We start from the raw sequence: 144,179 nt of genomic DNA on the forward strand, positions 1-144,179 counted from the left end.
CTCTCTCTCTCTCTCTCTCTCTCTCTCTCTCTCTCTCTCTCCTTTGTCTGATCCACAGTTTCTTGGAGCTACAGATTAATGATTCATAACATAATCTATTACACTGGAGAATTTAACATTTGGTCTTGAAATTGCAAAGGAAAATAAAAGCACCAGCACATTTATTTTTGGTGTTTTTGTCAGGAAATGGCAAGATATTTGAATCCACCATCAGCTACGTTAATAGGCAAATATTCAGGGAAACATGAACTACTGCCCTCTCCAAGTGGTACAACAAAGGACTTAGCATTATTTATATTAGGTTCAGAGAAGATACTAAATTAATGACTGTTGGGATTTAAATTCGGGCTTTACACGGAGGCCCCAAATATGTTGTGATCAACATATTAGGGCATCACACGGAGGAACCAATTATGTTGGGGTCAATTGGCTATCGGAAATAATTAATAATTATTAATAATAATGTGACTTAATTAAAATTAAATCACCTTGTGGGGCACCATTCCCGTAAAGGGAAAATGATAGCCAGTTAAAGATATCAGTCTCAGAAAATACGCTAAACTATTAATTTAGAGTTTTGATTAATAATTAAATTAATGACAACAACCAAAATTAGCAGTAAAGCCTGAAGGATTTCGGAGTTTTTGACGCAGCAGAGGTTGACTATTCATTCACTCTTGTGCAACATTAAACAGACAGCAGGTATGATTCCAAAGAATTATATTTATTCACAACTAGTAAAGCAAACCAAAACACACAAATTCTAACTAACTACAAGCTTGGTGTGTGTGTGTGTGTGTGTGTGTGTGTGTGTGTGTGTGTGTGTGTGTGTGTGTGTGTGAGAGAGAGAGAGAGAAAAGAGAAAGACAAAGGCGGGTGTGGTGATCAAAGAGCAGTTTGGCCTACAAAACAAAATGGCTGACAACAGAGAGCTACAAAATGGCCGAATGAAAGCTGGCTTCAGGTAGGGGGAGGTGTTTGTCTGACCATGTGGTCAGGACAAAGACAAAGGAAAAGAAGCAGGAACTCTGAGATGCCTGTTTGGGTGTAGCTCTGTTGAAAGCCTATCTGTTAATTAACTCATTAATTGACTTGCTTGTGTTAGACTCATTAATGAGTCTAACACAAGCATTTTAAATGACAAAACTGTACAGAATGGAGAGGTGTCGCCAAATACTTTATGGGATGCAGCTAAGGCAGTCATTCGAGGTAATATTATTGCCCTCACGGCTTCTCGGAAAAAGGAAAAACAGAGAAAACTTATTGAACTACAAGTGGAAATTAAGTCATTAGAAATTAGATACACTGAACAAAAAGATCCTCAGATATTAACTAGAATAAACAAAATTAAACAAGATATAAATGGTATATATGATGAGGAAATTGAAAAACAACTTAAATTTACCAAACAAAGGTATTATGAGATGGGGCCTAGGGCAATGAAACTTCTTTCCTGGAGGATACGAAAACAACGGGGAAAGAACACAATTTATAAAATTAGGAACCCTAAGACACAAAATGTTTGTAGTGAATCAGAGGATGGTCAACATGCTTTTGAACTATATTATAAAGACCTATATACCCAACTGGCCACGGCAAATATTACAATAATAGAGACTTTTCTAAGTTCACTAGACCTACCATCCATAGGAGAACAACATAATAAAGAAATTATGGCTGAGATAACAGCAGAAGAACTGAATAAAGCCATTTCAAGATTGAAAGCTAATAAGGCTCCGGGCACAGATGGATATCCATCCGAATGGTATAAAACATTTAAATTTCAAATAACACCTGTGCTGCTTTACTGTTTTAATCATTCACTGAGAACAGGGGAAGCCCCACAATCATGGAAGGAAGCAGTTATCTCTATCATCCCGAACAAAGGTAAAGATAAAAAGGAATGCAGCTCATATAGATGAATATCAGTCTAGAACGTAGACTATAAATTATTTGCTTCAATCCTGTCGAAGAGACTGGAATCCATTGTCCCGGGGCTGGTAGATTTAGATCAAACAGGGTTTGTACTAAATACACAGACACAGGATAATTTAAGGAGAACACTACAAGTGGTGAGTCATATTACATCAGAAAACATCAGTGCAATGTTGGTCAGCCTAGACGCCGATAAGGCATTTGATACGGTGGGTTGGGAATATCTATATAGGGTACTTGCAAGATTCGGCTTTAAAGATGGCTTCATTAAATGTATTAAAGCATTAGACTTCTCTCCAACAGCCAGGATCAGGGTTAATGGACACCTGTCACAAACTATCTATTTGGAAAGAGGGACTGAGCCCGACCCTATTTGCGTTATTTATTGAACCCTTGCCTCAAGCAATTAGAGAGAACTCTGAGATAAAGGGTATCACAATCGGAGGAGAAGAACATAAGGCTTGCATGTTCACAGATGATGTCCTGCTTTTTATTACAAGCCCTGACTCAAACATCCCTAAACTGATGTCCCTGCTAAAACATATAATTCATACTCTGGATATAAGCTAAATATTAAAAAAAACTCAAGCCCTCACATTTAATTATACACCCCACCCAGATACAAAAAGGAAATATAATTTTAAATGGGACTCTCCCACAATAAAACATTTAGGAATAAACCTAACTAAAGACATGTCAAAACTTTTTGAAAACAACTACAGCCTCATTAATAAAGAGATAAAATCTGACATTTCTAGATGGACCCTCCTCCCACTAGATATGAGCAACAGAATAGAAATAATCAAAATGAATGTGTTGCCATGGCTGCTTTATCCCCTCCAGTCATTGCCTCTGGAGATTCCCCAAAGACAATTTGATGAGTGGAATGCGTGGATTTCAAGGTTCGTGTGGAACAGTAGAAGACATAGGGTTCAGTTCAAAACACTGCAGCTGAAAAAAGAGAAGGGAGGACAAGCTTTACCATGCCTACAGGATTACTATTTCGCTGCACAATTGAAACCCTTAGTATACTGGTGTGCTCCAAATTATGAATCTAAATGGAAATCCCTGGAAATTACACAGATAAAAACTCCAGTACAATCTATAATAGGAAATAAAAGCCAAGCTGAAAGACATTGTAACAGCTTGAATCAATGGACTTTATTCACTCTTAAGCTATGGTTCAAGGCATTGAGAGAGTTACAAATAGAGAAACAGGCTAGGGTCTTGAATTGGGTAGCATATGACCCAGAATTTGAACCTGCTAGGTTGGACGGGGTATTCAAACAATGGGTTAGGAGAGGTATCATGTCTTTCTGTTCCTTCACCTCAAACAGTAAATTTCAGTTATGAGACAATTTCAGACACATTTGGACTGGAAAAGCAAGACTTTCTTAGATACCTGCAAATCAGAGACTATTATAATAAAAAATTACAAATCAAAGAGGAGAAAGAATACAATTTGATTTCTATATTTCATGATGCATACAAACAAAAAGACATTTAAAAGTTGGTCTCAGACCTGGATGGAAATATGCGAGACACAAGCGACCACTGCAAACTCAAGATCGTTGAGAGAATTTGGCTGGAAGAATGTAGTGAGATTTTTCATAACTCCTAAAATAACAGCACTGCAAACAGGCACACAGAGCCGAGGCTTCTGTTGGAGACAATATGGAACCTCTTTGGCTAATCATTTCCATGTCTTCTGGGCCTGTCCGAAAATCCAGTCATACTGGAGGGAGATGGCTACCGAGATAAATAAAATAATGGGGTGGAGTTACATTACTCTTTTGTTACTTTATATCTTGGTAAAATACCCGAAACAATCCAACACAAGGATAAATACTTATTGAAGACACTTTTGGCAAGTAGTAGGAAAGCTATAACCCGAAAATGGTTGCAAGTTGATCCTCCAACACTGGACCAGTGGTGCGGGATCATGAAAGAAATTTATTGTATGGAGAGACTTACTTTTGTTTTAAGACTTGAGTTGGAGAAATGTACTGAATGCTGGGAAAAATGGATTGTGTATGCACATTGAATAGTATGACATTATACCATGATGTATGTGGAAAAATATATTGTGATTTTAACTGTAACACCCATGATGACCCCATGTTCTTTGTTTGTAAATTTCATCTAAATAAATAAAAAAAGTAACAAAAAAATAATAAGAAGGAAGTCTGCATAAAATTGCTTTGTAAATGAAGATATACCAGTGACTGAGGCAATGAGCAGATAACGATGACCAGTTTACTTTACTGTAGACACACGAGTGAGAGAAACACAGTTTGTAATGAATCTCAGAGCCACGTCATACACACTGTCCGACAGGTGAAGAGAATGAGCAGGTGCATTCATATAAAGTATGTCTCCATAGTCAATAACAGGTAAAAATGTTGCGTCCACCAGTTTCTGTTTTACATTAAAAGAGAAACAAGTCTTGTTTCTATAATAATATCCCAATAACAGTCTCAGCTTTTTAAGAACAACATTCTAAACCATGCAGCTGCCGGCGATTTGACCAGCTGAGTTGCAGTCGACACCATCAGCTGGCTTGAGTGGAGCTCAGACTGGCCAATTCACACTGCTGCATCTTTTTTCTACAATGTTCTAAAACAACTTCATCTCATGGTGAATCTTTGGTCTGAACTGGGCATTAGATTGTTGGAGAACAACTTGAGTTATGGGCTTTTTCCCATCAAGCCCCACCCTTGATGTAGACTTTTTGATTGACAGTGGCCATGTTTTTTGACCTATTTTACTCATTTATAATAGGATTGTACAATCTCACAAGGCTGCATACCACATGTATTCTTGCTAGAGTGAAAATCCCAAAAAAAAGTCTATTCGTATTAGTGATTTTTCACTTTATGTAAATTAGCAACGTTTTCATCATGGTGGCCTTAACTGTCCAAGAGGGTATCTTGTAGAGCACATTGAGATGTAGATGTGTTTCAGACTTCAAGTAATGGTGTGAGGGGCTATCACAAATCTACTGTCTGGGTTGGGCCACTTCTTGTTCAGCGCTGGGTTTTCACTATTACGTGATAACACATAGGCTATCTCAGGTGGTAAAGAGGTTTGGTAAAATTCATGTAAGTGTACATTAGTTAACTAACAATGGAAGTGTCAAACATTATGTCATCACCTAATGTTACCTGAAGATTAGCGAACATGCTCAGGACATTCTGGCCTTTCCAGTAGCAGCAGTAGTGAACAGAACTTTAGTTTTGCTGGAAGATTGATTGAACAGAGTAGCACAGTGCAGAAGCCATCCATGGTGGATAGTCTCATGTTCCTCCATGATAACACCAAATAAACCACAAAGGTTGGATTATGTAAATAGTTCAGTTAACAGTGGTTACAGTTGAAGAAGAGCTTGTGGCGATTGAGACATGCTAATTGTAGGACTCAAAATTTTTATAATTTATATGTATTGATATTGATTAATGTGATGTGCATTTAAACAATCTAACTACATAAGTCTATATAAAACAATGCCTTTTCATGGCCATTTACAAGGTGCCATGTGTGTAATCAGAAATACATGAAATGACCATGACCTCTTAACACCGCATTCCGTGGTGGCAGCATGTAATGGGTTGAAATTACGTGCCGGTACCACAGAAACAATGCTAATGTAAAGTCAATTAGGATCCATTGTCGTGGTGTCCACACGGATTCCCTGATTCAATAACGTCACGTCAACCTCGTTTTCCTCAATGATATATTTAACATTCCTGTATACACACAAAAACAAGTGTCCTTGACTGTAACTTGCCCAACACTGGTTAGAATTTAGTATAATGGTATAATAATAATTAAGTACACCCATAAATAATAACAATTGCATGTACAATTCAGATCTCCATCAAAAGTGCCCTAAAAGATTGGGGCGTCGGTGGCTTAGTGGATAGAGCAGGTGCTCCATGTACAAGGCTGTTGCTGCAGTGGCCCAGGCTCAAGTCCAGCCTGTGGCCCTTTGCTGCATGTCATCCCCCCTCTCTCTCCCCCTTTCATACTTGGCTGTCCTATCCATTAAAGGCAAAAATGCACAAAAGCATATCTTTTTTTTTTTAAAAAAAAAAAAAAGTGCCCTAAAAGATTAACAGACCTGTGTTATTGTATGATTGATAAATAAAGCTGAGTTGACTGACTCCTCACCAGATATTAAAGATTGAAAAAACATAAAACACAGGAATTACTGTGGGGACAGATTAAACATTTTAAACTGAACATGTATAAATATATAAAAATGTACAAAAAACAATCAATAAGAAATAAAAGTCAGAGAGACAATTTTTTTTTCTTCCCATTTTTAATGGAAATTCCATTCCTCGATCTTCCTTCTCCTTGCAAGCTTCTGTATGAAGTCTTCCACTTCACTAAATTGGTAACAGAGAACACGATTGCCAAGTTGATATTTTACTTCAAATTGCATTTGAAAATGTAATTATCCACCCTTACCTTTGATCATAAATTGGACCAGAGAGATACTCCTGCTCAGCCTCCTGTGAGGACAGCCCCTTTAGCTCAGTCAGTCCATATATGAGTGCCTACCGAAAGGAATTTACACACACACACACACATTACACTTAACTGCTCAAAAAAAGGTTTGTGAACGTTATCTCAGTCAATTATTTCTCCCCTTTAATTATACCAATTAGTGTTTTATTTTATATTGTTGGAAAGCCTGATTAGTCACCTTTACAGTGAGGTACAACTTGTAAGGATCATGCATTAGTGGAATGAGCAACACAGCTAAACATGTGGGTAACGCCCCAAAACAATGTGCCAAAATCCCCTGCAACATTCTTCTGTTGGTATTCACTCTTGTTCTAAGCTTCAAGTGCTGCTAGGTGTGTGTCAGTCACAGGTGTATGGCACCTGATTGGAGTCCAAACCTCAACCTAATTGAACACTTGTGGGATCAGCTTAGGCATGCTGTACGTGTTAGAGTGACCACCCACAACCATGCTGGTTGACCCTCAACAACTCCTGGTTGAGGAATGGGATGCCATCCCACAGAAAAATGTGACCAGCATGAGGAGGTGCCAAGCTGCCCTGACAGTAGCTATGTTTCCATCCAAAAGTGATTCAAATCATTGGGAAATGCGCATTAAAAGAAATACGAATCCTGTTTGTTTCCATTAAATGTACGGACTTTGGTGAAAATTACGAACTCGCGCGAGTTTTCCGCAGATCCGGAAACAAAACAAGTCTCGCATTCTTCTTCTTCTTCTACGTTTTCTGGCGGTTGGCAACCAGCTTCTAAATGCATTACCGCCTTCCCGACCCGGAGTGTGGATATCACCATGGAGAGAGGTGCGCTTCGTCAGACATAATTCGAACATAACTGTTTCCATTCCCTGTTTTGCGAATCAACATTTTTTCGAATCAACCAAAACCTGGCTAAAGCGAATGTATTTTAGTTTGTGTGAATCAGTGGCGTCGCCTGGCCTGGGCATCCGGGGCTTTAGCCCCTAACGTTTTTTCTTAAGCCCCGGATAATTCAACTTCAGAAGAAATAATGATAACTGTACATTAACGAGCCACTAAAGAAGTTGTAGTTTTCCATTTTCAGTGAATGCAACACAGGATGACGTCGAGACTGGTTAATCAGAGAGAGGGGTTGCGTGAAGCATCCGTGTTTTATTGGCTGATAGCCTCGCGTCACCAGGCTCTTCCGGTATCTAAACCGTTGGCGCGCTGGAGGGAGACGTTTTAGCAACAACACGAAAGATCATGGATATAAGACGTTTTTTCAAAAACAAGGAGGCTGACTCGGCTGAGGCTCACGTCTCCGGGGAGCCGTTACCAGAAACAGGTAAATGAATAATTTAAATTCTGTTTATTCCTTCAAAATTATGTGAAACGTGTAGTGTTAGGGGGGCGTGCCGGCGGAGCTACGGGACAGTCCTCCCCGGTGATAGACGCTCTTAGGCGGGCTGAAAATCCCTGAAGGCTCGGTACGGCTGGCGACTTTTCCCACACATAAATTCAGTGATATTTTTCTCACATAAGTTACCAAAGATACCGCACACAACTACGTAACTGTTGTTATGTCCTTCTAACGTTGCTGTGTGGGTTGAAGTGTTGGCCTTTTTCTTTTTATTGTGAAAGCTGAGCTTTCTGCAGGCGCCTGTCTGCAGGCGTCTACTCTCGCTGCCCCGCAGCTGGCCCCGTCACCGTCGTCCCGGCTGTCACAGGCCCTGATTTCGGACTCTACTGACACTATCCCGTGGCTGCCTTTAACCAATGCCGGTATCGGTGCCGACAACGGCATCTCTGGTGCTTGTCCATCAAATGTGGAGAGTGATCAGTCTGGATGTGGACCGGTGGTGAGGGTGGCGTGTGGTGATGCTGCTGCCGCAGCTGCTGCTGAGACCAGGGGCCTGGAGGCGTCTTTACCACTCTCAAACCGCTTTGGGATCCTGCCCGATGAGGCGCCGGTTCACCCGGTAGATGCCCCCGCGGCCCCGGCACCGTCCGACCCGACCTCCTCGCTGGTTGCATCTGGTGCTGCTGCTTACTCTCCGCCTGCCGTCTCCCCTCCACCTGTCGCTGGTACTAATCGGACGGCTGTCCGGTGTTTCGGATTTACTCGCGACCCTGTTAACTGGCGACCTTCAGCCGAATGCGTCTGTTGTTGTCGTAGTGACAACAGCTGTTTTCAACCAGGAAGAGAACACGTAGCTGTCCTCGCGAAGGCCTCTTTATTCAGTTTTTCGGAAGAATATCAAAACATAGCCGACCTGATCCGTCTTTGGACTCTTGGTGGAGGAACCCAGTCACGGACCGACACTCAGTCGCGGTTTGAATCACACTTGTTATGACGGAATGTTGAAAACAGGAAGAGGCCAAGTTGCTTTTCCTGTAAATCTAACTCCTATCTCGAATAAATTTTCTAAATAGGCCTACACAGTTTCGTCTCTGGTGCCTGCCTAAATAAACATGTGCCATATGAAAGAACCGTTCAGCCCTGTGAAACGTAAAAAAGAAAATTTTCACGGGATTCGAACCTGCTTCGTCATGGGAAAATAAATTAAGAGCGCACCACTAACGGGGTACGCCTCTATGACAAGGTCACTTTATTGACAGATCCATTAAAAATCCTACAACATACAGCCAGCTATGTCTTCACATTGGGAAGTAGCTAGATCAACTTGTGACCACACTGTCCATGCACTGAGGAACATTTTACATTCTCACTGCTTTCCAATACAAAAACCAGCGGTTTTAAATCCACTTAATTCATAAACCTAACGTTTATTGTTGTGCTACAGGTCAATAAAGCCAATATTCATATACTCACGTGGAAATACTTTATTTTTAATTAAGCAATAAAGCAGCAGCTGTATAAATCCAGTTAGGCCTACTTCATAAACGTAACGCAAGATAACGTCATGTTGTAGCCTTAGGCAACACTGAAAATCACATATTTTATGTAAACCTAGAAATAACAATAAATACATTTGAGGGCGGTTCAGAAAAAACACACATGGTAGGCTATATGGTATACCAAACATGTACAGTGAAGAAACAAGTAAGATCCTGCAACATAACCACAACTCCTTTGGCCAAAAGGTCATATTTCCTTGAGATGACGCACAAGTAGATCTGATGTACTCATCTGGCTGTCATTCATGTAACTAAACTTGCATTCAATGTTCACCTTTTATTAATGTGGCTGTGCTTGTAGTTTACAGCAGATCATTGTTTACTCGGTAGCATTGTTCTGGTAGGAAACATGACATCGGAACTAAGTGAAAGTGTCAAAAGTCAAGTTAATATTCTACGTAAATAGGGACTTTCTCAGATCATGGCAAGACCAAATGATCCGAAGAGTGCACTGCATGTGACTCCGGGTGAAGTTAGTTTGCCGTTGGATAATAGATAAACTAGAGCATGAAACCCATTTACAAAGAGCTGTGCCTTATTAGGCCCACTTGGCAAAACCATTCTACATTGGTGTGGGGTGTCTGGGTCCAGTAATGGGGGTATGGGGGTATGGGGGTATTAGCCCTTCTCTTTGTTACTCACTATTTTCTGCCTATGAGAGGAAATCACTGTTGAACCCAAAATGAATATCCTTATATCCAACGTCAAACTAACTTCACCTCGGTACTCTAAAACGCTTTGTAGGAGTTAATGGACTTTCATACCACATAGCCTACAGCCTAGTGTTTGTCATATTTGTACGCTTTTAATCGCCTTAATGCTACAACATAAATAGATAATTTATCGTAGAGATACATCTATTATACAGCTGCTGCTTTATTGCTTAATTTAAAATAAAGTATTTCCACGTGAGTATATGAATATTGGCTTTATCGACCTGTAGCACAACAATAAACGTTAGGTTTATGAATTAAGTGGATTTAAAACCGCTGGTTTTTGTATTGGAAAGCAGTGAGAATGTAAAATGTTCCTCAGTGCATGGACAGTGTGGTCACAAGTTGATCTAGCTACTTCCCAATGTGAAGACATAGCTGGCTGTATGTTGTCGGATTTTTAATGGATCTGTCAATAAAGTGGCCTTGTCATAGTGGCGTATCCCGTTAATAGTGCGCTCTTAATTTATTTTCCCATGACGAAGCGGGTTCGAATCCCGTGAAAATTTTCTTTTTTACGTTTCACAGGGCTGAATGGTTCTTTAATATGGCACATGTTTATTTAGGCAGGCACCAGAGACGAAACTGTGTAGGCCTATTTAGAAAATTTATTCGAGATAGGAGTTAGATTTACAGGAAAAGCAACTTGGCCTCTTCCTGTTTTCAACATTCCGTCATAACAAGTGTGATTCAAACCGCGACTAAGTGTCGGTCCGTGACTGGGTTCCTCCACCAAGAGTCCAAAGACGGATCAGGTCGGCTATGTTTTGATATTCTTCCGAAAAACTGAATAAAGAGGCCTTCGCGAGGACAGCTACGTGTTCTCTTCCTGGTTGAAAACAGCTGTTGTCACTACGACAACCACAGACGCATTCGGCTGAAGGTCGCCAGTTAAGAGGGTCGCGAGTAAATCCGAAACACCGGTCTGTCGAGGGTCAGCAGAACAAACAGCTGGGGAAATCCTCCTCCTACCGACGCTGGTTGCTGACGAAGGCTGTAAACAGGCACTCGGGCAGTCTTCCTCGCACGCAGCCACCGAAGGAGCAGCCTCCGGAGTTGAACCGCGTCCCCTCACCGCAGCTCTCACCCATCCAGCCCGTCCATCCTCAGCCGGTGAGTTTACCTCACTCCGGGGTCACTGAATTTCCGCTGTGTTCTTCTGACGGCGCTCAGCCTGCATCCCCTCAGCCACTTTTCTCTCCCACCCCACTCATAATTGGAGATTCTATAATCAGGAATGTACGCTTTTCAACGCAACCACCCTCTGCCTTCCTGGTGCCACCGTCCCTGTCATCTTGGAAAAGCTCAAAAACATTCTGCCGTCACTCCCGACCTCTATTACGCGTCTGATTATTCATGTAGGTATTGTTGACTCTGCCCTTCGCCAGTCTGAATTGACTAAGGTAAATTTTAACAACCTTTTTCACTTTTTAAAACAGACTGGTAAGACAATCTTTATCTTCGGACCCACTGCTCCACTGTCCCGCGGTGCTGGCCTTTTCAGCAGAGCCCTCTACCTCAATTTTTGGCTTCAATACTCCTGCAGGGCACACGATATGGTTTTTATTGACAATTTTAATCTCTTTTGGAATTGCTGGTCTCTTTTTAGAAAGGAAGGGATCCACCCAAACAAACTGGGCTCTCAAATGCTGACTGTAAACATTCAGCATGTCGTGCACTATGCCCCACGTGACTGACTATTTACACCTGATGTCACTCACAATCATAATCCAGTTTTCCCCTCTTCCTCTACGGTTTCATCGCAGCGAACCACCATCACCAGCTCCCCCTACTGTCCTACTGTCAGCTCCGCTGTCATTCCAGTTGTTATTAGTAATAGGCTCCGTTTAAAGCACAGTCACTCCACTGCACCAAACGTGTAATCTAATCCATATTTCATCCAGTTATAGGGAAACTATTCTGCATACTGTCCAGATGCCATGTCTTGCAAAAATGCCGCTTTTAAATGTCAGGTCACTCACAAACAAGTCCTTCATCTTAAATGATTTTATTTTAACCTATAACTTAGACTTTTTATTTCTTACTGAAACTTGGCAAAGACCTGGTGAACTCAGCTCCTTTTCTGAGTTATGTCCCCCAAAATATAACCTTCTTAACTCACCATGGCTGACTGGCTGTGGTGGGGGCTTGGCTGTGGTTTGTAGTGATATTTTTATCTATAAACCCATGTCAACTGATGAATACACAAGCTTTGAATTACTGCTGTTTAAGATTGAACAGTCTATTCCAGTACTGTGTGCACTTATATACCGACCCCCTAAATTCAACAAGGCTTTTATTGATGAATTCTCCGATTTTCTGTCTTTTATGGTTACTAAATCTGATAACCTCCTAATTTCAGGTGATTTTAATATTCATATCTGCTGTCCATCTAACCCACTTGGTCGGGATTTTACACATTTAATGGACTCTTTCAATCTTACTCAGTCAGTCATGGGTCCTACTCATATACACGGCCACACTCTTGACCTTATTTTAACTCTTGGTATCCCGGTTCCCAGTATTCAGATAAATAACATCAGTTTATGTGATCACTGGCCCATTATGTTTTCCACCTCTCTTCCCTCCCAAACTCCAAAACCCAGTCGGCCAGGAAACTATTCCAAGTCTATTACCCCTCTCACTGCCATACAGTTCTCGAATGCTTTCTCCTCTGCTGTCATTAAAGCTCCCCCTGCTGGTCTGGTCACAGAAGAATTGGTCACACGTTTCAACTTCATTTGCACAAATATTCTTGATTCAATTGCCCCTCACAAAATCAGGAAAGCAAAGACTAAAACTCAGCTCTGGCTAAACTCCATGACTTGTGCAGCTAGGCGGAACTGTAGAAGAGCAGAGTTTAAGTGGAAAAAAGATAAGCGCCACGTTTCTTACCAACATCTGAGAGACTGTCTGGAGGTTTGGGAGTATTCCCGAACGGCTGGTCTGTTCCAGGCTGAACCGGCCGGTGGTCGGAACGTTTTTTTTTACCCCATAAAACGCAGCCGCGGTTGACTGCAGCAGCTTGCCCTCGCAGCCGCAGGTGGCAGTGGCACAGAGTGGAACATCAGACTGGGTCAATCTAATATTTTGCATATTAAGGGGGGATACGAGCAGTTAGCAAGCACTGCCTACATGGCCCTATCATCCCAGACGGGTTGGGCCGGCCCGACAAACCCGACCAGACCCGCGGGTTCGGTCCGGGTTCGGGCCGAAAAAATATGCAGATGACTCGGGCCAGGTCGGACCTTGGGCTTCCTTTTTTTCGGGCAGGCAATTAGGCTAAAGCTGCGTTCACACCAAACGCGAATTTGCAAATTCGCGCGTCAAGATTACATACAAAGTCAATGCAAAGACGCGATTAGATGCAAATTCGTGCTGGGCGGCACGATGGACGCGTCTAGCGCGACGCGATGGACGTGATAGAGGCGTTCAGCGCAGCGCGATAGACGCGAAATTCGCGTCCAACGCCTCATCGCTCGAGTTGAAAATATTGAACTTTTGAGGCGAATTCACGTGACGCTGTGCCGCGAAAGCCAATCAGTGTTGAGATTCTCCCGACGTCACTGGCGTGTGTCAACAGCAATAAACTGCTACTCACCGGAGACAGATGGACAGGCGCTCCGCAGCTGAAATTGAGCGGCTGTAGTTGGTGTCCTGCCGGGAGATCCTGGCGCCAACCCTCGCCAACAGGTCCTCAAACTGGGCCCCAGTCAGCCTGAAGTACCGCTGAAAGCGGCTATCATCCAGACGGAGTTCCTGAAACTCGCCGAGCTGGATGCGCTTCTGCAGGATAGGGTGAACCCAAAAACGACGGCGTTTGGCCCTCCAATGCATTTGGGACTTCCAGAGGAGGTAAACGACAAAGCAGCGATAGTGGTTATCTTGTCATGGTCGTCAGTGATGTCTTGACGCCCCGACGTCCAGTTGTTGATGCCGAGATGAAGGAGAAACTTGTCATTGTGGTGTGCGGCTACCCGGAGCTATATGATACTACGTGTCTACTCTGCAGAGACCGCAACAAAAAGGAGCAGGCTTGGGTGAAAGTTCCCGAGGAGACTGGTCTACTTGGTAAGTTCTGTAAATATGTGTGTTTAATTAGTTTGCAGAATGGTTGCACTATGAACGTTAGCACTAGCTTAGCTCCGGTTAGCACAGCCGGCTTCCCGCTACTCACGCGAATGACGCGATGACGCAAATGAACAAAATGGTCAGGTGTCCAAACTTGGGCGTTATGGGTGGCGCGTTACGCCAGGGCCACACTGCCCGCGGAAGCGCAGCGCACCGAAATTCTTGCGCGCGCCGGAGCACCTCCGTTCACATCAGACGCACATTTCTCCACGCCATCAACAAGCGATTCTGCTCCCAGCTCTTGTTTTTCACTACCTGGCTTGTCAGATTCGCTCGCGGCTCGCGCAGAAAATAGACCAGACGCTGAACTGATCGCTGCAAATCGTGAGCCCGCCGCGGAGCTTCCCGGCGCGGCGCGGCCAGTGTGGACGACACAGTTGGTTAACATGGGCGCCGAAAGGAAACTGCCTTCTCTTCTCGGCGCTTCAAGGCTATTCGCGGCGCTTCCGCGGGCGGTGTGGCCCTAGCGTTACTCGCGTCACGCGCGTGCAATTCGCGTCACTCGTGTCTGGTGTGAACGCACAGTAATGCTGGTGTGTCAGCTGTGTCAGGTCTGGGCTTAAAAACCCGCAGGGTTGGGTTGTAATTTTCAGGTCCATTGAGAACACTAGTTTGCGTTTTTGGATGTGTGCAGGGCACACAGAACATTAAAGGTAGCCTATCAGCAATGTTATACGATATGTGCATAAATCATTAATCTGCTTTATCAATTAAAAATAAAATCCATACTGGCTGACCAAACGGCTGAAAAACGCACAAATTTCTTTATTGCAAAAGAAGACATAGCCTATTTCAGGAGAGAGTCTGTGTTCAAAGTTAAAAAGATAATATTGGAATATATAGGCTATACAACTGTTTTCCTGTTCTGTTTCTACATTAATATATAGCAATTTTTACCAGCTCAAGAAAAATACATTAAAGTGAGTAATTCATTTACAGTGTGTGTGTGTGTGTGCGTGCATGCGTGTGTGTGGCGCTTTTGTTATGTTGATTTTTATATTGTATTTGTGTTCTAACACTGTGAATTCTTTGCAAAAGTGCTATAACGTTTATCATTGTTGCTGTTATTGTTATTATTAGCTGACAAGGCCAGTGTCAGTCGTGGAGTTGATGCAGAGGGACAGGATAATGCCAGTCATAGGACTGAGGAGGAGGAAGAGACAGATGAGGAGGGACAGAAGAAGGAGGAGAAGGAGATGGAAGAGGAGGTGGAGGAGAAGAAGGAGGAGGAGAAGGAGGAGGAAGAGGAGAAGGAGAAGAAGGAAAGTGGAGCAGGAACCACCAAAAAAACAGTGCCAGGTACAGGTGCAGTGTGCAGGACTGGGTTGGCAATAGGTCTTTGCATAGAATTATATTATATTCAATACACTCTACTGATGACTAATCTGTGTGTGTTGTGTTTAATATCATTAGATTATTTTTATACTGCAAATAAAGTTTTCGTGTTAAAATTACGGTTCCACTTGCGTCCGTCGTGCGATCAGAACAAAGGCCTCTCCAAATCAAGCTCCCGTGCTGAATTTCAACCCCAGCCCGGAAGCTGAAACAGAGGGCATGGAACATTATACTGGTGGGGGAAACTAGAGCTGGACTACATCCCAAGAAAAAGGGTGCACATCACTATTAAAGAAAAGTAATGCACACCATCCCACAAAATGTATAACACACTTCAATTTCCACACACAAATAAGAGATGCGAGACACACATCACTGAGAGCAATCACTACAAACTGGGAATGCACTGCAACCAACACGGCACACAGTGAGTTACCCTTTGACGCAGATGCAACCAACTACAGTGCCCCACCTGGCACATGTCTGAATCCCTCCTGTTGTCTCCCCTTTACCCTCACACAAAACAATATATAGGCCTATCACAACATAACAAATACAATAATAAGAAATCAATTCATAACAATTAATAAAAAGAACCCACGTAACTTGCGTGACCGTCGAGACTCCTCTCCTAACACAGGAACGGTTAAACCCAATCAGCTGTCTTCGTCGCTGGCGGCCTTACCAGCCGCGAACAACACCCTCCCTCCCAGGATGAAAGCAGCCGCACATGCAACAGGGCGCTCCCCAGACACACAGACAATGAATGGTGCTCTGCTTTTCAGTCTTAGAGTCCTGCCCATACAATCAGCCACAGCTCAGTCCACAGTTCATCATTCACAGCAGCGGTACGCTCAACAATTCAATCACACAACATTATCAACACTGTGTCAAAGCAGAGAGAACTAAATATTTTTCTGACATCATTCTGAAACATGCCCATAGACCCAAAGTTTTATTTAACACAATAAACACAGTTCTTAACCCTGCAGTCACAGACTATCATGAAACAACACCGGATACCTGTGAAAACTTCCTAAAATTCTTTATTAGCAAAATTGATAATATACGATCTCAGATCTCACCACCCTCCTACAATCCATCAGAATAAAGCTCATGTTCCTCATTTCTCAATAATCTCGTACCAATTTCTCTCTCCTCTTTGACACAGATAGTCTCAAATATGAACCCTAGCACTTCTCCCTCAGATATTTTACCTTCACGTCTTTTTAAGGAAGTCCTGGACACCATTGGGCCCAGTATTTTAATTCAGTTCAATTCAATTTTATTTATAAAGCCCAATATCACAAATCACAATTTGCCTCACAGGGCTTTACAGCATACGACATCCCTCTGTCCTTATGACCCTCGCAGTGGATAAGGAAAAACTCCCCGAAAAACTCCCCAAAAAAACCCCCTTTGACGGGGAAAAAAAACCGGTAGAAACCTCAGGAAGAGCAACTGAGGAGGGATCCCTCTTCCAGGACGGACAGACGTGCAATAGATGTCGTACAGAACATATCAGCATAACAAATTAACAGTAATCCACATGACACAATGAGAGAGAGAGAGAGAGAGAGAGAGAGAGAGACATGCAGGTAATGACAGTAGCTTACAACAACATTGTTGAAAGTAATAATATTATAGTTCTGGCTACTGTGGTACAATATGTTGAAAGTATGTATTAATATCTGGCAGTATACATGTGTGACAATAGTCATATGTGTATAATAGCAGTAGAAGTATGACTAATGACTAATGATGGCAGCAGCAGGAGACATCTGGCAGGACCACGGCAGCAGCACAACCACACACGTCATGCTGTCCAGGCACCGTTGCGATATGAGTTAATCTGAGAGACAGTGAAGCACAAAGGCTCCAGAGAAGAAGCCAAGTTAGTGACATCCAGAATGGCTGAGTTAGCAAGATGCAGTAATAGAATACGAGAGAGAGAGAGAGAGAGAGAAGGAGAGAAGGTGCCCGGTGTATTATAGGGGGTCCTTCGGCAGACTAGGCCTAAGTCAGCCTAACTAGGGCCTGGTACAAGGCAAGCCTGAGCCAGCCCTAACTATAGGCTTTGTTAAAGAGGAAAGTCTTAAGTCTAGTCTTAAATGTGGAGACGGTGTCTGCCTCCCAGACCGTAACAGGAAGATGATTCCACAGGAGAGGAGCCTGATATCTGAAGGCTCTGGCTCCTGATCTACTTTTGGAGACTTTAGGGACCACGAGTAACCCTGCATTCTCAGAGCGCAGTGTTCTGGTGGGATAATAAGGCACTATGAGCTCTCTAAGATATGACGGAGCTTGACCATTTAGAGCTTTATAAGTTAACAGTAGGATTTTAAATTCAATTCTGGATTTTACAGGGAGCCAGTGCAGAGAAGCTAAAACAGGAGAAATATGATCACGTTTCTTAGTTCCTGTTAGTGCACGTGCTGCTGCATTCTGAATTAGCTGGAGAATTTTTAAGGACTTGCTAGAGCTACCAGATAATAGAGAGTTACAGTAATCCAGCCTTGAGGTAACAAAAGCGTGGACCAGTTTTTCTGCATCTTTTCAGGTCAGGATAGGCCTAATTTTTCTCATCCAGGTTTTTATGTCTTTAAGGCAATTATGAAGTTTAGTTAATTGATTACTTCTTCTGGCTTCATAGATAAATACAACTGTGTATCATCCGCATAACAATGGAAATTTACAGAGTGATTTCTGTGTTACAGTTTTTTATTGATTCCCCCCCCCCTCCCCCATATATATATATATATATATATATATATATATATATATAAAACAAAAAAAAGGGTGTGTACAAACATGACACGACATACAACTCAACAGAAAATTGGTGTGACACAGGGTATTATTCAAAATAATATTAATATTACGATTCATAATGGGGTTAGTATGTCACATTTTCAGTTGCCAACCTCTATAACACCGGAGGCGGGGACTCAACAAGAAACAGAAGCAGTCATTTCCAACCCCACGCCTTCCATCTGACCGTCACACTAGCCAAGTGTACAAACCCAACCCCACCCCATCACGCCTGCCCACCCTCCCATCACTTACCCTACCCTGCCACCCACCCCACAAAAAAAAGAAAAGAAAAAGAAAAGGGAAAACAAAAAAAAAATAATAAAATAAAATAAAATAAAATAAATAATAACAATAAATAAGCCGATTATATCTGCTCAGTTGAGAGTCTATGGAGGCTGTTTACATAAGACAAAAAGGGTTACCATCTGGCAGTAAATTTTCCAGCAGAGCCTCTGAGAGAGAACTTAATTTTCTCTAACTTGAGAAAAGACAACATATCCTCTAGCCAAGATGCTGCTGATGGGGGACCAGGTGATTTCCAGGACAGTAAAATCCTCCTTCAGACCCAACCCAGAGAGGAAAACGCTATGATATCTAAATGGTTGGTATATAAATTGGCAAGAAGTTCAGGAATTCCAAATATGGCGGTCAAAGGATCTAGTTACAATTTTTTAAGATGTCAGAAAGGATTTTAAAAAAGACACCCCAAAATGATTGCAATTTGGGACAAAAGAAAAACAAATTACTAAGGTTTGCAGGGGTATAGCTACATCTATCACATCTATTGTCTGCACTCGGATAAATTTCTGCTAGTTTAGCTTTAGAATAATGAAGCCTGTATAGCATCTTAAACTGTATGAGACCCAGCCGTGCACACGAGGTTTTGGAGCTAATCGTTTCCATTGCCCCAGCCCAATATTCATCTGAGAGCTTGACCCCGATTTCCTCCTCCCAGGCCAGTTTTATTTTGAAAGCAGTTTTCTTCTCAAAGGACATGATTGAAGAGTTTAAGTAGTTCCTCCCATGGCGATAAGGCAGGAAGTGAGGGGAATGAAGAGAACTGAGAGGATAGATAGTGTCGAATCTGAAGATAACGAAAGTAATGAGAACGTGGCAGATCATATTTACTTGATAGGGATGAAAACATAGAGAAAATATCATCCTGATAGAGATCACGAAAACATGTGATTCCTTTCCTTTTCCACAGGGAGAAGGTGGAGTCTAAGGTAGAAGGGGGGAATAGATGATTATTTGCAATGGGACTTAATGTTGAGACAGAGGAGAATGCAAAGTGGCACTGAAATTGATACCAGATCTTAAGGGAAGATAAAACGACTGGGTTATTTGCATATAAAGATAAAGAGATTGGATATGATGCACATAAGAGAGCAGGGAGAGAGGATGAAGTACATGATCTGGCTTCAACTGAGCACCAGGAGTAGTCAGACAAGCGAAACCAGAATAGTAACTTATAAATATTAGCAGCCCAATAATAATATAAAAAATTTGGAAGTGCAAGGCCTCCGGCCATTTTACATTGTTGCAGAACGGAAATCCGAATTCTTGGGTGTTTACTTGCCCAGATGAATGTAGTGATCAACTTATTTAAAGACTTAAAAAAAGACTTTGGTAAAAACAGAGGGATTAATTGAAATAGGTAAAGAAATTTCGGTAGGATGACCATTTTAACAGTATTAATTCTGCCAGTTAAAGTCAAAGGCAAATTATTCCATCTCTGAAAATCAGATTTAGTTTGAGACAGTAGAGGAGTGAAATTTGCTGCTAACAGAGCTGAATGAGAGCGGGTAATGTTAACTCCAAGATATTTGAACCCAGATTAACATAAGTGAAAAGGGATGTCTGATTGATGCAGTTTCAACGCTGATGTGTTAATTGGAAAACACTTGCTTTTTTGAAAATTTATTTTATATCCAGAAAGAGAGCCAAATTCATCTAAAATCGAAGTAATAGGTATAGCAGTGGCAGGGTTTGTGATATACAATAAAAGGTCATCTGCGTACAGAGATATGCGATGTTCTATGCCCTCGCGGCAGATGCCTTGAAATATTGGGGAGGAGCACAATAGATAGAGGTTTGATCGCTAGAGCGAACAGAAGTGGGCTCACAGGGCAGCCTTGACGGGTCCCGCGTGAGAGTGTAAAATAATCAGAATGTGTATCACTGGTGCGGACACAGGCCTGTGGGTTAGTATATAACAAACGGATCCAGGATGTAATGCGCTCACCAAAGCCAAATTTTTTAAGTGTGGCAAACAGATAATCCCACTCTATTCTGTCAAACGCTTTTTCTGCATCTAATGATATGACGACTTCAGGTAAATTAGAGGTCTGCTTGGAGTAAATAACATTCATAAGAGTACGTAGGTTAGAGAAGGAGTGGCGGCCCTTAATAAAGCCTATCTGTTCTCCTGATACAATATAAGGGAGAGCAAGTTTGAGACGGCTTGCTAACAATTTTGCCAATACTTTGACGTCCACATTTAACAAGGACAGAGGTCTGTAGGACCCACAAGAAGTTGGATCCTTGTCCTTTTTAAGTAGAAGAGATATGGACGCCTGGGTAAGGGTGGGTGGCAGCTTACCAGACTCCAACGATTTGTTAGATACATTAATGAGAAGTGGGGCTAATTTGTCACAAAACTTTTTAAAAAACTTTGTTGGGAAGCCATCCGGGCCTGGGGCTTTATTACTTTGCATAGCTTTAATTGCACTGATGGTTTCGTCTAAGTTTAATGGAGAATCCAGATTATTAGAAGTAATAGGATCAATAGTGGGTGTTACTAAATTAACAAAAAAGCAATCCAAAGCACTGGTATCTGCAGGAAGTTCTGATTTATATAAGGTGGAGTAGAATGAAACAAAAGTGGCATTAATATCTGCAGGGTTGGACAGTAAATTGCCAGAAGAGTCTTTAATTTGGGGAATCAGGCGAGAGGTGGCTTGGCGTTTCAATTGATGCGCGAGAAGACGACCTGCCTTTTCGCCATATTCGTAATAATTTACACGAGATTGTAATAGCATGCGTTCTACCTGTCTAGTTGAAAGAAGATCAAATTCAGCCTGCAAGCACCTGCGTTGTTTGTACAACTCTGGGGTAGAATTGATTGCGTACTGATGGTCTAGTTTGAGAATGGAATTCGTGAGTCTAATTTTTTCAGCCTCATGTATTTTGGTTAATTTAGCAGAGTATGAAATAATTTGACCTCTGAGATAAGCTTTAAGAGATTCCCAAATTAAAGAGTAAGGTATCAATGGAAGAGGAGATAAAATCACAGAAATCTTGATCTGAGAGAAGGAGAGAATCAAATCACCAGGGGGGACGAGTTTTGCAATGGGGAGGCAAAGATATATCTAGAGTGAGGGGAGCATGGTCGCTTATGACTATTGCATGATATTCAACTGAGGGTACGTTAGAAAGAAGGCTAACATCCACAAAAAATAGTCAATACCGAAATAAGAGTGGTGTACATGAGAAAAAAAGGAAAACTCTTTCACATGAGAATTCTGGAATCTCCAAGGGTCGACATAACCATTCTGCAACATAAAGTCCAAAAATGATTTTGACATTGCCGAGGGAGAAGTTGTCTTTGAAGTGGAACGGTCTAATAGTGGGTCCATCACACAATTAAGGTCACCACCAAAAATCAAAAGGTGGGTGTTCAGGTTAGGAAGACTACTCAACAATCGAGAGAGTGATTTCTAATTTTGTTACCTAAAGGAAGCATATATAGAGTAAATAGGATTGGTCTGAGCACAGAACCTTGCGGAACTCCCAAACAAACTTTAGCACATAAGGATGACTCATTATGAACGTGAACAAACTGAAAATGATCAGATAAATAAGATTTAAACCAGCTTAGTGCAGAACCTTTTAGGCCAATTAAGTGTTCCAGTCTCTGTAGCAGAATTTGATGGTCAGTGGTGTCAAACGCCACACTAAGATGTAATAAAACAAGTACAGAGACGAGTCCTTTGTCTGAAGAAATCAGAAGGTCATTTGTAATTTTAACTAGTGCTGTCTGAGTGCTATGATGCACTCTAAATCCTGACTGAAATTCCTCAAATAAATTATTATCATGCAGAAATTCACACAGCTGGTCTGCGACTACTTTCTCAAGGATCTTTGACATAAAGGGAAGATTAGATATTGGTCTATAGTTGGCTAACACCTCTGGATCCAGGGTGGACTTTTTTAGGAGAGGTTTAATTACAGCTACCTTAAAAGACTGTGGTACATATCCTGTTAATAAGGATATATTGATCATATCTAATATATGAGTGTTAACTACAGGTAAGATCTCCTTAAGTAGCCTAGTTGGGATGGGGTCTAAGAGACACGTTGATGATTTAGATGAAGAAATCACTGCGGTCAGTTCTTGAAGAGAAATCAGGGAGAAGCAATCTAAATATATATTAGGTCTGTTTGAGGTCAGATAGGTACTATCTGAGGACAGGAGGTCATGAATTTTGCCTCTAATATTTAGAATTTTGTCATTAAAAAGCTCATAAAATCATTACTGCTAAGGGCTAAAGGAATACAAGGCTCAATAGAGCTTTGACTCTCAGTCAGCCTGGCTACAGTGCTGAAAAGAAACCTGGGGTTATTTTTGTTTTCTTCTATTAATGCTGAGTAATAGTTTGCTCTGGCATTGTGGAGGCCCCTCTTATACATTTTGAGACTGTCTGCCCAGATTAAACGAGATTCTTCCAGTTTGGTTAATCGCCAATTCCTTTCAAATTTTTGCGATATTTGTTTTAACTTACAGGTTTGAGAGTTATACCAAGGAGCGAACTTTCTTTGCTTTGTTAACTTCTTTTTAAGAGGAGCTACAGAGTCGAGTGTTGTTCGCAGCAAGCCTACGGCACTATTGACAAGATGATCAATTCGGAAGAGGTTAAAGTCGGCACGGGAAACCTCTGTTACTGAAGGACTTGGTATTGATTTTAACAACGGAGCAATCATTTCCTTAAATTTTGCGACAGCACTATCTGATAAACATCTAGTGTAGTAACTGCTGAGTGGCGTGTAATCGAGTAAAAAGAAATCAAAAGTAATCAAATAATGATCCGATAGCAAGGGATTCTGTGGAAAGACTGTTAGGTTATCAATTTCAATTCCATACATCAGAACTAGATTGAGGGTATGGTTAAAACAGTGAGTGGGTTCATGTACACTCTGACTGAAGCCAATGGAGTCTAATAATGAAATAAACGCGGTAGCCAGGGAGTCATTATTAACATCGACATGAATGTTAAAATCGCCTGCAATAATAACTTTATCTGATTTAAGAACTAAACTGGATAAAAACTCTAAGAATTCAGAAACAAATTCAGAATACGGGCCAGGAGCACGGTACACTATAACAAATAAAAGTGGCTGCGAGGTTTTCCAGGTCGGATGTAAAAGACTAAGAACAAGGCTTTCAAATGAATTATAATCTAGTTTAGGTTTAGGGCTGATGAACAGACTAGAGTTAAAAATGGCTGCAACTCCCCCTCCTCCTCCCCTCCCCTCCTCAAGGAATGTGGGTATTATTATGACTGGGAGGAGTGGATTCATTTAGATTAACATATTCATCTGGACATAGCCAGGTTTCGGTGAGACTGAGTAAATCAATATGATTATCTGATATTAATTCGTTTACTAACACTGCTTTAGACGATAGAGACCTGATATTTAACAGTCCGCATTTAATTCTCCTGTTTTGTCTTTCTGTCACAGAAGAGGTTTTAATTTTTATGAGGTTGTTATGCACAACTCTTCTTTGTTTAATTTTGGATTTAAATAATTTAGGCGGTCGGGGGACAGACACTGTTTGTATAAAACTATTAAAACTATGGCTGGGTAACTGAACTAGAAGCTCAGAGAAGCGTATAGGACTGCGACTCTGAGTCCTGATCTCAACTCTGGGTTGTCAGGGATTTGAATTACTAATAAAATTTGCCAGGTTCCTAGAAATGAGAGCAGCTCCATCCAAAGTGGGATGAATGCTGTCTCTCCTAATAAGACCAGGTTTTCCCCAGAAAGTTTGCCAATTTTTAACAAAATCCACATTGTTTGCTGGACACCACCTGGACAGCCAGCGATTAAATGATGACATGCAGCTAAACATGTCATCATTGGTCAGATTTGGGAGGGGTCCGACATCGTTTTTGCATATTCACACACCGAGGCAATATTTATTTTAGTGACCTCCGATTGGCATAACCGGGTGTCATTGCCGTTGACGTGAATAACAATCTTACTGAATCTACGTTTAGCTTTAGCCAGCAGTTTTAAATTTGATTCAATGTCGCCCGGTCTGGCCCCAGGGATATATCTGACTATGGCCGCTAATGTTGCTAACTTCACGTTCCTCAGAATAGAGCTGCCAATAACCAGAGTTTTATCCGCAGCGGGTGTGTCGCTGAGTGGGGAAAAGCGGTTGGAAACGTGAACAGGCTGGTGGTGAGCCGTGAGCTTCGGCTTGGAGCTATTCTCACTTTCAGACCTCGCAACTTTGAGTATAGCTGCTACTACCTTCTCTCCTTCTCTTTCTCTCTCTCATGTCCTGTTGCTGGATCTTGCTAACTTGGCCATTCTGGATGTCACTAACTCGGCTTCTTCTCCAGAGCCTTTGTGCTCCACTGTCTCACAGGTTAACTTATATCACAGCGGTGCCTGGATAGTGTGACGTGTGTGGTTGTGCTGCTGCCGTGGTCCTGCCAGATGCCTCCTGCTGCTGTTGTTATCATTAGTCACACTTCTACTGTTATTATACACATATGATTATTGTCACATATGTATACTATCAGATATTAATATATACTTTAAACATATTGTACCACAATAGCCAGAATTATAACTATAATATTATTACTTTCATTAATGTTGTTGTAGGCTACTGTCATTACCGTCTTTCCTGCATCTCTCTCTGCACGTCTGTTCGTCCTGGAAGAGGGATCCCTCCTCAGTTGCTTTTCCTGAGGTTTCTACTGTTTTCCCCCCCGTTAAAGGGTTTTTTTGGGGTTGTTTTTTCTTATCCGCTGTGAGGGTCCTAAGGACAGAGGGATGTCGTATGCTGTAAAGCCCTGTGAGGCAAATTGTGATTTGTGATATTGGGCTTTATAAATAAAATTGATTGATTGATTGACAACATTTCTTATCACTCCTATGCCGATGACACCCAGCTTTACCTCCCTCTGAAACCCTGTGATCCATGCAGTGTTTCATCCTTTTTAAACTGCATTGAGGATGTAAAAACCTGGATGGCAAAAAGCTTCCTCCAGCTGAACCAAAATAAAGCAGAGATCGTAATCTTCGGCCCTGCAAACTGCCCCACGTCAATAACTGATGCCCTCGGGCCTTTGTCAGTAAATGTAAAATCCCATGCAAGAAATCTTGGTGTCATCTTTGATTCTGGTTTAAAATTCGACAAACAAATAAATTCAGTTATCAGCACTGCCTTCTACCACTTAAGATCAGTAGCAAAAGTTAAATCACTACTGTCCACCAAAGACTTAGAGACCCTACTTCATGCATTTATTTCCTCTCGCATCGATTACTGCAATTCCCTTTATACTGGACTCAGTCAGTCAACACTTTCACGCCTGCAGCTGGTTCAAAATGCAGCAGCAACACTCCTCACTGGTACCAGGAAGAGAGACCATATCTCCCCTGTACTGGCCTCTCTTCACTGGTTACCAGTGAAGAGAGGCTGGCGGGAGCCCTGGGGAGAGTTCTCTTTTCTTTATGAAGGGCAGGGCGCCCTGGAATGGGTTCGCCCCAAGAGTGGGGCCTGCGCCCTCAAAAGCGCCACAGTTCCGGCGGCGTCCGGTGAGCTCTCGCTGGCCCTTGAAAATCCGGGGGAGAAGGTGTAAATCTCGCGCCAGGCTGTACCCATATCCGCAGCAGGTCTCCAACGTGAACAGCCTCTGGCATGTTAGATCAAGGTAGTTAAGGGAAGTCGGCAGATCCGTAACATCAGGATAAGGATTGGCTATAAGGGCTGGGTTGGTCGGGATGGGGTGCGAAGCAGGGCTGGGCTCGAGCCGCAGCTGGGATAGCAGTCTCCCCGTCGCCCTCCTCTCTCCGCTGCCGGAGGTGCGGTGCGTGGCCTGTCTCAGGGGGCCGTCGTCTGCGGCACGTCGCCGGGAGTGGGTTTTCGTGGGGCTGTGTCCAATGCCACGCTGAAGGCAGGCCAGCGGAGGGGATCGGGTACGGCGGTCGGTGGTGACTGATCGGATTGCTGTGTGTCTTTGGTTTGGGACACTTCTGGTTTTCCGTGATTTAGGTTCGCAGGCTCTTTAAGTTCAGACTCAGGGTGCAGTGAGCGACGAAGGCATAAGCCACCAGCGTAGCCAGGGAGGGGCGGCGGGCCCCGACTGTGGAGTGTACGGGGGTATGTCACCTGTTCATGTCCACTGCTCTATTGACATACATTTCTACTGTAGTCCTGGATATGGCTAGCTGATTCTATGAAGCCCGCAGTCATGCAGAGCTCGGTCGAAGAGAAGCCCGGCTTACTGTCTGCCTGGTGCCAGGCGGTAAGCCATTTCGTCCTGACTGGTGGGCGCCCCGTTTGGGTCGTTCGCGGCGGTGTTGGTGTCCCGTGCCATGACTGGGGTAAGGGAGGAGGCGACTCCTCCAAGGGCCGGTGTAGGCCTGGGGCCTGGTGGTTTCTGGCGTGGCATCTCGGCGTGGTAGTTTCCTGGCGGTTTTGTGAAGGGATAGTGTTCCTGTGGTTGTGGACTGGAATGGCCCTGACGTTCTCCTAGTGCACATGGGGCCAATAGATGCTTGGGCGGCAGTCCGATTGTGCCCACCCTCAGAGTGATTACCCGCAGTTCCCCCACTCTGGATATAGAGTTAACTTCGATACCTGGGCATCCTGCCCAGCTCCAGACGCTATGTTCGGGGGATATACAACAGACCTGCAGTCTAGTTAAGTCTAACCCAAAGCTCTGGCTAGGGCTGCACGATTAATCGTAATAAAATCGTGATCTCGATTCATATGCATATGCAATCTAATTTTTCAATGACGGCGATTCTGCAGGCCCCGCCCATGCCGGGAGTCGGGATATCATCTGCATGAAAACAAGCGCTCCCAACGATGCAGCGTTATACCACAGCAGTTTGGAAAGCAGCGAGACGGGGGGAAACACACTGCTAACTGTAGTCTCAGTTTGTTCCTCATACAGATCTGCTGGTAAAGTTAATTTAGCGTTAGCAAGCGTGATAAAAGACGGTAGAGAGGCGACGTTGTGCAAATAAACCAAAGATTTATTAATTTTCTGTAGCAGTAAACACATGGGCCGATAACAAATGTGTTAACTAACTATGCTAAAGCTTTACAAGCTATTCAGGGCTGCTGACGATAACATTAACATGACAAACAGCAAGGCTACGGCTAACAAGTTAACGTACTGACACTCCTCAGACAGACAGACACACACACACACACACACACACACACACACACACACACACACACACACACCGGACAGCCTCTCAGTCCTTAGCCGCTAATGTTAGCTCATGTACAACACAGGTACTACACAGAAACTTTTACAAAGGGTCATAGTGTGCTTCTAGTGACTGTCAAATCGCCAGCGAAAGTTGTTTACACTGCGGACACGGAGAACAGCTGCCTGCTCTCATGGGACAAAGATCCTCTGAGAAGAAAGACGGTTCACTCTGCTCTGTCGCCAGGAACAAACTGGGTGGCAAAGATCCTCTCTGAGGAAGAGGGTTCACTTTGCTGCAGGGTTCACCAAAACATTTTTTTTGTTTTTTCTTTTAATAAATTGAACACACATTAAAGAACATACAAGATCCTGTAGAGAATTAATACATATAATACAATACAATAAACATTGTCTAATTAAATGAAGGAAGAGGATTTTTTTAAAGGCAAATAAAATATTGGGGATTTATGTAAAAATATACATAGAGACATATAAATAATTATATAGTTAACGATATTTAGGCTAAAATTGTTCAAAAGCTGTAAGAGAAGACAAGAGACTAAAGTTTATTGTTATTACGGTCAGTGTCAGGCTGTCAGCTGTTGCATTTAATCTAATTCTGTTCTCTCTCTGCTGACCAGAGTTTATGTGCCTTGTGTCTCTTGTATCAGGCACAGTCATAGGTTTTGTTATTTAATGATTTTTTTTTTATTATTTATTTATTTATAATTTTTGTTACTTTTCCTTTTGTATCAGGAAATAAGCACAATTCTTTATGTTGAAAAAAAGAGAATCGTGATCTCAATTTTAAGACAAAAAACCGTGATTCTCATTTTTTCCAGAATCGTGCAGCCCTAGCGCTGGCGCGCATGTGGGTGTGTCGAGCATGTGGTAATGGTTAGACAGGTTCATGGGATACATACTGAGTAGGGTACTTGTACCCATTACTCCCCTTTTCCCTATGGAGCGATCCAGAGGAACCCGCTGCCCGTAACAGGCAGTGACCTCGTGGTCTCCAGGGTTTTCATCCGAAGGACGGACCGCATGTGAGGAACTCTCGTTAGGGAGCAAATTAGTCTTGTGTGAAGCTGTACTCCAGTTAGGGCGCAGATGAGCACGAGATAAGACGGCGGGTAACTATGACTCTCTTAAAGTGTAGTAATATCCTCTCAGCATATTACTAAGTCTGTTCTGTTCATGTGAATGGGTCTCCGCCCCGCTAGGGGGCACTGCATGATTGTATGTATGAGGCAGGAGAGTGGAATAAATCTGGGTTCAGTTCATGCTGGCCAGCGACCTGATAAGACATGTTGTCGTTTCTAGATATCACAACATGGTGTCAGAAGTGGCTAGATTTAAGTCTAGATGCAGATCCACGACGACAGAAGCTTCGAGTGTTTCCTCTAACAGACTGACTGACGTTATTTCATCGGAGCGTGTGTAACAGGTGAAATATTGTTAGCTTCAGTGTTATGCTAATGCTACTTAGCCCCGCAAGGAGTTAACGTGTTAAACAGCCTACCATCATTACTTCAGCATGGCAGAACTGGTGGAACAAGCCTTCTTCCAGATCTCCCCACCCTTGGAGTTTCACTTCACTCATCCAGAAGAGTGACCACTCTGGATTAGCCGTTTCGAGCACTTCCGTCAGGCATCTGGCTTAGGATAAACAGTCCACCGAGAAGCAAGTCAACACACTACTCTACTCTATGGGACCAGAGGCAGAGTCCGTCATCCGCTGCAGAGACCTTACTGCTGCACAGTTAAAGGATTATAATGTGGTCAAAACGCAACTGACAAACAACTTCATCCCCCGGCGCAACTTGATATTTGAGCGTGCAAGAGCGAGTACAGGAGAGGGGTGAGTCCATTGATAACTTCATCAAAGCACTCTATGAGCTTATTGAACACCGTGAGTATGGACAGCTCCGTGACGAGCTCATCAGGGATAGATTGGTGGTCGGTCTGATGGATGCTAAGCTGTCTGAAAGGTTGCAAATGGATCCAGATCTAACATTAGAAAAGGGAAAAACACTAACTCTTCAACATGAGGCTGTTAGGAAACAACAAAATCTTCTTCAACATGTGTGCCAAAGTGAGCAAGCAGTGGATGTTGTAGCAGTTAAGGGAAATGCATTTAAAAATGCCAACTCCTTCAGAGCACACTCTAATGATTATGACAATAGGGCCGGGACAGGTCAAAAATACTGTTGGGATTCACAGGACCACAGATGATTTATCATTTGGTAAAATCATCACTGGGCATTTAAAGGCTTTTTCCTCTGCATGCCCTCCCAACAAAGAGGGCTATACGACACCCATCTCCACAGGAGATCTCACCTCACACCTCAGTGAGACTCAAGTCCCAAAACTTGATTGGACAAGACCTTTACAGTGACATGTGACTCTGATGTCACAGGCATCTGTAGATCTGTGCTCCCTCCCACAGATCTCTCTCTTGCTCCAGCTGCTGTAGCAGCTAACACCTTTTCCGGCTGGGCCTGGAACAGCACAGAGGCCCAGACCCCTGCTCCATAGCCCAAACGACTAAAGGGAGGGCAATTGATCATGGACTCTCTTGCAAACACAAGGTTTGCAACTAGCTTTCCAGCAACAAGGTACTAAGTGAGTTAGCACCCAGCGTCTAACTCTGCGAAACCCTGAGCAACCAGCTTCCTCGGAGTTTCACCTTTGATACAAAGGACCCAACAAAGACTGCACCTGGAACCATCTTCCCAGCCTTCTTCTGCCGGCTAACAAAGCAGTACTCCACCAAGTGACTCTTTCTCCCATCCATTCAAGGATCGGTAACGTAGCAACTGGGCATAGCTTATCGCAGCTGTACAGGCTAAGCAAGACGGTTTAACTTGTTGTATGTGATTTGATGCTGTTTACTGAGTTACTGTTGTGATAGGTTGCAGTCAGGTCATTGATTAGTTGGCTTCGCCAAAGCTAAGTGTCTAGTTTGCTAATATTGTTCACAAACAGATTCTTGCACACAACTACACAATCTCTGCACTAATCCAGACTGTTTGCAACACAAAATAACATTCACATACAGTAGACTCATTAACAAATAGGCTTTCAACAGAGATACACCCAAAAAGATTTTTTTTTCAAATCTAAAAATACCCCAACTGCATATTTTTTCTTTTCCACTGCCTTTGTAATTTCCTCTACAAATTCCAATACTACATAAGAAGTTGTCCTATTGGCTCTGAACCCATACTGCTGTTCACACAATACACCATGTTTTGTGATAAAATCATCCAGTCTTGAGTAAAACAATTTTTCCAAAATTTTGAAAACTGAGACAGCAGAGAAACAGGTCAATAGTTTGAAAGTTGATGTTTGTCTCCAGCTTTAAAAATTGGGATCACTTTTGCAATTTTCATTTTTTCTGGAAATATGCCAGTTTGCAGAGACTGGTTACAGATATATGTGAGAGGTTTAGCAATATATTCAATGATGTTTTTAATTGCAAGCATGCCAATACCATTCCAGTCTGTGGACGTCTTACCTTCAAGTTTTTTTTACAGTATCTATAATTTCTTTTTCATCAGTTCCTCTTATAAACATAGACTCTGTGACATGTATATTTCTACTCTCTGCGCAATCACCATTACCAGTCCTTGCAATCTCCCCAGCCAAACTAGGACCAATATTTACAAAAAAAACTCATTTGCCGCTGTAGTCATATTGGTTGTGATTGAGTTGTTTTCTGTTAGGAAGTAGGTGGGGTAGTCTGTCTCCCTTGTGCCTTTTTTAATAATTTAATTCAGTATGTTCCACATATTTTTAGTACTGTTTTTTATTGTCCTCTGGTAATTTACTGTAGTGTTCCTTTTTTCTACTTCTACTTATTTGGATTAATTTGTTTTTATATGCCTTTTACGTATTTTCAGCCTCTACTGTTCTTTTCTTTAAGAATTCTTTGTACAATGCATTTTTCCGCTTACTTCCAATTGGTATTCCTTTAGTAATCCAGGGTTTCTCTGCATATTTTTTCCTCACTACTTTCTCTACAATAGGACAATTTTTTTCAAAAAGATCAGTTATTATTGACAATAAATTGTCATGGGCTGCATCAACATCTTCTGTATATACATTGTTCCAATCTTGTTTAATTAGGTCTTGTTTGAAAGAGTTGATAGAATCCTGTGATTTAAATCTAACTGTTTTGATAGTTTTAATATTTTTATTGGTTTTAGTATTGCTCTGTATACCTGCAAAGACAGGTAAATGGTCACTTGTATCATTTATTATTAATCCACTTGTTACATCCTTATCCATATACACACCAAACTTGTATATAGTTAGTTAGAATTTGTGTGTTTTGGTTTGCTTTGCTAGTTTGTGAATAAATATAATTCTTTGGAATCATGCCTGCTGTCTGTTTAATGTTGCACAAGAGTGAATGAATAGTCAACCTCTGCTGCGTTAAGAACTCCGAAATCCTTCAGGCATTACTGTTAATTTTGGTTGTTGTCATTAATTTAATTATTAATCAAACTCCAAATTAATAGTTTAGCGTATTTTATGAGACTGATATCTTTAACTGGCTATCATTTTCCCTTTACGGGAATGGTGCCCCACGAGGTGATTTAATGTTAATTAAGTCACATTATTTAACATAATTATTAATTATTATTAATATTTATTAATAATTATTAATTATTTCTGATAGCCAATTAAATCCCAACATATTTGGTGCCCCTTAGTGAGACCTAATATGTTGATCCCAACATATTTGGTGCCTCTGTGTGAAGCCCGAATTTATGTTCCCAACAATACCAAAACCAAACTTCTAGGCAATGTGGCTGGTGTGGCAGAGCCTCCCACAGTAGACAGTCATGCCCTGCTTAGTCTGAGTGGGTGGAAGATCGCTGCAAAGGTCAGCCTCTCATTGGGCAGAACAAGCCACCCGCTGAAGTCCCACCCTACCACCTCCGGTTGCAGTTTTCAACACGTCCTTTACTACATTTTACGGTGTTTGATCTTGCGGGGATGTAGCCATTTTTCTGCCATGGTTCGCGTCCTGTAGGTGATATTTTTATGGGCGTGTTACACCAAAACCTGTTTCCCCCCGGCAATATTTTTGCAAGCGCACCGTTGCTGTGGCACCGCCAAGAACGACTGTGATTGGTTGAAAGAAATACAAGCAGCCGGAGCGTTTTTTTCTCCAATCTTAAACTGAGAGTTGGCCCAGCCAGACCTTTCTTTTCTTGAGAAAAGTCTGGTGAGCGAGACTATGCCCTGCTAAAGAGACCACCTGCAGGAGCTGCCAGAAGAGGGGTCACTTTGCTGCTGTGTGCAGGTCCCGCCCAGTTCTCTCAGAGGTGTCACAGGACTCTGAGGAGCAGGGTGCCTTCCTCAGCTCACTTGAGGATGACATAGAGGAGCCGTGGATTGCGGAAATTGGCCTGGCTGGTCATGATATTCAGTTTAAGCTGGACACAGGGGCCGATGTGGCTGTAATTTCCGATTCACTCTATCAAGGACTGCAAACAGAGCCCCCGCAGCACGCAATGAAACCACTCTATGGCCCTAGTCGAATCAAACTGACTGTAATGGGGAAGTTTACAGCCAACTTGACAACAGGCCACCGATCCTCAGTGCAGACTGTTTATGTGGTACGTGGCCTCCGCACACCCCTTTTAGGCCTTCCTGCCATCACTGCCCTGGGCCTAGTTAAGAGGGCTGACATCAGCAGCGTGAACTCCTCCCCCTGCAGCATAGAGCAGGAGGCTAAAAGGCGTTTCCCAGGTCTCTTCGAGGGAATAGGGAAGCTAGAGGGAGAGTATCACATTGTCCTCCGTCCCGATGCTAAGCCCTTTGCTTTATCTACCCCTAGGCATGTTTCTCCCCCTCATGAGCAGGGTCAAGGAGGAACTCCTCAGGATGGAGGAGTTGGCCATCATTTCATGTGTGGAGCAGCCCACTGAATGGTGTGCTGGGATGGTGGTGGTCCCCAACGGAAAAGAAAAAGTGAGGATATGTGTGGATTTCACACACATGAATGAAAATGTCTGCCGTGAGTTCCACATCCTGCCAAGTGTTGAATTCACACTCGGACAACTGAAGGATGCAAAAATCTTCACTAAGCTTGATGCAAAATCAGGCTTCTGGCAGATACCTCTCTCTCCTGAGTCAATGCTCCTAATCACCTTTATCACTCCCTTTGGACGCTTTTGTTTCAGACGACTGTCCTTCAGAATCTCCTCTGCCCCGGAGCACTTCCAGCGGCGCATGTCCCAACTGCTAGAGGGTCGTCGTCTGCCAGATTCTCATATTTGCTGCAACACAGGGAGAGCACGATGCACGGCTCATGGCGGTTCTGGACAGACTACATCTGGTGGGTCTCACACTGAACACTAAGTGTGAGTTTTCAAAGCGAGAAATCAAGTTTCTGGGGCAGTTCATTGATGGCAGTGGTGTCAGGCTTGACCCGGAGAAGGTCAGGGCCCTCAAGCATCTGGCAGAACCTCGGAATACTGCAGAGGTCCGCCGCTTCAACGGCCTTATCACCCACCTGGGGAAATACATCCTTAACCTATCAGAGAAAACTAAGCCGCTGAGAGATCTGCTGAGCAAGGAGAGTACCTGGTACTGGGGCCCCCAACAACACAAAGCCTTCAACGACTTAAAAGATGAGCTATCAACACCACCAGCCATGGCACTATACGACTCTTCAAACGAGACCAAGGTCTCTGCAGATGCCTATCAGATGCCTCTTCCTATGGCCTGGGGGCAGTCCTCCTCCAACGCCGACATGGGTCTTACTGGCGCCCCATTGCTTATGTCTCCAGAGTGCTCACGCCCACAGAGCTGCATTATGCTCAAGTAGAAAAGGAAGCTGTTACATGGGCATGTGAACGCTTTAAGGATTTTTTAATCGGGATGAAATTCCAAGTGGAAACTGACCACAAGCCCCTCCTTGCACTCCTAAAAACAAAACAACTCGACGAGTTGTCTCCCCGCATACTGCGGTTCAGGATGAGACTGATGTGGTTTCACTTCTCTATTGCACATGTTCCCGGTAAAAGTTTGGCCACTGCAGATGTGCTCTCGAGGGCTCTGGTCACTCACTCACATACAACTGGGGACAACACAGTGGAGGAGGAGATTGAAGGGTACATAAATGCCGTACTCACTTCACTGCCCATCACAGAGGGGCGCCTCACTGAATTGAAACATGCACAACAGGCGGACGAGCTGTTAAGGCAGGTGATACAGTACTGTCTTGACGGATGGCTGGAGGACATTAAACATGACAATGCCCTGAAAGCGTACTGGGCTGTCTCTGGAGAACTCACAACAGCTCAGGGCCTGCTTCTTAAAGGGACCAGGTTAGTCATACCTGCATCAATGCAAAAGGATATCTTGGACAAGCTCCACACGGGACACCAAGGCAGATGAGCAAAGGGGCAAAGAGTTCTGTTTTGGTGGCCGGGTCTTAGTAGGCATTTACAAGAAACTGTGGAAAAATGTCAAAATTGTTCACAATACAGACTGCAACCTCCAGAGCCTCTCCTCCCTGGGGAGACTCCCCACGGCCCATGGCAAAAAGTTGGAGCAGATCTCTTCCACCTGGATAACTCCATGTACCTTGTCATGTTAGACTATTTTTCGAGGTTCATTGAAGTTGCTAAGCTGCTGTCAACAACTTCGACAGCAGTCGTGGAGCGGATCAAGGCCCAATCCCAATTCCTATCTTAACCCTCAATCTTAACCCTCAGTCTCAAAAATCTGCGCTCCCGCGAAGTGCTAGTTCTGTCCCGATTCTCAGACTGTTGAGTTGAGGGTCAAGAATAAGGGCTGTATGGCCCTCACTTTTAAGATTTTCCAGGACCACCCTTGGCAGTAAGTGCTATCCCAGAATCCTTTGTGTATCATCCGCCGAACTCGGCCGAACCCAGCCGAGTACAGACGATTCAGTCAATGCAAGATGGCGGCGACAAGCGTGAGGAAGCAGAGTTATCAATGTGAGTATTTTCCTCGTTAATAGTTGTTTTAAAATTATGATAACCATTACATTATCTTAGTTTAACGTCATTTTATGGACTATAGACCTCTTTGTAGTGTAAGACACATATTTTTGGTCGCGGGCAACGGCTTGCCTGCCCCGCCGCACGTAACACCGGTTCTCTGATAACCGAGTATGCTGTCATTCAGTTAGAGTCTGACTGCAGCTGGTAACGTTGCAGCTGCAGGTTAACGTTAGTGATCGTATTACGTGGTGACTTTCCGCTGACTAAGTTACGTCGGTTGTTGTGGTACAGGTTATTTGGTTGAATATCAACTTATAACCCAAAGAGTGAAATGTTAACATGGATGAAAGTCACCAAATAACACTTGTGTGACTATGTAAACAGCCTCACCAGTTCTGCTGGATGTTGACTACAGTATTCATTGTGATAATACTTGCAATACTGCATGAAACTAAACTAATAACGAATATCTGACAGGTAGCCCAAAAAAGTAAAAAATAAAAGAAAGTAATGTTGTTATCTCTGTTCCATTTCAGGGCCACCAGACAAAACACAAGCCCTGATCATTTCAGGGCCACCAATGAAGACAAGTTTACAAAAAGCAAGCAGGCTCCCAAAAAAACTATGGGAAAGAGTAATTTGTAACTTGTGAACTGTTCATATTCATAACATAATTCTCAGTCACAATGGCAACTGTTCCCCTAATGATCAAGCATTCTGTTTCAATATGAAATCAGCACAGCTGCAGACAGCATTGTCGAAGATTGTTGTTTGGTAACTGTACATTTGTTTTGCTGCCCCTATACTGTCACTTTTTGGAAAGATTTTGTCGAGTATATTCGTTGCAACATTTATGTTCTATTTTCACTACTGTACAAAGATGTGTTGTTTGGATTTTATGATGTCAGCATTTCAAAACAAAAACAATTTTATATCATTAATCTATCTATTATCTTAGCGAAATTCCATATTCATAAGAGAAAATTTTGTAACAGAAAACCCTTGTTCAAAATTTTTATCAATAAAATGCAGCACTCCACAAACTCCAAAGCTATAAAGACTCTGGAAATATGTAAACAATTTAATTGTTTGAGCTGCTGAACTTTTTTATTTATTTATTTGTTTATTTTATTTCTTTCTCTTTTCTCTTAACCCTGGCATATTTGTTCTGTTCATGTCTGTCACTGCTTGTTTTGTGTTGGAAAAAAAAACTCATCACGTCTTTTTATCGACGGCTACTGATGACATATATTTCTTCTTTGAACTGACAGACTGGACAGAGTTTTGGCATACTGCTGCCCCTGACAGTCTTAAGACGTATTTGCCTTTGAGGGGTGTCCCATTTTAAAGTCACAAGATAGCCCTTAACACTTGGTTTTGAGGGCTAGTGAGATTGAGGGTTGAGCTTGAGAATTAAGATTGAGGGTTAAGATAGGAATTGGGATTGGGCCCAAGTCCTGGTTTGCTCGCCAGGGCGTCCCCCTGCAGGTAATAACTGACAATGGACCCCAGTTCTCCTCTGACACTTTCAGGCAGTTTGCAAGGACCTGGGGTTTCACGCATGTTACATCCAGCCCCCTGTACCCCCAGAGTAATGGGGCGGTAGAACGTGCTGTACGCACAGCCAAACAACTCCTCAGGAAGTCACTGGACCCTTACTTGGCTTTGTTGGCCTACCGCTCAACACCCCTTGCTGGTGGTTACAGCCCATCAGAGCTTCTCCAAGGAAGGCAACTTCGCACGACCGTGCCAACTCACCCATCAGTCCACATACCAGCTTGGCCCGATCTAGCTGCATTCTCTAAGGCAGACCTGCAGGCTAAGAGCGCACAGAAGGCTTATTTTGATGCCCGCCACAGAGCTAAAACCCTCCCGGCATTACACCCTGGGGACACAGTCTGGGTGTGTGACTCCAACCAAAAAGGAACGGTGCATCAGGCAGCACATACTCCACAGTCCTACTATGTGCAGGTGCAAAATGGCACTGTAAGGCGTAACCGCAGGGGTGTCAACCTCACTGAGCCGGATAACGGGCCTCTGCTGGAGCCTGCCATCCCAGACCAAACACGACAGCCAGAGGCTGCTGTCACGGGGGCCCCAGGTGAGTGTGCCGTCCCCCACCATACTTGAGGGACTTTGTGGTCTAATGGACTTTGCTTGCTAACTGGACGTTTTCAGTGTTTTGTGACAAAGAAGCCTTTGATTCAATGTTCTGTTAAAAAAAAAAAAAAAAAAGTTGGTTGTTATCCCATGAGGCTTATAAGAGTTTACTATCACGTAACACAGTGTAGTTGTTTGAAAGAAAGGGAGATGTATTAATATCCTCTCAGCATATTACTAAGTCTGTTCTGTTCATGTGAATGGGTCTCCGCCTCGCTAGGGGGCACAGCGACCTGATAAAACGTGTTGTCGTTTCTAAATATCACAACAAAAGTAGCCAGATGCCTCGTCATCTAATTAGTGATGCGCATGAATGGATGAATGAGATTCCCACTGTCCCTACCTACTATCTAGCGAAACCACAGCCAAAGGAACAGGCTTGGCAGAATCAGCGGGGAAAGAAGACCATGTTGAGCCGGACTCTTTGGGTTTGGCTACCTTAAGTTGCCATTCTCCCCTCCCCTGCTGTGCTGACGTATTGCGGTAAGCGAGTTGTGTCATTTCTGGTGTTTCTGTGACAGTGTCTCTGTACTGCTCTAGTGAATTCTACTAGCCTGCTTTCTGCTTTCTCACTTCAGTTGCTTTAACATCTACTTCAAGTCTTAACCCACACTAGTTCTGTTTAAGCACTTATAGCTCTCCTCCTTTTTACGACTTCCCTGCTAATCTCTTAGCTGTTGTTTGCACGTTACTAGCCTTGGTAGCTACATTAGCTTTACAGTTAGCGATGGCTTCTCCCTCTGCTCTTTCTTGCTTGGTGTGCCAAATGTTTAGCTATGCCTCTGCCTCCTTTAGCAACAGTGGTAACTGTAACAAGTGTAGCTTATTTGCTGCATTGGAGGCGAGGCTTAGTGAATTAGAAGCGCAGCTCCGCACCATGGAAAACCATTCAGGATTCAAAAACGATATATTTTTAATACAGAACGATTCGATACGATTTGATACGATTCTATGGTTAACATTTGTTGATGTAGACATTAATCATACATTATAAAATAAAGAAGCCAATTCTATAAAACTGACATTCTTACAGTATTTTCAAATTTGTAAAAGACCACATCCCCAAGCATTGTTGCTGTATGGCACTGGCAAAAATAAAATAAAAAGTCAAACAACAACAAAATCACATGTCAAATGTATTTATTTTTAGACATGGACCAAAAAAAGTCTTGCTGAATGAACATCATTTTGTTGGATGGGATCAATATAAAAATGAGAAGAAGTTTTAAACTTAAAGTGAAGTGAACTTTAAGTAAAATTTAAGTATTTTAAACCTATTGTTGTGTTGTTTTTATGGTATTGTCTGTGTTTTTGTATGTATCATATATGGACTTGAGTCTGGAATAAAGTTTATTATAACACTGTACAATATAAACATAAAGCAGAATAAAATAATAACATGCAATGTAGGGGCAGAATCTGACATCTCCTGTTATTAGTTGATATCATGGACTGTGATGACTAGCAGCTTATCACTGACAGCATGTCAGACTATTTCTGTTTGCTACACTCTGTTTGTCATTTATAAAAAGATCAATCACTTTTCTATAATACATCAATGATATTTCAATGGAATAAATTACTTATTGACTTATTCATACTTCAAAAACAGCATGAATAAGTGATTAACATAAGGGGGGATCAAAATAAAATAAAAATCAACCAGCCACCCTCCTCCCCTGACAAGTAAAGAACAGTCCCTAAAGTGCGGTGAGGTTTGTGAAAATGTGAACTGCTCGTTTCTCCTCTGACACATCACATACCTGTGTGCTGCCAGGGCTTGCCTGGTATTTCTGGGTTGTCATGACACCGATGAAGATTTCTTGGACCTGGAGCTGGGCTTGTCGGTCGCCGGTAAGCTGTTATCATGCGCCACCATATTTGAGAGGAATACATATTTCTGTCTGTGTCTGTGTTCAACACACAACCGGCAGGATTCGCCTTTAGTTTCTGCTGTGGCTTGGCTGCTCCCTGGTTTATCCAACCAGCATTAGCTTCTGTTCCTCATCTCCACTGGTCAAACTGGCACTGATGTTTATATCCATTATCGTTGTCAGTAATGCCTGCTACGGAGCATGCTGCCGGCTCTCGCGTTGTTTTCGAGATGCAAACTGTTAAAGTCAGTCAACCGATTGCTAATCTCGCGATACCCGAATCCATGACTCTACAATCGATTCATCAAAGGATTCATGGCTGATTTGTATCGACTGAGGAGGCTGCTACCGATGTAGCCGTATCTCTCGCTTGTCAAACCGGATATCCGGTCGTATCGGTTAATCATTCCCAACCCTAGTAGCCACACAGCATAGCCTCCGCTAGCGGTCCTCCGGTAACACCCGTTCAGCCAGGAGGTTGGGTAACTGTTCGCCAGAGGCATAGCTCCAAGCTGAAGCTCACGGCTCACCACCAGCCTGTTCAAGTTTCCAACCGCTTTTCCCCACTCAGCGACACACCCGCTGAGGATAAAACTCTGGTTATTGGCAGCTCTATTCTGAGGAACGTGAAGTTAGCAACACCAGTAGCCATAGTCAAATGTATCCCTGGGGCCAGAGCAGGCGACATTGAATCAAATTTAAAACTGCTAGCTAAAGCTAAACGTAGATTCAGTAAGATTGTTCACGTCGGCGGCAATGACAGTTGGTTACGCCAATCGGAGGTCACTAAAATTAATATTGCCTTGGTGTGTGAATATGCAAAAACGATGTCGGACTCCGTAGTTTTCTCTGGACCCCTCCCAAATCTGACCAGTGATGACATGTTTAGCTGCATGTCATCATTTAATCGCTGGCTGTCCAGGTGGTGTCCAGCAAACGATGTGGGTTTCGTTAAAAATTGGCAAACTTTCTGGGGAAAACCTGGTCTTATTAGGAGAGACAGCATTCATCCCACTTTGGATGGAGCTGCTCTCATTTCTAGGAACCTGGCAAATTTTATTAGTAATTCAAATCCCTGACAACCCAGAGTTGAGACCAGGACTCAGAGTCGCAGTCCTATACGCTTCTCTGAGCTTCTAGTTCAGTTACCCAGCCATAGTTTTCATAGTTTTATACAAACAGTGTCTGTCCCCCGACTACCTAAATTATTTGAATCCAAAATTAAACAAAGAGGAGTTGTGCATAACAACCTCATAAAAATTAAAACCTCTTCTGTGACAGAAAGACAAAACAGGAGAATTAAATGTGGACTGTTAAATATAAGGTCTCTATCGTCTAAAGCAGTGTTAGTAAACGAATTAATTTCAGATAATAATACTGATTTACTCAGTCTCACTGAAACCTGGCTGTGTCCAGATGAATATGTTAGTCGAAATGAATCCACTCCTTCCAGTCATAATAATACCCACATTCCTTGAGGAAGGGAGGGGAGGAGGAGGGGGAGTTGCAGCCATTTTTAACTCTAGTCTGTTAATCAGCCCTAAACCTAAACTAGATTATAATTCATTTGAAAGCCTCGTTCTTAGTCTTTTACATCCGACCTGGAAAGCCTCGCAGCCACTTTTATTTGTTATAGTGCATCATGCTCCTGGCTCGTATTCTGAATTTGTTTCTGAATTCTCAGAGTTTTTATCCAGTTTAGTTCTTAAATCAGATAAAGTTATTATTGTAGGCGATTTTAACATGTCGACGTTGATAATGACTCCCTGGCTACCGCGTTTATCTCATTATTAGACTCCATTGGCTTCAGTCAGGGTGTATATGAACCCACTCACTGTTTTAACCATACCCTCGATCTAGTACGTATCTAGATGTATGGAATTGAAATTGATAACCTAACAGTCTTTCCACAGAATCCCTTGCTATCGGATCATTATTTGATTACTTTTGATTTCTTTTTACTCGATTACACGCCACTCAGCAACAGTTACTATACTAGATGTTTATCAGACAGTGCTGTCGCAAAATTTAAGGAAATGATTACTCCGTTGTTAAATTCAATACCAAGTCCTTCAGTAACAGAGGTTTCCCGTGCCGACTTTAACCTCTTCTGAATTGATCATCTTGTCGATAGCGCCGTAGGCTCGCTGCGAACAACACTCAACTCTGTAGCTCCTCTTAAAAAGAAGTTAACAAAGCAAAGAAAGTTCGCTCCATGGTATAACTCTCAAACCCGTAAGTTAAAACAAATATCGCGAAAATTTGAAAGGAATTGGCGATTAACCAAACTGGAAGAATCTCGTTTAATCTGGGCAGACAGTCTCAAAATGTTTAAGAGGGGCCTCCGCAATGCCAGAGCAAACTATTACTCAGCATTAATAAAAGAAAACAAAAATAACCCCAGGTTTCTTTTCAGCACTGTAGCCAGGCTGACTAAGAGTCAGAGCTCTATTGAGCCTTGTATTCCTTTAGCCCTTAGCAGTAATGATGTTATGAGCTTTTTTAATGACAAAATTCTAAATATTAGAGGCAAAATTCATGACCTTCTGTCCTCAGATAGTACCTATCTAACCTCAAACACAGCTGTAAGACCTAATATATATTTAGATTGCTTCTCCCTGATTTCTCTTCAAGAATTGACTGCAGTGATTTCTTCATCTAAATCATCAACGTGTCTCTTAGACCCCATCCCAACTAGGCTATTTAAGGAGGTCTTACTTTTAGTTAACACTCATATATTAGATATGATCAATATATCCTTATTAACAGGCTATGTGCCACAGTCTTTTAAGGTAGCTGTAATTAAACCTCTCCTAAAAAAGTCCACCCTGGATCCAGAGGTGTTAGCCAACTATAGACCAATATCTAATCTTCCCTTTCTGTCAAAGATCCTTGAAAAGTAGTCGCAGACCAGCTGTGTGATTTTCTCCATGATAATAATTTATCTGAGGAATTTCAGTCAGGATTTAGAGTACATCATAGCACTGAGACAGCACTAGTTAACAGACAAAGGACTCTGTACTTGTTTTATTAGATCTTAGTGCGGCATTTGACACCATTGACCATCAAATTCTGCTACAGAGACTGGAACACTTAATTGGCCTAAAAGGTTGTGCACTAAGCTGGTTTAAATCTTATTTATTTGATCGTTTTCAGTTTGTTCACGTTCATAATGAGTCATCCTTAAGTACTAAAGTTTGTTTTGGAGTTCCGCAAGGTTCTGTGCTCAGACCAGTCCTATTTACTCTATATATGCTTCCTTTAGGTAACATCATTAGAAATCACTCTGTAAATTTCCATTGTTATGCGGATGATACACAGTTGTATTTATCGATGAAGCCAGAAGAAAGTAATCAATTAACTAACCTTCATAATTGCCTTAAAGAAATAAAAACCTGGATGAGCACCAATTTCCTGATGTTAAATTCAGACAAAACTGAAGTTATTGTTCTTGGCCCCAAACAACTCAGAGACTCTTTATCTGATGACATAGTTTCTCTAGATGGCATTGCTCTGGCCTTTACCACTACCGTAAGAAACCTCAGAGTAACATTTGATCAAGATTTGTCTTTTAATTCTCATTTAAAACAAACCTCACGGACTGCATTTTTTCATCTGCGTAATATTGTGAAAATTAGGCCTATCCTGACCCGAAAAGATGCAGAAAAATTGGTCCACGCTTTTGTTACCTCAAGGCTAGATTACTGTAACTCTCTATTATCTGGTAGCTCTAGTAAGTCCTTAAAAACTCTCCAGCTAATTCAGAATGCAGCAGCACGTGTACTAACAGGAACTAAGAAACGAGATCATATTTCTCCTGTTTTAGCTTCTCTGCACTGGCTCCCTGTAAAATCCAGAATTGAATTTAAAATCCTACTGTTAACTTATAAACCTCTAAATGGTCAAGCTCCATCATATCTTAGAGAGCTCATAGTGCCATATTATCCCACCAGAACTCTGCGCTCTGAGAATGCAGGGTTACTCATAGTCCCTAAAGTAGATGAGGAGTCAGAGCCTTCAGCTATCAGGCTCCTCTCCTGTGGAATCATCTTCCTGTTGCGGTCCGGGACGCAGACACCGTCTCCACATTTAAGACTAGACTTAAGACTTTCCTCTTTGACAAAGCCTATCGTTAGGGCTGGCTCAGGCTTGCCTTGTACCAGGCCCTAGTTAGGCTGACTTAGGCCTAGTCTGCCGGAGGACCCCCTATAATACACCGGGCACCTTCTCTCCTTCTCTCTCGTGTCCTATTACTGCTTCTTGCTAACTCGGCCATTCTGGATGTCACTAACTCGGCTTCTTCTCTGGAGCCTTTGTGCGCCACTGTCTCTCAGGTTAACTCGTATTGCAGCGGTGCCTGGATAGTGTGACGTGTGTGGTTGTGCTGCTGCCGTGGTCCTGCCAGATGCCTCCTGCTGCTGGTCATTATTAGTCATACTTCTACTGTTATTATACACATATGATTATTGTCACACATGTACACTTTCAGATATTAATATATTATTATTAATTATAATATTATTACTTTCAACAATGTTGTTGTAAGCTACTGTCATTCCTGTCTATCCTGCATCTCTCTCTGTCTCTGTCTCTGTCTCTGTCTCTCACTCTGTCTCATTGTGTCATACGGTTCACTGTTAATTTATTATGTTGATCTGTTCTGTACGACATCTATTGCTCGTCTGTCCGTCCTGGAAGAGGGATCCCTCCTCAGTTGCTCTTTCTGAGGTTTCTAGCGTTTTTTTTCCCTGTTAAAGGGTTTTTTGGGGGGAGTTTTTCTTTATCCGCTGTGAGGGTCCAAAGGACAGAGGGATGTAGTATGCTGTAAAGCCCTGTGAGGCAAATTGTGATTTGTGATATTAGGCTTTAAAATTTTAATTTTTTTTTTAAAAATTTTTCAGTTTTAAAATTGAATTGAATTGAATTCGCTTCAGCACCACCGGAAGTCCGACTTCCTTCTTATTTAAGTTCACTTTACGCCTGGAAACAAGGAAGTCACAATCTCCGCTCGATGGACATTTTGAAACTGGTTGTTCCAAAGATAAGGACTGAATCAGGAAAGAAATCTTAGGTTTTCAGCTCCTGTTCTTTGGAACAAGCTTCAGTCTAAACTACATTTACACACACTGATTCCTTTGATTTTAAAGAGAGAGTGAAATCTTTGGAGTGTAGGCTTTCGGTCTGTAAATGTTTTTATCTCATTGTATGAGTGTTTGTTCTGTGTTTGTAAATGTTTTTCTAACTATTTTCAACTGTAACTATGTAACTGTATCACTTTCTCCCTTGAAAAAGAGATCCCCCATCTCAATGGGAATAACCTGGTTAAATAAAGGATAAATTAATAAATAAATAAAAACGTAAAGCACGTCACCTGTTTCAACAGCCAGTCGGCTTATAGTGAAGGCCGCTGGTCAAGTTGAAAAGACAGCAGATGGCATGTTCGCTTGCTGCGGCAGGTGCTCCGTCTTCCTCGAGCCCTCTGTTTCCGTTGGTGTCGGACGGTGGGATCACTGCTGCTGCTTGCTGTGTGTGCATATACCCCGTCCACACACACACATTCTCACTGACTGATTAACTGCCACTGGTTACTTATATTATTGTGGCGTATTGATTATGAATACAGTTCATCTGATGCTCATTTTGTTTCTGTTTCATCACTACTACAAATGCAATTGTAGCCAGTTAGCCAGTCAGCCACAAAATAAGCCTGAAAAACTTTAAATCAGAACATAAATACAGAGAGTTGTTGCATGGGGATGATACGTCTCACCTAGTTGAATTGGTGTGAACCAGCAGGTTTTTAGAATGTTGCAGAATGGCGCATTACCAGTAGTTGCCTGTTTCAGCTCATCTCATCACAAAACTTTGGTCTGAACTAGGCCTTAGTTGAACTCAGTGGAGACATCCTGCACTAAGATCTGAACATACATATTTGTTAAGGGAGTTAAGTGGAAGGACTATGCGTGGAAATCATCGAAATTCTGCATACATTGTAATGATAAAACAAGTGTGTGATGATTTCACCCTGTCTTTAGATTAAATTAAACCAGCTGAAATGACTTTGCTCTGCTCTCGGCTTTCTGAAGCCCACTACCCACTTACTGCTGCTTACTTCTGCTTACTGCTTTAATTTTGGCAATTATACTGCTTTCTTCTATTGGCCTAGAAAGGGCTTAAACCTGGAATTGCCTCTTGCAGCTATATTTATGTATTACTACTGATAATTTTGCCATTAAATAAAGAAATATACACTTGTCATAACCAGTCTTTTTCAGCTTCTTATATTCTTTTTTAGTTAAATGAGTCTCTTTACTGGATTTTTACAGCCTTTACTATCAAAGGAGCAGACCATGACAGAAGAGCTCGACATGGCAAGGCACACTGAATGTGAAAATTCACCCAGCCAAAAGGCTATTTGTGAATGAGCAAACAGGTATTTGTAATGTCACACAGACACAGACACACACAAGCACAGAGACACACACAGACACACAGACACACAAAAACAGACCAAAACAAGTAAACATCTAAGAAGGAAAAGAAAAAGTGACATAAAGTACATCCTCTGCCCAACCCCAGCACTTTCTGTACAGGACCAGCATATTGTTTTTTGAATGACAGGCTATTGTTGAATGTTTAAATGTAATATTTCAGTGTTGTCAGCAGCACAAAAAAAGTCTCACCGACCACTGTTTCAGGGTGGATAAAGATATTTATATATTATGCATCACATACAATTAAAACTATCTGAAAGGTCAGATGCCACAAAATCTGAACAAAAATGTTTTTGTGTATTGGTGGAAGAGATCCCTTTAACACCCTTGACTATTGACTTTAGCCCTGGCCAGGGGCAGGCTGGGGTTGAAATTCAGCCCAGGAGCTTGATTTGGAGAGGCCTTTTTTCCGATCGCACGACGGACGCAAGTGGAACCATAATTTTAACATGAATACTTTATTTGCAGTATAAAAACAATCTAATGATATTAAACACAACACACACAGATTAGTCAGTCAGTAGAGTGTATTGAATATAATATAATTTTATGCAAAGACCTATTGCCAACCCAGTCCTGCACACTGCACCTGTACCTGGCACTGTTTTTTTGGTGGTTCCTGCTCCATTTTCCTCCTTCTCCTTCTCCTCTTCCTCCTCCTTCTCCTCCTCCTCTTCCTCCTTCTTCTCCTCCACCTCCTCTTCCATCTCATCCTCCTTTTGTCCCTCTTTATCTGTCTCTTCCTCCTCCTCAGTCCTATGACTGGCATTATCCTGTCCCTCTGCATCAACTCCACGACTGACACTGGCCCTGTCAGCTAATAATAACAATAACAGCAACAATGATAAATGTTATAGCACTTTTGCAAAGAATTCACAGTGTTAGAACACAAATACAATATAAAAATCAACATAACAAAAGCGCCACACACACACACACACACACACACACTGTAAATGAATTACTCACTTTAATGTATTTTTCTTGAGCTGGTAAAAATGGCTATATATTAATGCAGAAACAGAACAGCAAAACAGCTGTATAGCCTATATATTCCAATATTATCTTTTTAACTTTGAACACAGACTCTCTCCTGAAATAGGCTATGTTTTCTTTTGCAATAAAGAAATTTGTGCGTACTGGTCAGCCAGTATGGATTTTATTTTTAATTGATAAAGCAGATTAATGATTTATGCACGTATGGTGTAACATTGCTGATAGGCTACCTTTAATGTTCTGTGTGCCCTGAACACATCCAAAAATGCAAACTAGAGTTCTTAAGCCCAGACCCGACACAGCCAACACACCAGCATTAGCCTAGGCCTAATTGTCTGCCCGAAAAAAAGGAAGCCCGAGGTCCGACCCGGCCCAAGTCATTTGCATATTTTTTCGGTCCGAACCCGTCTGGGATGATAGGGCCATGTAGGCAGTGCTTGCTAACCGCTTGTATCCCCCCTTAATATCCAAAATATTAGACTGACCCAGTCTGATGTTCCACTCTGTGCCACTACCACCTGCGGCTGCGAGGGCAGGCTGCTGCGGTCAACCGTGGCTACGTTTTATGGGGTAAAAAAAAAACTCCCGAACCTCCCTATAGCCAGCCCGCCCCGATCTCAAGACTGAATTGTAGGTGGGTGATAAGTGGTGTCATAGGCCACCTCCTCTGTTCCAGTTTGACGTAGAAGGCTTCTTTCACGCTTTGTTACTGGATCAGGGAAGCACTCAAAACCTGTGGCCCATATATGCTAGTGACCGTCCTGTCAAAAACTGACTGGACTGGGACAAGGCCAGAGTCGTACACACCGAGGACAACAAATACCGGCGCTGTATCAGGGAGGCTATTGAAATAAGGAAGCGGGACCCAGGGACGATGAACAGGGACGAGGGGGCATACATGCTCTCCCACACCTGGAGCAGCGTCCTGGAGAGGCGGCAGACGGACAGCAGGTGGCGTAACCGTCCTGTCACGCCTCCCTGATATCGGCTGATTAACAGATCAGCTGATAAAGACGCGTCACAACCACCACCAAGTGACACTTCTGAGGAAGGCAGAAGTTTCCGCCGAAACACGTCAAGGTATGTAACATCCTAACATGTCTGAGATAAAAGAACAACTTAAGTCATTATCAGAAACTAAAGACATAATGAACACCATTGAAATAAAACAGTCTCTGGTTGAAGCTTCTCTTACATGAAGGTTTATTGTTTTATCAATATAAACTAAACATATATACAGTATATATATATGTGTATTTTTTTTTTAATTTATTTTTTTTTCCTTCTGGCTGTTTTGGTGAAGCAATGCACCTGAAAACATCACCTCGGGCTCTGAGAAACTTTAAAAAACATACAAAATATTATTTTTGAGCTCAGATTCAGTGTGTAGATATCATTTCTCTCTTTCCTGTGATTATTTTAATATATAGACCAGTAAATGCTATTAACTTTTAGTGATTAGTTGTGTTTTATCACACAATGTATGATATACTGTAAGATTGTAATTATCCAGTAAATATGAGGTAGTGTTCCCATTAACACATTATTTAATATCAGAAACCTTTAATTGTAAGATAGTACCAACCATTTAGTACCAATAGTCACCTAACATTTTCTTACTTACTGCAGTCATGGAGGTTGTTTCCAGCAGGTGAAAGGTGAGCTGTCACGTAATCCTTTTTTCAATCGGCTCAATCGCTGCTCACGCACAGCACCAAATATGAATAACAGATTAGCAGCTTCCGCAGAACAGTGACTCACCCTGTTGTCACTCATAAGGAAGTGGGCAGGGCTGAAGGGGAGAATATGAGAATAGTAAACTATGGAGCAAGAGGGATTTTTTTTTAAGTCTGTTGACAATGCTTAAAAAGGCGGGTATCACTGTGCTGGAGGTGAAAAACTGCAGAGAGGCCAGAGAGAGAGGAGAGGTGGAGAGTTTAGGAACCAACCCCAGACAGAAAGCAGAGAGGACAGCAGAATGGCCTGGGTTGCTCCTCTAATCTATTTGCACATCACACTTTTTCTTTTTATTCTGGAAATGGGACATGGTACTGAGGAGGACAGCAGAATGCTGGGAGTTACAGCCCCAGGAGATATCATCATCGGAGGAATCTTTCCCGTTCATGAGGATGTAGACAAAATGAACAACTCCTTTGCACCCCACTTACAGCCATGTATCAGGTGAGATCTTTCAATCCAATGCAATAAATGATAAACAGCCAGTCTTATTTAACTCTTTCAATTCAAGCCTGCATTTATCCTTTTTTTGCCCCTGACTCTGTGGGTGCAATTAGTCAAGCTCCCAAAAGTTCTCCTTTAAGCTTCAGGAATCTTAAATAGATATGGTCAGTTTGAGAGAATATGGTCAGCCTTTTTGAAGTATTTGCTCCCAACCCTTTGGAACATTGTAAGAAAGGGGAGATATGCATTTCACGGGAGTAATCCCTCTGGCTTTGCACACGGAATGTAAGTGTATTATTCTCTCTCTCTCTCTCTCTCTCTGTCTCTCTCGCTCTCTAGAAACTGAATGTATATAAAGTATCAAAAGTATAAAAGTAGTAATCATAGCACTGAAGCATGAAGTTATGTTGTTACATTCTTGAAAGGATTAAAATAAGAGACACAGCGAGACTAATGTAAGATAAAGTAACAATACACATAACACTAGTAACATACAATTAATAGACAACATAATACAATTAACCCTGGGATGGGGGAGCCCTTCAGTGTAGAGTTTGGATGTTCTTCCCATGTCAGACACTCGTACTCCAGCTTCCTCCCACAGTCCAAAGACATGAAGGTTAATTGGTGACTCTAAATTGGCCGTAGGTGTGAATGTGAGCGTGACTTGTTGTCTGTTTTTATAGCCCCGTTTCCACCACTTTCGGTATGGTACCTTTGGAATCAGAAGAACCCTTCAAACACGGTACTTAGACCCTAGCGTTTCCACCGCAAACAGTACTCTTAAATGTGGCCGGGGTTGTTGTCACTTACTGCTACATCCAACACTTGCTGTATTTCCTCATTTCCGGTGATACAGATGGAAGTCTGCACCTCGTTTATCGTAAACACACCAGGGTTGCAAGCTGACATTTTCAGAACAAAGTAGAACAGGCTGCAGTGAGAGTCTCTCTCCATGGGATATTCAAAAATAGCGGTTTTGTGCATTTAGTCCTCAGGCAAGTTCAGGGGTTTAGTGTTACTACAAGTTAACGTCCCACCTTAAAAGTTGGCAGTCAGCCCAGTGAATTAAAAAAAAAAAAAAATCTCCGACTCCAGCTGCTGTGAGAGGCAATAAAATATCCTTTCATCTTATAGTTGCAGTTTACTTATAAAACTCTCCACCGAGGTTATGTAAGCCTCAAAACCAGCCACAACTCAGCCCTGAACAGAGTGACCGTCCGCTATTGAACAATCACCGGACTGCAATGTTCACAGCTCACATCTGTGAGCTAGGTTCTATTGGTACTACTATCCACAACTTTTCACTGTGGAAACGGAAAAAAAGCACACTGAACTGAACTGTACCGTACCGTACCATACTGCTTGGTGGAAACGGGGCTTATGCGTCAGCCCTGTAATAGCCTGGCAGCCTGTCCAGAGTGTACCCCAACTCTCGCCCACTGTCAAATGGGATAGGGATTGTTAATGCTTAAAATATCACCATTTTTTCCAAAACTGATGATATGTTTGTTTGTAAAACCGTCTGTATAATAACCAGTACTTATTACAAACAGCCTAAATGTAATGGCTAAAAATTACAATGTACAGAGCCCGGGAGTGACCATAGAGAGGAAAAATAACTAAGTTGAGGCCACATTTTGGTTACTTTGTGCGCACAAGATATTATTTGTTACCTCTGTTCAATTAAACTGTTCCCACGTTTTGGTTACTCTGTGTGCATGAGATAAGTATATTTACAGAGAGCCAGTATAGTGGGTCCAACTCCAACCAAAATTAGGCTGTTTTTGGTAGTTTTTGTTGTAAGTGCTCACTGGCTCTCAGAAGGGTTCTTTTCAACATGCAAATTTTAACACTTTTGTTCTCTGTTGGCCTTAATACTGCACTGAAGGTCTTGCCTGTACACCAGAGACTCTCCTCACAGCCATCTGAAGGCAGCAGGTATCTGCTTCCATCTGCAGTCTCTAACTGGAGTGATGCTGTGCACTGTCATGCCACAATTTGGCACAGCAGATCCACTGCTTACATTTTGTGTAACCAGCATCAGACTGTTGTAAAATAACCACAGAAACCCTCTTACATATGTGCACATCAAATTTATAATTTTGCAGAATTATTCTGCACAGTTTCATAAGCACATCATCAGGTGTGTTAGAGATGGAAGCATTGGAAATAGTTCATACAGCTCCACCAAAAACTGTAAAAACATTTTAAACAAGGCTGGTTTTCTGGAGCTTCACAGTTTAAATTATAAAAGCCTACAGGTAGATGTGTGGCTGATAAGCAACATGATAAGAATCATGCTTTCTCTGAGGAAAACACCCAAACTGCATCATGATTGGGAGAGGTCTGTGATAACGGGGTGAAAGCAGTGAATGTGATCCATGACTGTCACAGTCTTTAATGCTGACCCATAAAGTAAAGCTAAAGTGAGCCTGGCGATGAAAGTGCATGTGGCACACTCCTAACCTACTTGGCAGAGGGCACCTGAGTGTGATCTGGCTGTGCGGCTGGATAATCACACAACAGGATAAACCAGTCTAAAACCGAAATACTAGCTAAACTTCAACATAATACTTTAGAGCAATACTTTACTAAATTGAACTAGTGGTAATACATCCACACAGAACAAGACAAAATGTTCTCCTTGCATCTACAGCATATGGGTTAGACTGATTCTGATGAAAACACACCAAAGCCCTGGGTGCTGGATACTCATTTTGAATAATTTCACATTGATGTCATAATAAGGGGTAAAAAGTAAAAGAAACAGTTTGACAATGGATGAAATAATGTTATCAAGTAGCTTTTTTTTTTTTTTTTAAATAAATCATATCAGTGTTGAAACTGAAGTAGTACTTCACTCTCTTCCTTGCTGTCCCTCCTTGCATATCTTGTATCAGTTCTCCAGTCTATCACATCTTCATTATTTGATGATGACACCGTGCTGTTCCCACAGGTTTGTTGAAAGAAGCCTGGTGAAGGTGCTGGCTATGATCAATGCCATAGAGCTCATGAATAAATCCCCTCTGCTGGCTGATGTTAACATCACTCTCGGCTATCGTATCCTGGACTCCTGCTCTGATGTCAGCACAGCTCTGAGAGCTACAGCAGACTTCACCCAGCGGGCCGACTGCTACACCGGAAGCAACACTTGTGACCAGCTGGTCATGGCTGTTGTAGGGGCCTCTTACTCTGAATTGTCTATTGCCATCGCTAGGCAACTGACACTCAAGATGATCCCTCAGGTAAGTAATGAGAAACAGGAAAATGTTGTAGACTCAGTGAGGGTGGAGGTAGGAGTCCAACATTCGTGGCCGGACTGATTGACACAGTGTGGGCTGTTAGAAGAAACTAAAATAGCACAACCTGTTTGCTTTGGCAGCTGATAAATATCAGCCGGATCTGTCATGACTGTCTGCAGTTGCATGACTGACTGTTTCATGAGATAATAAAGGATGGGACAATTCCAAGGTAGGCAAGGCACTACAGATGAACAGGAACAAAAACATGTGTCCTCTTAGAGCAGAACTTAAATTGGCACAGTGAACACAGAGGGAAAATGCCTCATGTATAATGACATTTATTGTCTTACTGGAAATAACCCACACCTCAATGTAGTTTTCTATTAGTAAACTCTCAAAAATCTCTACACAGCTCTCTCCAAAAACTGCTAACACTCAAATTTGTGATGTCATAGGATATGATGGTAGAAAAGATTTCTGCACACTTACATCTATGCAGTGTTTGACTTTATTGTTAGAGTTTTTTGTGTATGATCTTCATCAGATCATACACAAGGCAACAATAGACAGGCAGGGAAAAGTAACCATCTTACAGTAGTCTACTTGTTGGCAGTATACAACACACCTGTGCACAACCCTGGTGGTAGAAACTGCACTTCCCGGGAGTTGTGTGTGTGTGTGTGTGTGTGTGTGTGTGTGTGTGTGTGTGTGTGTGTGTGTGTGTGTGTGTGTGTGTGTGTGTGCGTGCATCTCTGCCAGATTTATTGATGTTTCCAGCATCTTGCCAAGACCAAGTTGGGTGGAGTGCTGGTTGTTCTGTATGATGTCATGGGGTATAAAGTCTGGAGCTGCTCCATTGATAGTGAATGGTCAAAGATGTTCTAGATGACATTGAGAGCAGCCAAGGGAATGTTCTAAGTATATGGGTACATTTTCTGTTTCACAACTGAGAACACTAGGTTGTTTGCAATCATGTGACTCTTATGATGCTCAAAATCCAGATGGAGAGCAGGAGGTGATAAATACATTTAATGTGTGAATTGGAAATAGAGGGAAGTGACTACATAAAAGTGTTGGATGAACCAGCAGGCAGCAGGTATAGTCAGAAAATTGAAACTCATGTTTGATGTGATCCATACAAAAATGAAGAAACGTGATTTTTCCCACAACTTGATGATTTGCCCGGTGTAAACACGATTGTTGTTACAAATTAACTCAGCCTCTTTAAGTCCTAATGTTACTGCTAATACTACTAATGGGACATTTTTCTGAAGTGAAACCAGCATGTTTTCAGGCTGCCATTAAATCATGAATTTTGCTGTGTGCCCTCCTGCCATTTTACAGACTTTCTAAGCATTTTTGTCCCTTAAAAACAATATTTAAATTGACGCAGTGAGTCTATGTCAGCAACAGTAGTTCAGAATTAGCCATAATTGTTACATGCATGCGTGTCCATTGTTGACTATATGGCACCAGACAACAAAAACACACTTTGTTGCTTTTTATACCATGGACTAAAATAAGGAGCTTAATCCTATAGATTTATCACTTTATTCTCATATATATACTACTTTATTCTCGTAGATTCAAGACTTTGTTCTCGTAGATTTACTTTACTCTCAAAATCTACGATTTTTTTTCTTTAACATGGCCCTAATCCTCCTTCATACTAGAATAAAGATCATTTTGGTTATAAAAAGAAAACTAACATTCTGTGTCTCTACAGACTCAGCCTCCCATTTATTGTTTATGCACCTCCAGACTTTATATCCAATGACATTGTAAGTTTGAGACTTTTTTCTCTGGTTTCTGGCTTTGAGAGAGAGTAGCTCCTGTTCACAGATATTGATTGAACTTTTTTAAGCCATGGTCAGTTCCTGATTTAGGTGGTGTTCTCCTTTAAATAGTCATAGATCATGTGTGTAGGGTTGTTATGGACAAAATAAGAACTCTCCTCCTGCTGACTCTGCTAACTGGCCAGTGGAGGTTTTCAAATGTAAACATCAGAAACAACATCGAGGAAAAGTGGAAAAGATGAGCTCCAGCTACAATCCTGACTGCACGGACAAGTAAGATCATATCTGCATCTCTGCAGGATGCACCGAGGCAAACATGGAGGGATCAAACATCAGCAAAGATCCCGACCACATCGGCGTTCTCTGCCGAGTATCCTGCTGGCTTACATACAGGTGCTGGATAATGAACTGGACAATGTCCATGCTCACGTCAGCTTCCAGGGGGACATCAGTGTTACTGCAAAATGTGAACTAGCTGTGAGTCATGGCATACACGTGTCCATCCGATGGAGTTTTCAATAAGCCACTTGACGTCCATGTAAAGTTGGAGAAAACAAAAAAAAAACTTTTATTCCACAAGTGTCACATAATATCCCCAGAAATTGCCTTTCTTAATGACAAACTAAACAGAACAGGACACGGTATGGAAACTGTGTGTCTCCACAGCTACTCAAGGGTCCACTAATTACCCAGCTCAACAGCCCTGCTTGAAGCCCATATGTGAGGCTGCTGTCTCTTAAAGCTACAGTACCCAAAACTAAATGAAATAGCCTATTCTAGACAGGAAAGATTAACATATAATCAGATTCAATAAAAACATACTTATCCAAAACAATTAGGCCATTATTGAACGTCAAACCCAAAAGCTACACTACAAAATGTATATATTAGAATAATTAGAATAATATAAGGAGAAATAAGAAAATCAGCAAACTTAACCTTGCCTCATACAATCAGGAGCTGTAATATTCTTTGTTTCACAGAAACCTGGCTAAATCCTGAAATACTGGATAGCGCCTTTCAGCCAGGTGACTCTTGTCCTGTATATTGATGTGACAGAACAGAGGACTCCAGGGGAAAAAAGGGGAAGAAATGTGTGCTTGATGGTGAGTAAGAGCTGGTGTGGCAGTAGGAACGTTAAACTGCTTTCCTGTTCCTGCTCACGTGACCTGGAGATACTGTCAATTTACCGTGGGAATTCACTTCTGTCATTATCACAGTGGTCTACAATCCATCACGAGCAAATACAAAGGCTGCCCTGTTAGATCTCTGCAAAGACCTGACCTGCTCACAGGACAGTTATCCTGAAGCTGTGCTCATTGTTGTTGACCTCAATCAAGCAAGACTTCAGAGAGTTATGCCTGACTTCCATCAAAGTATTGACTGTGCCACAAGGTGAATAAGGGCACTGGATCGCTTTTATACAGGGTTCAGAAAGGGCAACAGAGCTCGACTAAAGCAACCACATGGCCATCCTATTAAGATCAAATAATCTAAACAAACTTCTGCGCATCCCCACAGTGACATGAGAGGTCTGGATATGGTCAGTTCAATCAGAGGCAGTATGGAGAAAGTTCCAGGACACCACCGCCAACATCACTGATGACATAAATGAACTCACTGAGCCGATGTCCTCGCCGGCCACCATCTTGGATGGGTCTCGCTTCGCCTCCACAGTGCATTCACTCCTATTGAGGAAGGAGCTGTATGCACAAGTAAAATAGAATAACTCACTGAATTTTCAACTGATTTTCACGCGGTTTGGTTTGTTACAAACGGCACACATGTAGTTATGATACAGGATGCTTTCATACATTAAAAATGCGGGATTTCATGCTTTAATACTTCCTGCAGATAGCAACAGCATGTTATTTAGGTCACAACACAGTGCTTTTATTCACCTCAACCCCAGAGTGGGATAAATATAGCCTATATATATATATATATATATACATATATATATATATATATATGTGTGTGTGTGTGTGTATATGTATGTGTGTATATATATATACACACACACATATATATATATATATATATATATGTATGTATATGTATACATACATATACATATATATATATGTATATGTATGTATGTGTGTGTGTGTATATATACAGTATTTATTTTCTGTATAAACATACTGTATAAACACCATATACACAATACAAAACACAGCATAGCATATTATGTATAGCATAATATGTAGATCTGAGGTTTGCTCAAACTGTCAGCTCCTTTAAATCAGGGCTAAAAACACTATTGTTTACTGAAGCGTACTCTTAGATTAAATACTTACCTGCTGTATTCTACTGCCCGTACTTTTTAACTACACACTGCTGATTTATGCCTTTTATTATTCTACTACTTTTCTTATCCTGACAGTTCAATGTATTGAGCCTGTTTTTATTTTATGTTACTGTATTTTATTATTATCACTATCATTCTCAATTTCTATTTCCCTTTTCAATCGACTGTTTTTATTGTTTTAAATTGTGTCTTGTTGCTTTTAATGTCTCTGTAAAGCACTTTGAATTACCTTGTGTTGAATTGTGCTATACAAATAAACTTGCCTTGCCTTGTCTTGCCTAGCACACCTTTGTGCACATATTCACTTTTCCACCAGCTGTGCTGCAAATATCCCCTGCTGCTCATCCTTCTGTATCTTTTTTCAAATTATCTTGACCACAGTCCCATTTTCATAGTTATAATACCAATACCAAAATTAATTTCAGTGTTTATGTAAATACTGAAATGTTTTTTTTACTACTTCTGAGGGATCACAGCAGTCAGTGTAATAAGAAGAACTTTACTAATCCCCACAAAGAAAATTTCAAAGAAGTCTGTAAGATTATCTATTTAACAAAGAATTATTAAGTCTGATGGCTGTGGGTATAAAAGAGAGTGGGTGTGTGTGAGAAATAAACTCAAATCAACAATAGAGCTTTTTCTTTATTAAAATATATTAATAAATTTATTAATATGCTATACTATGTTTTGTATTGTGTATATTGTGTTAAAACAGTATATATGTGTGTGTATATCTATATCTATCTATATAGGCTATGTATATATATATATATATATATATATATATATGTATATGTCCAGGTTGAGGTGAATAAAATAACTGTGTTGTGACCTAAATAACATGCTGTTGCTATCTGTAGGAAGTATTAAAGCATGAAATCCCGCATTTTTAATGTACGAAAGCATCCTGTATCATAACTACGTGTGCCGTTTGTAACAAACCAAACCGCGTGAAAATCAGTTGAAAATTCAGCGAGTTATTCTATTTTACTTGTGCATACAGCTCCTTCTTCAATAGAAGTGAATGCACTGTGGAGGCGAAACGAGACCCATCCAAGATGGTGGCCGGCGAGGACGCGTTCAGGCAGTCGATGCGGCGTCTATGTATATATGTCTATGATCTGACCTCTGCAAACAACAAGCTATGGCTAAGCTAACGACAGCAGCCGTCCGCCATTATCAATTTGAGTGAAGAAACGCGAGCTGATAGACTCCGAAGCACTGTTGCAACAAAGACTGGAGCAGGACGTTTCACAGTGGTAAGTTTTTATTATGTAGCTGTCTTATATTTCAGCTGTAACATGATAACTGTAACGTGTCTAACATTAAGGTAACTACTGTATGTCTTTCCTCTGATTGTTTAAAGCTGAAAACGTCTGCTGCCGAGTACAAAATGTTTCTAATATAGCCGGTTACTACATAAGGTGGAAACACCAACAGCAGCACTCAGCTTTTATATGCAGTGGTGTAAAGCATAACTCCTATTTTTTATCTTAGCAGGCTTATCTATAATCAGACTGATGTAGCTTGTATTGGGTAATAACACCAAAGTTATTGTAAATTCTGCTTCTAACACATTCACTGTTAAAACCACACAAGTTTTAACCCGTGAATTTTTTTTTTTTTTTAATTTTATATACTTTATTAATCCCAAATTTTGCTTCCTGGATCAGTATTTGTTCTATGCAGTGATGTTGTTTCTTGAGTTTTTATTTGCTTACTTATTAAACGGTATGCCTTGTGTCTTTTTTACCTATTAGGTTTGGGGGTATAGAACCAGGTTCCAATTCATCCTACATGTTTGATACACCACCCAGGCCAGGAGCCTGACTGTTTGAATACACCCCACAGAACATCCACAACATTTACAGGTATGACTGTGTAAACCCAACTCTGAACACTAAGGTTTCTTTATACCAAAAAACCCACTTATGAAGAAATGACAATTTAGTTTTTTGTCAAAAGAACTTTCTTTTTTTGTAATTGTAAAAAACAAAAACTAGAAAAACCTTACTAAATAATATACAATAGATGGATACGTACATAAATATATCAATCAATCAATCAGTCAATCAATTTTATTTATAAAGCCCAATATCACAAATTACATTTTGCCTCACAGGGCTTTACAGCATACGACATCCCTCTGTCCTTATGACCCTCGCAGCGGATAAGGAAAAACTCCCCAAAAAACCCCTTTAACGGGAAAAAAAGGTATATACAGTCAAGTGACAGACGGTGCACCTCCTCGTCCACTCTTCTCCCCAACTACATTAATAGTTAAAGACTCAATAATCAGACATGTCTGCTTTTTCAATGCTGCCACACACTGTTTCCCTGGGTCCACAGTTCCCGTCATACTGAGAAAACTCCCGGTGCTGCTGTGCTCTCTTCTGTCCTCCATAAGACGAGTGGCTGTTCTTGTTGGCTCCAATGACACCACTCGTAGACAGTCCGAACTGACAAAAAATGTCTTTAAGGACCTTTTAAACTTTTTAACCAGCTGCGGGAAATCTGTTTTTATTTCCAGGCCGATTCCCACCACGGCCCGTGGAGCAGATTCTCAGCCTCAATGCCTGGTTACAGTCCACCTGCTTCACTCACAGTATCAACTTCATAGACAATTTTAGTCTGTTCTGGAACCGCTCCCTCCTTCTCAGAGCTGACAGCGTCCATCCAAACTGGCACGGTAGTCGCATGCTAAAGGCTAACCTGCAACACGCCATCCAGACTGCTACACGTGAACGTGAATGACCGTTTACCTGCCACACATCCACCACTCACTCTTCTTCCCCTCCCAAAGCTCCACTGGCACCACGCTGCTCGTTCTTGCCCTCTAGCTCCCCTCCTCAGCCTCAACAGTCATTACAACTACAACCTGTTGTTTGTCACATCCACACCATCATCAGATGCATCACTTACATGTACAAACCCTGTACAGAAGGCCAGGGAGGTGGCATTGCTGTCATCTTCAGGAAAAATATCAAAACAACCACCATCTCCATCCCTCCTGCCCCCTCATTTGAACACCTCACCTTCAAACTCTCTGGTCCCTGTCCTCTGGTCACAGCCATCATTTATTGCCCCCCCCAAACCACATCCCTCCTTCCTCTCTGATCTTGCTGACTTTTTGACCCAGTTACCTGCCATGTCACCATCTGTTCTCCTCCTGGGTGACAATCTACACATTGACAGTAGGGCTGTACCCAAATATTCAGATATTCGAATATTCGTTTCTATGGGTAGGTATTCGTTATGAAAATTTGGTATTCGATATTGGTTTTTTTATTTACTTTTTTTTAAAAAAAAAATTGAAACATATTTTTTTGGTGCTAAATGTAGTCTTTTTGTTGTTGGTAAATGTAGGTTATCAATAAAAATCAAAACTTTTAAATTGCATTGTTAAAAATGTGAAAATATAGTATAGCCTACTGAGCTTGTGCGCACGGCACGCTTGAGCGCATCCGTCTGAGGTTGTGGATCAATGCCAAGTTTTACCATTTTATCACTATTCCCTCTAACTTGTAGCTGTCACCTGCTCAACGCATCAGTACCTTCAGATGCCATGACAGTAATAGCCAATAATGTCAAAATATCATTTACAGACTGATTTAACAGACGATCACTGCTGCCCGACCTGCAGGTCCATTTGCGGGTTCCGCGGGTTACAGTTCGACCCGCGCATCACTACTCAGCTCAGTCTATAAGGCTGTACACACAACAGTAAGGCTATAGACATTATATTCTATTCAGGCCGGCAGAACCAGCTGCACATTGGCTCTACAGTGCATAGCACTGCTGATTAACCATTTTATTGCAGCACAGACTGTCTGCCAGCAACCAATTACTTGCAGAGGCTTCCTACAACTTGTTTCAGCGGTTCCGATTTAATCAGAAGACAAATTAAACAGGATGACTAGCCAATGTGAAAATCAAAAGCGTAGAATAATAATAGAATAATAGAAAGCATAGAATAATGTACTGAAGGAGACTGTTGTGCCATCACATTTTTTTGTGGTTTGAGAGCAAAACTCCGCAATACAATTAGGTCAGCCCCACTAATCTCAACATTCAACAGTTATCCAGCCTCTCTCAGCCTCACTCGCCCATTGTCACCTCCCCCGCCATCTGATGACCCTGCTGACCAGGTAAACTACTACAATGACACACTCTCCCCCTGCTTGGATCAGCTCACCTCCACCAAAACAAAAACCGTCTCATTCACTCACTCTGGCTCCGGTACACTCCCGCACTTCGCCAAATGAAGACTAAGGTTGGGCGATATGTTAAAAATTTCCAACCAGCCACCGTCAGCCCATCAACCGGCGGTTGCCGATATATTCGGCAGTTGTGTGTGTGGTGGAGAAAAAAAAAAGAGGGGGGATGTTGCATTCATGTGATGTCGGGAACAATAGAAAAATGACTTTCAGAATGGGATAATTCACATGACCGCCACCTCTTGTCAGAAAAACAACTCAACTTGTATGTTTTAAATGTATTGTTTAATGTGGACCCCAGGAAGACTAGCTCTGCTTTAGGGCACAACTAACAGCTAGGAGATCCTTATAAATAAATAAATAGCCTAAACAACTTGGCAACTCGGATCTTCCGACACCACATGAATGCAGCAAAAAAATGCAGCGTGCTTTGCGAGTGCAGGGGGCGGGGTCTCAGGCTACTGCAGTGGAGGATTTGGGATTATTTTGGATTTAAACTGGACGCAACCAGCAAGCCCAAAGACACAAGTCAGGTAATTTGCCGTCTATGCAAACGGGTGGTGCCAGCAAAAGATTCTAACACCACCAATTTGCACGAGCATTTGCAAATACACCATCCTGAAGAGCACGCCCAGTTAACACCGAGAGAGGCGGCTCCCTAAACTGCCACTGGAAAAGCCACGCTTCACCCGCCGAAAATCTTAGCTGCTTTTGCCAAATCCACTAAATATCCGAAGGGCAGTCCGAGATGGACACAGTGCACGCTGGCTGTGTCTAGATATCTGGCCAAAGATATGATGTCGTTTCACACGGTGGAAAAGGAGTCTTTCAAGGAGATGCTGAAAACTTTCGACAAGCAGTATGAGCTTCCCGGGAGGAAGTACTTCACTAAAACCGCCATACCAGATCTCTACAACAAAGTCAGGGCTGAACTAAGTAAAGAGCTGGAGGCAGCGGCCTTTGTCGCTCTGACTACGGACATGTGGTCAACAACAAAAATGGCCCCCTATATGAGTGTAACTGCACATTACATTACTGAAAATTGGGAACTTCAAACAAAATGTCTGGAAACAACATATGTTCCTGATGACCACACAGCCAGGGTGCTGGCTGAAGAGCTGTGAGAGTGCGCTCAAGAATGGGGAATCGGAGAGGAAAAGGTGTCTTGTGTCACAACCGACAATGGAGCCAACATTGTTAGTGTCATCAGGGAACTCGACTGGCCATGGCTTAATTGTTTTGGACACAACCTGAACGTGGCAGTGAATAACGCCATGAAGAAGGATAAAGAAAAAAACGGCCGAGCCTTTGGAGTATGCCGCTCCATCAATGGAGCCTTTGCGCACAGTTGGCAGAGGCGAAGGGAACTGCGCAAGGCACAAGAGGAACTTAACCTGCCACAACATTCCCTGATAACGGTAATATTTATATGCTAGCATATTTTGGTCTTATTTAACTTAATTTAAAATCATTTCTTCTAGTTGCTAGAATTTTTAATAACTAAAAAATTATGGCGAAAAGGTAGTTTCTTGCAACCCTAGAATTAAGATAAAATATTCACAAATGAAAAAACACTTCTGGTTGCTGATAAGTAGTGTTTAACTTTTGATTTAACACTAAAAATTAAAACCCTCGGTGCGCACTGCAGCGCAAGCAGACAGATGCACGACTCAGAGCGCAGTGGACCAGTGGAAAATGTCACCATCAGCATATTATTTTACATCAATAAAATCTATTTTATCATTATTTTGAGTCACATTGTTGAAAGAATTTAGTCATCTGTGTTCAAGAGGATAATAGGTCTCCATTCATTGCGGGTCGGGCTTTCTATTTCCTTATCGGAGATGTTTTCTTTTTTAATTACATGATAGCTATTCTCCCTTAACTCACCAGTAAAGAATACATTTGTCCATTTCAAATAACCTGTGGCAATAATAATATCCCTGTTCTCTGATTTACTGTGAAACTTTTTTTGGCAATTCATGCAACAATCAGACCAGATGACTTCTTTACTTGGCTTAATGGGGCCAGCGGGGTTAGTGTTGCGTTCCAGGTCACTCCAAAAAACGGGAGGAAAAAAAGGCTGAATATTCGAATTTTTGAGTACAGCACAAAATATATTTATAAGGAAATTGTGGATTAATGTGTCGCCGCACACATATTGTGTGCCAGGATGAAAGTTAACAACATCAGCCTAAATATTTTGTGTGTTTGTGTGGGTGTGTTTTTTAAGGATTGTCCAACTCGCTGGGGGACATTTTTTATTATTATTTTTATTTATTTATTCAAGCAATAAGCCCATGAGAGGCTTTTAGAACAGCTATAACAGCTTAAGGGTATTTTTTTTTTTTGCCACGCCCGCAACGGCATTGTTATAAAGACAGCACAAAGGGAGTGGACATTATTATTTTATGTGATTGTGGGATTTTTGCACTTTATTTTTATTTTTCCAATGTTTCCAATGTTTCTATTTACTTATTTGTTATTATAGGCTACTGTTGCTGTGTAAGTTTTGTGGACCAACTGTTTATTCTGTTTGAATAAATTTACCTGCGCCATATTCTCTGACTGTAGTCTTTAATGTCAAAATTAATGAATTGAAATTTTACTGAAACATACAGCCTATAGGCTATACTGTTATTCATTTAACAAAAAATAAATCACCTTGAGATCTTTGCTGAGTAATAAGCTGTAAAGACGTGCCTAAGACGACTGTCCGACACCATTTTAAAAAGAGTCTGATAGCTGCAGAAGGACGCATTCGCTCACAGCCTCTAAATGAGCAAACAGGTGGGAGATAGGGATAACATACCTGTCCTACTATAACGATCGGGGTGCACAACTGCACATCTTAATTGATGTAGTTCTCAAATATGGTTTATGAATTAACGTTACTTTCACCTCCACCATCACTGACATGTTTTGTGAAAGACTCGTTGGAAATCAGTGTGAAGCTGCCATTTCCAATACGCGAGTGTGTGTGTCATAAGAATACATGAAATAATAAACTAGTGTGTGTCTTGTCAGTACATTGCTTCAACACGTATGTTTAAAGGTCAACTTAAAGGTACAGTATGAACACTACAGTAAATCAGTACATTACACTACAGTCTCCCTCACCACACACCCGCAACCTAGGAATCATCTTCGACAGCCAGCTAAGGTTTGACCACCACATCAATCACATCACCAGGACTGCCTTCTTCCACCTCAAGAACATCGCCCGTCTCCGCCCCTCACTCACCTTCTCTCTGCTGCAGAAACCCTCATCCATGCATTTATCACATCCAGACTGGACTATTGCAATAGCATCCTCTATGGCTCATCATTCAAACTCCTCAATAAACTTCAATACATCCAGAACTCTGCTGCCCGCCTGCTCACCCACACCCGCTCCCGAGACCACATCACCCCTGTCCTCCAAAGTTTTATTCTGACTTAACTCTATTTTATGATTTTTTTTAAAACTGTACAGTGTCTTTTGAGCATTTGTTAAAAGCGCTTACAAATAAAATGTATTATTATTATTATTATTATTATTATATAAACACAGCAGCGTTATATCTGCAACACTAATAGTGTTCAATTCTTTCCATTCAGGCATCCATTCCATCCTGTGTTGTACTCCAGGTATGCCAGGAGTTTCCTGATCTGGCTGGTCACTGCATTGGCCTCCAGCTACCCCTTGGCTGAAGTGAGAGACATGTAAGGCAACCACTTCCTCCTTTAAGGGTCTCTCATACTGGGATGCCAAGCCCTTTGGGATGGGGATTTTGGGGAAGACGAGCCTCATCAGGTCATCTACAGTCTGTAAAATATTGCATTTAAATATTGATTTCCTTGTGTTTTTAAATTAAATGCTTCCCTGAATCCACCTTTCTTGTATATATTTCAAGTGTTGCCACAACTATTTCATATTTTTTTTATCTGATGTTAATGTATTGATAATAAAAATAAAATTATTTACAAATTACTGCATGTAGGGCCTGTTTTTGCAGCCTTTGCTGAGGGTACAACTAAACTAAAGAATACATTTTTGCTCATATTCCTCTGTAATGACAGAGTCACCAGGGTTACATGTTGAGCCATGAGGCACTGCTAGCTCTGTTTAAGTTTCTCTCCCTCTTTCTTCTCCAACTCAACATGAGGTCTCGTACTTGGTTTGAAACCTATACTCTTTATAGGTGTTGATGACGGTGATGATGGAGAATATCAACTTTTACCTAACAGTTTGACAAGACCGCATGTGAACTTTAGCCGACAAAATCGATGTTAAGATGTAATTGGTGGCTTAGTGGTTAGAGCAAGCGTCTCATATAATAAGCTTTTCCATATAGATGGTTGATGACTTCTTTGAAATTTGAATCCTTTATAAATTATCATACCCAAGGCCTGCCGCATCAGCAAGGCCCTGGAACCGCCTCCATGTAACAGAGCTCCAAGTAAAAAAACACATTGAACATTTTTCATAAAAAGTATATTAATGCCGATTCACAATCAAACTCCGAGTACCACAAATAAATGCAGGTCTGATTGCTGCCTATCTAACTGCTCGAACTAGCAGCAGTTAGCTGCTCAGATCAGGCATCACAGAAAGAAATGTTGAAACTTTTGTCAGTATGGACATGCTGCACACTGTCAACTCTAAATTTATCTTACTGAGACTGCCAGTTTAACTAACTGTACGCCACGTAGCAAAAGCATTTCAAAACAATAGCTTTGGTTTGCCAGTTAGCCGAAACCTACAGCTATAATGCTGTGTTAAACACAAAGGAAAAGGGAAAAAGCATAGTAGGTCCCCTTCAAAAGCCGATTCACAATCAAACTCCGAGTACAGCCACACAATTTGACAAATAAATGCAGGTCTGAATTCCACCCCAGGTCTAACTGTTGCCTGTCGGCTAAATGCTTGAGCTAGCGGCAGTTAGCTGCTTAGATCGGGCATCACACATAGAAATGTTTCAACTTTGGTCAATATGGACACATCTTAAGTAAGTAAGTAAAGTTTATTTTTAGAGCACCTTTCACAGATATAAAATCACAAAGTGCTTCACAATAAAAGCAAAAACACAGACAATAATACAATGAAAATACAATTTTAAAAAAATGGTCACAAATAAAACAAACCCATAAGAAGCAATAAAAGGAGGTAAAAACATTTAATCAGTCAGCCAAAGGCCTGTCTGAATAAAAATGTTTTAAGTTGCTTCATAAAAATAGTACAGGAATCTGTGAATCTCAGAGAGAAGGGGAGAGCGTTCCAGAGTTTGGGAGCAACAGCTTGAAAAGCACGGTCACCTCGGATTTTAAAATGGGTCCTGGGGATGGTGAGTAAAATCTGGTCAGACAACCTAAGAGTCAGACTGGGCGAGTACGGGAGAAGGAGATCGGCAATGTACTGTGGCATCTGACCATGTAAAGCTCTAAAAGTTAAAACCAAAATTTTAAAATTAATGCAGAATTTGATCGGTAGCCAGTGCAGAGAAGATAAAATTGGCGTGATATGTGATCTCTTGTTACTGATTAAAAGCAGAGCAGCTGCATTTTGGACAATTTGGAGCCGGTTCAAAGTGGTTTGGTTTAAACAGGTAAAAAGAGCATTACAATAATCTAAATGAGAGGAAATAAAAACATAAATAATCATCTCCATCTCAACTCTGGTCACCACAGATCTTAATTCAGCAATATTCCTCAAATGGAAAAAACAAGAGCTAATAAGCTGATTGACATGACTGTCTAGGGACAAGGACTGGTCAAGAATGACACCTAGATTTCTGACGGTACGCTGAGCATGAGCACTTAAAGGCCCCAAAGAATTCTTAATGACACGAATGGAGTGTTCCGGGGCAGTTATAAGTGATTCTGTCTTTTTAAAATTTAACTGGAGGTAGTTGTCAGACATCCAGCTTTTACTAGCATCCAAACAATCATTTAAAATAGACAATTGGCTGGACTCATCAGTTTTAAAAGAGCAGTATAGCTGAATATCATCAGCATAAAAATGATAAAAGATTCCGCTGTACTGACTAATGATCTGTCCAAGAGGCAGCATATACAGGGAAAATAACATGGGACCCAGAACAGAACCCTGCGGGACACCGCATGACAACGGCGCTGCGTCCGACATAAATTGGCCAGCAGCGACTGAAAAACTTCTATCAGTGAGATATGACGAAAACCAATCTAGAGCAGACCCAGAAATACCCACTAACTGGTTTAACCTGTTTAAAAGAATGCCATGGTCAACCGTATCAAAAGCAGAGCTAAGATCCAGTAGCACCAGTACAGAGCATTTCCCACCATCAGCTGCCATCATAATGTCATTAGTAACTTTAAGTAGGGCTGTTTCTGTAGAATGCATTTTACGGAAACCTGATTGACAGGAATCATACAAGCTGTGAGTTTCTAATACAGCTGTGAGCTGCTCTGCAACAACTTTTTCAAGCAGTTTGGACACAGAAGGTAGCTTGGAAATAGGCCTGTAATTAATCAGGAGGGTGGGATCTAAATTTGTTTTTTTCAGCAAAGGTTGAACTATGGCATGTTTAAAATGGCTCGGGACAGAGCCAGTTATAAGAGAGAGATTAATAATATCTAAAATAGTGGAGCCAATTGAATTAAAAACACTTAAAAACAAGGATGAAGGAAGAATGTCGCAGGAGCCAGAAGAAGGCTTAATTTTGTGCACAAACTTAGTGATGTCCTGTAAGAAAACAGGAGAAAAGGAGCTCAGATTAGTGGAGCAGGGAACACTGAAGTTATGATGGTTTGAAGATGGGAGGATATTCGCTCTGATATCACAGACTTTATTCACAAAATAGTTTAAAAAGTTATTGCAATCAGTATCAGAGAAGACAGGCACTTGTGGAGCAGTAGGAGAGACAATGGTGTTAATGGTCCTGAATAAAACTTTTGAATTTCCTTTGTTAGCAGACATGAGGTTGGCAAAATAAGCAGTCCTAGTATCCCTTATCATATTGTTTAAACAGATTAAAAGCTCTTTAAGGTGCAGCTGATGGACCTCCAGCTTAGTAGACTTCCATAAACGCTTTAGTTTTCTACATTTTTGCCTAAAGCTGCGGACTGACTCATTGATCCAAGGTGAGGAATTGACAGATGGTATAAGTCTGGATTTAAAAGGAGCCACTATATCCAAAACAGAAGAACACTGTTTATTAAAAGACTGGACAAGGGTCTCCACATCATTAAAATTAGATAGCACATCTGAGTTAAATGATGTAATAAAATTTTCAGCTGTGGTCTCGTTTGTGATGCGCCTAGAGGACATATGTTTTTGAGGCAGCAGCTCCACATTACAGGAAGCATTAAAAAGAATACACTTACGATCACTAACAAGGAAATCCTCCAGGCAAACATCATCAACCATTATACCATGTGAAAGAACTAAATCAAGTGTATGTCCAGCATTGTGTGGGCCCAGAAACATGTTGAGTAAAGTTAAAAAACTCAGTGATGCTAAGAAAATCAGATGCAGCCTTAGAGGTTGCATTATCAACGTGGAGGTTAAAATCACCAAGAATTAAAACTTTATCCAACTTTATAACTGAAGATAAAAACTCAGTAAAATCAGAAAGGAAAGGACCAGCTGGGCCAGGAGGTCTATAAATTGAAATACAATAAAAAGGCTTCAACTGACCAATTTTTGTCATGTTAAGTTCAAAAGAGGGGAAAGACTCAGTGCTGACTAAGCGACAGTCAAAGTGATTTCTATGAATCACTGCAAGACCTCCACCACAGCCTGACAGCCTCGGCGTGGTGATGGACCTGCAGTCTGCAGGACAGAGTTCATTGATGAATGAAAAATCCTAATTGCGCTGCCAAGTTTCGGTGAGAAACAGAAATTACATGTTCTCCCTAATAAATAAATCCTTAAGGAGAAAAGTTTTATTTGAAATGGAGCGGGCATTAAGGAGAGCCATCCTGACAGAAGACTTGTCAGGAGCAGCACCAGCAGGGGCACGACACAGAGGACGGAGGTGACAGATGTTTGCTCTCCGGTGGCACCTGCCAGCAGACACTAGCTGTCCATATGCTCTATGGTGAGCAATAACAGGGATAGAGTAATAGGAATAGGAAGAACAATTTTGACCTGCCTGGTCTTCCAAGAATGGAGAGCTGGCTGCATATGGGGCAGGTGAGAAAGTTGGGGTGGCAGTTAGTGGGGTAGTGGAAATATGAGCAGGAGGTCCAGTTTCATTTGCTGCAGCTACATTAATAGAGGCATAGATTCAGTCAGTAAGACTAGATAAATGGCTGGAAAGGTTGGAAGCCAGGACTTTAATTCCCTTATTGTTAAGATGAAGATTATCATGTTTGTACAGATCAGACTTTCTCCAAAATGAGTCAAAGTGGTTAATATAGCCATAACCACATGCTGTGCAAAACCTGCTCAATCTTAGCTTTGTTATTCTCCACAATTCAGTCATTTAACTCATCTTACTGAGACTACCCAGCAAGCAGTTTAATTTACTGTATGCCGAGTAGCAAAAGCATTTCAAAACAATGCTTTGGTTAGCCAGTTAGCCGAGGCCTACAGCTAAGCACTGGGTGTACAGCCTGCCATTAGCTTCTACAGCCATTTATTCCACACTTAAACACTTGGTAGCAGCTTCCTAGTTTGTTTTTACATAACAAATTCACAACTCCTAAAAGCATACTCACAGGTTGTCATCCCAAATCTCCAGATTTGTCCAACAAAGGGAAATGCGCCCTCTTTCAGGAGTAACTGCTGTGAAAATCCAGCAGTAAACTGTTGCCAGTTTGTGAAGCAGTCCTCAGGAAAATAGAGGAAACACAATAAAATATCCAGGTTGTATTGTGGAGGAATTGTATCAAAAATAAATTCCAACCACTTCTTTATTGTGCCTTCATCCTTTGGTAGTCCAAACAAGGGCAATTTTTGGTCACAATGAAGAAAGCAGCGTCTGCTAGACATGGCGTCACATCAGCGGTTCAAACTCTGTGGCCTCTGCTCCTGCTCTGCTCGCAGCAGGTGTGTTTGGGGGTGCAGCCCAGTGGCCAGCAGGTAATTGCTAATTTGTCACATTGTCACAAAGCAGAGGACTCTGGGAGAGAAGGACAAGTGGTGCTTTGTGCTTTGTGGTGAATACGGACAGTTGTGATGGTGGAAATGTGAGCTGTTGTCCTGTTCTTGCTGTGCATCACTGCTATATGATGTTCTGAGGCAGCTGCAGAGCGGCACAGAGTGACCAGGTGGCTGTCTTGTTGATGTTGGGATGTTTGGACAGTTAAATCATACCACAACTAGAAACCATGGATTACCAGAACGATCTGGAAGCATGGAGAATTATAAAGCAGCAGTCAACAATGTAGTTAGAAAGTTAAAGGAGCTAATAGGATCACATTTCAGTTGTTCTTTGTACAGTTCCAAGTGACAAATAATTGATTGTTTGGTTAATTGGTTGATTGATTGATTGATTGATTGATATGAGACATCTCTTTTCTTTCCTCCAGATCAGTTATTCATCAACTGCTGTAATTCTAAGTGATAAGAGCCGCTTCCCTGCCTTCTTGCGGACCATTCCTAATGATGAGCATCAGACAGCTGCTATGGTCAGTCTGCTCAGCACCTATGACTGGAACTGGGTCGGAGTAGTAACCACAGATGGAAATTACGGCCTATCAGCTCTTGACCACTTTTTCTCCCAGGCTACTGAAAAGGGGATCTGCGTGGCCTTCAAATCAATCCTACCACAATCTGTAACTAGTCAGGATGTGGGCTCTGCTATCTCACAGACTGCCACAACCATCCTCACCAACCCCAAGGTACAGGTGATCGTGTCATTTGCCAAGCCGACTCTCATGATGCACCTTTACCAGGAGCTTAAGAATCAGATGCTGAGAGCAGGACAGAACATGGCGTCAATGAGAAGAGTCTGGGTGGCCAGTGACAGCTGGTCCTCCTCCAGCTCTGTGATAAAACACACAACTCTGGAGGACATTGGACACATTGTTGGCTTTACCTTCAAAAGTGGAGACCTGTCGTCATTCAGTGAGTACCTGAGCAGACTGGAGGCAGCTGGACATGACTACACAAGGAATAACACCTTCATGCAGGAATTCTACATGCAGCTAAATGCCAGTGAAGGTTCTGGAGGAGCTGAGCTGGCGTCTAAAGCTGTGAATATCCTTAGAAAACACATTCATGCAGACACTGTCTTCAGTGTTGAGATGGCTGTGAGCGCCATCGCTCAGGCTATGGTGTCTATCTGCAGGAGCAGAGACTGCCAAACACCAGGCACAGTTCAACCCTGGGAGGTATTTATATACATGACTGCGTGTTTGTGTGTGTATGTTCCTGTGTGGTAGTTATAAGGTCCACATGGGTTAATTTTCGGGTGAGCTAAGATTAAGGATTAAGATTAAGATTAAGATCTGGCATGACTGCCACTCTTTACCATCAATGTCACTCTCTCATGCCCGTTAAAGAAATCTCACGCTGGATGTCCACTGGATCCGTCGCATGCGCGATTCGGCTGCGGTGCAGACTTGCTCCATCCTATGCTGGGCGTCAGTGTCCACTGGGAACTATAGCGGCGTACACGCGAGCGGCTGGAATTGGCACATCGCAAAATCATAATGTCATGCGATAATCTGCGGAAATCTCCTCTGAGCCCCTCTTCGTGTTTGACTTCAGGCTTGGGGCCACTGGAGTTTTTTTTTCTTTTTTTTTTTTTTAAAGTCCAGCCCATTGTGTGGCTTGACCGGACCGCATACTATTCTCAGAAAGCAAGTTTAGGTCTCATGGGGCTACTCTGAACTTCATGCTACTTCTTCCTTCCTCTAGTCTCCTACACTGCTTGCCTATTGGCTTACAAAGTAAATAGCGTGGAAGTCGCCTGTCATTGATATATTGCTGGTTGGAATTTTACCAAGGTAAGCAAATTGCATTTACATTTAACTGTGTTATGAAATCACGTGCCCTGCCTGAATAACTAAAACACACTTATGATGAAAAACTTTTTGTTAGTCTGCTAAATTTCTTTAAGAAAAAACTGAGGCAAGAAGAAGAGAGTAATTCTAATAGGCGTCCTACTACATAAGAACATGATGAGGTAGGCTAATGTAATGGACTTGTCTATTATCCATTATCTATTTCTGTATGAAATTGCATGAAAATAGGATTTCACCGCATGAATTTTCAGTTTTTTCTGGGGGAGAACCCCCCAGGGTCCATGTCATTGGTTCGACAGCCCATTGGTTCGACATCCCATTAGTCCGACTGTCTGCGGTGCTGAACGGCTCGCGGCGGGCGTATGGTGCGCCGCGACCGGCTTGAGGCGGAGCAGGCTCACGGCTTATGTGTTTGACACTTTCTTTTTCATTTTAACCCACACCATGATCTTTTCCTGACCCTAACCAAGTGGTTTTTGTGCCTAAACCTAAAAACCTTAACCACAGGGCATCATGATGATTTGGGAATGGACTTAGGAACAATGAGTTTAATATGGTCGGAACAATGGGATGTCAAACCAATGGGCTGTCGAACCAATGGGCAGTTCCCACCCCCCAAACCCGCCTTGAAATCTTTCTTTTTGTCACAACAGGACATATTACTGGATTTTTTAAGCAGATGATCAATACTACCATCAGATTGATGAAATTGACCTTGATCTGCGCCATAAAACAAATATTGAGCGTCTATGGGTGTATGTGGGTCAAAAACCTACAATTTAGCGGTAAAATAATAATGGGAACTAAACAGATCATCTAAAATGATAATTGCATGGTATAAGCAGTCACTTGGTTGTAAATTTGTCCAAAAGCAACTAAATAAACCAATTAATTGCTTTAAGTTGACATCCGGGTTAATGGGTAATTAGGCGGAATGAACAAAATAAACTGTAATAATAAACAATAAACCTATTATTTGTATAAAAGAAGTAACCAGAAATTTGTAAATTAGGCACAATAAACAAATAACTGATATTCCTTTTCAAATAACACCCAATGGATGAAATAATCAGACACTTTACGATAAATCATGAACAAAGTAAATTGAAATAAAGTTAATAAAGTGACAATTACACAAGCTAGATCGCCCATGTGGAGTTATCAGATCTGTGAAATAAACTCAGGGACACCATGGATGAAAGAAAGTTTGAACCCACTTGCAATACACAATCACGCCGTAAAAATAATAATAAATATAAAAAATAATTAATCATTCAATAAATATGACAATTATGTCAGTACAAGACAATTCATATAAAGACAAGATTAGGGCTTGCCGACTATCGGCAAAGCCAGCTGTAATCAGAGCCAACTGTAGGCAAAGAAAGCCGTCGGCTAGGCGTGCGGAAAACACACAAGCTTTAATTGGAGCAAAACAGCAGTGAGCAAAGCAGGGGTACACAAAGCAGGGGTATGTAAAGCAGCAGTGTTCTTGCAACGTGAGTGAGAGCAGCCGTCACCCATCCCTGGCACAGCCGATAACCAACCCTGGCCCACAGTCTCTGTCATACACAATAAACGTTTGGTTTAAAACAAGAATATTAACAAGACAAACATCAAGCTAGCACTATAGTAGACTTAGTAGACATACTGATCAGGCAGCGTTTGGTTGCTTGGAAAGAAGAGGAGGGGGCCTATGGTACTCCTTTAGCTAGTAGAAATTATCTAAAGCAAAGCATTAATTTAGCGACTACCTGCTAAGTGCTAAAATTACAGAAGGCAAGGAACAGGTGGACCTACTGACAAAGAATCGCAACAGAGTCAGTCCAGAAGGAGGTGTGGGGAGCAAAGACAACAGAGTCAGGATAAAAAAGCCATACTCAATACTTCACCAATATAAGCCACAGGGTAAAACAAAAGATAACATACGGCACAAACAGTGCAGAAACCACTCTCATACCTGCAACAGTTGCGGAAGTTTGGCGAAGTGGAAGTGGTGTGTGCATGCGACCTTAGACAGAGAGAGCTTGGCTGACAACTACCTGCTTTTATAGAGTGCCCACACATAAGACATAAGAGACTTTATTGTCATTTTAAAAAAATACAATGAAACTTCATTGGTGATTGTCAGTCCAGCAGCAATAAGAAATATAAAGGATAAAAAACTAGAACTACAATAAAAAAAAACAGAATTAAAACTGCAAGCAGCGATGAACGGGACCTCGGGCTCTCGCTGTCAGCCTCCAGCTCACATAGACAGTGCGAATTATTCGTAAGAGTCAAAATGTCGATAAAACAAGTAATGTCAAGAGAATGCAAGGTCATTTCTGGCAATAGAGGGACTTTATATTACATTAAATTACAATATGTATTTAATTTTCAACTGATGTATTAACTAAAATGTACCTATGATATGTCAGCTATGGAAACAAAATGTCTTGTCCAAAACATCCACATTGAAATGAAATACACTGTCATGATTAAGTAATTATATAATGTTAACAGCAACATGGTGTCTGTCATACTGTTAAGAATTGAAGTGTTCCCCATGTACTGTAAAAAACAAAGGTCTGCGGTGACAGTACTCCTGCTTTGTTGTGTAACACATTGTGATGTACAGTACAGGCCAAAAGTTTGGACACACCTTCTCATTCAATGCGTTTTCTTTATTTTCATGACTATTTACATTGTAGATTCTCACTGAAGGCATCAAAACTATGAATGAACACATGTGGAGTTATGTACTTAACAAAAAAAGGTGAAATAACTGAAAACATGTTTTATATTCTAGTTTCTTCAAAATAGCCACCCTTTGCTCTGATTACTGCTTTGCACACTCTTGGCATTCTCTCCATGAGCTTCAAGAGGTAGTCACCTGAAATGGTTTTCCAACAGTCTTGAAGGAGTTCCCAGAGGTGTTTAGCACTTGTTGGCCCCTTTGCCTCCACTCTGCGGTCCAGCTCACCCCAAACCATCTCGATTGGGTTCAGGTCTGGTGACTGTGGAGGCCAGGTCATCTGCCGCAGCACTCCATCACTCTCCTTCTTGGTCAAATAGCCCTTACACAGCCTGGAGGTGTGTTTGGGGTCATTGTCCTGTTGAAAAATAAATGATCGTCCAACTAAACGCAAACTGGATGGGATGGCATGTCGCTGCAGGATGCTGTGGTAGCCATGCTGGTTCAGTGTGCCTTCAATTTTGAATAAATCCCCAACAGTGTCACCAGCAAAACACCCCCACACCATCACACCTCCTCCTCCATGCTTCACAGTGGGAACCAGGCATGTGGAATCCATCCGTTGACCTTTTCTGCGTCTCACAAAGACACGGCGGTTGGAACCAAAGATCTCAAATTTGGACTCATCAGACCAAAGCACAGATTTCCACTGGTCTAATGTCCATTCCTTGTGTTTCTTGGCCCAAACAAATCTCTTCTGCTTGTTGCCTCTCCTTAGCAGTGGTTTCCTAGCAGCTATTTGACCATGAAGGCCTGATTTGCAGTCTCCTCTTAACAGTTGTTCTAGAGATGGGTCTGCTGCTAGAACTCTGTGTGGCATTCATCTGGTCTCTGATCTGAGCTGCTGTTAACTTGCGATTTCTGAGGCTGGTGACTCGGATGAACTTATCCTCAGAAGCAGAGGTGACTCTTGGTCTTCCTTTCCTGGGTCGGTCCTCATGTGTGCCAGTTTCGTTGTAGCGCTTGATGGTTTTTGCGACTCCACTTGGGGACACATTTAAAGTTTTTGCAATTTTCCGGACTGACTGACCTTCATTTCTTAAAGTAATGATGGCCACTCGTTTTCTTTAGTTAGCTGATTGGTTCTTGCCATAATATGAATTTTAACAGTTGTCCAATAGGGCTGTCGGCTGTGTATTAACCTGACTTCTGCACAACACAACTGATGGTCCCAACCCCATTGATAAAGCAAGAAATTCCACTAATTAACCCTGATAAGGCACACCTGTGAAGTGGAAACCATTTCAGGTGACTACCTCTTGAAGCTCATGGAGAGAATGCCAAGAGTGTGCAAAGCAGTAATCAGAGCAAAGGGTGGCTATTTTGAAGAAACTAGAATATAAAACATGTTTTCAGTTATTTCACCTTTTTTATTAAGTACATAACTCCACATGTGTTCATTCATAGTTTTGATGCCTTCAGTGAGAATCTACAATGTAAATAGTCATGAAAATAAAGAAAACGCATTGAATGAGAAGGTGTGTCCAAACTTTTGGCCTGTACTGTAAGTACATGAATATATAAATACATAATATACATTTTAACAGGATAACAAATATTAACATGGACAAAACATGAATTATAAAGGAGAGTAAATCATAAAAGAAAACGATTTTTACAAAGACTAAAGTGGTGATTAAACAAAGGAGCTTGTAATTTTGGAGTGTAACATTTCCTCGAAGATGTGTATACTTTCCTGATGTAACAGCAGGCAGACACTAGTTAATTTCAGTGGAGAAACTGAGCAGGACTACATGTATGTGATCATGTACTGCTGCAGCACAGTTTTAGCTACAAATTTGATTCAGATTCTAAATGAGACAAAAGAGTTTGACCTGGAAATCTTGTATTTACATGTTTTTGCTATCAGGCATTTATTTGGGAAAATGTAGGAATGAGACACATGAGCTGGTCAGTTTAGTCATTGTTATCCTGTCAGGTGTGTGTGACCACACACACACACACAGGCTACCTGCCAGAGTCAGAGTGAAGCCATTGTTATGCTAATTAATGACAGTAGTTGAGTGAGAGGAAGGGGGAGAGGCCAAGAACTTGAAAATGGCTTTAAAATCTCTTGAACTAGTCCTTCCTGCTCCCAAACCGTGGGTCCGATTGTCAATCTGAAGATATCACCAGAGAGATACACTCGTTCCGAACGCAGACATATATAGCTTTCATGTTTTTGGAGTCAAAAAAGTGATCTTAGTCATAAGTATACAATGTCTAGCTCACAGCTGACACATTTGCTCATGTTATTTTCAGAGGCACTAGCTCATTTCCTGTTGGATTTAGGTCAGGGGTGTCAATGAGTGATTTGTAGGTCTCGAGGAGACAAAGAAGCCAGTTTTGGTTTGATCTTTCTACGTCATTCCTACAATCCACAGCGGCCATTTTAGTGTGCCTAAACTGCTAGGTGGCGCTACAGAGGCCATTTTGGCACTTTTCAGATTAATTTTTTCATTTCATAAAATTTTTCGCCAGTCCTGACATGCGTGCCAATTTTGGTGAGTTTTTGAGCATGTTTAGGGCGTCAAATTCCAGTTTAAAGAGGCGGCGGAAGAAAGAAAGAAAGAATAATAATAATAAACGCACCAAAAACAAGAGGGTCCTCGCCCTTCAGCCGAGGTCCCTAACTATAATAAAAAAACTAGAACTATAGCTAAGAGTATGAAGTATAAACAAATGTAAACACAGTAAAACAACACAGTGTTGAAAATATAGAGGATGTATGTAAATAAATAAGGGCTGTGGCTGTGTGGGTGGGTGGGTGTGGGGGTGATGGAGGGGAGAGGCTGTTCCTCAGTCTGTTAGTCCGAGACCTGATTGCTTGGTAGAGTTTCCCTGATGGTAGGGGGACAAACAGGCAGTATCCAGGGTGGGTTCTGTCAGTGCTGATGCTGGTGGCTGTTCTCTGTAGGCATCCAGCATACACAGCATCCAGGTCTGGGAGTGCAGCTCCTGTGATACCTGTGATCCTCCGGGTTATTTTAACAACCTGGGCCAAATCCTTTCTGTTCTGTGCTGTGCAGCTGGTATACCATACAGTGATGCACTGACAGAGGATGCTCTCCACAGTGCTCCTGTAGAAGTTCACAAGGAGCTGAGAGGAGAGTCCAGCTTTTTTCAGTTTCCTGAAGCAGAAAAGCCTTTGCTGGGCTTTCTTCACCAGGTCCGAGGTGTTCAGGGACCATGTGAAGTCTCTGGTGATGTGGAGACCCAGGAATCAGATGTTGTCTACCGTGTCCACCTCCTCACCGTTGATGTGAATTGGGGGGGGAGTTGTATGTGTTGGACTTGTGAACACATTAAACTCGATTGCATCAGACTTTGTCTGTCTCCAGTGTTTTCTTGAGTGCTGATTAACTGAACCCAAGGTACCAATTGACATCTGAGGACAATTGTGAAGCATCGTTGAGGACAAGGTCGGGAGCCTACAGGCCCACTTCCAGGCGCCGATTTTTGCTTCTTCAACCTCCTCTCTTTAGTGGGTCTCCTCGCCATCTGTGATAAGTCCCACTATAGTGGTGTCGTCTGGGAACGTCACAATAGTATTGGAGGGTTAGATGGGGGCACAGTCATCAATGAAAAAGGTGAACAGGACTGGACTGAGCACACACCCCTGTGGCACCCCAGTGTTCACAATGAGGCTGGAGGAAGTGTACTTGCCTATCCTGACGTTTTGTGGTCTGCCGGTGAGAAAGTCCATAATCCATGTGCAGAGTGAGGCAGTTAATCTCAGGCTGTGGAGTTTGTGGACCAGTTTGTGGGGGATTACTGAGTTGAAAGTGAAGCTGAAGTCTATGAAAAGCATCTGCATGTACAGTTGAAACCAGAAGTTTACATACACTATATAAAAAGGCACATAACCTTTTTTTTCTCACCGTCTAACATTAAATCAGACTAAACTTTTCCTGTTTTTGGTCAATTAGGATTACCAAAATTATTTCTATTTGCTAAATACCAGAATAATGAGACAGATCATTTTTTAGACAATTTTTTATTACTTTCTTGAGAGTCAGAAGTTTACATACACTAAGATTAGTATGCCTTTAAACAATTTGGGAAAGCCCACATGATGATGTCATGTCTTTGGAAGCCTCTGATAGGTTTATTGACAACATGTGGGTTAATTAGAGGCACACCTGTGGATGTATTTTAAGGCACACCTGAAACACACTGCTTCTTTGTGTAACATCATGGGAAAATCAAAAGAAATCAGCCAAGACATCAGGAAGAGAATTGTGGACTTGCACAAGTCTGGTTCATCCTTGGGTGCAATTTCCAGATGCCTGAAGGTGCCACGTTCATCTGTTCAAACAATTATACGCAAGTATAAACACCATGGGAATGTCCAGCTATCATACCGCTCAGGAAGGAGACGGGTTCTGTGTCCCAGAGATGAACGTGCTTTGGTCCGAAATGTGCACATCAACCCAAGAACAAAAGCAGAAGACCTTGTGAAGATGCTGGCTGAAGCTGGTAAGAGTGTGTCATTATCAACAGTGAAATGAGTCCTGTACCGACATGGGCTGAAAGGCCACTCTCCCAGGAAGAAGCCATTACTCCAAAAGAAACATAAAAAAGCCAGATTACAGTTTGCAAATGCACACAGGGACAAAGACCTTAATTTTTGGAGACATGTCCTGTGGTCTGTGAAACTAAAATTGAACTTTTTGGCCATAATGACAATCGTTACATTTGGAGGAAGAAGGGGGAAGCTTGCAAGCCTAAGAACACCATCCCAACTGTGAAACATGGGGGTGGCAGCATCATGTTGTGGGGTTGTTTTGCTGCAGGAGGGACTGGTGCACTTCACAAAATAGATGGCATCATGAGGAAAGAACATTATGTGGACATACTGAAGCAACATCTCAAGACATCAGCCAGGAAGTTAAAGCTTGGGCGCAAATGGGTTTTCCAAATGGACAATGACCCTAAGCATACTGCCAAACTGGTTAGAAAGTGGCTTAAGGATAGCAAAGTCAATGTTTTGGAGTGGCCATCACAAAGCCCTGATCTCAATCCTATTGAAAATTTATGGGCAGAGCTGAAAAGGCATGTGCGAGCAAGGCGGTCTACAAACTTGGTTCAGTTACACCAGTTCTGCCAGGAGGAATGGGCCAAAATTCCTGCAAACTATTGTGAGAAGCTTGTGGAAGCATATCCAAAACGTTTGACCCAAGTCATACAGTTTAAAGGCAATGCTACCAAATACTAATGAAATGTATGTAAACTTCTGACTCTCAAGAAAGTAATAAAAAATTGTCTAAAAAATGATCTGTCTCATTATTCTGGTATTTAGCAAATAGAAATAATTTTGGTAATCCTAATTGACCAAAAAACAGGAAAAGTTTAATCTGATTTAATGTTAGATGGTGAGAAAAAAAGGTTATGTGCCTTTTTATATGGTGTATGTAAACTTCTGGTTTCAACTGTATGTGTTAGGAAGCTCCAGGTGGGAAAAGGCTGTGTGAAGTGCGACTGAGATTGCATCCTCTGTAGATCTGTTACTCTGGTAGGCAAACTGGTGGCTATCCAGGTCCGCAGGAATGTCTCTGATGTGGGAGAGAACAATCCTTTCGAAGCACTTCATCACTACCAGGGTCAGGGCAACCGAGTGGTAGTCATTGAGGCCGACCACCGATGACTTCTTTGGTACTGGTATTATTGTTGTAGAGTTGAGGCAGGTGGGGACGACAGCTTGTTGTAGGGAGAGGTTGAAGATGTTTGTGAACACTCCGTGCTGATTGGCCAGAAATCACCGAGTAATTGAGACAGCAAAACAATACAAGCCCACATACACTGAATAGAAATACAATATATTTCTGTTCTGCCACAATAAGTTTAGAAAAAAACATCAATGTTTAGATCTACATTCATGCAAGAGGCGAGCACCAGCCTCCCGGGTGAAAGTGATTTGTTGGATCCATCCCCCACCCCTTCCCCTGCTTTATAGGTACTTTTCAGATCCTTATACTACATTGTTAGCTGCAGCATTTCAAGCTGACCCTGTCCAGCCTAGTATCATAATAGTGACGGGTGCCATCCTGCTGACTGGCAGCGTATCAAAACACTGCAAAAGGTTCTGTACGGCTGCGTTACAAACTGACACTGCCGGTGTATCATACTGCTGCAAAAATTGTCTTTTGCTATCGGTGTCTGATGCCAAAGTCACTGGCAAAGCAATGGTATTTGATGACTTGTGAATGAGAACAGGCTGAATATTTCATTGATGATAGAATACCATGCAGCACTTAAAGGATGGAGCATGGGGACTGTGTGCATTTAACTGATGGTCTCCTCAAGTTTAGTCATGCATACAGTAAATACAAAACGCTATAACCTGATAATGAAATGTCTCATGTCCTGTAGGTGCTGAAAGCTCTCTGGATGCAGAAGTTTAAACTTCGAGAAAAGACCTATCAGTTTGACAGCAGGGGAGACATCAATCTGGGCTATGATGTTACCATGTGGAGATCAGAGGGAGGAAAGATTCATGTCCATGATGTTGTGGCTGAATACCACCCACAAAACAACAACTTCACCCACACCAACCACAACACCATCCAACAGCTCTGGGACCTGAAGGTGGGCCCTCATTCAGCTGTCATTTTGTATATATACACACAGAGACCCACACACACATACTGCAGTGTGTCTTTACTAAAAACATTCTGACTGAGGCAATACTACGAACACAGGACTTCAGTTCTAATACCCAGTATATCCAGTATGGGAATAAGTTGCACAGAATGCAGTAAAATAAGAGTGAATCTAATTTAAAATACAGGAAAAATAATCAAAAACCAACAAAATAATCATCATCTCTCCCTGCTTTCCTCAGCACATCATCTCTAAATGCTCCAATAGCTGCATCCCTGGAGAGTTCAAGAAAACAGCTGAGGGACAACACACTTGTTGTTATGAGTGCATCAACTGTACTGCAAACTACTACTCTAATGACACAGGCAAGACAGTCGCCTTACACACACACTCGATGTCACTGGATACATTTACCTACACAATTACAAATAACCATGTTAAGAGTCTGAGTCAGATTCATCTGTTGACGTGAACCCCAACTGGCATTAATGTGTGTTTCAGGTGATCATGTAATTAACTCTTTGTGCTAACAGTAAATGCACAGACATCCAGATGTGATCACTTCCTCAAGCTGTACAGCTAATTTTTGACCAAGGAACTTAACCCCCTTTTCCACCAAACACCTTCGGTATGGTACCTTTGGAACCCTTCAGACATGGTACCTAGACCCTAGGTCCATTTAGTGTTTCTAGCACAGACAGTACTCTTAAATGTGGACGGGGTTGTTGTTACTCACTGCTCCATCTGCTCTCGCTGTATTTCCTCATCACCAGTGACACAGATGGAAGTCTGCACCTTGTTTATCAGCCACAGAACATGGTTGCACGCCGACAATTTCAGAACAAAACAGAACAGGCTGCAGTGAGATTCTCTCTCCATAGAATATTAAAAAAATAGCAGGTTTGTGCATTTAGTCCTTCTCAGGCAAGTGCAGGGGTTTAGTGGTGCTGGAGCCCACAGGAGCTCCACAGCACTTTTTTTCTCCAAGTGAGGATTAGTATATATACAGTTCACATAATACTGTCAAAATTAATATATACTTTTAAACATTTGAAGATCCACTCATTACTAAAAGTGTATCCAAGAGAGACAATAAAAACTAATGGAATGGTCAAAGTTGTCACATTGAAATTTAAGGTGTGTGGATGGATTCACGTCATCAACTCATGCACATTACAAGTAAACGTTCCACCTTAAAAGTTGCCAGCAGTTGGCCCAAGTTATTTTTTTCTCAGTCTACAGCTGCTTCGAGTGGCAGCAAAACATACTTTCATTTTATTGTTATAGTTAACTAATGTCTGTAAGACTTGCCATGGCATTAACAGTGGTTACATAGACTTCAAAACCAGCCACAACTCAGCCCTGAGCAAGAGCGACCATCCTCTATTGACCAGTCAACGGACCCACCTTTTAGTACCGGATCAGTGTGCTAGGTACCCCAACAGAGGGGGGGGGGGGGGACCAAAAATAGGGATGGTTAGAAACATTTTCATTGGTACCATCCACAACCTTTCACAGTGGAAATGGAAAAAATGCGTACTGAACTGAACCATACCGGACTGCTTGGTGGAGACAGGGCTTAAGAAGCAGGAACCAAAGTCTCTTTTGTGCATTCTTGTTTGCGTTTCCACCATATCTGAAGACCCATGAAGACTGGGCTGATTTGTCCACACACTGATTAAAAATTTGCAGCTTTGCTTAAGATGCATTTTTGCGTGTGATAAAACAACAGTCACAGTGCTGTTTTGCATAGTGTACTATTGCATCACTGTGATGTGTGAATGGATGTTGCAGTGGAGACATTTAGAGGTGGGGATAGACTGAAAACTCCTGTCTGTCTGATATCCCAACCACGTGCTTTTGTTGCCTAAACCAAACCCAACCACGTGCATTTGTTGTTGAAGACAAAAACGTCAAATTGCGGTGTTGTAAAGAGGACATGTGTGTTTATTTTGAAAGAGACAGTATGCAAACTGTACATTTCCTGTGAAAACATAAGTGTATTTTGATAACAGACAATGCATGTAATAGGCAGAAGTTGACATCCCAGAATGTCACCCATCAACACACCCAGTGTACCTTGAATGCAACCTGATCTCACAGAAATGTGTGAAATGACCATGACCTCTTAACACCACATTCCGTGGTGGCAGCACGTAATGGGTTGAAATTACATGCCGGTACCACGGAAACAATTCCAATGTAAAGTCAATTAGGATTCGTTTTCCTCAATGATATCTTTAACATTTCTATATACACACAAAAACACGAAAGTGTACTTGATAACTCAGCAATATGATGGGTTAATGCTAAGGCCATAAAATAAAATAAATGTATTTTGCCGGCTTTTGATAGCAGTGCAGTAGGCGGATGTGGCACGTTCGACTACTGTTTTGTACTGTCTACTGTCTGTGGGCTTCATTCCATTTCAAATTGCCGCCCATATGCTTCTCTGTTAAGAAAAGTGTGTGTGTGTGTGTGTGTGTGTGTGTGTGTGTGTGTGTGTGTGTGTGTGTGTGTGTGTGCATTAAATCTTGTACCCTGGCAATATAAACAGGATGAAGACGGGATTTCCAGATTATCTAACTACTATCAATCAATCAATCAATCAATCAATCTTTATTTATAAACACAAAGTGCTTTACATGTTAAAAGCAGAGCCCCCCATCCCCAACAGATCCCCCACAGACCCCCCTCACCTCCCTCACCCCCATCCCGATGTGATTAAAAAAAAGAAGAAAAATAAAATAAAAAATAAATAAACAAATAAATAAATAAGAAGAAAAAAATAGGGCTGAGCACGGAAGAACCTGGCTAATTTTGGCTATATTTTTGCGAGTACTCGAGAAACAGCATTTTTGGGGCAGTAGTTTTTTGCGGCTTGTTGTAAGATAGAGTTGTAAAAAGATATATCTACTGCATATATTAAATATCTGTCATGATCTACCCAGCCTGTTACCTGCTGCTCTAGGAAACTTCCACTCACCCTGACTCCTCCTCACTCACCTACCAGCCACACCTCCTAATCAGTCTCATCACTCCCACCTGGTCTTCCCAGCTGCTCCACATCACCAATCAGCCCTGCATATAACCTCACAGATTCACTGACTCATTGCCAGATTGTCTTCGCATTATGCCTGACCTTCCCGCAATATTCTTTGGACTGACTTCCCGGTATTGACTCAGCTTCTCTTCTCGTCTCTGCCCCAGTAAACACTACAGCCTTCCGTTCCTGACTACGGGTTTTGCCTGTGAGTTTTCTGGTCTCCGTCTGCTGTTGGCTAGTGATGGTGAAATAAAAGCTTCATGAAGCATTGAACCACTTTGACACACCTGCTTCAAGAATGACACACTGCTTCGAAGCATTTCATACAGTCAGAAGATCTGCTGGCTGTGTGTCAGAATTGCATCTAAGTGGAAGACCTGGAAAAGCCTTAAGCCTCGCTCCCAGTAGTCACGTGATTGTGGGCGTGAAGCAGGGATCGAAACACTGCCTCGGAACACTTGTGCTTCAAAAGATCAACACTGTGTCGAGCAAACTGGCTTGAGCATAACATCACTACTGTTGGCTGTGTGGCGATTCACCGCTCCTGTTTTCCCTTTCCTGCCGGTTCTTCGATCCTCTGCCTGCTCTCGACAGTCCATCTGTCTGCTCCCGCTGGTTTCGTCTGCATCGCTGTCTGTTCACTGGCTCTTGGCCCAACTTCTCACCACCCTGAAGCCTGCCTGCCCCGTTGGTCCCGTGGTAACTCGCTAGCCTGGCACACGGGAGACCAGGGGTTGAATCCTGCCTGAACACTCGCTGCATAACTGTTTAATAAAGACTGTTGGTACTGCTACTGGTGCATTTGGGTCCTGCCACACACTGTGACAATATCTATTAAAGCCGAACTAGTAATTACACTGAATCTAGATGAACTATGTTAAGAAAAAGTAAGGATGTTGGTTATTTTTAGATATTTTAGCTAGTACTCTAGAAACAGTGTTTTTGGGAAGGTAGATCTTCCGGTTGTGGAGTTGTCAAATAGTGTCGTAAAAAAGTAAATCTACTGAATATATCAAATATCTAGTACAGCCGAACTATCATGTCATTATTATTATTATTATTATTATTATTATTATTATTGATGGGAAATTATAACAGAGGAATATATTTGCCATTTTAATATCAAGAACACTTTAGTGTTTTTGTGTGTATACAGGATGTTGTTGAACCAGGGAATTCATGTGTCCACCACAACAAAGGATCCTAACTGACTTTACATGTACATTGTTTCCGTGGTACCAGCACGTAATTTCAACCCACTGCATGCTGCCACCATGGAATGCAGTGTTAATAGGTCATGGTCATTTCACATATTTCTGTGAGATCAGGTTGCTTGAATGTCATATTTTGACATGGAAAGTTTGTGGCCAAGCGTTGATATGTGATGAGGTCAGAGTGAAAATGTGTTGCATGTTTAGCCTCTTTAAATCAATAAATCAAGATATGCCTGTCCTACTGTAGTTGTCTGTAAAGTTTGTCAGCCAGACAGTTACCACTTCATGTGACTTTAATAACTCTCACATGACTGTCATGGTACCAACAACAACTCAAATGTGACCTCACAACACTAATCTGACATAAACATGTAATGACCTGAGAATATTTAAATGCCTAAGAACTCTTACTGGTCAGAAGAGCTGATGAAGCCTCTTGATGAGAAACAAAACAGACTAAGATAAATCCACTTGCCTTTAACTCCTGGCTTCCCTGGTTATTCTCATCCTGCTATGATGCTTCTGTTAAGAAAAACATGTAAACAACCAGGCTAGGCTTGAACTTCTCTTTGCCTGAGTCAAATTTTTGTGAGCCTGCTAGTGATCATTTTATTCTGTGCCTGTGCTCCTTCATCCCTGTAGATATGGACGAGTGTCTTAGCTGTGACACAAACATCGAGTGGTCTCCTGAGGGCAGCTCCAGCTGCATCCCCAAAGCCTTGCTCGTCTTCTCCTGGCAGGACGGCTTCGCTGTGGTCCTTCTGACCTTTGCTGCCCTGGGCATCCTCCTGGCTCTGCTAGTGTCAGCTCTGTTTCTAAATCAGCGTGACACTCCTGTTGTGAAAGCTGCCGGGGGGCCGCTGAGCCAGATTATCCTGTTCTCTCTAGTCATCAGTCACATTAGTGCCATGCTGTTTGTAGGCCGGCCCAACAGTTTCAGGTGTAAGGCTCGACAGGTGCTCTTTGGCATCAGCTTCACTCTGTGTGTCTCCTGCATCCTGGTAAAGACCCTGCAGATCCTGCTTGTCTTCCAGTTTGATCCTGAGCTGCAGGAGGTTCTACGGAGGCTCTACCAGCCTTATGTCATTGTTAGCATCTGTGTAGCCTTACAAGCAACTACCTGCATCTGCTGGCTGGTCCTTAAAAGCCCATTTAATCACACCATCAAGTATCCAACCACTCTGCTGGAGGACTGTAATGAGGGCTCATATCTGGCCTTTGGGGTGATGTTGGGCTACATAGCTGTTCTGGCTTTAGTGTGTTTCATTTGTGCTTTCAAAGGCCGCAAACTGCCACAGCAGTACAACGAGGCAAAGTTCATCACCTTCAGCATGCTGCTCTACCTCATCTCCTGGCTGCTCTTTGTTCCCATCTACGTCACCACTTCAGGAGTGTACCTGCCAGCTGTGGAAATGGTAGTCATTCTCATCTCCAACTATGGCGTCCTCAGCTGTCATTTCCTCCCAAAGTGCTATATAATCCTTTTTAAGAAGGAACAAAACACCAAGAGTGCTTTCAGAAAGAATCTGTATGAATACTCCAACAAAACAGCAGTAGCTGTCTCTGTGTCTGCAGTGACAAACTGTAGGGACGTGAGTAGCTGCACAATTTTGCACAAAGGTTCGATCACACGACACTGCCTCAGAAGAACCATCAGCATATAGACCATTAAAAAATTGTTGCCACAGATTTAGATATGGAGACTCATCGTACTGTGGAAGGACCTATGTGGTGTTACATGTACACTACTCAAGATATATGACTTCAGTTCAGTTTTCTTCATTAGACTTATTTCCCCCCTACATGGATTTCATCCCAGCTTCTCATCCCTTTGTTTTAGATGTGGTCTAGTTGGCGGCACTTTTCTTCATTGCACCTGGCAGTGTAGTAAACTACAAGGCTTTTGGCATCTCACTCAACTCAACTCAACTCAAATTTATTTATAAAGCACATTTAAAAACAACTAACATTGAGGTGTCGGTGGCTTCGTGGTAGAGCAGGCGCCCCATATACAAGGCTGTTGCCACAGCAGCCTGGGTTCGACTCCAGCCTGTGGCCCTTTGCTGCATGTCACTCCCTCTCTCTCTCTCCCCCTTACACACTTAACTGTCCTATCGATTAAAGGCAAAATGGCCCAAAAAAATATCTTTAAAAACAACTAACCAAAGTGCTGTACAGAAGGAATAAAATGCCAAGAACACATACATGAGAGGCAACATAACTGCTCACACATTTAGAGACACAACACACATAGGCATGCATCAGGGAAAGCCACATCAGGGTGACTCAAACGCTAATAAATAAAAGTAAGTTTTGAGCCTGGACTTAAAAGAACCAATTGCGGGGGGCGGATCTAACTGGGAGGGGGATGCTGTTCCATAGTTTTGGGCCAGACAAAGCAAAGGCACGATCACCCCTGAGCTTAAGTCTGGAGCATGACACAACGAGGAGCCCCAGGTCAGCTGACCTGAGGGACCTGGGCATAGAATAGGGGGTTAGAAGGTCTGTGATGTAGGATGGGGCATCTGTGATGCTTTATCCACAATCGATGGAGTTACTTTACCAATGGATCCTAAAGGTATGCCTTCTGGGCAACCTTTTGAATTCTAATATCATACATTGTCCTTCCATCAAACTTACAGAAATCCTACTGACCACTGCCAAAAACCATAATGCAATGAAATGGGAGTCAGATCTCCCGATGCCAGCTGGATTCTGGTTCTCAGAAAACAACAGTTGCATACCTCTGGAGAAGATAGCTTACTCACTAAGGAATAAGATCCATTTTTTTCTGTAAAATAGTGCATCAACAACTTAGAGAATCTCCCATCTCATTTGATAGAGTGATTGTCTGCATGGTCTCTCTCTTCTTTCACCACAGTAGTGTTATAAAAGACCATTTTGTTGTGGTTAACGTGGTTTGGGCAAAAAGGGGTAGGTATGTCAAATATTTTTTTAGCACTGGGGAGGGGCTAATGTTATTTTATTTTGTTTTAGTGGAGGGGCATACAAATTTAAATGGCTGTATTTTATCACCAAAATTTTATCATAGCCAGAAACTGTAAAAACAGAAATTGGATTTTAAAATTTCCGATGGTCCTTCTACACATCATGTGCAACAAATGCCAAATCTGAGCCTAAAATAGAGATATTTATTCAAAAATAAACAATTTGCACAAACTACCAGGCATGTATGACAAGATTGAAAAACAGGCTTTTGTCAACTCCAGGAATTCAAGTTCAATCAATTTTCAATTTTATTTATAAAGCCCAATATCACAAATCACAATTTGCCTCACAGGGCTTTACAGCATACGACATCCCTCTGTCCTTAGGACCCTCGCAACAGATAAGGAAAAACTCCCCCCAAAAAAACCCTTTAACGGGGGGAAAAAAAACAGTAGAAACCTCAGGAAGAGCAACTGAGGAGGGATCCCTCTTCCAGGACAGACAGACGTGCAATAGATGTCGTACACAACAGATCAACATGATAAATTAACAGTAAACCGTATGTCACAATGAGACAGAGAGAGATGCAGGACAGACGGTAATGTTAATAGCTTACAACAACATTAATGAAAGTACAGTAATAATATTATAATTATGATTCTGGCTACTGTGGTACAATATGTTTTAAGTATATATTTATATCTGATAGTATACATATGTGAAAATAATCATATGTGTATAATAACAGTAGAAGTATGACTAATGATAACATCCTCATCTTTTAACTGTCAAACATCAAACGGTAAGTTTGAAAACCCAAATAAGGGATTTATGGTGGAGGGAGGGTAATGCATTTTCCGCCAGTCATTCAGGGATGCTCATGGAAAAATATTTGTAAAAAAAAAAAAAAAAAAAAAAAAAAAAGAGAAGTCACACCCCAGCCACTCCCTCCTCTGATAAGTAAAGAAAGTAAAGGTGGGTTTTGCTGGGGACTCCTTTTCTCAAGGATTGTACATTTGTCGTTGGAGCTGTTGGAGGGGGGTGTGGGGTTCTTTTTTTTTCTTCCCTTTTTTTTCCCTGCTCTTTTTATTGTCTTGTTTTATCGGTTTGTTTTTCATCTTGTTTTTGTTTTGTTTGTTTTCTTTTTGTTTGTTCAGAGGGGAAACAAGTACGGATTGAGATGGTGGCTCTACTGTATCCTAGCACTTATCCAGGCTTATAGCCTTTCTTATTTAGGGATTTTTGTTTATTGTTTAGACCATTGTGATGTCTTAGCTGATTGATGGGTAGAATAAATATATTATCTCTGAACGCTCACGGTCTCAATCTCCCTAATAAGAGAATAAATTGTCTGGATCTATTACATAGGAAAAAAATTGATATTGCCTTTATTCAGGAATCTCATCTTCTTAAAGAGGATGTTTCTCGTTTCAGCAATAAGCGATACCAGATTTTAGCATCGTCGTCTTACCATAGGAAAGGTAGGGGTGTGCTTATTGTTGGTAGTCGTAACCTGACCTTATCTATCTTGGACAGAGGGCATGATGGAGAGGGTAGAATTGCATTTGTTAAGACAATGTTGGGTAACACAAAATTAGCCTTTGTCTCAGTCTATGCTCCTAATGTGTACGACCAAGATTTTTTTAACTACCTCACCCTCACATTGTTGGACCTCTCTGAGTTTCATCTGATTGTTGGTGGTGACTTTAACGCTGTATGGGACCATAAAATGGACAGAACTAGCCCAAATGAACTAAGAGAGCAACGATTAACCACCTCCCTAGTTCATAGATGGGCCAGGGATGTATCTGTTATTGACACCTGGCGTTTGATCAATCCATCTTCCCGAGATTACTCTTTTTTTTCTGCACGTCACAAATCCTTTTCAAGGATAGATTACATCTTCATTTCAAAGATTTTCTCTGGGGAAGTGTATAACTCTGTACACATTCCAATTACCTTTTCAGATCACAATGCTGTTTTTACACAGATAAATATCCCTTTGGAGCCCCCCAGAGCTACTAGGTGGCGATTCAACACTACTCTATTACAAAATGACCAGTTTATTGCTTACATGGAAACACAATTGACAGAATTTATTGGCTTTAACAAAGGATCGGTTGATGACCGAGAGTGCTCTGGGAGTCCATTAAAGGTTGTATTAGATCAGTTTCTATTTCTTTTGCCTCTAAATTAAACAAAACCCGTCAACAGGAAATTAATAGATTGGAGAAGAAACTATCTTCGATTGAAAACAAGCTCCATAGCGCCTCCTCTTCACAATTACAGCAAGAGAGAGAGCTAACTAGGATGGAATTAAATTCTATTCTCAGACACAGAACAGAATTTATGATTCACAGATCACGCTGCAATTTTTATTTTAATGGAGCACGCCCTAGCCGCCTATTGGCACAACAATTACGCAAGAATGAAAATCTGTCTACCATTTCTCACATCATAGACCAACAGGGCAACTCATGCAGCAAACCTGCCGATATTACTGCAGCCTTCGCCAATTTTTCTCCAGGTTGTACTGCACAGACTTACTCCCTGACAATTCGAAAGTGGCAGCCTTCCTTGCTAAAGCCAACCTATCTCACATAACTCAAGAGTCTGCAGAGCAGCTTGACACTCCCATATCACTTGCTGAACTTAAAGATGCACTCATGGTAATGAAGATAGGCAAATCACCTGGGCTTGATGGTATCCCCCCTGAGTTATACCTTACATTTTGGTCACAATTAGGCCCCTTATTACTGGATATGATTCAATTCTCAGTCCAAAGAGGTTCCTTCTCTAGAGATATAAACACTGCAGTAATCTCACTTATATTGAAGAAAGATAAGGACCCATCGGCCTGTGGCAATTATCGACCATTGTCACTTCTAAATACTGAAGTCAAGCTATTTGCTAAAGTCCTGGCTAGGAGATTGGACCCATTGATAACCGATTTGGTGCACCATGACCAGACTGGCTTTATAAAATCTCGGCTTGCCTCTGATAATGTCCGCCGTCTTCTCCACATCATAGAGGGTGCCTCCTGTATTTCAACACCATGCGCTGTTTTATCAGTAGACGCTGAGAAGGCGTTTGACCGCCTGGAATGGCACTATCTATGGCAGGTTCTCCACCACATGGGTTTTGGTACACATTATATATCTATGATTAAAGTATTATATTTCAATCCTACTGCTAGAATCCTAGTTGGTGGCACCTTATCAGACAGCTTTTCCATCACTAGGGGTACCAGACAGGGCTGCCCGCTCAGTCCATTATTGTTTGCCCTCTCACTAGAACCACTCGCCCAGCTGATACGTCTCACCCATGATCCAATCAATGTTTATAACACTAATCATCACCTTTCGTTGTATGCCGATGATTTGCTTCTTTTTGTTAATGACATCACTACTCAGTTTCCGGTGATATTAAACACTTTTGCTGTATTTGGAGACATCTCGGGCTACAAAATTAATCTGTCTAAGTCAGCCCTGCTACCATTAAATAACACAGCAGCATCCGTCAGGTCTATTACAAACATTCCTATAGTCAAACAGTTCCGATATCTTGGATTGAATATTTTCCCCACTATTACAAAAATCATCACAGACAATTATGGCAATACACTTAACACAATAACAGCTGATTTGGAAAGGTGGTCCACAATTCCGAAATCGATTCAAGCTCGTTTTTCTGTAATTAAAATGACTGTTATGCCAAGGATAAACTTTTACAGCTCCATGTTCTCTCCTCCAGCTGGTTATTGGGATAGATTACACTCGATTATTAACAAATTTATCTGGAGCAACAAAACTCCTAGAATTAAATATGCTACTCTTCAAAGAGCAAGGGACACAGGCGGCCAAAATCTACCAAATTTTAAATACTATTTTTGGTCCTTTACCTTGCGTGCTCTACGTTCATGGCTAAACCCCGGGATGGTAAATGCCTGGCGAGCCATCGTGGAGTCCAGAGTTAATCCGCATCGTTTAGAGGATGTCATCTATTCCAATATCCCTCAAAAAAATCTTTCGGACAAATTCGGACCGATTATCTCCAATTTGCTTTCAGTTTGGCGGTCGGTTGGGGAAACTATACCGCCTCCTAAATTCCACCCCTATGTCCCACTATTCAACAATCACTCTATTACAATATGCGGTAAACCTATTTCCTTCTCCAGCTGGTCAGGAAAGGACATCCATATTTTGTCAGATATCATATATGAGAATAGACTACGGACATTTCAGGAACTGAAACAAATGTTCAATCTTCCAGGCACCACTTTCTTTTTTTATTTACAGCTGAGATCTGCCCTCAGTGCTTATGGGGTTCCCTGGGGCACAAAAATGGACATTCCTCTCTACACAGACTGTATACGTCAGGTTCTCATGCAAGCTGGTATCCAAATTGTATGGTTTACTTAGACAGTCTCTCACACAGCAACTATCAATATGCAATACCTGGGCAAATGATTTAAAACAAACTAACATTAACTGGTCTAGGGTATGGTCTAACATCCGACTCTCCTCCAGGAACCCAGACCATCAAATGATCCATTACAATTACGTTATGAGAACCCATCTCACTCCACAAAAGCTGGCCAAGTTCTCTCCCAACCACTCACCCAACTGTACATATTGTTCTCTGGGAACCCCAGGCACATACCTTCATATAATGTGGGACTGTACTGAAATCAATGCCTTCTGGCGATCAGTTTTATCGCTGTTGTCTACCACTATTGGAAAAACTCTACCCTTTACACCTACACTGATTTTGTTAAATGATGATTCTGAATGTCATCTTTCAGTTCCTAACCGCCGCATTCTCCGAGCCGGCATCACTGCAGCAAAAAAATTGATAGCAATCAGATGGAAACAACCTCAGATACTTAACATCCCACAATGGCTTACATCGTTTGTGGATATTTTATACTTGGAGATCTCAGTTGCAAAAATACATGGTGCCAAACAGGAGAATGTAGCAGTTCTGGAACAAGTAAGAGAGCAGATCAAAGCACTATTGAGTTCATAACTAAGACAACATACATAGAATATCTTGGATAATGGAGGATCCTTCCGCTTATAAAATGGCTCTAATCCCCTTCCACAAAGCTTTCCCCCTCTCCCCTTTTGCTTGTTTATTTTTTTTTTATTTTTTTTTTTGTTTGTTTGTTTGTTTTTTCTCCTTTTTTTTGTTTTGTTCATTATCTGTATGAACTGTTTGGTAATTTCTAAATCAAATCAAATCAAATAAAAAGTTGATCACAAAAAAACATCAAACGGTAAGTTTGAAAACCCAAATAAGGGATTTATGGTGGAGGGAGGGTAATGCATTTTCCGCCAGTCATTCAGGGATGCTCATGGAAAAATATTTGTAAAAAAAAAAAAAAAAAAAAAAAAAAGAGAAGTCACACCCCAGCCACTCCCTCCTCTGATAAGTAAAGAACAGTCCTAAAAGGCATAAAATTGTTTAGTCAACTCCTGCATTATGGTTTGTCACTAAATGCAAGCTGCTGGAGCAGCTTATCTTGTCTTTCCCCAACAAAGGAAAAACTTTCCCCAACAAAGAAAGACAACTGACTTTGTAAAAAAAAAATAATAAAAAGCATTCAAAAGGTACGTAAGAGAGACATGGATCAATGCGGGATGAGCAGGGGCCCACAGGGACTACTGGTGCATAGGGCCCAGAATTTGGTGCTACACCCCTGTCTGTTGTCTGTAAGTTTAATTTTGAGGCATAATATAACATGGGTGTTTTTGAGGTGTCAGTTTGTGACTGTGTGCTTTGTTTTATTTTGAAAAAACAAAACAAAAATCCAAAAAAATAACAGTTGTGAGAAATCATTAATATTGATAATACTGTACATTTTGCAACTTTTTATCATAAAGATTACACATAATAAGATCTGAGCCTCCATTTTTGTGTTTTCTGAAATAAAAACTATAATATAAAATAGGGTGACCATATTTTGATTTCCAAAAAAGAGGACATTCGGCCGGCCACGTCATAGCGTACTTAAATGATAGCCGCAGCTTACTCAAAGATGCCTTATCATTTTAATATATTTAAAATGTATATGTATGGATAGAAAATTCAGTTATATTACAAAATAATATCTCTCAAAGTCAGAAATTCAGATAGGCCCCAATAGGGGACACATACACACACTAGAGTGTGGCGATCCGAGCCCGATGGTACCCGACAGGTCGGGCAGGGTTTGGTCAAAAATGTAGCTATAAATTGTATTCGGGCTCGGGTCGGATTCGGTCAGCTTTCAGTGAAAATGTAGCGTACCTGTTTATTGCTTGGAGACTGTTATTTACGTGACAACACCTGAACATAACACACACAGACACACATTGGCTGTTTGTTTCTACCTCTCTCCTCACTGGAAGTCTCGGACCACCAGCCGTCCTCCTCCGCCTTGATTAAACGCTGAAAATAAAATAAAAGAGGGAGACAGGTTTTTCCTATTTTATCTTATTTTGTTTTATTTCCCCCTCTCATCTCGCTGGAACCGTCGGACCTCCCGCCTCCCGTCTCAAACACGGAGGTCTCCCTCTCCGCAGAGCACGCTGGCCTGTTAAATAGCCTGGAACCGTAACAACTGTGTGACACAAACTCAGTGCTTTGGTCATTAAATAATGTCGGGCTCGGTTCGGGTTCGGACAGAAATATGTGGCCGTGCCGCACTCCACACACAAACACACGGAAAACTGGACATTATCATCAGTTTATAAAAAAACCCCGGACGCCCCGGAGCCCCGGGCGGGACGTGAAAAGTGGACATGTCCGGGCAAACGAGGACGTATGGTCAGCCTAATATAAAATATATAAACTTTAAATATAAACTTTAGTTATACCAGGAGGTCACAGCAACACTAGTAAATAAACACTAGAAAAGTCATATATATATATATATATATATATATATATACACATATATATACACCTATATATATATACATATATATACACATATATATACACACATATATATATATATATATATATATATATATATATATATATATATATATATATATATATATATATATATATATATATATATATACACAGTCAGGTCCATAATTATTTGGACAATGATACAGTTGTCATCATTTTGGCTCTGTACACCATGTCACAACTGAACCTGAATCTGAACCCAAATGCACAACTCAGAGACGGATCAAAGTGCAAATAAACAATCTTTAATTATCAAAGTAACAAAGGAAAATCACTCATACAGAGGAAAATCTAAAACCAAATCAGAATAACAAAAAATCACTCTTGCGAGGAAAACAACAAGGATCGAGGAAAAGGCTAGATAAAGTATCAAATTAACATAAAACTAGAAAATGGCTAAAGCTGAGCAAAGTATCAAAAGAATACATAACCTGATAAACCATAAATGGGACATGGAGGACCTCAGACTTGACGAGACAAGACGAACTGGCACAGGACAAAGGGAAACACAGACTATATGTACCCACACACACACAAGGTAATGGGAAACAGGTGGAAACAATCAGGGCAGGGCAGACAATCAGACCGGTGGGAACACACGAGAGGAAGGGGCAAGTTACCTGAAACGAGAGGAGAGTTGGATGTCAAAATAAAACAGGAAGCCACGAGACAACATAGACACAAGACAGAACTAAAAATAACTAACTTAACTTCTTGGACATGACACACCACCACAATGGGTTTTAAATGAAACAATGAATACCTGCTTAAAGTGCAGACTCATCTTTCATTTAAGGCTTTTTTCAAAAATGTAGTATGAACCGTGTAGGAATTACAACCATTTCTTCACACAGTCCCCCAACTTTAAGGGCTCATAAGTATTTAGACAAACTAACATAATCATCAATTAAACAGTCAGTTTTAATACTTGGCTGCAAATCCTTTACAGTCATTGACTGCCTGAAGTGTTGGACACATAGGCATCATCAGATGCTGGGTTTCTTCCCTGGTGATGCTCTGCCAGCCCTTTACTGCAGCCGTCTGCACTTCCTGCTTGTGTTTTGGGTGTTTTGCCCTCAGTTTTGGCTTCAGCAAGAGAAACGCATGCTCAATTGGATTCAGGTCAGATGATATAACTTGGCCATTGCAGAACATTCCACTTCTTTGCCTTAAAAATGTCTTTGGTTGCTTTTGCAGTATGCTTGTGCTAAATGCTTGAAGCATTTAGTTGAATCTGAGCAGATAATGCCCCAAATTCTTAAGCTTTCATCCTGCTGCTCTTGTAAGCAAGACAAGACTTCACTAGAATAAATACAGAGGGTTTATCACAAGATGCAAACCACTGGTTAGCCTTGAAAATGGAAGGCCAGGTTAGAGTTTGTCAAAAAACCATCTAAAAAGCCTGTACAGTTGTGGAACAGCATACTATGGACAGATAAAACAAAGATCAACTACCAGAATGATGGGAAGACAAGAGAAGGAAGAAGGGAAGGAACTGCTCATGATCCAAAGCACACCACCTCATCAGTGAAGCATGGTGGAGGTACTGTTATGTCATGGCCATGTATCGCTGCCAGTGGAACTGGTTCTCTTGTATTTATTGATGATGTGACTGCTGACAAGAGCAGCAGGATGAAAGCTGAAGTGTTTGGGGCTACATTATCTGCTCAGATTCAACCAAATGCTTCAAAACTCATTGGACGATGCTTCACAGTGCAGATGGACAATGACCTGAAGCATACTGCAAAAGCAACCAAGGACATTTTTAAGGCAAAGAAGTGGAATGTTCTGGGTAAATGGCCAAGTCATATCATCTGACCTGAATCCAATTGAGCATGCGTTTCTCTTGCTGAAGCCAAAACTGAGGGCAAAACACCCAAAACACAAGCAGGAAGTGTAGACGGCTACAGTAAAGGGCTGGCAGAGTATCACCAAGGAAGAAACCCAGCATCTGGTGATGTCTATGTGTCCAACACTTCAGGCAGTCATTGACTGTAAAGGATTTGCAACCAAGTATTAAAACTGACTGTTTAATTGATGATTATGTTAGTTTGTCTAAATACTTATGAGCCCTTAAAGTTGGGGGACTGTGTGAAGAAATGGTTGTAATTCCTACACGGTTCATACTACATTTTTGAAAAAAGCCTTAAATGAAAGCTGAGAGTCTGCACTTTAAGCAGGTATTCATTGTTTCATTTAAAACCCATTGTGGTGGTGTACAGAGCCAAAATGATGACAACTGTATAATAATTATGGACCTGACTGTGTATATATATATATATATATATATATATATATATACAGTACAGGCCAAAAGTTTGGACACACCTCATTCAATGCGTTTTCTTTATTTTCATGACTATTTACATTGTAGATTCTCACTGAAGGCATCAAAACTATGAATGAACACATGTGGAGTTATGTACTTAACAAAAAAAGGTGAAATAACTGAAAACATGTTTTATATTCTAGTTTCTTCAAAATAGCCACCCTTTGCTCTGATTACTGCTTTGCACACTCTTGGCATTCTCTCCATGAGCTTCAAGAGGTAGTCACCTGAAATGGTTTTCCAACAGTCTTGAAGGAGTTCCCAGAGGTGTTTAGCACTTGTTGACCCCTTTGCCTTCACTCTGCGGTCCAGCTCACCCCAAACCATCTCGATTGGGTTCAGGTCTGGTGACTGTGGAGGCCAGGTCATCTGCCGCAGCACTCCATCACTCTCCTTCTTGGTCAAATAGCCCTTACACAGCCTGGAGGTGTGTTTGGGGTCATTGTCCTGTTGAAAAATAAATGATCGTCCAACTAAACGCAAACCGGATGGGATGGCATGTCGCTGCAGGATGCTGTGGTAGCCATGCTGGTTCAGTGTGCCTTCAATTTTGAATAAATCCCCAACAGTGTCACCAGCAAAACACCCCCACACCATCACACCTCCTCCTCCATGCTTCACAGTGGGAACCAGGCATATGGAATCCATCCGTTCACCTTTTCTGCGTCTCACAAAGACACGGCGGTTGGAACCAAAGATCTCAAATTTGGACTCATCAGACCAAAGCACAGATTTCCACTGGTCTAATGTCCATTCCTTGTGTTTCTTGGCCCAAACAAATCTCTTCTGCTTGTTGCCTCTCCTTAGCAGTGGTTTCCTAGCAGCTATTTGACCATGAAGGCCTGATTTGCGCAGTCTCCTCTTAACAGTTGTTCTAGAGATGGGTCTGCTGCTAGAACTCTGTGTGGCATTTGTCTGCTCTCTGATCTGAGCTGCTGTTAACTTGCGATTTCTGAGGCTGGTGACTCGGATGAACTTATCCTCAGAAGCAGAGGTGACTCTTGGTCTTCCTTTCCTGGGTTGGTCCTCATGTGTGCCAGTTTCGTTGTAGCGCTTGATGGTTTTTGCGACTCCACTTGGGGACACATTTAAAGTTTTTGCAATTTTCCGGACTGACTGACCTTCATTTCTTAAAGTAATGATGGCCACTCGTTTTTCTTTAGTTAGCTGATTGGTTCTTGCCATAATATGAATTTTAACAGTTGTCCAATAGGGCTGTCGGCTGTGTATTAACCTGACTTCTGCACAACACAACTGATGGTCCCAACCCCATTGATAAAGCAAGAAATTCCACTAATTAACCCTGATAAGGCACACCTGTGAAGTGGAAACCATTTCAGGTGACTACCTCTTGAAGCTCATGGAGAGAATGCCAAGAGTGTGCAAAGCAGTAATCAGAGCAAAGGGTGGCTATTTTGAAGAAACTAGAATATAAAACATGTTTTCAGTTATTTCACCTTTTGTTGTTAAGTACATAACTCCACATGTGTTCATTCATAGTTTTGATGCCTTCAGTGAGAATCTACAATGTAAATAGTCATGAAAATAAAGAAAACGCATTGAATGAGAAGGTGTGTCCAAACTTTTGGCCTGTACTGTATATATACATATATATATACACACTTTATTAATTCCCCTGGAGGGGATTCAATTTTTTCACTCTTTTGTCATTAGCACAGAGGTCCGAAAGACACACACATGCACAAAGTGGAGAGATGTCAGGGTGAGGGGGCTGCCTTGGTCAGGCACCCCGAGAGGTTGGGGAGTTTGGTGCCTTGCTCAAGGGCAGTTCGCCCAGTCCACGCTTCATATTTGGTGCGGACGGGGACTATGGACTGAGCTACTGCCACCCATGAGACTCACGAGAAATCAGCCAAATGCAGGACAGAACTTAGATTCCCTGTGGCCACTTCAAAATTAGAAATAAATTCATCTTTATTGTCCACATCTACTAATTTACTATACCCAGAGACCATCTTGCGATGGGATCACTCCAGCCATGATACAGCGGTCCACGACTTAAAGATAATGTCAGCCAGGGGTGTACAGTGGGGGGGCCTATGGGTCACGTATTCCTGGCCCCCCTTGCTTAGAATACACCCATCTTCAAAGTCTTCAAAGCCTTCACTGTGATCTCAGCTACACTTGTGAAGTTTGGTATCTGCATCTTGCTCGCTTTTGATGTTATTGTGTTGACAAATAGACAGATAGACAGACATATAAACACCCACCAAAATACTTAAAATAGCTTTTGTGGTAGTTCCCACTACAAGGTGTCATCCAGACACCATTTTGCAATAATGAAACACAGAGACTCACAAGATGAAAACAATACCAACTATCGTGACATTGTCACAGATGGTAAAAATTCATTGCAGGTATTGAAGAAACTTTTATTGACCACTGTTGATTTATACAACCAGGGGTCCGTTTCACAAAGCAGGTTTAATGAAAACTCAGAGTCTGTTAACCCTGAAATGAGGGAAACTCTGAGTTTTCCGTTTCAAAAAGGGAGGTAACTCAAACCATAGAAAGAGGGGTAACTCTAGCCTGTTTCAGAAAGAGAGGTAACTTAAGCTCTCGGTCAGTTACCGTAGTGACAGACTCTATGAACCTAACCTGGTCGGGACCAGGTTTTTCTCAATGAACCTCGAGTTTCTCTCTGTCTCCGCCCTCTTTCAGAGCCACACACTCCATTTGATTTCCTCATTCATTCATTCAGTCAGCAGGTGAGTTTTGGCGTAGCCTAATTCTGCCATCTGTCATTAAAAAAATCATTAAGAAAATCAGAGTCAGTATATTAGAAGTCCATTAGGCACAATAGGTGGCGACTTTTTTCACTAACATGACATGTCCTTTTGATAACGATCCCGTGGATGAAGGTGCAGCATTACTGCGCAGAGAATTAAATGTTCGTCGGGAGATGGTTATCAGACCGCGCATAGATGTTCTAGCATTTCCAGACAATTATATTTTTGAGCTGTACCGTTTCACGTCACAGTCCATCATCTACATACACAACCTAATCCGTCCTTACATTTGCAACATTACCAATCGTAGTCATGCTCTCACATCCCAGCAGATATTGTGTGTTGCGCTCATAAACTGTATAAAAATGCGCTGTGTTTCTTTGCAAATGGAAGTTTTTTGTACAATGTCGGAGATGCTGAGCACTTGAGTAAGGCAACTGTATGCAGGGCGGTCAGAAAAGTGTGCTCATTTTACGGGCATCTGCCTTCTTTCTGTTGGCTGAGTAGAAGTCTGTGTTAGTTTAAATAGGCTTAATTATTTAACAGAACATGATATAGATGAGAGAAGACGTGTGTGAAAACAGCATTATGTTGGGGATAAAACAACTGCACAGTCAAACAGCCACTTAATATTTACTTTACAATGTAAAACATGATCAAAATGAGGTACCCCCATGAGATTATGCCGAGGTCTTACCTGTTTGAACAATGTTTTTATATTTCATCCTAAACTGCTGCCAAGTGCGCTTCTCCCCCGTGGGTTTGCACCTAAATGAAATAAATCAATAGGCTACCATTCAAGCATTTTTCCCCTGTAATATTATTGTGATTGCAAAGGACTACATTTAAACTTATGCATTCTCCCACGCCGTCTCCCTCTCTTTTGCAGCTGCAGCGGTGTTGCACTTCTTTTTGAAAACATGTGCAAACTCGCCGTATGAGCGCATTAAGATTTCTAATTCTAATGGAGTGAAAAACGCAGCGCCCCTCTTCCCCGTTGCCATGGTGACTCGTCGAATCGGGGCTCCATTGATGCTGGCTTTTTATAGTTGTGGTGCACACGCTTAACTCCAGGTGAAACTACTCCGAGTTGATTAAACTGATTCAAATCAGCTGTTCTGGAACCGGAAACTCAGAGTTTCCTATCTCAGAGTAGATCAACTCAGAGTTCAGGATTAGACTCTGAGTTTGTTGAACTTGTTTTGTGAAACGGACCCCTGTCCATTAGACACAGCCATGAGAAGCAGAGGTGCTAAGGGTGCAGCAGCATCCCCCATTGCCAAGGTGCCTGAGTTACATTTACAAACTTTGAAGCAACCAACGATTATATATATATATATATATATATATATATTATAAAATAAATAATAATAATAATAAAATTATTTCAACAATTATTTTAAATACAATCATGTTTTGTTTGGAATAACACTGACCTCAACAAGTTAAACCTACAAAAATTGCAGAAAATCAGCAAATGCATGAATTTTAGTTGGATTAATTTTTAACAAAAATTAAATAAGATGAGCACTTTCATTTATTGGGCTACAGTTGCAACATGCAGATTACTATCAGGTCATTCAAAACAACTGAAAACCATGGACACAACACATGTCATACTTACTCTTACATCAATATGGTTAATTGTAACTATTTAACTATTAAATGAACGTAATAATTAGATTGTCAGATGTATTCTATTATATTTCAGGAACACATGTAAACACAATATTACACTATTGAACTGGCAACATGAAGAAGTAGACTTGGAGTTCTCTTTTTTGTGAACAAGTTTTTATTCCAGATATCCATCTCAATCTCAAAAGTAGAAAAAAAACAAAGAAAAAAATATGGAAAAACAGTAAAATAATTTGTTTGGTCTATAAAACCTAAGAAAATGGTATAAAGTGTCAACCACTGTTCCACAAATCACAAGATCCCAAGATGCAGCCTAAAATGTCTTGTTTTGTCCCAAACAAAATCATTAAACATTACTGTTACATGTAGAAGTATATGATCTCAAACAGATACTTCTCATCAACATACCATGGAAATGAACTGCATTTTATATCTGACCCAGTTAACCCTCAGGGGTCCCTCATGTCGTACACCACATGAGACGACTCTCATTACTATTTTTAGAATATCTCCGGAAAAAAAAGCTGTAGCCTATATAACTTGATTGAGCAGTGCAGGGTTGAGGTTATACAAGCATTAATACACAAGGAGACCAGGCAAACCAAAAATTGGGAAAAATGGCTTGTGTGCAGTGAGTGTGTGCACAGATGTTTTACACCACAGCACACCAAAAAGCAGAGGAACACATATTAACCCCGATGCAAACTACACGTCTAAATTAGCCAACACATCAAGCGAGGGCAGTAATAGTCTCTGACCAACATTAACACTGTTTACACACAAACATTGATGAAAGGGAGCACAACAGACCTTGAGCAGCTAACGTTAAGTTAATACCAATCATGCCCTCGTTTTTACACAACAAATGTAGCTAAACCCATCCGGTGGTAGTAATTTGTGCATGCCGAGATTATGTAGAATTGCATCTTAGAGAACATAACACACGTGTTAAAAGATAATGAAGATGACAGCACGTATAAACGCAGCGGCTTGGTACTCTATGCTTGTGCTAGCTACTACCTAGTACTGCTAGTACTAAGTGCCAAACAGAATTTCGTTGACAACAAGCAGCTAGCAGCAATCAGCAGTAGTGATATGTCAGAGAGATCAATACATGGGCAAAAGATGCACACTGGTACTTTGTATGGTCCTGTGCATACTGACTCACACAGGGACCAGGCAAAAATAATAATTTAGGCCTACATACTTCAGTAAATAAATTAGTAAATATAAATATACATTCTAGTATGTTGTATATTATTTTACTTAACTACATTTGCTGAACATATGGGCTTGCCAGTCATGTGAAGAAAAGCAGACACAGAATAAACCAACTATATGGTTACAAAATAAGGCATTCATTTGAAGAGAGTACTGTCAACATCTTGCAGACTGACAGCAGAAAGAACAAAGGACTTGGATGGACTCGGTGTGACTTGTTTTCCAAGGGGTGCTTTGTAACATACAGTGGTGTACAGATCAAGAAAAGCATGGATGTCTTTACCACTGTACACGATTAAATCAACACAGAAAACAATGTTTAAAAAGCAAACGAGGAAACACCTTTGAACATCATATTTGTAAGATGCTGTGCATTTTGGGATTTGTAGTTTTTACTGTAAAATATATTAGGAAAGTTTAAAATTAAAATTTAAAAATTTTGTTTACTGTCAATACCTAAGCAAGTAAAAAATGACCTGATTTCCAAAAGGCATGAAGTTAAAGATGACACATTTCTTCAATACTTAAAGCATGATTACTTTTTGATTTCAATCTTTTACAGTTTCAAAATAATAAAAAAGGAAAAACGTCTGAAGCTAAAGTTTGGGCACTCTGCATATACAGTACTTAGTAGTGCCCCTTTGGCAAGTATCACAGCCTCTAAACACTTAATGTTTTTCAGTTCTTGTTTTAGGGATTTTCACCCATTCTTCCTGCAAAAGGGCTCTAGTTCTGTAAGATTCTTGGGCCGTCTTGCATGCACTATTCTTTTGAGGTCTCTCCACAGATTTTTAGTGATGTTTAGGTTGGGGGATTGTGAGAGCCATTGCAAAACCTTCAGCTTGCTCCTCTTGAGGAGGTCCATTGTAGATTTTGAGGTGTGTTTAAGATCATTGTCCTGTTGTAGAACTTGTCCTCTCTTCATCTTCAGCTTCTTTACAGATGATGTGATGTTTGCTTGCAGAAATTGCTGGAACCTAGCTGTCTCTATTCTTCCCTCTACCTGTGAAATGTTCTCTGTGCCACTAGCTGCAACACAAGCTCTATGTATTATTGATCCACCCCCCTGTATAACAATTGGACAGACGTTGTTTTCACGGAATTCTGCAACCTTTTTTCTCTTTTTACCTTTGCTTATTGTGTCCAAAAAGTTCTATTTTAACTTGTTTCCAAAGAGCATCAGGCTTGTTTAGACGTTCCTTTGTGAACTTCTGACGCTGAATTTTGTGACGAGGACACAGGAAAGGTTTTCTTCTGATGACTCTTCCATGAAGGTCGTATTTGTACAGGTGTCGCTGCACAGTAGAATAGTGCACCACCACTCCAGAGTCTGCTAAATCTTTCTGCAGTAATCTTGTTTCAAATGTTGAAAAGCTTGTTTCGTCTTTAACATCATGCTTTTTAGAGATCAGTTTATCTTCTACTCACTTAATTATTCACAGTTAAAGCAATACAATGGAGATTTTGAGCCCTCAAAATATATATCCAAGGTCCTTGTGATAGTACATCAACTCACAATAGGTTGGATGACACTTCCGTCATTGCTAGAGAGCGTGTGTTTCACTTGCACTGGCACTATGCAGTTTCGGGGTTCGGGTAGCAACCCGGACACAAAAAAGACTACAAAATTTGGCTGCTTTACGGCATACATCATATCCTCCTCCTCGTCATATACCCCTCCTCTCTTTAGAGTAGTGTAGCCGAACCGGGTGAAGGAAATTAGACGTGGTTGTCATGGCTGAAGCGACAAAGAAAAGGAAGAAGGTGAAGGTGTTGTCCAAGGAGACAAAGAAAAAAAACGGAGAGTGATAAAACAAGAGCTCGAACAAGGATTAATATTGGCCTGGCTTTCACATGCTGGCGAGAGCTGAAAGAGGAGGAGGGATGCCCGACCGATGGTGACCTGGCGCTGTTACTGCTCTTACCTTCTACTTAGGAGACTCACGGTCTGCAGGTCGGCTGCCTCAGGTACATTTTAAGATAATGTGTTAGCCTATGTACAGACAGCTTTCATTTTAGGTTGTCTTTAACAGTTTCATAATAGCGGTGAATGAGAGACTGCAGACAGAGCAGATTGAAATAGGGCTTTCTACATGCTGATCACATGTACCGGACTGGTAGGAGAGGAGGAGGTACAGCAACCATCATCTCAGCAGCATTTAGTTTTAAATATATAACATTTGAGGAATACATATCTTTTGAATATCACTGCCTTGTTTATAACAGTCCTCCAATTTTATGTTTGACTGTGTACAGGCCACCCAAAAGATGTTCAACTTTTATTTCCAATTTCTCAGAGCTGCTTTCAATCATCCACACCAATTTTAACAGAATTATCATTTTAGGAGATTTTAATTTACATTTAGATAATCAATCAGATTCACTTGCTTCAGAATTTTTAAATATGCTAAATTGTATGAATTTTAACCAACATATAACTCAACCCACACACAACAGAGGTCACATTTTAGATTAATTATAACTTATGGTCTTAATGCCAATATTTCTTCAGATGTGGATGTAGGCATTTCTGATCATTTTTGTGTTTTTTTTTTTACTGTCAATGGTTTTTATCAGGAAAACATCTCAGAAAGAACAGTGAGGAAGCGCTATCTTACTCCTGAAGTGACTGCAAATTTTATTCATTTATGTGACACTCCTTCCAACATTTTACTTTCTTCCTGTGATTTTATTGTTGACAGTTTTAACAGCAAACTTAAATCAACACTGGATTCTGTTGCCCCACTAAAATTAAAAAAGACTAAATCAAATCCAACCCCTCCCTGGAAAAATGAGACAATAAAACAGCTAAATAGGAAATGCCGCATAGAAGAATGGAAATGGAGAAAAACTAACCTAACCATCCACTACCAAATTTTCCGTGAACAGCTCATCACCTATAACAAGGCAATTAAACATGCAAGACAGTCCTACTTTTCAAACCTGATCAGTGACAACCAGAATAACCCTAAGATATTATTCTCAACTATTGAACGTCTCATAAATCCTGTTTTTAATAATTTAAGTAATGTATCATCGAGTGAGAGGTGTGGGGAATTTGCAGTCCATTTCAAAATAAAACATGACAATATCAGGTCAAATCTAGTTCAATACAAGTCAGCAAACACAGCCCAGAACCTTGACTCAGAGCATGTGTCTGTATGTGGGGAAACACTGGAAAGTTTTGTCCTGGTTGATGCTGAAATGCTTGGTGAAGTTGTTTCTCAACTAAAACCATCAACTTGCTTTTTAGATCCCATTCCTACCTCCTTTTTTAAATCAGTTTATGGCTTTTTAGATGACGGTTTATTGACTATTGTAAATTATTCCCTTCAGATGGGTGTTTCTCCAACTGCTTTTAAGACCGTGTTGGTTAAGCCCCTTCTGAAGAGGAATGGTTTGGATGTTATGGACCCCAGTAATTACAGACCAGTATCCAATCTGCCATTTTTAAGTAAGATTTTAGAGAAGCTTGTTTTTAATCAGTTGAATGATTTTACCATTTCCAAAAATATCCATGAGAAATTCCAGTCTGGTTTTAGAGCTAAACACAGTACTAAGACTGCACTTGTTAAGGTTGTAAATGACTTTAGATGTACACTGGACATGAGAAAACTTGCAGTCCTGGTTTTATTAGACTTAAGTGCAGCTTTTAAAACTGTTGATCATGGAATACTTTTAAATCTACTTCACAGCTTGATTGGTTTATCTGGTACTGTTTTTAATTGGGTTCAATCCTATCTTAGCAACAGAGAATTTTTTGTAAGTTTTAATGAATGTTCATCTATGAGCTATGAACTGAATTGTGGTGTCCCCCAAGGCTCAATTTAGGTCACCTTCTTTTTAATCTCTACATGCTGCCACTCGGTGATGTCATCAGGAAACACGGTATAAATTTCCACAGTTATGCGTATGATACACAGCTTTACATTGCCGTGTCTCCTGATGACACAGGGTCAATTGATGCCCTTTTTAACTGTATTTTAGACATTAAGTCATGGATGGCAGAAAACTTCTTGCAGCTCAACCAGGACAAAACAGAAATACTGGTTATCGGTCCTGAAGCACTGAGGGAAACATTTAATTTTAAACTAGAAGCACTAGAATTAAAACCATCTGATAAAGTTAAGAATCTAGGTGTGGTCTTTGACTCAAACTTAACCTTTGAACACCACACCAGACATATCACCAAGAAGAGTTTTTATCATCTCAAAAACATTGCCAAAGTGCGTCCATTTCTCTCTAAAGCCAACACAGAGACATTAATTCATGCCTTTATTACCTGTAGGATTGATTATTGTAATGCTCTTCTTTTTGGTCTTCCTAAAAAGAATATTGCACCATTACAACTACTCCAGAACTCAGCGGCACGAGTGCTAATGAAGACCAGAAAGAGAGCTCACATTACACCGATTTTAAAGTCTCTGCACTGGCTACCTGTGTGCTTTAGGATTGATTTTAAGATTCTTTTATTGCTCTTAATGGTCTTAGTCCATCTTATTTATCAGATTTGCTTTTAAATTATGAGCCATCCAGAACTCTCAGGTCTTCAGATAGAGGTCTTTTATTAATTCCTAAAGTTAGAACAAAAACTCACAGCAAAGCAGCTTTTTATTATTATGCTCCATGCCTGTGGAACAGCCTTCCTGAAGACGTAAGAGCAGCTGCTAGTGTGGACATTTTTAAAAGCAAACTTAAGACTCACTTTTTTAGCCTGGCTTTTGATTAAATTTTATTTATTGTTTTTATTACATCATTTCCTCTTAATTATATATTTTAATTTAGTCTTTTAGTTTACTTAACCTTTTTATTGTATCATTTTAGTTGTTTATTTTATGTTCTCATATTAATGCTAACTTTTTAACTTTGCTTTGAACTATTTTTATTAAAGTGATAGTTCAGGTTTTTGGACATGAAGTTGTGTGAAACGCTGACCATCTGTAGCTTTGATGTGACGGTGTCACTACTGTCAACGAGCCTCCTGCTCTGAGAAATGGCCCGTAGCTTACCGGAGAAAAAGTAGTTCTGAAGATATAAGGGGGACACGTAACTAAAAGGTTTTATAATTTATATATTTATTTATATTTATTTTTTTTATATTTGATCTATATTTGTATATTTTTTGTATGTTGTTTATTTCTGTATACTCCACTACTTGTCTAAATTCTTATGCCAATTCTGTTACATTGAGAGCAAGTCTACCGGAGTCAAATTCTTTGTATGTACACACGTACTTGGCGAATAAAGCTTATTCTTATTCTTTAGGGCACAACTAATGGGGATCCTAACAAATTAACAAATAAACATATTCTCTGTGGTCGACTGGGAAGAAAAGCTTTCTTCCAGAATCAGATCATCACTAATCCCAAGAGTAGTGAGCGTTTTTGATAGGATGTTTGTCTTCATAATTAAAAACTGCTTGAACATCTTGAAAAAAACTCATATAGGCCTATATAAGTTATATTCTATCTGCTAATTTGAAAAAAAGTTGATTTTACTTTGTTTCTTTATTATGATGGCCATGTTATGCTTTGAAGTTCACTGAATGTTATTTGACAATAATTATCCATTTTCAAACATGAACACAAACATTGGATTTTAAATTGTGATGTATGAGCACACAAGAAACTTAATAATAAAAATAATTGCAGCCCTGGTATCCTATATACAGCATGTCATGCCATGATGATAATGGTCGGCATCAGGCATATATTAGTGCACAGAGATTAGTATCTGCAGTCTGCTACTGTTGTTAGTGTGTTTGCTGACTTCACCAGATCACTCTGTGCCTCGGCGCAGGGCCGCCCCTCCCTAAACGCAGAACACGCGCTGTGCGTAGGGCCTCATCTTCCATGGGGGGCCACATTTTGCGCGAGGGGACGCATTTGCGCATATGCGCAATGGATGCGCACATGCGCTACCGTGAGGCGCACGTAGAATCACCTCGAGGGAGAGAAGAGACCTGACCGCCCATGCCTCGCTGCAATGATTGACAGCACTGGACATCTCAACAACAAGAGGGGTGCGCTGGCAGGCACTTGCAGAGATGCAGCAGTTGAAGAGTTGTCGACATGTCGTCCAAAAGAGCCTCAGGAGTATGTGCGGGGACGGGAGGTTGGATGCTCCCAGAGAGGGGAGAGGGAGAAATATAGCTAAATAAGATGAAAATAGAAAAGAATGTCTCTGTATTTTATTTCTGTTTTCAGTGTTTAATTAAGGTGGGAGAGGCAGAGGGCTGAGGGAGATCGGACGCCTCCAGAGAGGGGAGAGGGAGAAATATAACAAAATAAGATTAAATAGGAAAAACCTGTCTCCCCCTTTTATTTTATTTTCAGTGTTTAATCAAGGGTGGGGGATTGAGGTGGTGGAAGTTACTTTCTTTCGATGAGTAATTGATGGCTATTTGTGACTCAGATTTGTTTATTTAGCTATTTATTTCAGTTTGAAGTTATTTTTATTTAATATTTATTTATTTATTTCAGGTTGAATTTTTTATTTTATTTGACTCATACAGCCAGACTACTGTATCTACAGTACATTTGTTATTGCCAATAAAGGTTGTCAAGTTAAATGGCAAGTTGTTGTACGGTCATTTTGTACCTATGATACATTTGGGATGGGGGCCTCCAAATAAAATTTCACTTAGGGCCCCAATTTGGTCAGGGGCAGCCCTGCCTTGGCATCAGGCCTGTCACAGTGATGGTACAAGTGAGGGCATAGCTGTGGTTTTAGAACTGATTAACTGCCATTTTGAGACCTGGTAAAGTAAGTTTCATCTTTTGAAAAGTACCATCTTCTTAAGTAGTCCAGCATCAATCATGTCTGTCTGACGATGAGTTAAGAGGGTTAAGAGACTTTGCTCTCACTGTAATGGTGCTGAAGTCTGATGACATTTAAGAATGAGGAAGAACCAACAATACCTGCAAAACAGCCTAGACACGCAAACAAAAGCAGATTTATTGAATAGCCAGGGCCACACTGAAAAAAGGAACATGTTGGATTAACTTAATTCAATAGTGGACATTGGTTGCACACAGATGTTTTGCTTTGGCAGCAATTTAAACAATTGAGTTAAATTAACACAAGTTATTCATGTCCAATAAACCTGCGCATTTTGTGTTGATACAGTGTGATTGAAACATGTTTTGATAAAGTAATTTGAGCTCTTGGAACATTTTAATCCTTCACAATTTTATCACTTTATTTCAACACTATTCAATAACTTTTACCCCAATACTATTTGGTCACTTAAATACTACATGTTATTTTCATATTACATGTTAGTATTATATTCTAGTGTAAATTACACAATTTTACAATGGAGGCCTTAAAACAGATTGTTTGTATTGTTCTCTGAAGATGGTTGCCTGTCACCACTAGTAACCTTTCAAAATAAAATGTCTAATTTCACTACAGTGACAGTAGGTAAGGAATTGAACTGGCATTACTGTTCTACTGTAATACAAATCAATAGTGAACAAGTAATGTCAGTTTTTCAGTGTTTTACCGACTCAGTCACAGAATGGAAATTAGACCTTTTCTTTTGAAAAAGGTTACAGGCAACCATCTTCGAAGAGAATACAAACATTATGTTCAAGGTCTCTATTGTCAAGATTAAATTAAATAACAATTGTAACTGTAAACAATTCGATGTAACTATAGAACTGATTTGAAATGCAAAAACGTTAGTTACCATTGCCATTCCAGCAATCATTTATTTTAATGTCTAATACCTTTCTATTAACTCTCTTAATCATTAACATTACCCATTTTTACCCCAATTAAAAATAAAAATGAACAGTTGCATGTCAAAACCTTTATTCAAGAGCCATAGGATAAACAGACCTCATTTTGACATATTGGTTCAAAACAGTATTCTTAGAAGTATTTAAAATTCCTTACTACAACTGAAACATCCCACTTCACACAGCCCTGTGGCAGTTAAGGTTTTATGAATAAAATGTCTTATAACTCCAGCTATGAAATATACAGCGAGTGTACAGCAAATATACATTCATTTTGAGACAACTGCCTTTAAAATATGTAACTGAAATGTAGAGACCCGAATACAAAAAGTGCAATAAAATAAACCCCCGTGTTTTGTCTCCAATAATCTGAAAGATGCCATGTGGGAAAAAAAAAGAATCTGGTCATCAACTAAGATTGAAGGTTTAAGTGACACTTATACAAGTAACAGGTAAATATTTCAAAACTGTTACACTGCCTTCAGTCCGGCCATGAATTCACCCTGTACATAAGATTAAGGAACTGTGTCAATATCTAATGCAATACTGTTGTAGCAATTGGAACAGCAGTTGAACTTGAAATAATCTACACAAGGTTAAAGTTTCATAAATTACACATTAGCCTAAAACCATCTAACCTAAACACATCTCTGGTCCCACAGGTAGAGCCTGTACACGAAGAAAAACGATCCCTACAAAAGCCATATCTGAGTTGTATTCTGAGAAGTAGTATTCTTCTTAGAAGTATAGAACATTCTTTACTCCAACTGAATTAAACTACACATCCTGATTCACATGGCCCTGATGACGCTATTTAGACTGTACAGTTCTCCATCTCTTCACCTGTAAAGACAGATCGAAACTACTACGAAGATTGAAGAATGCTGCCAATCAGAGAACTTGTAGAGGAGAGGAAGAGGGGAAAAAACTGGCCCCATCCACATGGCAGTTAAGGAATAAACACTTGGTGAAGAAGAAGTATAAACCGAGTGTCACTATCTTTTTTGATGGTGGACTTAACAATGGATGCTGTGATTTGTTGTGGGTTGCTGATTGTTCACCTGGAAATACAACCTCAACCCCAGCATCCAACAACAGTGAGCTCTCCTTACTGGAGCAGTTTTGTCTTTAAGCTTTGGGCTTTCCTCGAGAAATGAGTCACATCCAACTCCATTACCACCTTTTGAATCACTTTGAAAGTGTAGCGGAGCTGTGACGGATACCTCATGTTCAAAGAGTAAAAAAGTTCAAACAGCAAGGCTGTTGCAAGGGCCACATTATCCAGATCTTGAAGAACCACCACACCCCCGATGATGATGCCGACATCAGAAAAGTCATTGCCTGGCGTCTCTCTGGTGACGTAGATTCCCACTGTCGTTTTCTCGATGGCACTCAGTGCAGTGGCCTCAGTCATGTCCTGGTTAAAGATAAAACATTTCTTGAAGCTTTTTTTAAAAATAAATAAATAAATAAATAAATAAATAAAATAAAACTGATTGCTTTTGAATGCAGCAATTCTATAGCTATAGTTTATTTAAACCCATGTAAGCAGCATAGCAGATTACAGATTGTCCTGCCATGCTGCCATTCATGGTCAATTTCTGAGAGAAAAAAAAAAATACAGACATAACAAATTCCAGATCAAATGAAGAGGAGCCTTCAAGCTTTACAAACTAATGTAAAGACTGAATTCTCGCCCTCATTTTTTCTGGAAGTTGTTTTCATGTTCCTGGATGATTTTTATCATTAACCTGGATTTACTCCAGGGCAGTATCCCAGTCCCAATTCTGCCCTTATCAGATGAGGGTCAGTGCAGTGTAGGAAGATGGTGGATTTTTCCTTCTTCCACTAGATTCACAAATTTAAAGTGTTTTCACACTGGTGTAATCCCTAATGTAAGAGAAACATTATTTTTTCGCTCTGTGGCAGAGGAGTCAAAATAGGTGGTTTTTCACTTTCATAATGGGGGACTATGGAGAAAAAGTGGACTGTTTGGACCATTTGTTTTAATCTCAGCACTGGAATCACTTTGCCAAGGTGATAAAGAGGGCAAATGGACCTAAACAGTCCAAGTAGGATCACAGGGTTAACTGAATATGTTTTGAAATGTAGCAAAGCCACAATCTACTCACAAAACACTCACCATGTACTCCTGCACTAAGATGTTGGGATTCTCATTCAGATAGATGCAGAGTCCTTTAATGAGGGACTCCCTTCCGGCATCAGTGTCATCCTTAAGAATTATAACAAAGAAAACAGAGATATTTGAACTCAGTAGCACAGAAGAAAGTGATCAAAGACAAAAACTCTGACTTTTTTAAACAGTTAGCATGTGACACCAGTATCTACAAAACAACATTAGAACTACCTGTTTGGACCTGACCTTTATGGGCTGGACTTTTTTTATATCTTCTCCAGAGATGATATAAAAAAAAGATATATTTCTCACAGTGGGACAGTGAATGCATGATAAAAATGACTGGGTCTTTTCAGTGGAATCAGTACTCACAGGTAAAGGGAGTTGAGCTTTGCAATGGATGCATATAAATATTTTCTGACCTAATGCAATGCATATACACTTTATAGTTAAAACAATTTAGAGTTAAAAGTTCTTACTGTCATCATGGCAGCCATGTCTTTCAGCTTTTTGCCCTGCTCCCCCGATCGCTTTTACAAACACTCTCAGCAGACATCCAGAGAGAAGGTCAAGCTGCGACAGAAACCTTGATTGTAGAGGCATGGTTGTGATGCGCTTAAACTCTGCGTTTATTTGAAACAACATGAAATTATTTAAATAACGGCACAGCCCACAGATTTTAGAAGACATTTCTAAACATCAAAACTACACCTGCCCGCCATATCTTGGCGTGCACTGTGCATGGTTAATCATCTGGGCCCAGTATTTCAAAACTTGTAATCCGGATCAGAATAATCCGGATACTCCTTTTCTCAGTCAGGGATCAAGGTGATCCTGCTGACTTTATCTGGGTATTTCAAAACACTGGCAGGGTGGATCACTTTGATCCCAATCTGACTGGATACGGATCTCCAAATCTCACGACTCCGCCCCCGGATCTGAAACGTTTCCCCTTTGGGGGCGTGGCTTTCAGATTACGACCCGCTGTGCTCTGTCTCCACTGCGGAGTACTTCTCGAAAGGAGCAGTTGGTAGCACAGCTTTCGCATCAAAATGTAAGTATACCGTTGTCTAATGTGTAGCGTTTTTAAGGCCATACAAAGGCCACCCACCATCTGGTGTGAGCCAGCTATTTGAATTGTCACCTACTTAAAATGTGGGCGTACCGATCTCTAATTGAGCCGAGGTCATGCTAACGGTAGCTAACGCGGCTCCATTGACTTGCATGTTGAGTAGCTAGCAGGCTAGCGAGGTAGCTGGCTTTGTTGATGTATTTTGCGGTCTACGGTTTAATTTAAAAGGTAATTAATCAGAAGTACATCATATATCAACTCTTTAAACACCAACTTGTTCCGAGTTTAACGTTATGTTATTGCCAACACAGCAGACCTTTTTATTTTTGTGTGCAGAGCAGACTGCTGCAGTATTGGAAAAATACACAGTACTAGTATGAATGATGCGGTTCATTCAGAAGTGTCAGAGGATTGAGTTTGGGTATGCTACAGTAATGCTGATGATATGCTTTTCTGTACCGTTACTTAAACAATTTCTCTGACTATTGTGGATTCCTGACAATGACAAAGATATGCTCATACACACTCTACTTCTACTTTCAGAATACACTCACACCCATGGACCACTCAGCAATGCCACTGCTAATGAAGACAACAGGTCGAGTGCTGGAAATCCCTGGACATGTATCCCCTTTTGTAGAAGGCTCACTAAACATATAGTACTATAGCATCTGATTTGATTAAGGAAAATAATCAGTTTGTACACACAAAACTTCCTGAAATACATTGCTGCATGTTATAAAATCACAGTCAAGCACTTCCCAGGCATTTTAAAGGTGCATTTTCAAGCTTATCTAAATTAAGTAAAATGTGTCTTCATTAAATCAGAAGCATGAAAATATACATTGAAAGTGCTTAAATGTGATTTAAATTGAGACTTACAGTAATGTTTTTTCAGGACATAGTTGAGCTATTATTACTTTTCCCCCCTCAAACATGTGATGTAACATTGGAAAAATGCAAGTGCACACATCATTTGTTTCTAATTGCTTTTTTAGTACTTTGTTTGAATTGCCATGTGCTTATTATGTTAATCCCTGTGTTGTTTCTTGCACTCGATGTAAAGAAAATGTGCTATACAAATAAATTTGCTTTGCACTGCATTTCCTTGCCTTTGTCTGACCACAAACATATGTTGGATGTTTTGGTACAAACAGGTTACAATGTTAGGTGAAATTAGGCGTTGAGAAATAGGTCTGTATTTGTTACTCTTATTTACAGCAGTTTCAGGAAGTATGGCCAAACAATATTTTTCTATGCTTGAAATTACTTACAACTAAAACACTAATTTAGATGAAGTGTAATGAACATCTTGAGTATCAATATCTAGGAGAAGTGGAGCTGAGGCTTTGTCAAATCCACCTCTGAGGTGGGATCCAAATAATCCTGATGTGATCACTTTGAAATACTGGGCCCTGGTCTCTGCTATGGAATATTTGGATACACATCCTAGTGAAGTCGAGCATTATTTTTACACATGAACACATTATCTATGACACAACTAGTCAGGGCATCATTTTTAAAATTACCTCCATTGCATCAAAAAGAGCTGGCCATCTCTCTTGGACATTGCTGACCATGGGAGCATCACAAATGACTTCTTGTCTTCTTAATGCAAATGTTCTGTCCATTTTAGCCCTAATTGTCTCTGTTGTTGTGCTTCTTGACATCTGAAAGGAGTTCGACCCTCATCTTCTCCAGGGACTGGGCACATTCTCCAAGTGGAAAAGAGGGGCAGTATTCCACTTCATCCCTCTTTGGTTTCTTGACGTCAAAAGCAGGGGAACGTTTCTCAGATGGTTTATATTTCAAAGAATTCACACATACTTCAGGACATCCTACTTTCCAGAGATGTGTGCGGTAGTTTGACAACTTGTATTTGAGGCTCATCTTCCATCCTTCATAGCCAGTGGGTGAGCCTTTTTCTTTTAAACATGGGTGCTTCAGAATGAGTGCCTCTGCAACTTCTTCAAACTTACTGTCTGTGAGATAGACTGTGTACTTGACTACCTCCTGGATCAACCCCTCTAATATGTCGGACTTCAGCTTTGGATCAGGGATCAGCAGCATCCCATTTTCCTTGAAAGCTACGTGGGCTTAATTTCCGCATCGTATGTGAAACGGGGAACACAGATCAAATCTGGCCATGAAGCCCGTGATGATGTAGACTCTGGAGATGAAAGAATCACAGTGCTGTCACCAGAACAGGATGAGGTGTCATCCAGAGCACTAGCTGATGAAAAGGAGAAACTGTGTTCACCTTGGTCTTCAGGTTGGCAGGATGTGTATACAACTTTGAGTTTCGCTTTGTCTTGTATTTCTTCCATTGAAGTTAAGTTCACAAACTCGTTGCCAAAAAGCGTGTCCGTGAACTGCAGTCGGAAGGGTTCCATTATTTTACACTGAGTCTTTATGTTAGTCTCTAGTTCAGCCACAGTTGAAGGCCCTCTGACTACTGTCTGGTCCGAGGATAACTCTGAGGATAGCTTGCGTTGTCATGGTCTCACTTGACTGTCTGTTAGGAAAGAATAAGAAAATGTAATTAGAATCAGTTTTAACTGATTGTTAAATCACCAAATCTCATCTTTTACTATTAAAACACTAATACTTTTAAGAATCTGACAACTTAACTCTGAAAGAAAAACAGACATGCCAAAATCAATTTGTCAAAAGTGTACAAGAAATTGAGTTAATATCAAAAACAAAGTTAGTGTGTCCAGGGTTTCCCATGCAGATTAGTACGTGACAGCAGAGAGGACAATGTTGGTTTTTTTTTTTGGTTTTTTTTTTACACTATCCTCTAGTGTTCCCCAACACAGTCCTACCATTCCTTTCATCAGTCATGAATACATGATGTTGCCAATCCCATCACCATTTCCCACACAAACAAGGTTAAACACAGAGTACAACAAACATATCCCCGTGATAACATTCAGAGGCTGAGGAGAACACAGGACAATACCAGAGGAGTGATGAAGTGCGCTACAGGCTCAAAACAGAATTGAAAAAGAGTGCTCTCTAGGGTTTCCATACATTAATTTTTCAAACTTTTAAGAGGAGATGAGCAGAGAGAAGACAAAAGAAGAATGAGGATTAAAGAGATGAAGAGGGAAAGAGAAGAGCAGATGGAATTGAGACAGAAAGAAGACAACAGGAGTCTGAGGAGGAAAGAGATGGAGGGAAGGAGAGATAGGATAATCAGAAAGAAAGGAGGAAGATAACAAGGAAAGAGATGAGGAGCAGAGATGAGAAGAAATGAGCAGAACAGGAGGAAAGAGATGGCAAAAGGAGAGGACAAAGAGCCCACAGCCATGCATATTAAAATATAAAATAATAATTCCAAACCATTTCAAAATCTAGAAATCTAGACCGAACATATATTTATATATATTATTACATACCAGAACACACAGATTGATCTCTTCAAGGTCACCATCCGCACACCCCAACTACATAGGCAGCCAGTGGATACTCATCAACCAGTTCGAGATTTCCACAAGAGCAAGTTCTGCTGGAGATGGAGTCAGCTGAAAGGCTCCATAATGCTCACAATACCATCCACACAGCAGTTTCAACACAAAAAATAGTCTCTGCTGCAGAATGCATATTTGATGGATTTCCCCAAATTCAGGCAAGCCACCCTCAGAACCATATGCCACTATCATACCTGGTCTGTAGTTTATTCCCTTGCTCCAAACGTTTTTTGCTATGTTTATTTCAGATACATCAGGATCTCTCTGTTTAAAAGCTTGAGCTAGCTCATCCTTCAAAACATCTAATGGGACAGTGGATACATCTGATACATCCAGCACTGGTTTATCAATATTTGGAGATGACAAGTGATAACCAATCATAATCTGATGTTTCAGAGCCAGAGACAGAGGCACGTTTTTAAAGCAACTGGTGTGTTTCATACCTTTTTTTTTAAAGAAACTGTGCTTTGCCTCAAACCTGATGGTCCAAAGTCCCACGAGAGGCCCCAAAAGCTGTATCAGTTGTGGGTAATGTTCTATGTAGTGGTGTTTGGGCAGTATTTTTTTTTTTGTTAGGAAACACCTCTTGATACCTTTGTCAATGATCTGAAATTTTGCTCTCAAGGTAAGTGATAGACTTGTCACTGTGAACTGGGGCAACCACTAGCTCAACCATCTGTTTTAGATCCAACAAGACCTGCCATGCTGGCTCACGTTCAGGAATCTTGGGGCCAATTAGAAATGGGAGCAATCTTAACAAGCTCCAATTTTCATGGGCATTGCCCCCTGTGGTTTTCCTGCTTGAAAGATTTTGTGGCAAAGTATGAGGCTTATTGGTTTTGTCTGTCCACTTGTATGGGAAATGCAGAATGGAACTGTTTATATCATCCAAGGTGATATACTTCTTTGATATTAATAATGTGAGGCAATATGCTATTTCAACAGGCACAATGCCTTCGAAAAGATCATGAGCAATGTCAGGAGGGTAGCCACTGAAAACATGAAAATGAGACAGTGCTCCAGTAAAGGACAGGCTCTTTTAACTCCAAAAAAGCTACTGCCACTATCTAGCACTGCTCTGACATGGGTTTCATTATTTCTTTTGTTCTGAGGCTGAAAGTTCCTGACCTAACCTCATGCAATTGAATATCTGAAGCTGGTGCTGTACAAAAACGACAAAAGTAGGGGCCTATAAAGTTCTCCACAAAACCTGCTATTCCATGTGCTCCTAAATTGTCAGCAGCAATAGTCTGCACTGTACCCTTCAGTGATTTGTTCAGTTGTGGGACAAAAATGCCATCAACTTCCAAAGACCTCAGGTCGCGTATTAGGGGCTCTAAAACTTTGTCAAAACCAAATGACTTTACAGTGTCTGTTTTACACAGAATGGCCAGGAAAATTGAGGACAAACTAGAATGAGACCCTGGGGGAAGGTTACTCAGTACCCAATACACAGCACAAAGTTTATGGGTTTTGCGGGAGGTGCCCAAAGGGTTACAGACCTCGAAGTCATCAGCATACAAAGTTATGGATAAACTTAGGTCTTCACCTGACAACAAACTATTTTCCTTAAAATGCAGACCATCCTTATAAGACCTGTACACAATTTCTTTTCCAGTCTGTGTCTCCCTTCGTGTTTCGTGAACTATCTTGTCCACAATATCTTTCCTACTCAGCAGCACTTGCAGGGATTCTAGGATGGGGACATACTGGAATGTTTTGTTCTCTTTCGCATCCAAAATATATTCAAGTGGTTCAACAACATTAAGTTTTGCCTTGCTTACGTTGATATGCAGAACTCAAAGGTCTATCCTTCTCTATGGCCTTATTTAAAGGATTTGCTGAGCACAGAGAGGAAATTATTTCATCTATGACAGCTCTGTCAACCTGGAGTTTGTGCTTCTGAAAAATGTCTACTACGACACCTTCAGCATGAGATTTTGAGAGACAGCCAGTTAAGTGGTGAAGTTCTACCAAAAAATCATTGAGTGCTCTGCTTGGTACATGGGAAAAATGTTCTAATTTTAACAAAGCTGCTGCCAAACTGTGCTCAATTACATCTGGGAGGTCATTTAGAGCACCAGTACTGCTACCGGCTTGAGCATCCTCACCAATGTCATCATCAGATGTATTTGAAGCAGATTCTGGGGAAGCAAGGGTGGCTAATGCTACAATTCCTGGTTTAAAATCTTTTGGTGAAAAAGACCTGTGTTTTCTGCTCTTGTGGGATTTAAAAGATCCTAAGATGTTTGTTTGAAATTGCAATCCAAGAACATACACGTTACAACCTCATTTTTCTTCAAATGTGCATTAACGTGAGTCTGGTAATCCCTCTCAGACACAAGATCCTTACAAGGACACAAATGGCAACTAAATGTACATTTCTCTGACTGATGATGACTAGTTTTAATAACATGACATCTATTCAAATGAATTAACAGTGCATTCCATGTTCTAAAAGTGCATGGGCAGCTTGCATGTACACATGGAACACGATTGTTATTCCCATAATGTCTATGTCTGACTTGATAGTGCTTCAGAATATGGGACCTACTTGGAAAAACTGAAGGGCAGGTCTTGCATTGCCACATTCACTCTATCACTGGAACACAGCACCATTCACTGTGGAAGTGGAAACAAAGAAAGATTATAGGTAGGGTTGGAGATCCTGGAAAAACAGTTTGAGCAGGCCACATTTTAAAAAATACACAGACAAAAGTCAGACTTCTCTCTGAAGCCATGCCTACGGAGCGCAGGAACACGCACTGCTTGTTCAGCGTTGGGTTCACATCAACTGATTGCAAAAGGTTAGATAAATGATAGCTATACTTAGAATTAATAACAGTGCTAGTGTGATGGAGTGTACTGTATTGAACATTTTTCTAATATTTTGTCCAATCTGTTTCCATACGTGAGCAAAATATCTGAAACGCTCAGAAACACAAAAAAGTCCACTCAAGTAGACCACACCAGTTAAATTAATTACATTAATCACCTGTCTGACAATATATACAGGTAAAAGTTGAACCTATGACAGAGTTGTCATATTAGATTGCACAGATGTATTAATGAGGTGACCAGTGTGTGTGTATGCATATGCTGAGCGATTCATTCAAATCTGTAATGCATTATAATTACTGTAACTATAAGAGCAAATACAACGTCCTGGTCTCACCGCAAAAACTTGAGCCCATGATCCATCAGCTGACTCCTGAGGGGTATTCCAGGTAGGAGGTTGAACAAACTCTGAGTCTATCCCTGAACTCTGAGTTGACTTACTCTGAGATGGGAAACTCTTGAGTATCCGGTTCCAGAACAGCTGATCTGAGTTAGTTCAGTCAACTCTGAATATGTTCACTCTGAGTTAAACCGACAATAAAAAGCCATCATCAATGACACATTGAATGTGTCTGACCATTGTTGTGACTAGTACTGAGGTCAGACACACCTGGATTAATCAGTTTGTCCAATAATGCAAGACAGGAAATAAAGGAGCTGGTTTAAGTTCAGGAAGTATTGGAGCTGGGCATAAAGCCTAAGCTTTCGGTCTGAGGACCTTTGTCAGGGTAACAGTCTGCACCTGAGAAAAAGAACAGTCTTATGTGGTTGATCAAGGCGATCAGCAACACCTGTGCTGTGCCACTCCCGCTTAGATGGGAGATGTAGTTCAAAAGCAGAGTGTGTAGTCCTCTCTGCACAGCAATAGATTTCGAGTACAGGAAACACTCCACTCCCAACCCTTTATTTAGGGGTATGCATAGATTCAATCTTCTATTTGTTATACTGTGTATATATGTATATATTTTTTTCTCTGTTTTTTCTCTATTGTCTAGTTGTTATCTCTGCATGGTTCTTGTGGAGTGTTTCCTGTACTCGAAATCTATTGCTGTGCAGAGAGGACAACACACCCTGCTTTTGAACTACATCTCCCATCTAAGCAGGAGTGGCACAGCACAGGTGTCGCTGACCGCCTTGATCAACCACATAAGACTGTTCTTTGTTTTCAGGTGCAGACTGTTACCCTGACGAAGGTCCTCGGACCGAAAGCTTGGTGAATTAATGATACTTTGATCCTTTGATCCAAGTGTGCAGATCCTCTTTTTCACACTATTTCACATGTGGTTTTCTGGCACCTTGGCTTGATTGTGAGTGCGGTGACCTGTTCCTGGTTTTAACAACCAACAACATAACATTTATCTTTATTAGATGGCCAAATTATCAAATTAATTTGAACCTAACAATCACATTTCTTACTATAGCCAATATTTACAAAACTAATAAGTGGTCTCATATAATCTCTCTTTGTATAAATGTACAGTATGTGTAATCTCAACCCTTTCAAGTACAGTCAAGTAATGAATATATTTCTTTTTCAGGACAACCTGGAAAATCACAATATGTATGCTGAAAATTTCAGCATACATAATCATTCATGTGACATCATTTAATGATGTCACATGAATGGATTAAAAGTTATATGACTACAAAAACAAAAGAAAAATTTTTTAAAAATTAACCGGGAATTGAATTTCACAGAATTTTATTTTTTAAAAACATACATATCAACAGTTATCAATTTATCTTTATTTTATTATGGAGGATTATTAGGCTATTCCTTTCTTTTCAATTCTGGCAGAAAACTATCTTGCCTCAAGTTGATCTTTGGCTGCTCCTGATTGGATGCTACCGTCAAAAACAAAAGAAGAAGAAATAGTAGCATCTGATTGGTCGAGAGACTGACAAGAAGTCGTCATTGTTTACCTCAAGCCCATAGACCGTTTATAGACGAATTCGGCGAGCGATTTGTGTATGCCGCTGGGGGGAGGTGGCTACGTGACTAAAAACAACAACAACAACAACAACAACAACAACACGTGTTTGTGTTTTGTTTTAGGTATTCAAGAATATTTTATTGATCGCCTGGCCTCCGATGACCAGAAAAACGGCAATTACAGGTCTCTGATTGAGGGTCAAAATTACCTGAGCTCCGGATGGGTCGGGCAAATTTTGCACCGCCTTTTAGACGACCATCACATCATATTGAAGGCGATCGCCTTCAATATGATGTGATGGTCACGTAGTCTGTCCATAATGATTAAATGTCACGCTGCTAGCTTGCTAACGGCAGCACGCGTAACGTATGCTAACGTTATATTACACAGTGTTTAATGATACAGTCTGTTATCTCCCTATTACTCTAATCTTTCCTGCTTATCGCTCAAAAAAATGATTAATTTCTAAATTAATATTGGTACTCATTTAAGATACCTTCATCAGTTACTGGAGGCCACTGTCTAACATCATCAATCCAGCTATTCATGATGCTGTCACTGTAGAGAGTCAGTTCACAGTGACAGCATAATGAATTGATGACTGACACATGTCACCGCAGCAATGGCGCCGCCGCAAGATGGCGGCATACACAAGTGGCTCGCCGAATTCGTCTATAAAAAAAGGTCAAGCCTCACAATGGAGGTCCGGTATCATAATTTACACGTTTTTAATCACAAAATGTAATATTTAATTACTATCGCGGAGTTATCACGGTGGATTTACTGTAGCCTAGGCTACGAGGTTCTTGGGACAGAAAAAAAACCTCTGCACTTAACGGCTTGGATTTCTCGAAAAGATCGCCAAAAGAGTAAGCTTCTGATCACAGTTTTCCCCATTAAGTTCATTTGTGTGGTGTGGTGCGGGCTGCGGGGGAGAGCAGGGTCTCCGCTGACAGAGAGATGATGTTGATTTGTGGGGGCGGCGGAAAGCCGGTTTCCTCTGCATTCACTTAACTTGACTTCAAAAGAAGTCAATTTTCTGCTGCTGCCTCTTCCTTTTTACCATCTCTGCCTCCTTCTTCTTTCTGTTGTGTGTCAATGTTCAATGTCAGCCATCGGTGAGGTGCGCTCCATTTTTGTACGTTGGTGCACTGCCAGTGTGGGCAAACGGGTTTACCTTTGGAAAATGTGGGGGGGATGAAATCATTCATTCATTCATTCATCTTCTAACCGCTTCATCCTCTTGAGGGTCGCGGGGGGGCTGGAGCCTATCCCAGCTGACATCGGGCGAGAGGCAGGGTACACCCTGGACAGGTCGCCAGACTATCGCAGGGCTGACACATAGAGACAAACAACCATTCACACTCACATTCACACCTATGGACAATTTAGAGTTACCAATTAACCTAGTCCCCAATCTGCATGTCTTTGGACTGTGGGAGGAAGCCGGAGTGCCATGGGTGCAGATCCCGGGGGGGGGGGGGCAGGGGGGACATGTCCCCCCCCAAATTCTGAAAAACACAAATTGTCCCCCCCAATTCTAAATAGCTTAAATGATTGAAATTGAACAAATGTATACAGTAGTCCTATATACTGGGAGAAAGGGAAGATGATGAGGAGAAATGGGAATCCGTGAGAGGCGAGAGATGAGAACATGAGTGGACATAACATGCCTGAGACCCTGAAACTAGAAGTAGCATTAACTAACAGCGAGGCAGTGAAAAGGAGGGTGATGGCTGGTTCCATGTACTTCTGGCTGTTTAAGAGAAATAAACAGTAAAGGTAAGCATATGATTCTCTTTGTAGTGCTTTTTGAATGACTTGGTGATGGTGATGAGCCTCTATGAAATCGTGAAATATGCTGGCAATCTCAAGCGCTCTGTGGGCATGATTTGCACGCGTGCAATTTAAAAAAAAAATCACAACTGATTGTGTCCTCCCCAAACTTGTCATCAGATCTGCACCCATGCGGAGTGCCCGGAGAGAACCCACGCTGACACGGGGAGAACATGCAAACTCCGCACAGAAGGGCTCCCACGCCCGGGATCGAACCTGCAACCCTCTTGCTGTGAGGCGAGAGTGCTAACCACCACACCACCGTGCCGCCCGGGATGAAATCATCTTGCTGTAAAAGTGGGGGTGTCAAAACACCCCCATCCCCCACGGGTGCGTCGCCCCTGAATACACTCTACTACTGACTGACTAATCTGTGTGTGTTGTGTTTAATATCATTAGATTGTTTTTATACTGCAAATAAAGTATTCGTGTTAAAATTACGGTTCCACTTGCATTCGTCGTGCGATCGGAAAAAAAGGCCTCTCCAAATCAAGCTCCCGGGCTGAATTTCAACTCCCAGCCCACCCCTGCTTGGGATCCCTTCCCAGACGACTTAACACCTGTTCACGCATGGACCCATCTAACCCTAACAACATTCAAGATGGCAGGGTGGGTCAACAACTCACATGTAACCTTAATGACTCTGAAACTCAGAGATCACATGGGACCTCAGTGACTGTAGGATTCACACCCACATAGTTTAAAGCCTGCGACTCCGCAGCAGTCCGTTATAACTGAGGAAACCTCTTGGATGGGAGGCGAAACGTCTTTAAGAAACTCAAGCAAGTCCAGTTGCCTACAATGTTGAACTTATGATTACCATGACCTGGATGACTGAGAATCTTCACTGGCTCATTCTCTGGTAAGATATCTGTACTTTTTTTTTCAAGTGTGACTTTCATTTACTTCATCCGCCACTACTCAAAAGTAATTGTAGGATGTGTCATTTATTTAGTCTACTTCCTGTGGTTGTGTTGTAATGGGCTCCACTCCAGTCCGCTAAGCGGCAGTACTGCAGTAAAATAACGGTCACTGCACCTTCTCCGACGGAACAACTAGCCGGAAATAAAAACCAATCACTTACGGAAGAAGAAAAATGGAAGCGGCAGTGTTCATTCTGTCACTTGTGGACTGTTGTGCTCTTATTTTCCTCTCGGTCTACTTTGTATCCTTTTCAACTAACGCTGTGCGTTTTCTGGCGGGTGTCGAGCTTATGTAGGCTGGCTTACCGAAAGCTCCTGTTGATGTCTTTCTTCATGATAGTAACGCTACGTGAACGCTAACTAGCTAACCGTTTAGCCGCTTTGTTACAGTCAGTGACAGGCTAAGTTGAGATGAAGCAGAGAAACCGGGTGATTAGGTGTGATGACAAGAATGTAAAAAAAAAGAGGTGCATGTAAAGTTCTAAATCAACATAATAACAATGGGAAGTAAAGCAATATAAATTTAGCTTGCTACCTGCGTCTCTGCTATTGACACCTCTACGCTAATAGGATGTGACCTGTAATGTTTCTCTGTGAGGTAATGACCAGTAAAGTACTTACAATAGTAACAGTATTTACAACAGTTATTCTAACTACCGATTCTAACTACTATACTACTGTCTTATATTAACGTGATAAAAACCATGTATTATTGTCGCAAATTTTGAATGGGGTTCCCTCTGTGCTCTTGGCAGGACGCTGAAGTTAGCTTCCGATTATAATTGTGCTATAATGAATGTTTAGTCCCTGTAGGATAATCTACTCCAGATTTAAAAAGTCTAGGTACAGTGGTTTTTGATCTGGACCCAGTCTAATGTGGTCTATATGCTGAAAAAACTGTGAAATGTGTCTTTATTGCATTTTCACAAGTAGAGTAAAGGTTTCACAAATCCGAAACTGTGTTATAATGAATGTTTAGCCTCTGTAGGATAATCTAGGCCAGATTTGAGAAGTCTAGGTTCAGTGGTTTTTGATCTGGACCTGGTCCAAAGTGGTCTATATGCTGAAAAAATGGTGAAATGTGTCTTTATTGCATTCTCACAAACACAATAAAGGTTTCACAAATCAGAAACTGTGTCTGAATGAATGTTTAGCCTCTGTAGGATAATCTAGGCCAGATTTGAGAAGTCTAGGTACAGTGGTTTTTGATCTGGACCTGGTCTAATGAGGTCTAGGTATAAAACAAAAACGGTGAAATCTCCCCTTTAGCATTTTCACAAATGAAATAAATGTTTCACAAATACAACAGTCAGGCAAAGTTAATGTCTTACCTAAAATGTCTAAAATGTTTTCACATCAAGAAGTGTCACAAAAAAAAACAGACAATCAGTGGACAGTCACACTGCACATTAAGTTAATTTCCCCTTAACTTTCCCCTTAAGTGCCGAATCAGAAGCTAACTTCAGTGTCGTAATGAAGACAAAGTGTGCAGAGAACAATGAATGGCTGTAACGTTAGGATGTCCAAATGTATAAAAGAAGTAATCGAAAAAGATTAAGTCGTCCTGTGTAAAACAAAAGGTACAGGTGGATACATCCTCAACTTAATGTCCTGTTCTGGAATTTTGACATGAGTGTCACTGTTAGTTGATGATGCTCAGCGCTTTAAGTATTTAAAAATATGTTTTGAATCCATGTCTGAGTTCAGTGTAAATGAGATTCAGTGTTTCATCTAAACGGATAGTATAACATAACATCTTGTAGGTTGCTTGTGTGTTGTCCAATTGGCTTGGAGCTAATACCAGAGTTTTTTTTGTGAATATATTTTCCTTTCCAGTCAACCATTGTAAGTTTCTCACCAGTTCATGACTCCTTGACCTAAGGCTCAGATTATCACCTTATCTGATCTAGAATGTGACTACATCAATGCTAGAGCCTGCTGTTCCAAGCTAAACAAAGTAAGTCATGTTAGTTTGGATTTTTGTCAGAGTACATGCATATACTTGTGGATCTGAACTCCTTTTTCATGTATTTAAGATGCTTTTTATTTGTAATGCCTAGTGACTTGTTGTAATGTATTATATGAACAAGACTATTTGATTCGAAAGCTGATTTTCAAGTCTGTTTTTATAGATGCTTTAGAAGGTTATTAGCATATTAGATTATACATTTATGATTTAAATGCACATATTTTTGATATTTTGTCTTTCCAGTGGGTAATTCCAGAGATGGTTGGCCAATGTCTCTCCACGATGCTGATGTTGGTCTCCATGCACTGGTTCATCTTCCTCCTCAACCTGCCTGTAGCAGCCTGGAACATTTATAGGTATGTTCATACTGCTGTTGTATTCTTAAGTGTCTGTGAGACAACCTGCTCCTCTGTAGGGTTGGTTGAGTGACAGGGTTCAGTGTTATTTTTTCTTTCACTTGCTCGAATGGGCAAGTACATCTGAAGTTTATATGTCCAAAGTCAGTTTTTACTTAACCCCTATACAAATCATTTTATAAATTTACGGTTATCAAATCACAACAGAAACAACTGTCATGTTTAATTGTTATTGAAATAAATGATTGCTAATTTATACAATGTAAAATGCCATAGACTTGTGCTAATAACGTTAGCATGTTGTATTGGTGGGGGAAATGTGTCCAGATGAAGACAAGTGTTTGTCTGTCAATTCTGTGATTTATAGTGAAGCCAATTTGCATACAGTACAGGCCAAAAGTTTGGACACACCTTCTCATTCAATGCGTTTTCTTTATTTTCATGACTATTTACATTGTAGATTCTCACTGAAGGCATCAAAACTATGAATGAACACGTGGAGTTATGTACTTAACAAAAAAAGGTGAAATAACTGAAAACATGTTTTATATTCTAGTTTCTTCAAAATAGCCACCCTTTGCTCTGATTACTGCTTTGCACACTCTTGGCATTCTCTCCATGAGCTTCAAGAGGTAGTCACCTGAAATGGTTTCCACTTCACAGGTGTGCCTTATCAGGGTTAATTAGTGGAATTTCTTGCTTTATCAATGGGGTTGGAACCATCAGTTGTGTTGTGCAGAAGTCAGGTTAATACACAGCCGACAGCCCTATTGGACAACTGTTAAAATTCATATTATGGCAAGAACCAATCAGCTAACTAAAGAAAAACGAGTGGCCATCATTACTTTATGAAATGAAGGTCAGTCAGTCCGGAAAATTGCAAAAACTTTAAATGTGTCCCCAAGTGGAGTCGCAAAAACCATCAAGCGCTACAACGAAACTGGCACACATGAGGACCGACCCAGGAAAGGAAGACCAAGAGTCACCTCTGCTTCTGAGGATAAGTTCATCCGAGTCACCAGCCTCAGAAATCGCAAGTTAACAGCAGCTCAGATCAGAGAGCAGACGAATGCCACACAGAGTTCTAGCAGCAGACCCATCTCTAGAACAACTGTTAAGAGGAGACTGCGCGAATCAGGCCTTCATGGTCAAATAGCTGCTAGGAAACCACTGCTAAGGAGAGGCAACAAGCAGAAGAGATTTGTTTGGGCCAAGAAACACAAGGAATGGACATTAGACCAGTGGAAATCTGTGCTTTGGTCTGATGAGTCCAAATGTGAGATCTTTGGTTCCAACCGCCGTGTCTTTGTGAGATGCAGAAAAGGTGAACGGATGGATTCCACATGCCTGGTTCCCACTGTGAAGCATGGAGGAGGAGGTGTGATGGTGTGGGGGTGTTTTGCTGGTGACACTGTTAGGGATTTATTCAAAATTGAAGGCACACTGAACCAGCATGGCTACCACAGCATCCTGCAGCGACATGCCATCCCATCCGGTTTGCGTTTAGTTGGACGATCATTTATTTTTCAACAGGACAATGACCCCAAACACACCTCCAGGCTGTGTAAGGGCTATTTGACCAAGAAGGAGAGTGATGGAGTGCTGCGGCAGATGACCTGGTCTCCACAGTCACCGGACCTGAACCCAATCGAGATGGTTTGGGGTGAGCTGGACCGCAGAGTGAAGGCAAAGGGGCCAACAAGTGCTAAAGACCTCTGGGAACTCCTTCAAGACTGTTGGAAAACCATTTCAGGTGACTACCTCTTGAAGCTCATGGAGAGAATGCCAAGAGTGTGCAAAGCAGTAATCAGAGCAAAGGGTGGCTATTTTGAAGAAACTAGAATATAAAACATGTTTTCAGTTATTTCACCTTTTTTTGTTAAGTACATAACTCCACATGTGTTCATTCATAGTTTTGATGCCTTCAGTGAGAATCTACAATGCAAATAGTCATGAAAATAAAGAAAACGCATTGAATGAGAAGGTGTGTCCAAACTTTTGGCCTGTACTGTACTTGTGTTTGATATTGTCATTATTAAGCCATATTTAATGTGTGTTTTGAATCATCTAAACTTTACAGCACTTAACACAGTCCTCCACCACCGACAAGCGTTTTCTATTTCAATTCAATTTTATTTATAAAGCCCAATATCACAATTTGCCTCACAGGGCTTTACAGCATACGACATCCCTCTGTCCTTCTCTGTCCCTCTGACCCTTGCAGCGGATAAGGAAAAACTCCCCAAAAAACCCCTTTAACGGGGGAAAAAAATGATAGAAACCTCAGGAAGAGCAACTGAGGAGGGATCCCTCTTCCAGGACGGACAGACGTGCAATAGATGTTGTACAGAACAGATCAGCATAATAATAACAGTAATCCGTATGACACAATGAGACAGAGAGACAGAGAGAGATGCAGGACAGACGGTAATGACAGTACCTTACAACAACATTAATGAAAGTAATAATATTATAGTTAGAATTCTGGCTATTGTGGTACAATATGTTGGAAGTATATAATAATATCTGATAGTATACATATGTGACAGTAATCATATGTGTATAATAACAGTAGAAGTATGACTAATGATAACAGCAGCAGCAGGAGGCATCTGGCAGGACCACAGCAGAAGCACAACCACACACGTCACACTATCTAGGCACCGCTGCGAGACAGAGAAGTTGCCCGGTGTATTATAGGGGGTCCCCCGGCAGACTAATCCTAGGTCAGCCTAACTAGGGGCTGGTACAAGGCAAGCCTGAGCCGGCCCTAACTATAAGCTTTATCAAAGAGGAAAGTCTTAAGTCTAGTCTTAAATGTGGAGACGGTGTCTGCCTCCCGGACCGCAACAGGAAGATGATTCCACAGGAGAGGAGCCTGATAGCTGAAGGCTCTGGCTCCTGATCTACTTTTGGAGACTTTAGGGACCACGAGTAACCCTGCATTCTCAGAGCGAAGAGTTCTGGTGGGATAATATCGCACTATGAGCTCTCTAAGATATGACAGAGCCTGACCATTTAAAGCTTTATAAGTTAACAGTAGGATTTTAATATCAGTTCTGGATTTTACAGGGAGCCAGTGCAGAGAAGCTACAACAGGAGAAATATGATCTTGTTTCTTAGTTCCTGTTAGTACATGTGCCGCTGCATTCTGAATTAGCTGGAGAGTTTTTAAAGACTTATTAGAGCTACCTGATAATAGGGAGTTACAGTAATCCAGCCTAGAGGTAACAAAAGCGTGGACCAATTTTTCTGCATCTTTTCGGGTCAGGATAGGCCTAATTTTCGCAGTATTACGCAGATGAAAAAATGCAGTCTGTGAGGTTTGTTTTGAATGAGAATTAAAAGACAAATCTTGATCAAATATTACTCCAAGGTTTCTTACAGTAGTGCTAGAGGCCAGAGCAATGCCATCTAGAGAAACTATGTCATCAGATAAAGAGTCTCTGAGTTGTTTGGGGCCAAGAACTTCAGTTTTGTCTGAATTTAACATCAGGAAATTGGTGTTCATCCAGGTTTTTATTTCTTTAAGGCAGTTATGAAATTTAGTTAATTGATCAGTTTCTTCTGGCTTCATCGATAAATACAACTGTGTATCATCCGCATAACAGAGGAAATTGATTTCTAATTTTGTTATCTAAAGGAAGCATATATAGAGTAAATAGGATTGATCCGAGCACAGAACCTTGCGGAACTCCAAAACAAACTTTAGTAAGTAAGGATGATTCATCATGGACGTGAACAAACTGAAAACAATCAGATAAATAAGATTTAAACCAGCTTAGTGCAGAACCTTTTAGGCCAATTAAGTGTTCCAGTCTCTGTAGCAGAATTTGATGGTCAATTGTGTCAAACGCTGCACTAAGATCTAATAAAACAAGTACAGAGATGAGTCCTTTGTCTGAAGCAATCAGAAGGTCATTTGTAATTTTAACTAGTGCTGTCTCAGTGCTATGATGCACTCTAAATCCTGACTGAAATTCCTCAAATAAATTATTATCATGCAGAAAATCACACAGCTGGTCTGCGACTACTTTCTCAAGGATCTTTGAAAGAAAGGGAAGATAGATATTGGTCTATAGTTGACTAACACCTCTGGATCCAGGGTGGGCTTTTTTAGGAGAGGTTTAATTACAGCTACCTTAAAAGACTGTGGTACATAGCCTGTTAATAAGGATATATTGATCATATCTAATATATGAGTGTTAACTAAAAGTGAGACCTCCTTAAGTAGCCTAGTTGGGATGGGGTCTAAGAGACACGTTGATGATTTAGGTGAAGAAATCACTGCGGTCAATTCTTGGAGAGAAATCGGGGAGAAGCAATCTAAATATATATTAGGTTTTACAGCTGTGTTTGAGGGCAGATAGGTACTATCTGAGGACAGGAGGTAGGTCTGCACGGTATATGCGGTAGACGGTAGAAATGATATAAATTTGGCCCACGGTAGAGATTTGCGCTCTACCGTCCTATCGTCGATGACGTCATTGCACCTGCCTCAGTGTGAAAATGGCTGCGAGCACAGAGACAGCGGAGCAAGAGGAGCTGGTTCATGTCCGTGATTTAGCGTAGCACGTGCAACATGTGTTGCTGGAGAACTTGTTAGTGAGTGAGTTAATGTCTTATGAACAGCCCCGGACTTCTCAGACTCTTTTAGCGACTTACCGCTCAGAGGGAACTCATTCAGTGTCTCCTCTGGCAGCAGCACAGTGTCTCTCCCTCTCCTCTCTCGCCGTGCGCACACGGGAGTTGGTTTTCGGCAAGAGAGTTTGTCATAAACCTTTGGTAATGTAAACCTATGTGACGCTAGGGGCTCCACAAAAAACTCCATATGTGAATGTGTGATAGTTGTGGTATCATAGCAGCCTGTCACAGGTTACAGCATGATGATTAGAGGAGAAATGGCAGAGCATAAAGGTCCAGATGGAAAAAACACAACTCAGTCATTAAGGATTTTGCTAAAAGAAGGAAATTACCTTTTGATATAGACCCCAGGGGACATTTTGCACCATAGAGTACTGAGTTTTAATTTTGAGTTTTGAGATCTGCATTCTGCACAATAAATGCTCTAAAAAATACATTATATCTTTGCTTTTGTTGTTGTTGTTGTTGTTGTTGTTTTTTTTTAATCAATTTAGCTTTGCTAAGGGACTACAAAACCCATTCAGAAACACTTCTATTATAACTTTTACACTTAAATTTATACCGCGATATATACCGTTACTGTGAAGGGATTCGATTTATACCGTGATATAAATTTTAGGTCATACCGCCCAGCCCTAACAGGAGTTCATGAGTTTTGCCTCTAATAGTTAGAATTTTGTCATTAAAAAAGGTCATAAAATCATTACTGCTCGGGGCTAAAGGAATACAAGGCTCAATAGAGCTGTGACTCTCAGTCAGCCTGGCTACAGTGCTGAAAAGAAACCTGGGGTTGTTGTTATTTTCTTCTATTAATGGTGAGTAATAGTTTGCTCTGGCTTTGCGGAGGCCCTTTTTATACGTTTTGAGACTGTCTGCCCAGATTAAACGAGATTCTTCCAGTTTGGTTAATCACCAATTCCTTTCAAATTTTCACGATATTTGTTTTAACTTACGGGTTTGAGAGTTATACCAAGGAGCGAACTTTCTTTGCTTTGTTAACTTCTTTTTAAGAGGGGCTACAGAGTTGAGTGTTGTTGGCAGCGAGCCTATGGCGCTATCGACAAGATGATGAATTCGGGAGAGTTTGAAGTCGGTATGGGAAACCTCTGTTACTGAGGGACATGGTATTAAATTTAACGATGGAGGAATCTTTTCCTTAAATTTTGCAACAGCACTATCTGATAAACATCTAGTGTAGTAACTGTTGCTGAATGGCGTGTAATTGGATAAAAAGAAATCAGAAGTAATCAAATAATGATCCGATAGCAAGAGATTCTGTGGAAAGACTTTTAGGTTATCAATTTCAATTCCATACTTCAGAACTAAATCAAGGGTATGGTTAAAACAGTGAGTCGGTTCATGCACACCCTGACTGAAGCCAGTGGAGTCTAATAATGAGATAAACGCCAGGGAGCCATTATCAACGTCAACATGAATGTTAAAATTGCCTACGATAATAACTTCTGATTTAACAACTGAACTAGATTAAAACTCTGAGAATTCGGATATAAATTCAGAATACAGGACAGGTGCATGGTACACTATAAAAAATAAAAGTGGCTGTGAAGTTTTCCAGGTCGGATGTAAAAGACTAAGAACAAGGCTTTCAAATGAATTATAATCTAGTTTAGGTTTAGGGCTGATTAACAGACTAGAGTTAAAAATGGCTGCTACTCCCCCTCCTCGGCCGCTGCCTCGAGGAATGTGGGTATTATTATGACTGGGAGGAGTGGATTCATTTAGACTAACGTATTCATCTTGACACAGCCAGGTTTCAGTGAGGCTGAGTAAATCAATATGATTATCTGATATTAATTTGTTTACTGACACTACTTTCAGTGATGGAGACTTGATATTTAACAGTCCGCATTTAATTCCCCTGTTTTGTCTTTCTGTCACAGAGGAGGTTTTAATTTTTCAAGAGGTTGTTATGCACAACTCCTCTTTGTTTAATTTTAGATTTAGATATTTTAGGTGGTCGGGGGACAGACACTGTTTGTATAGAACTATGGGTGGGTAACTGCACTAGAAGCTCATAGAAGCGCATAAGACTGCGACTCTGAGTCCTGATCTCAACTCTGGGTTGTCAGGGTTTTGAATTACAAATAAACTTTGCCAGGTTTCTAGATATGAGAGCAGCTCCGGATGAATGCCGTCTCTCCTAATAAGACCAGGTTTCCCCCAGAAAGTTTGCCAGTGGTTAATGAAACCCACATTGTTTGCTGGACACCACCTGGACAGCCAGCGATTAAATGATGACATGCGGCTAAACATTTCGTCAGTGGTCATATTTGGGAGGGGACCAGAAAAAACTATGAAGTCTGACATCGTTTTAGCATATTCACACCAAGGCAATATTAATTTTAATGACCTCCGATTTGCGTAACCGGGTGTCATTGCCGCCGACGTGAATAATGATCTTACTAAATCTACATTTAGCCTTAGCCAGCAGTTTTAAATTTGATTCAGTGTCGCCCGCTCTGGCCCCAGGGATACATTTGACTATGGCTGCTGGTGTTGCTAACTTCACGTTCCTCAGAATAGAGCTGCCAATGATTAGAGTTTTGTCCTCAGCTGGTGTGTCGCTGAGTGGTGAACCGTGGGCTTCGGCTTGGAGCTATACTTCTCCTGGACAGTTGCCCAACCTCCCAGTTGCACGGGGGTTACCGGGGGACCGCTAGCAGAGGCTATGCTATTTAGCTCTGCACCGGCTACAGGGGACTGGCTAAATACTGCAGCTACTGAGTGATTTTCCATGGTGCGGAGACACACTTCTAATTCACTGAGCCTCGCCTCCAACACAGCAAATAAGCTACACTTGTTACAATTACCGCTGTCGCTAAAGGAGGCAGAGGCATGACTAAACATTTGGCACAGCAAGCAAGAAAGAGCAGGAGAAGGAGAAGCCATCGCTGAGCTAATGTAGCTAATAAGGCTAGTAATGTGCAAACAACAGCTAAGAGATGAGCAAGAAAGTCGTAAAAAGGAGGAGAGCTATAAGTGCTTAAACAGAACTAGTGTGGGTTAAGACTTGAATTAGGCTAGATGTTAAGCAACTGAAGTGAGAAAAGCAGAAAGCAGGCTAGTAGAGTTCACTAGAGCAGCACAGAGACGCTGTCACAGAAAACACCGGAAATTTCACAACAAGCTTACCGCAATACGTCAGCACATCAGCACGTGTCGTTTTGGAGGTGTAACTACAGAGACACAGACACACCACCGCAGAAGAAAAAATAGGGTGCAGATTTTTTTTCTCCCCACGACTTATCAATAAGTTGAAGATTACGTACGACTTTAGTCGACCAAGATTTTCTTTGGTTGACTACAGCCCTAGGTTAGCATGTTGTATTTGTTCGGAAAACGTGTTTGGTGTAGGACAGTTGTTTTGTCGGTGTACCTTGTGAGTTGTAATGGAGCCAAATTGAGTGCCGTTACCTTTGTTAAATGTTGCTATTGTCCATGGCTTTATATGAGACAAGGGAAAGATTGCTAGCTGCTCGGCTAATTTATACAATGTAAAATGCCATAGGCTGGTGCTAATAATGTTAGCATATTGTATTTGCTTGGAAAACGTGTTTAGTATAAGACAGTTGTTTTGTTGGTGAGTCTTGTGAGTTTTAATGGAGCCAAATTATGTGCCGTTACCTTTGTTAAATGTTGCTGTTGTCCCTGGTTTTATATGACATTACCGCTAGGGTAATTTATACAATGTAAAATGCCATAGATTTGTGCTAATAATGTTAGAACAAGGGTGGATTAAGGCAGTATTCAGACCAAATCAGGCTTTGTGGCGCACAGCTGCAGAGTTGTACGTGGTGTGAGGGGGTGTGGGCTTGTTTATTAGTGCTCTAGAACATAACAGCTGTGAAAATATCAGATAATGTTTTATTGATCTGATTCACGGCTTTCTTACTACAGCTCCCTCTCTTTGTTCACTCTCTAGCTTGCTCGACCACAGCTGCTCTCTCTCTCACTTGCTGGTGCTTTCAGTTCCCTCTCTCTTTCTCTTGTCTTTTTAAAATGAGTTGGGAAACCAACAGCAAAGCCTAATATTACTTTTAACGTTATCAAACAAAGAGAAATGTCCCTGCCCTCTTCCTGTTAACTGTTATAACATAACTGTACTTTGTAGTAAATTTCAAATTCAAAGATAGAGTTTTGCAATATATGGAGGAAAATTCAGGAGAGAAAGCTGCAAAGCATTTTGACATTGACCTGAAAAGAATCAGTTACTGGAGAAAACAGAAGTGTGAGTTGCTGTTAGCTGACAAGAGGAGAGCACGGCTAGCTGGAGGTGGGAGGAAGAAAGTTAGCTTGGAGCTAGAGAGATGACTTTCAGAGTGGATTTACTCAATGACAAACATAACCGTGTATAAAGAAAAATGATCCAAAATAAAGCGAAGGGGGGTAGCAGTGGTTGGCTATAAAAATTTCTACAGCGCAATGACCTCTCACTTCGACATCGCACCACCATGGCGCAGAAAGACCCAGATTTACTCACTGAGAAACTTGTATCGTTTGTTGACTACGTTGGCAAGGCTATCAGCTCTAAAATGATTTTAGAGAAGGACATCATTGCAGTGGACAAGACTGCAGTTTGGTTTGATATGGTGTCTCCCACTACTATTGATACACGAGGTGTGAAGAGTGTGGCTCTGAAAACCACGGGACACAGGAAAAGTCATCTCACTGTTGTTCTCGCTGCCAAGGCCAACAGCACCAAACTCAAACCATATATCATTTTCAAAGGGGCTGTTCGTGAAGTTAAGGTAATGCAGCAACAGATCTCCAGCGCAGTGATCGCCACATCTGTGAACGGCTGGATGAATGATACTCTCACTGCAGATTGGTTACAGTCCATGGTAGGAAAATTCAACTTCACTCCGAGGCTCCTGGTTTGGGACTCATACTGCTGCCACATCAGTGCCATCACTAAAGCTGAACTGAAATGTAGTTACAATATTACAACAGCAGTGATCCCAGGAGGCTGCACTAAATGTATCCAAGCCCCCGATGTGACCAGCCCTTCCAGCAGATTCTGCATGATGCCTATGATCAGTGGATGGCTGGGGGGTTGCAGATAAAGAATACACAGCTGGAGGAAACTTAAAAGCCCCCGCCCGCCACCTGCTTGTGGACTGTGTTGTCGCCGCCTGGGACAAACTGGACGAGGATATGATCAGAAAATCTTTCAGAGTTTGTGGACTGTCTGTGAAAATTGGCGGGAGCAAAGACGACCTTATCCTCTGCTTCAGGGAGGGACAGCCCTGCGCTGCCAGATGGGAGGCTCTCACCCAGCTCTGTTAGCAGGGCCAGGAAAATAGGTGCCAAGTGGCCCAGGATGAGGAAGATGAAGATAAGCTGTTTAATAATTAACTCGTTGTTCTTGATGATGATGAAGAGGACAATGATAATGGTGAGGATGGTTTTGATGGTGAGGAGGAGGATAGTGACCACTTGTAATTTTGCAGTCGGATGAAGTCCAGCGACAGGTAGAAGGATATCAGTAACACTGCCACTGAGGAGGAGGAGGGGGTGGTAAAAGAGGATGCAGGTGACACTGAGGTCAGTATGCCAGTCAGAGAGAGAACCATGGAGCAAAAGGTTAGAGTTAGATGGCCTAGGGCAAATGACAGTAAAGAATGGGAGATAGTTAATAGAGATTTCTCGGTAATCTTAAGCAGGCTTAGAGGAAATGCAATCGAAAGGTTAGAAAAGATGGGAGATATAATTTACTCATATGGTGCAGAGAGGCTTGGGGCACATGAGAGAAAGAGGGGTGAGAGGGTACAGTCAGGTAAGTCTAGGCGGCAAAGATAAAAGAAGTTAGTTAAGGAGAGGAGACAGTTAAGGAATAGTGGAAAAAGGCTACAGAAGACGAAAAGGAGGGAATTAAGGTGTTGCAAGAGGAGCTGAGAAGCATGCTAGCAGTTCTTACAAGGGCAGAGCATCTCAGGAAAAAGAGGAGGAAGAAGGAACATGTAAGAACAGGTGTTTTCAGGGACCCTTTTAAGTTTGTTAAAGGATTGTTCAGCCAGGAAAAGGGAAACCAGCTTAAAGTTGAAGAATATTTGAGAAATACATATTCAGATTTAGAGAAGAATAGGACAGTAGGTTTTCCACCGGATATCCCTCCATTAGGAGAAATAGAGCATGAGATGGATGTCAGGCCACCTCGGTGGAAGAAAGTTCAGGAGGTGGTTAGGCATGCAAAGGCTTCTTCGGCCCCAGGGCCTAACGGAGTCCCCTACTAGGTTTATAAAAGTGCACCTGATATTCTCAAATTTTTGTGGAAACAGCTAAGAATCATTTGGGAGAAACAAATTATCCCAAGAGTATGGCATAGGGCAGGGGGTGTCCTCATTCCTAAGGAGAAGGAGTCTGTGGACCTTAGCCAATTCCGGATGATTTCTCTCTTGAATGTAGAGGGGAAGATTTTCTTTAGTGTAGTAGCGCAGAGATTAGCTAGCTACGTAGAAAGGAATAGCTTAAAGGTAGGGTCCAGAGGATTTTCCAGTTGCTGTTTGTAAACACACATTCAAATTCGGCTCCTCCTGTCAGGCTCAACTCTCCCGGGTGTACAGAGCCCGGAAGTACGGAAGAAGGCTTCACAGAAGAGGTTCAGGCAAGGCTCGTGCTGGTGCACGCTCGGACACACTCGGGCACGGCACCTGCGCTCTCTCACTGGCTAGAGAAATCTCCACCCAGAAGCGGTCCGAGCTCACAAAAACATCAAAATACAGTTAAAGGGCAGGAGCTCTGCAAACAGAGTCACCACCACACATGAGTAGAAGCCCATAGGTGATGATTAAACAGGATTTCATTTGTGTATGTCTATATTTTGTTTTGTTTGAAAATCCTCTAGATCCTCTCTTTAATAGATACCATGGTGCAGAAGGCAGGAATACCCGGTTTTGCAGGGTGTTTAGAGCATACTAGCATGATCTGGCACCAGATTCAGGCAGCGAAGATTAAGAAAAGGGACCTGCATGTAATATTTTTAGATCTTGCAAATGCGTTTGGTTCAGTACCGCATAGCCTCATTTGGAGTGCGTTTGACTACTTCAAACTGCTACAGGTAGTTGTTAACTTAGTGAATACATATTTTCAGGATATTAGGTTGTGTCTAAGTACGGCAGGTTTCACAACAGGTTGGCAGAGGCAAGAAATAGACATGGTGTAGGGCAGGGTGGCAGGGTGTACAATTTCTCCATTAGCATGGCAGGGTGTACAATTTCTCCATTAGCATTTACTATGGTGATGGAAGTAATCATCGGGGGTGGTAGGTGGGGAGAGACGGCAGAACGGGTTGCATCTTCCACCAGTTAGGGCTTACATGGATGACATGACACTGGTGACCACAACAATGCCATGTACAAAGAGGCTACTAGAGAAGGTAAATAAGAACCTCAAGTGGGCCAGCATGAAGATCAAGCCTAGTAAGTCTAGAAGCATCTCGATACGTAGAGGGAAGTTAAGTGACAGGAAGTTTGTCATAGATGATGAGGAAATCCCAACAATTAGGGAAAATCAGTAAAGAGCTTAGGTAGGTGGTACAATGTGGAGTTGAATGATGAAGAACAGGTGGTGAAACTTAGAAGAGATGTGGCTGCAGGACTGGATAGAATAGATAAATCAGAACTTCCAGGAAAGTTGACGTTGTGGTGTTTGCAATTTGGGCTATATTCTAGGTTAATGTGGCCATTGTCAATTTATGAAATTCCAATATCCGTTGTGGAGAGAATTGAAAGGTCGGTTAGCTCCTATATTAGGAAGTGGTTGGGCGCTCCTAGGTGCCTAAGTAGTGTTGCATTGTATGGAAAAGGGACACTTCAGCTGCCAGTATCTAGTTTATCAGAGGAATTTAAATGAATCAAGGTCAGGACAGAGCTCTTGTTATCTGGGAGTAAGGACATGGTAGTTAGGAGTGTGGTTCCAAATCCAACCAAGGGGAGGAAGTAGAACCCAAGATTGGCAGTTCAGGAGGCAGAGGCAGCTCTTTGGCATGCAGAGATTGTAGGTAATGTTCAGTTTGGCCGGGGAGGCCTGGGGCTTGGCTCAGGCAAACCGGTATGGAATAAAGCAGGTCTCAAAGATAAACGAAAGCTGGTCGTGGAACAGATACGTGACAGGAGGAGATATTAAGGGGTGCAAAGGTAGTGGCCCAGGCTAAACAGGGACAGTGGTTGAATTGGGAAAGTGTAGAGAAGAGGAAGCTTAGTTGGAGGGACCTGTGGAGTATGGAGGAGAATTGTATTAGATTACTGGTAGGGGCTACATACGATGTGTTACCAACCCCCCAGAACCTAAAACTGTGGGTAAATGGGGACCCATCATGCCCATTGTGTTCAGGTACCGCAAGCTTAAAGCATATTTTGTCAGGCTGTAAAGTTAGCTTGTCATGAGTACAATAAACATAGTGACATAACCATGTGTTGAAAAGTTTAGCTGCAGACATCAAAGGGAAATGAAGAAGATAAATTCAGAGGGTTTTAAGAATAGGAGTTTAGCAATTCAGTTTGTCCGTGAGGGGGAGAAATACAGAAGGGATAAGTTAGTAAGGAGGCAAGGGTGTGACCGCCTAGAAGGTGCTTGTGATTGGGAAACAGAGTTTGAGGAAGACAGTGAAGGAAATGTCAAATGAAGCAGGCAGAGCTAGTCAGTGGATTTGGATGAGGAGGGATAATGTCAGTTGGGGGCCAGCAGGGGAAACTACTAAGCAGGGTACATAACTCCTTGAGATCAGGTGGAGAGATCCACCAATCAGTCCTCTCAGGAGAAAATCCAGGAAGAGGAAGGTTATTTAAGTGTGGGAGTGGCCTATTTGAAATCCTTTTGTTTGAGACCATGCTGCAAGGTGAGTGTGTTTGCTGATCCTGTGAGTTTATCTTCTCTGTCTCCTTTAACTTTAGCTTATATTTGAGTTATGCTATGTAATGTGTGTGAAATAGAGTATGGTGAATGTGCTAAGATAGGTAGTATCGGCACTGTCACTACCTGGAGCTCGCATGTACAGAGCCTGGGTTTGGTTGAAGGTGGCAGTGCTGTTTGGGCTGAGAAAGCCATGTGTAAGTAAGGTAAAGGAGGTTGTTGGGTTGGTGCGGGGAGCAGTGAGACCTGGCATTAGGGGAGTGTCTCTGGGACACCAGAGATCACTGTCTAGCCACCTGGAGGTGTCGTGGGACCAACTAGATGAAACACTGGTGAAAGGAGGTTCCCACCTGATGACCCCAAAGACATGTTAGTTATCACTGCTCGCTGGTCTGTATTGTTAAGCCCAAACAGCTTCCTAAACAGTTAGCTCTTTCAGTGGCCGTGGAAAGTCAGCCATATTTAAAAAACTGAAGACTAACAAGACCTGCCAAGACACATTCAGAGAGTTGGGAAGCTCCTGGGAGGTCTCAGATGACCTATTTGGAAAGCTCCAGGGGGTCACATGTCAGATGTACCTGCCTTCCACAAACACAACTAAAGTTAACACGCTTCGCTACCAGCTATTTTGTGCAAGGCGTGGAGAAATAGACTCCAGTCAGCTTCCACCTTGTGAAGATTGTCTGTACATGCATGCCTTGCGAGCAAACTATCAGCCTACTATCTGGCGGAGGAGTCTGGAGTGCAATCCAAGTGTACCAAATCCAAAGGATCATGGATGGAAGATCCATGATGAGGATCAGGCCATTGAGTGGATGCGAGGTACGCCTGCACCAGAGGCTGTATTGGCCCTACTATCATGCTCCTGCTCACAAACGTAAACTTTCAGAATGCCCATGCCTGCAAAATGGTCTGCATTGCACAGACATGTGTAAACTACAAACCTGCAGCAACCAGGCAAATGAGCTGGAATGTTTTCTGGAGCTGAATGATAGTGATGTGAATGATGAAGATGATGATGATGATGATGTGACAGAGTAAGTGCTATACTTAATAATGGCTCTAGATGACCTAAATTCTAATTCCTGTTCCTAGTGTTGACATTATCTCTGTGCCATCTCTCCCTCTGTTTTAAGGACTCACCAGCCACAGCTCCTGTCTCTTCTCCACCTGATTCGAAGTCTGCCATTGCTGTCTCTCCATGCTCTCCGCTGACATTCAATTTCAGTATAGTAGCTCTGAGTGTTAGTTAGGATGAGGGCAGCAGGTGGGCCCCCCTATTTTAGGACGGCGTACAATGGAGAAATAAGATATCTCTTTCCCCCTGCTAGCCTGGGAGTCCGCCTTAGGCAAGTGGTAGCACTCCCTTTGCCTCCTAGTTATGGGTCAAATAGCAACTGGGCAGCTCTGAGTGCTAGTAGGCCTACTGTAGGCTACAGTAACACTGAGTGTTAGCACAGTAACTGCGTAGTCAATTTCCCCTCCTTTTGATTGTCTTCATTAACAAAATTGATGCATATTTAAATAAAATATTTCAGAAAATTTGTAATACAAAAAATACTTGTCTTAATATGAGTGATCAACTGGGCAAGTTTCATGGGGTTATCTATTTGTAAATTTTTCACCCTATTTGTAGTGTTTTGCCTACACGGGTGTAAATTTGTTTACTGAGTGTTAACTGTAATTAGGCTACTAGATTGGCAGGGCTATTATACCACAATATAAACTAGAGACCTGTAGAGAGATAAAAATGCCAAAATTGTTTGGTCCCCGTGGGTGACAGGGGCCTACCAAGTTGTGAAAACTATCCCTTTAGCCCCTGTACTAATAGGGCCCCATTCTATTTGTCTGTTTGAAGTTCTGGATGCACTAGTTACCTGTCAGGGGCTGGTGACATCAGATGGTGAGGTGAATAATCTAATAACCTACTTTTATGATAAGATGACATTCTTTGGCACATATAAATGCAGTTTTTGAGTGATTGGCTTTTATACATTAATAATGGCAAACATATATACATGCCTTTTGGATTTTTTATTCCTTATTCCATGTCCGCCTATAATTCATGTGTGTTTAGGTGTATATATTTTTTAAAAGGAGCAAGGTACTGATGAAATCTTTACTGCATTGTGTGCAGCAACTATCTGTGTACATTCAGTCCAAATTTGGTGACATTCTGATAATTATTTCCCGAGATTCATGTGATAAGGCAGACACTGTCCCTTTTGGAGAAGCCTCATTTTTGACTATTTTCAATTTTGGGGAGGACCCAAAGATCATCCAAAAAATTTTATTAAGCTACTAAATACGCAGGTCTATCATACCAAAATGTAAACTAGAGACATAGAGGAAGTCAAAAATACCAAAATTGCAAAAATTAGCCCCTTGGCCCCTAGACTAATTGCACTGTTTCATTTATCAAGGTAAGCTGTGATACCTTTCTCTTCTTTTTTCCTTTACCATTAAAAACACGAGACCAGCTCGTTGCTTGAGTGTAATCACAGCCAACCACTCAGGCAAAGTCAGCACGTTTTTAATATGGTAAAGCAATATAAAGCATTATATTTTTTTATTTATTTAAATAAACACAAGAAGTTTGTGCTCTAGAGAAAGGATCAGAACTCAGTGAAAAACCTCCTAAGCCCTATGATAAGCTATTATGGCAAGGCTTAACAAAACAGACCAGTGAGCAGTGATAACTAACTAACTAACTAACTACTAACTAACATCATCTTTGAGCAGTGAAAGTTATTATTTATTTATTTTTACTTGTCGGCAGTGATTTGTTTTCCACAGAGCTCTACGTGCAAGCATTTTACTCGCATTTGCGACTAAAAATAGTTTTGTGCGCGCAAATTAAATCATTCAGCTTGCTGTGTGAGTACAGATTTCAACCAGCAGCAGAAAGGAAAATCAAATCCTGCCGGTT

General features: G+C 41.3%; 2 protein-coding genes and 1 long non-coding RNA gene across 3 annotated transcripts in view; 2 read left to right on the forward strand and 1 right to left on the reverse strand.

Moving 5' to 3' along the window:
* Positions 1-6,276: 6,276 nt before the first annotated feature.
* Positions 6,277-49,144, reverse strand: LOC125892898 (uncharacterized). The gene is made up of 3 exons (XR_007449812.1): positions 48,942-49,144; positions 6,409-6,497; positions 6,277-6,326 (listed from the first exon to the last, which is right to left on the reverse strand). It is a non-coding gene; the product is annotated as an uncharacterized LOC125892898 (long non-coding RNA).
* A 17-nt stretch (positions 49,145-49,161) lies between these two features.
* On the forward strand, positions 49,162-90,627 carry gprc6a (G protein-coupled receptor, class C, group 6, member A). The gene is made up of 6 exons (XM_049583137.1): positions 49,162-49,498; positions 52,458-52,746; positions 70,563-71,366; positions 81,112-81,327; positions 81,584-81,707; positions 86,245-90,627. The coding sequence occupies exons 1-6, from the start codon at positions 49,296-49,298 to the stop codon at positions 87,264-87,266; spliced, it is 2,658 nt and encodes an 885-aa protein (XP_049439094.1). The 5' UTR covers positions 49,162-49,295; the 3' UTR covers positions 87,267-90,627.
* Positions 90,628-122,688: 32,061 nt separating this feature from the next.
* Positions 122,689-144,179, forward strand: part of cnih4 (cornichon family AMPA receptor auxiliary protein 4) — a 39,893-nt gene continuing 18,402 nt past the window's right edge. Inside the window, exons 1-5 of the mRNA XM_049583222.1 lie at positions 122,689-123,520; positions 124,608-125,349; positions 125,443-125,652; positions 127,299-127,367; positions 127,623-127,735. Of these exons, the coding sequence (XP_049439179.1) occupies positions 125,584-125,652; positions 127,299-127,367; positions 127,623-127,735 (251 nt within the window). The 5' untranslated portion in view covers positions 122,689-123,520; positions 124,608-125,349; positions 125,443-125,583. The remainder of the gene's footprint in view (positions 123,521-124,607; positions 125,350-125,442; positions 125,653-127,298; positions 127,368-127,622; positions 127,736-144,179) is intronic.

This window comes from Epinephelus fuscoguttatus, linkage group LG8 (genome assembly GCF_011397635.1).
Source record: "Epinephelus fuscoguttatus linkage group LG8, E.fuscoguttatus.final_Chr_v1".
Taxonomy (NCBI): Eukaryota; Metazoa; Chordata; class Actinopteri; order Perciformes; family Serranidae; genus Epinephelus; species Epinephelus fuscoguttatus.

Excerpts from the sequence above, each read along its gene's own strand:
- gprc6a (XM_049583137.1), top strand. The coding sequence starts at position 49,296 with ATGGCCTGGGTTGCTCCTCTAATCTATTTGCACATCACACTTTTTCTT. Across the intron at positions 49,499-52,457 it reads CACTTACAGCCATGTATCAG|GTTTGTTGAAAGAAGCCTGG; the intron begins GTGAGATCTTTC and ends CTGTTCCCACAG. Across the intron at positions 81,328-81,583 it reads AACAGCTCTGGGACCTGAAG|CACATCATCTCTAAATGCTC; the intron begins GTGGGCCCTCAT and ends TGCTTTCCTCAG.